At 46.2% G+C, this 142,326-nt stretch overlaps 4 protein-coding genes and 1 non-coding gene across 9 annotated transcripts in view; 2 read left to right on the forward strand and 3 right to left on the reverse strand.

The window, feature by feature from the left end:
* Nucleotides 1-495: 495 nt before the first annotated feature.
* LOC101598382 (Golgi pH regulator) lies at nucleotides 496-31,129 on the forward strand. Its single transcript, XM_045137946.1, has 14 exons — nucleotides 496-659; nucleotides 5,488-5,547; nucleotides 8,354-8,457; nucleotides 11,309-11,415; nucleotides 11,797-11,898; nucleotides 14,950-15,070; nucleotides 16,649-16,729; nucleotides 19,316-19,425; nucleotides 22,244-22,332; nucleotides 23,752-23,844; nucleotides 26,877-26,972; nucleotides 28,804-28,893; nucleotides 29,870-29,935; nucleotides 30,191-31,129. Exons 1-14 carry the CDS (start codon nucleotides 618-620, stop codon nucleotides 30,395-30,397), a joined length of 1,368 nt encoding a protein of 455 aa, XP_044993881.1. The 5' UTR covers nucleotides 496-617; the 3' UTR covers nucleotides 30,398-31,129.
* Nucleotides 31,130-31,131: 2 nt separating this feature from the next.
* Nucleotides 31,132-66,265, reverse strand: Pdzk1 (PDZ domain containing 1). Of its 5 annotated transcripts, XM_045137942.1 has the most exons (10): nucleotides 65,904-66,020; nucleotides 64,728-64,795; nucleotides 49,222-49,433; nucleotides 46,895-47,144; nucleotides 45,431-45,567; nucleotides 42,586-42,781; nucleotides 38,339-38,535; nucleotides 34,488-34,721; nucleotides 33,643-33,933; nucleotides 31,132-31,729 (listed from the first exon to the last, which is right to left on the reverse strand). In XM_045137942.1, exons 3-10 carry the CDS (start codon nucleotides 49,429-49,431, stop codon nucleotides 31,676-31,678), a joined length of 1,569 nt encoding a protein of 522 aa, XP_044993877.1. In that variant the 5' UTR covers nucleotides 49,432-49,433; nucleotides 64,728-64,795; nucleotides 65,904-66,020; the 3' UTR covers nucleotides 31,132-31,675. The 5 variants fall into 5 exon arrangements, with proteins under 5 accessions (XP_044993877.1, XP_044993878.1, XP_044993880.1 ...); XM_045137943.1 differs by lacking the exons at nucleotides 64,728-64,795; nucleotides 65,904-66,020 and adding an exon at nucleotides 66,120-66,265; XM_045137945.1 differs by lacking the exons at nucleotides 64,728-64,795; nucleotides 65,904-66,020 and adding an exon at nucleotides 65,763-65,784.
* On the reverse strand, nucleotides 37,407-37,468 carry LOC123456135. The gene has a single exon (XR_006634352.1). It is a non-coding gene; the product is annotated as a U7 small nuclear RNA (small nuclear RNA).
* Nucleotides 66,266-80,467: 14,202 nt separating the features above from the next.
* Cd160 (CD160 molecule) lies at nucleotides 80,468-87,025 on the forward strand. Its single transcript, XM_045137991.1, is given in 7 exon segments — nucleotides 80,468-80,518; nucleotides 80,641-80,769; nucleotides 82,336-82,462; nucleotides 83,694-83,880; nucleotides 83,882-84,000; nucleotides 85,872-86,030; nucleotides 86,988-87,025. Coding segments are annotated over 7 exon segments (810 nt in total).
* Nucleotides 87,026-103,532: 16,507 nt separating this feature from the next.
* Nucleotides 103,533-142,326, reverse strand: part of Rnf115 (ring finger protein 115) — a 55,674-nt gene continuing 16,880 nt past the window's right edge. Inside the window, exons 2-9 of the mRNA XM_004659093.2 lie at nucleotides 138,372-138,430; nucleotides 133,052-133,109; nucleotides 119,571-119,782; nucleotides 111,716-111,787; nucleotides 109,537-109,609; nucleotides 107,658-107,751; nucleotides 105,166-105,281; nucleotides 103,533-104,057 (exon numbers count right to left, since the gene is read on the reverse strand). Of these exons, the coding sequence (XP_004659150.1) occupies nucleotides 103,926-104,057; nucleotides 105,166-105,281; nucleotides 107,658-107,751; nucleotides 109,537-109,609; nucleotides 111,716-111,787; nucleotides 119,571-119,782; nucleotides 133,052-133,109; nucleotides 138,372-138,430 (816 nt within the window). The 3' untranslated portion in view covers nucleotides 103,533-103,925. The remainder of the gene's footprint in view (nucleotides 104,058-105,165; nucleotides 105,282-107,657; nucleotides 107,752-109,536; nucleotides 109,610-111,715; nucleotides 111,788-119,570; nucleotides 119,783-133,051; nucleotides 133,110-138,371; nucleotides 138,431-142,326) is intronic.

Here is a 142,326-nt window from a genome sequence, read left to right on the forward strand (position 1 = left end):
TTCAATTCCCCAGAACCCATGTAAGCCAGATGCACATGGTGGCACATGCGTCCGGACTTCATTTGCAAGTGGATAGATGCCCTGGCGTGTCTATATTCTCCCTCCCTCCCCGACTCTCTTGCTAATAAATAAAAATAAAATATTAAAAAAAAAAAAAAAGAGAAAGAGAAAGAAAGAAGGAGAAAAAGGAGAGCGGGGAGGAAAGGAAGGAAGAAGGGAGGGAGGGAGGGAAGGAAGGAAGGAAGGAAAGAACGAAGGAAGGAAGGAAGGAAGGAAGCAAGGAAGCAAGGAAGGAAGGAAGCAAGGAAGCAAGGAGGGAAGGAAGGAATTTCCCAGGCCTCACCTCCTTGACTGACAGACGCCTTTGGGCTTCAGGGCATATTACCATAACCCGCCAACAGGACAGGCCCCGCCCACCCCCGCCCGCGGCCGGAAGCGCGAGATGCGGCCGCCCATTGGCTGGCGGTGGCGCCGCTTGATGGCGTCACGGTGGCGACGGGCGGTCCGGTCCACGGCCCAGGGGCGAAGGCCGCCTGTGAGATGGCTCTGGCGGCCCTAGCGTGCTGCAGTCTTGGGATATGGGAAGCTAGGGGCTCGAGCCCTCCCTAACCTTCGCCATGAGCTTCCTGGTCGACTCCAGCATCATGTTCACCTCGCAGGTGAGTCACGCACCGCGCCCGCCACGCGCGCACCCGGAGCCCGGGGACGAGGTGGGAGTCTCCAGGGCCCCCGCCTCCCGCATCCTTCCCGCCTTCGCCGCTTTCCCCTCACTTTTGGAAAGGGTCGAGCTGCACCCCCCCACCCCCCGAGCCGGAGCCACGAGCGGGGAGCTGGCCCCTGGCCTGGGGACACGTGTGGCCTTGGCGGTTGTCAAGTCCGGCATCCGGGTACCTGACGTGCGAGCGGACGCTGGGGCGCCGACGCCTGCTCCGCCGGGCTCTGCGGGTCTCTTCGCAGTGGGCCACGCCATGCAGCGTCTGCTCTGCAGCCCCAGATGCCTCGTCTAGCAGTGAGCCTCCTGCTTTCTGCTGCTGCTGTCGTATCGGCTCTTCCCGGCCTTAGTCACAGCAGCGGTATCACTGGTGCTTTTTATGTCCGCGCCTCTATCCCCACTCTCCAAGTGCACTCGGTAAAGAATTCCTCACTAGCACCGATAAATTGTAGACGCTCCCTCCTAATGATTGACTTTTCCCCTTCATTCCTTCTAATAAGGCATTTATCTTTATTCTTTTATTTCTTTCAAATGACAAAAAAAAAAAAAAAGCCTCTCTGGGACCTAAGGAAGTTTTGTTTGTTCAGGGTCTTTTTTTTTTTTTTAAACCTCCTAATGCTTCTGTTTTACAGTATTTCCCTTATCTCTTGAAAAAATTCATTTTTAATATTTTATTTATTTATTTGACATGGGGGCTGTGGGAGGAAGGAATGGGAATGGGCACGCCAGGGCCTCTATTCGCTGCAAACAAACTTCAGATACATGTGCCATCTTGTGCATGTGGCTTTACGTGGGTACTGGGGAATGGAACTCTGGTCCTTAGGCTTTACAGGCAAGTGCCTTAACCTCTGAGCCATCTCTCTAGCCTTTGAAAACTCTTACACCAACATTTAAGAAAATGTGAAACAAGGAAAAGCCACTCATAGTCCCACCATTTCAGTACAGTAACTTTGTTTGAGGTAGAGTTTCACTCTAGCCCAGGCTGACCTGAAATTCACTATGTAGTTTCAGGGTGGCCTTGAACTCTCAGCAGTCCTACCTCTGCCTCCCAAGTGCTGGTATTCAACTTGTGAGCCACCACGACCAGCTCTCATTTAAAAAAAAAAAAGTGTGTGTGTATGTGTGTGTGTGTGTGTGTGTGTGTATACTCATACATACATGTATACTCTTTCTCCTTGCCAACTCCTATTCAGCCTCCAGATGTCGTCCTGGGCCTCCAAGCCTCTCCCAGACCAGATTAGACAGATGCTCCTAGAATGCTGCCACAGTTCCCTGCACCTACTTCCTGTTTTTTTTTAACTTTTTTTTTTTTTTTTTTTTTGCAGCTTCCATAGGTATGAACAATAAACCATGATAATTCCCTCCCCTCCCCCACTGTTCCCTTCACAACTCCACTCTCCATCATATCCCCTCCCCTTCTCAATTAGTCTTTATTTTGTTTTGATGTCACCATTTCCTCCCATTATGATGGTCTTGTGTAGGTAGTGTCAGGCACTGCGAAGTCATGGATATCCAGGCCATTTTGTGTCTGGAAGAGGGCATTGTAAGCAGTCCTACCCTTCCTTTGGCTCTTACATTCTTTCTGCCACCTCTTCCACAGTGGACCCTGAGTCTTCGAGAGTGTGATAGAGATGTTCAGTGCTCAGCAATCCTCTGTCACTTTACTTCCTGTTTTATAACACTGACACAAGATTTTGTAATTACTTTTGCCTCCTCCACTGATGAATAACCCACTGAGAACTGAGAACAGCATAGTGCTTTTTATTTTTGGTTTTTCGAGGTAGGGTCTCACTCTGGTCCAGGCTGACCCGGAATTCACTGTGTAGTCTCAGGGAGGCCTCTCGAACTCATGGCAATCCTCCTACCTCTGCCTCCCGAGTGCTGGGATTAAAGGCGTGTGCCACGATGCCCGGCAGCATAGTGCTTTTTTAGTCACCATTCTGCCCCTAGAACCTGACACATGCAGGCACTAATAACTATTTGTTCACTGAATAAAAGTAGTATATATCTAAGAAAAGGACTATTTCCAGTTCTTTCTATCATCTGTTGTGCTAATTGTCATTAAAAAAAATCTATAGCAAATTTTCAACCTAGAAATCATCTTATTACTGAATCTTATCTAACTTGGGTTTTATGCTATTTATTCAGTCATAGACTTAACAGTTCCATAGTACACTCTTAAGTCCCAAGGTCAAGTCTCTCCTTTGCTCCTTTGCACAGTTAACTATTAATTGTTTTTTTTTTTTAACTAACTGTATACCTTCAGTTTTATTTGCAAACTTTATATATATTTATTTATTTGAGAGAGAAAAGAAGCAAAGAGAGAGAGAGAGAATGGTCACATCAGGGCCTCTAGCCTCTGCAAATGAACTCCAGACACATGTGCCACCTTGTGCATCTGGTTTACATGAGTACTGGGACACCGAACCTAGGTCCGTAGGCTTCACAGTCAAGTACCTTAACCACAAAGCCATCTCTCCAGCCTTGAATTCACTTGGAATTCATTTTCTTTCTGTAATCTTTCCAGAATCCATATTTATCTTGGATATAATAAATTCTCCATTACTTTTTTGTTTTGTTTTGTTTTGTTTTGGTTTTTCAAGGTAGGTCTCGCTCTAGCCCAGGCTGGCCTCAAACTCACAGTGATCCTCCTACTTTGGCCTCCCAAGTGCTGGGATTAAAGGCGTGTGCTACCATGCCCAACATTTTTCATGTCTTTTTTAAACTTCCTAAATCTTTTTTTTTTTTGTGGTAGGTCTTGCTCTAGCCCAGGCTGACCTGAAACTTACTATGTAGTCTCAAGGTGTCCTTGAATTCTCGGTGATCCTCCTACCTCTGCCTCCTGAGTGCTGGGATTAAAGGCATGCGCCACCATGCCCAGCATAAATAATTTTTTTAACAAAGAGTTACACAGCTGCTCCTAAAGTTAGTAGAAGGCAGACATACAAAGAGTTGTATTCATAAAACTTTCAACCAAGCCGGGCGTGGTGGCATACACCTTTAACCCCAGCACTCAGGAGGCTGAAGTAGAAGGATCGCCGTGAATTTGAGGCCAGCCTGAGACCATATATTAATCCAGGTCAGCCAGGGCTAGAGCAAGACCCTGCCTCAAAAAAAAAATTTTTTTTTCAAATAATGTAAAAAGGAGAGAGCAGTTTCGTCAGTTGTAGTGTTGTCAGTTGGGTGTCTGGGTATGTGTGTGTAAATACATATGTAGGTAGAGAGACAAACTGAAAAACAGCCTTGTCAGCTGTCATGGGACTTTTGTCTCTGATACCAGTTTGAATAAAAGCTTATCCTGCAGTCTTGGCTTTATGCCAAGATAGAAACCACTCTGTGTAGATGAAGCAGGATGGTAGAGAAGCTAGGAAAGTCTCCCAGAGGAAATATATGAAATGTCATTGTCTCTACTGCTTGCCTTTAAAAAAAAAATTATTTATGTGTGTGTTTCAGAGAGAAAGAGGCACATAGAGAGAATGGGTGTGCCAGGGCCTCTAGCCACTGCAAACAAACTCCAGACTCATATGCCACCTTGTGCATCTGGGTTACATTTGTCCCGGGGAATTGAACCTGTGTCCTTAACTAGGCAGGCAAATGCCTTAACTGCTAAGCCATCTCTCCTTGCTTGCCTTTTTTGTCTCTGTTTCATTCCCCTGATGTTTTTACTTTTTTTACATACTTGGAAATAAGGATCAACTGTAAGAATCACATTTTATTGAGTCTTTCCTTACTTGCTAATTCTCTGGCTCGTAAAATGATTTCATAATACTATGGGAAGATATATGCACTTAAGTTTTTTAAAAATATTTAAGTATTTGAAAGAAAGTGAGAGAGAAAGAGGCAGATAGAGAGAATAGGCCAGGGCCTTTAGGCACTGCAGACAAACTCCACACACGTGCCACCTTGTACATCTGGCTTTACATAGGTGCTGGGAAATCAAACTCAGGTCTTTAGGCTTGGCAGACAACTGTCTTAACTGCTAAGCCATCTCTCCAGCCCCTGTACTTACATTTTTATGTAACTTAAAACATATTATACACCATAATTAAAATTTTCTTTGTTAAAATTTATTATTATTATTATTATTTGCAAGCAGAGAGAGTGAGAATGGGCACGTTCGGGCCTCTAGCCACTGCAGATAAACTCCAGATACATGCTCCACTCTGCATCTGGCTTTACATGAGTACTAGGGAATTGAACCTAGGTGAACAGGTTTTGCAAGCACAAGTGCCTTAACTGCTGAGCCATCCCTCCAGCCCTAAAATATTTTTTTTTATTTGCGAGATAGGGAAAAAAAGTTTAATTCTAAGAGCATTTAAACATCTCTCTCAAATGTTATGAGGAGCCTTATCTTTAATCTCTGAAATGAGTTAGCTATCTAGCTAATAGACTTTTTAATCATCAAATAGTGTTTAAAGGTGCTTGCTGCAAAGCCTGACGGCCTAGATTCAGTTCCCCAGTACCCATGTAAAGTTAGGTGTCTGGAGTTTGTTTGCAGTGGCAAGAAGTCCTGGCATGCCCATTCTTTCCCCTGCCCTCTCTTAAATGAATAAATTTTTGGTTTTTGAGGTAGAGTCTCCCTCTAGCCCAGGCTTACCTGGAGTTCCCTAAGTAGTCTCAGGGTGGCCTCGAACTCACGGCGATCCTACTACCTCTGCCTCCTGAGTGCTGGGATTAAAGGTGTGTGCCACCACATCCGGCTAATAAAAATATTTCTATAAACGTTTTTCAAGAGAAGATAAATATATTGACATTCTGTCTCCTTTCTTTTCTAGATTTTTTTTTTTGGATTTGGCTGGCTTTTCTTCATGCACCAGTTGTTTAAAGACTATGAGGTAAGATGAAGTGATTTTGTTCCTGTACTGTGTGACTCTCAGTCATTTAAAATGGAACGTGACAGGGCTGGGGTGTGGCTTAGTGGGTAAACTGCTTGCCTCAAGCACAAGGGCCTGAGTTCAGTCCCAGTACCCCCATGAACCTGTTGGCCATGATGGTGCCTGCCTGTACCCAGTGCTGTGAAGGGGAGATGGGAGGATCTCTGCAGCTTTCGTAGCCTGGTTGCCTAGCTCGAGGCGAATGAGAAGCCCTGTCTCAAAAAAAAAAAAAAAAAAAAAGGCTGGAGAGACGCCTCAGTGGTTAAGGTGCATGCCTAGGAAGCCTGAGGACCCCAGTTTGTTTCTCCAGGTTCCACATTAGCCAGATGCACATGGTGGCGCATGCATCTGGAGTTCATTTGCAATGGCTAGAGGCCCTGGGGTGCCCATTCTCACACTCTCTTCCCTGCCCTACCTCCGTCTCTAATAAATAAAAATGTTAAAACTGTTTTAAAATTTTTTTTTAATTTTTTTTTAATTTATTTATTTATTTGAGAGCAACAGACACAGAGAGAAAGACAGATAGAGGGAGAGAGAGAGAATGGGCGCGCCAGGGCTTCCAGCCTCTGCAAACGAACTCCAGACGCGTGCGCCCCCTTGTGCATCTGGCTAACGTGGGACCTGGGGAACCGAGCCTCGAACCGGGGTCCTTAGGCTTCACAGGCAAGCGCTTAACCGCTAAGCCATCTCTCCAGCCCTAAAATTTTTTTTAATAAGTTTTTTTTTAAGCTGGGTATGGTGGCACACGCCTTTAATCCCAGCATTCGGGAGGCAGAGGTAGGAGGATTGCCATGAGTTCAAGGCCACCCTGAGACTCCATAGTGAATTCCAGGTCAGCCTAGGCCAGAGTGAGACCCTACCTCAAAAAAACAAATAAATAAATAAAAATAAATAAAAATTTTTAAAAGCCCTGATGGTATGTCTGAGAAATAACACCTGAGATTACCTCTGACCTCTGCGCGCGCGCACACACACACACAGCCGTGTGCACTTGTATAAACCTGTCTACCATACATGTGCAAAAACGGTAGCATAACATGGGACAAGAGAAATGCCTTCCCTAAAAAAAGATTCTATGCACTTCAAACAAATAGTAAGCCTTCACCAAATGAGCAATGTTTAAGTATAAAACTATAGAAATAAGCCGGGTGTGGTGGCGCACGCCTTTAATCCCAGCATTCAGCAGGCAGAGGTAGGAGGATCGCTGTGAGTGCAAGGCCTCCCTGAGACTAGAGTGAATTCCAGGTCAGCCTGGGCTAGAGCAAGACCCTACCTCAAAAAAAAAAAAAAAAACCTGCAGAAATAAGTAGGTGCGTTTTATTTATTTACTTCTTTTCTTTTGTTTGAGAAAGGGTCTTGCTATATAGCCTAGGCTGGCCTTGAACTCGTAGCAATCCTCTAGCCACTCAGCCTCCAGCATAGCATTGTAGGCATGCACCACCACGCCCTGCTGGCTTAGTTGATTTAAAAGAGGGGGGGAAAGGCTGGAGAGATGGCTCAGTGGTCAAAGGTGCTTACATACAAAGTCTGACAACCTGAGTTCAGTTCCCCAGTACCCACGTAAAGCCAGATACACAAAGTGGCACATGCATCTGGAGTTCGTTTGCAGTGGCAAAATGCTCTGATGTGCCTCCCCCACCCTTCCATTGCAAATAAATAAAAATATTTTTAAAAGGAAAAGAAATGTTAAGTTACATGGCCAGAGGTTAAAGGTGAGGAAGGTCATTTCTTAGTCATCCTGGGACACACTAATAGCAATGATTATTCTCTCTCTTTTTTTTTTTTTTTCTTTTTCTTTTTGGTTTTTTGAGGTAGGGTCTCACTGTAGCCCAGGCTGACCTGGAATTCACTATGTAGTCTCAGGCTGGCCTTGAACTCATGGTGATCCTCCTCCTACTTCTACCTCCCAGTACTGGGATTAAAGGCATGCGCCACCAGTCAGCCTACAATGGTTATTCTGTAGCAAGGCCTATGTTTCCTGCTAGTCTTGCATTTTAATACCAAAATCCCAAGGCTGGTTTGGGTGCATTCAGAAATCCATTGGCCTAGACTGGACATTTGCTAATTAATTGTTCCCCCCTAGTTATTAGTAAATCAGTGGTTATGGGCACCTTTGGGTCAGGTCTAAGATAATCATCCTTAAACCTACCCAGAGAGTTGTCAGAACAAACCCAGATTTCTGGAGATTGTGTTCTGCTCCATTCTTAACTGTAAGGATTGTCAAGGAGGTTCCACACCTGACCCGCGAGCTGCCTGTTGAAGAACCATTTCAACACTCAGCATTACATGCTGATCTCTAGTTGGTCTGCACTGACGTGGGGGTTCTGAGCGTGGCGCGGCTCCATCGCACCTGTGTTTCAATACTGCACACGGAGGATGTGGGTCAGAAGTGCGGCCCACTCTGATCTACTTCTTTAGCTCCAGAGCCCTGTTTCTAATGAGAATTTCTTTTCTTTTTTAATAATCATCAGATCTTTATATATTTGCAAGCAGAGAGGGGGAGAGAGGATGGGCATGGCAGAGCCTCCAGCCACTGCAAATGAACTCCAGATGTACGTACCACCTTGTGCATCTGACTTTACGTGGGTACTGGGGAATCGAACTCAGGTCGTTAAGCTTTTCAGACAAGCACCTTAATCAATGAGCCATCTCTCCAGCCCTCCATTGAGAATATCTTCATCATAAGTTTCCGACTTGTCATCAGAAGATTATGAATTCAAAATTTCAAGCAGGAACTGGCTGACGTCGAGCCTCTGGCTTTTCCCAGGTGCGCCAGTACGTCGTGCAGGTCATCTTCTCTGTGACCTTCGCCTTCTCCTGCACCATGTTTGAGCTCATCATCTTTGAAATCCTGGGCGTGTTGAACAGCAGGTGAGTAAGAGCACGAAAAGCCTCTCCTCCAGAAGCAGGCGGCCCTCCTTCCCCCGGAGAGGAGAGGTCCCTGGACCTCATTGGGGGGAAACTGTGATCACCCTAAGTGTGGGTCCAGCCACCTAGTCGTGGGTTTGGCAAAAACCAGAGTTACCAAAAAAAAAAATGTCTGACCATAAGCTCTGAAGAGCTCACTGGAAGTGAGGCTCAGAGCCTAGGCCTTGGCTTCACTCCTAGAAGCTGTCTTTTTCTCAGACTGTTCTCACTGGATTGCAGGCACATGGCCCTCACATTGGTTGCCAATCACAAAGATCATAGTTCCTCAGCTCTCTAAGGCCTTTGCAGAAGACTGAACTCCAGTTATTATTATTATTATTATTATTATTATTTGTTTGTAAGCAGAGAAAGAGAGAAGAGAGAATAGGTGCACCAGGACCTCTAGCCACTGCAAACAAACTCCAAATACATGTGCCACTTTATGCATCTGGCTTTATGTGGGTACCGTTTGGGTATGCAGGCAAACATCTTAACTGCTAAGCCATCTCTCCAGCCCCTGGACTCCACTTCTTACTGTCTTCATTACCTTGATTTATTTTGTAGGCATGCCAAACATGATTGAATGTAGAATGTTTTTAAATATTTTATTTATTTATTTGAGTGAGAGAGAAAGAAAGAGGCAGATAGAGAATGCTAGGGCTTCAAGCCACTGCAGACGAACTCCAAACACATGACCCACCTTGTATTTCACATGGGTACTGGGGAATTGAACTCTGGCTGGCAGGTTTTGCAAGTAAGCTCCTTCAACTACTAAGCCATCTCTCCAGCCCCTCTGCTACTTTTTGTTTGTTTGTTTATTTTTGCTTATTTGAAAGCGACAGGCAGAGAGAGAGAGAGATAATGGGCATACCAGGGCCTCCAGCCACTGGAAACGAACTCAAAACGCATGCGCCGCCTTGTGCAGCTAGCTAACATGGGTCCTGGGGAATCAAGCCTCGAACTGGGGTCCTTAGGCTTCACAGGCAAGCACTTAACCACTAAGCCATCTCTTTAGCCCTTAAAATTTATTTTATGAAGCTGGGCATGGTGGCACATGCATTTAATTCCAGTACTTGGGAGGCAGAGGTAGGAGGATTGCTGTGAGTTCAAGGCCACCCTGAGACTCCATAGTGAATTCCAGGTCAGCCTGGGCTAGAGTGAGACCCTACCTCAAAAAATAAAATATATATATATATATATTATTATTTTATGAGAGATAGTGAGAAAGAATTAGCACACCGGGGCCTCCAGTCACTGTAGACACTTGTGTCACTTTGTGAGTCTGGCTTACATGGGATCTAGAGAGTCAAACATGGGTCCTTGGGCTTCACAGTTAAGTGTCTTAACCACTAAGTCATCTCTCCAGCCCCTAATTATAACTTTAAGTGTGTGAGTTATGTCTCTTTAAAGCTACATTGCCAGGTGTGGTGGTGTGTGCTTTTAGTCCCAACACTCAAGAGGCAGAGGTAACAGGATTACTGTGAGTTCAAGGCCACCCTGAGACTATAGAGTGAATTCTAGGCCAGCCTGGGTTAGAATGAGACCTGACCTCGAAAAACAAAACAAACAAAAACCAAGGGGGCAAAAAAAGAAAGGTTGGGCTGGAGAGATGGCTTAGCGGTTAAGCACTTGCCTGTGAAGCCTAAGGACCCCGGTTCGAGGCTCGGTTCCCCAGGTCCCACGTTAGCCAGATGCACAAGGGGGCGCATGCGTCTGGAGTTCGTTTGCAGAGGCTGGAAGCCCTGGCGCGCCCATTCTCTCTCTCTCCCTCTATCTGTCTTTCTCTCTGTGTCTGTTGCTCTCAAATAAATAAATAAAAATTTTAAAAAAATATATTAAAAAAAAAGAAAGGTTTTCATCAAAAGCAAAAGTGCTAAAAATTTTAATAAGTAGAATATATTTTATTTTCTAAATAGTAATGACAGTGGTGGAAGTTGTCACACAAATCAGATTTTTATATAAGTTTTCTGTGTGTCTTTGTGGCTTTTTTTTTTTTTTTTTTCCCCAAGTAGGTTCTCGCTCTAGCTCAAGCTGACCTGGAATTCACTATGTAGTTTTAGGCTGGCCTTGAACTCACAGCAATCATCCAACCTCAGCCTCCCAAGTGCTGGGATTAAATGTATGCACCACCATACCTGGCTATTAACGGTTCTTCTCATTTTTTGAAATAGGCAGAGGTAGGAGGATGGCCATGAGTTTGCGGCCACCCTGAGACTACATAGTGAGTTCCATCCAGGTCAGCCTGAGCTAGAGTGACATCCTACCTTTAAAAAAAAAAAAGAAAGAAAGAAAGTAATAGGATTCCATGTAGCTCAAACTCACTATGGTAGCCAAGGCTGGCCTTGAACTCCTGGTCTTCAGCCTCTTAAGTGCTGGGATTACAGACAGTCACCATCACACCCAGTTTTCATTACATTCTTGCATTGTAATAAGATTCCTAATGGTGAGTGATATGTATATGTATGTGTATATATACACACATTGCTTATGAGTATGGCTAAAGCATTAATATTCTTACTAAATAAAAAATCTTGGGAAGTCATGTATACCCTTCAGAAATTCATATATATATTTTGTTTTGTGACAAGGTCTTGCTCTGTAGCCCTGACTGGACTTGAACTCAGTCCACCCATCTCCAGTTACAGGCATATGCCACCACTGCTGGACTCGCGTTTTAATCTCTATATTGAGTAGATATTAAAAGCCTCGTTAACTAGTTTAGAGAAGGTTTAGAGCTCAAAAAGCGAGCAGTCCTTCGGCAAAGTGGCAATGACAGTCGCCAGCCCCAGATGACTGTCCCTGGCTTGTATTTCAGCTCACGTTATTTCCACTGGAAGATGAACCTGTTTATAATTCTGCTCATCTTGGTTTTCATGGTGCCTTTTTACACCGGCTATTTCATTGTGAGCAACATCCGATTATGTGAGTATTGTTTCTTCTCATGTCAAGCACGTAGATGGTGCATGATTGGCGGGTTGGAATTGTAGACAGCGTCTTTCTGTTCTTCGTCCATCCTGCTGCTTGGACGCACCTCACAACATCTTAAAGCAGTCATAAAATGAACATCGAGTCAGGCCCATCCTTCTGCCACAGTTTTATTTATCCTTCTGTGATATCTCCTAACTGGGTCATTTTAGTTTCAGTGCCATTTCTCTGACAGTGGTGAGTAAGGCTTGTAGAATTCCATTGTTTAGCAGGAGAACAAGTCAGCCCCGTGGTGATTGGCGGAAGTCGTGTTTTCTGTGGAACGGGCTCTGTGGTAGATGTCTCTTTTCCCTGATGGTCCTGTTTCTCCTGTTGTAGTGCACAAACAGCGACTGCTTTTTTCCTGTCTTTTGTGGTTGACCTTTATGTATTTCTTCTGGAAACTGGGAGATCCATTTCCCATACTCAGCCCAAAACATGGTAAGTCTGTAGGGAGAAGTGGGAAGAAAGGCTGTTTAGTTTTCTAAATTTGAAAAGCAGAATTAACTTTTTTTTTTTTTTTTTTTTTTTAAGGTAGAGTCTCACTCAAGCCCAGGCTGACCTGGAATTCATTATGTAGTCTCAGGGTGGCCTCGAACTCACTGTGATCCTCCTACCTCTGCCTCCTAAGTGCTAAGATTAAAAATATTTATTTTATTTATTTATTTGCATGGAGGGAGGGAGAGACTATGAAGCCAGGTGTGGTGGTACATGCCTTTAATCCAGTACTTGGGAGGCAGAGGTAGAATCACTGTGAGTTCGAGGCCAGTCTGAGCCTACAATTCCAGGTCAGCCTGGGCTAAAATGAGACCTTACCTCAGAAAGAAAGAAAGAAAAAGAGAGAGAGAAGGGAGAGAGGAAGGGAGGAAGGAGAAAGAAAAAGAGGGAGGGGAAAGGAAGAAGGGGGAAGAGGAAGGAAGGGAGAAGAGAAGAAAGGGGTGGGAGGAGAATATGAGCCAGGTGTGGTGGTACACACCTTTAATCCTAGCACTAGGGAGGAAGAAGTAGGTGGGTCACTGAGTTCAAGGCCACCTGAGACTATAGAGTGAATTTGGTCTGAGCTGGAGAGCAAGACCCTACCTCAAAAAAAAAAAAAAAGAGAGAGAGAGACAGAGAATATGAATGGGTGCCCCAGGGCCTCCCAACTGCTGCAAATGAATTCCAGATGAATACAATTCCAGATGAATATGTCACTTTGTGCTTTTGCCTTCACATGGGTAATGGGGAAATTAACCCAGGCCATTAGACTTTGTAGGCAAGCACCCTAACCACTGAGCAATCTCTACAGCCCCTAAAATTTTTATTTTAAATATAAGAAATTATGCCGGGCATGGTGGCACACACCTTTTATCCCAGCACTCAGGATACAGAGGTAGGAGGATCACTTTGAGTTTGAGGCCACCCTGAGACTGCATAGTGAATTCCAGGGAATTCCAGGTCAGTCTGGGCTAGAATGAAACCCTACCTCAAAAAAAAAAAAAAAATACATACATACATATATGAATTAAATTAGGCAGCATCCTAACTTCTGTGTTAAAGATAGCGTACAGCTGGATGTGGGCACCCCAGCATTGAGGAGCAAAAGGCAGGAGGATTGCCACGAGTTGAAGGCCAGCCAGGGCTACAAAGCAAGACTCTGATACAAAAGAACAAAGGACGCTGGGTGTAGTGGCTAGAGTGAGACCCTACCTTGCAAAAAAGAACAACAAAGGGTCAGAAGTGTAGTATCATTCTTGGCTATATAGTAAGTTTGAGGCCAGACTAGGATACATGAGACCCTGTCTCAAAAACTAACTAGCTAACTTAATTAATTCATTCAGTTAAAACAACATACAAGGCGGGAGAAATGGCTTAGCAGTTAAGGCGTTTGCCTGCAAAGCCAGAGGACCCAGGTTCGATTCTCCAGGACCAACATAAGCCATATGCACAGGTACACATGAACCTGGAGTTCATTTGCAGTGGTTAGAGGCCCTGGCATGCCCATTCTCTCCCCCTCCCTCTCCCTCCCCCTCTCTCTCTCTCCCTCTCTCTCTCTCTCTCTCTCTCTCTCTCTCTCTCTCTGATTGCAAAGAAATAAAATTTAAAAAAATAAAAACTCCTTAATATAAAACAATATACAAAAATCCTCCAGCTGAGATGGCTTAGCAGTTGCCTGTGAAGCCTAAGGACCCCGGTTCGAGGCTCGGTTCCCCAGGTCCCACGTTAGCCAGATGCACAAGGGGGCGCACACGTCTGGAGTTTGTTTGCAGAGTCTGGAAGCCCTGGTGCGCCCATTCTCTCTCTCTCCCTCTACCTGTCTTTCTCTCTGTGTCTGTCGCTCTCAAATAGATAAATAAAAAATTTAAAAAAAAAAATCCTCCAGCTAGCTGAGCATGGTGGTGCATGCCTTTAATCAGGAGGTCTAGCTGGAGGCAGAGGTAGGAGGATCACTGTGAGTTCGAGGCCACCCTGAGACTCCCTAGTGAATTCCAGGTCAGCCTGAGCTAGAGTGAGACCCTACCTCGGGGGGGGGGGGGGGATCTTCCAGCTAACAAGTCCTTTCTGAACTATTCCATAAATTGTATGTGAATCTAGAAAGATTAGAGCTAGGCATGGCAGCTCACTCCTATAATCCAGCACTCAGGAGGCTGAGGCCGGTGGACCCCCAGGAGTTGAAGGCCAGCCTGGTCTGTACAGTCAGTTCAGGGCAGTCTGTGCTACAGAGTGAGACCATGTCTGAGCCCGCCCGCAACTAAGGCGCCAGCGCGTCGTCATGGAACATTTTTAGTGCATTTGTTCACATAAGAGGGACTTTGCAGAAAAGCACAATCTACAGTAACTCATTCAAAGCAGAAAGTAGTTTATTATCAGACAGTACGTAGCCTGTCTAGGAAGGCAGGGATGCCAAACTTAAGTGTGACACCATTCCCCAGGACCCATGCAAGCCAGATGCACAAGGCACATGTGTCTCAAGTTCGTTTGCAGTGGCTGGAGGCCCTGGTGTGCCCATTCTCTCTCTCTCTCTTTTTCTCTCTCTCCTCCCCCCCACCCTCTTTCCTTCTCTCAACTCTCTCAAATAAATAATTTATTTTTAATGTAAGGCTGGAGAGATGGTGCCACAGTTAAAGGCACTTGCTTGCAAAGCCTGAGGACCCAGGTTCAGTTTCCCCAATACCTTTGTAAAGCCAGATGCACAAAGTGGCCCATGTGTCTAGAGTTCATTTGCACTAGCAGTAGACCCTGGCATGCCCCCACACACACACTCTGTCTCTCTCTCAAATATTTTTTTAAAAGCATATGTAGCATCTCCAGAACTGCATATAAAAGTTTAGGTAGAAGTCCTTGTCTTCGAATTTTAAGTTACAAACAAGGGGGAAAAGTAAACAACCTGCCATTAATAATCATAATAATAATAATAATAAATTGAGTAAGTTAGTTATGATGGCTGATGTTTGGGGAGCAGACGAAACCGGCCGTCTCTCCACCCGCACTGACGCCCCTCGACGTGTTTAGGGATCCTGTCCATCGAGCAGCTCATCAGTCGGGTGGGCGTGATCGGAGTGACGCTCATGGCCCTCCTGTCCGGATTTGGTGCTGTCAACTGTCCGTACACCTACATGTCCTACTTCCTCAGGTAACACACACTTCGTCTCTTCTTTTGGTCCCATTACTGAATGTCTTACCTTGCTTCCGGTAGACCTGTGACAGTGCCTGCCCCGTAGGTATAGCTTTTTGTAATCTTTCTAAATCAGTCTTGGGTGGGTCTTTTGTTGTGTTCTATTTTGTTTTGTTGTCCTTAAACTCAAGACTCAGTAATCTCCAGCCTCCCTCTCCTGAGTGCTGGACTACAGACATCTGCCACCGTGCCTCCTTTTTTATTGCGCACGTGTGTGTGTGTGTGTGTGTGTGTGTGTGTGTGTAGCATGCACATGTGTGCACAGATGTGTGAGCCCCACACATGGTCACATGGAGGCCAGAGAACACTGGATGCTCATCTGTGTGCCTCCTAGAGATGGAGTTTCTCTCCCAGGCTGGAGTCAGCGCGCTCTAGTGAAGGTCTGGTCTCCACCCCCCACAGGGTGGGCGTCAAGGAGTACATGGCCATACCCGGCTAAGGAACCTGATGCTTAAATGACAAGCACTCTTATCTCTGAGCCACTTCCTCCATTGCTCATTTATGTCTTTAAATATTAATTCTTTTATCAGAAACAGAGAGTGAGTACACCGGGGCTTCCTGCTACTGTTAAGGAACTCCAGGTGAACGCATCACTTTGTGCACCAGGCTTTACCTGCGTACTGGGAACTTGAACCCAGACTGTCAGGCTTCGCAAGCAAGCATGTTTAACCTCTGAGCCATCTCTCCAGCTCTCACTTATTTATTTTTTTAATATTTCATTTATTTATTTATTTATTTATTTATTGGCAAGAGTGAGAGAAAAAGACGGGGAGAAAGAGAAAATGGGCATGACAGGTCCCCCAGCTGCTGCAAACTCTAGACACATGCACCACCTTGATGCCTGGGTACTGGGGAATCAAACTCAGGTCCTTAAGCTTTGTAAGCAAGCGCCTTAAATGCTGAGCCATCTCTACAGCCCTCTTTTTTATTTAAGTGGCAAATTCCATACCCTCCATACCCACCTTTTAAAGGCTTATGTGTGTGTAATGGACAGAGTATAACCTGAGTTCAGTTCCCCAGTACCCATGTGAAGCCAGATGCACAAAATGTCACATGTGTCTGGAGTTTGTTTATGGTGGCTGGAGGCCCTGGCATATCCATTCTCTCTCCTCTCTTGGCTTGCAAATAAATAAATAAATTTTTTAAAAAAGAATTCCTACCAAGTCTAACTTGGTTAACCAGTGAGTTTATGGGGTGACTTTCAGGAGTATGGGTGAGGGGCGAGACAGCTCACGTCATGACTTTCAGGTAGCAGAGCTGATGGGAGAGTCTGCCCTCCCCAGCAGCTCTAATGGCTTGTGTCACCTCGGGAGGGGCCTAGTGAGGCTTGGGAGGGTAACAGCCTGAGCCCTGCTCACTTCCTGAGCCTTCACTTCCTGACAGCCTCCCTTCTGGATGAAATGTTTCATTCGGGAGGAAATTGCTATACAACATAGTCTTTTTTAAATATTTTCTAGAAAAAAAGGCAAGTCCTTAAATTGTTAGGTAGCAACTGCAGTACATGTTTCTGCAGCTAACGGTCTCTGCTCACTGTAGGAATGTGACGGAGGCAGACATTCTCACCCTGGAGCGGCGGCTGCTCCAGACCATGGACATGATCATAAGCAAAAAGAAAAGGTAAGAGCAGCCCATGCACAGCCTGTGCTCCATTAAGTCTTCCACAGGGACGGGACTGACTGGGGCTGGTGGGGAACTTCACATGGTTCCTTTTTATTTTATTTTATTTTATTTTTTTTTTTGGGAGGTAGGTTCTCAGTCTAACCCAGGCTAGGCTGACCTGGAATTCACTCTGTAGTCTCAGACTGGCCTCAAACTCACGGTGATCCTCCTACCTCTGCCTCTCAAGTACTGGGATTAAAGGCATACACCACCAAGCCTGGCTCTAATATTTCTTTTTTGTTTGATTGTTGTTAGTTTGTTTTTGAAGTAGGGTATTGGCTATAGTCCAGGCTGACCTGGAACTGGCTTCAAACGCACAGTGATCCTCCAACCTCTGCTTCCCGAGGGCTGGGATTTAAGGTGTGCACCACCCCACTTGGCTTGGGTATTTCTTGTTAGAATAAGTTCTAACTTCAGTAGAAGGGTTTTTTGTTTTGGTTTGTTGTTGTTGTTTTGTTTTTGTTTTTGTTTTTTAGCTTTTCATCATTTTTTCACACGTTTGTTTGACGTGGATATGTAGGGGACCGGAATGGATACTTTCAAGCTGTTGTCCTACATTTTTACAAATCTTTTCATGCTTGACTTTCAACCTCTTTTTCTCCAGCTGTTTAAAATCCTTCATGTTTTCTAGTCCTTGTATTTATTACTGTTGCAATACTCTTCCTGGAGAGTCTGTTTCTGGAACATTTACCCCAGACAGGGCAATGACAGAACAGAGACATTTCACCCAAGTTCATTTGGTGAATATGTGAGTCTCTTGGGTGACGCAGGTGGTTGCCTCATGGCAGAGCCCGCCCCGAATGACTGGCAGCTCCAGCCTGTGGGGTCGTCCACCTCCTCCCACCCCTGCTAGGGGCTTACCTGTGGAAGGCACCTCCATGAGTCTGGCTTAGTCTGAGTTTCTTTAGCTTTGAGCCCCCATCCTTCTACAACAGAATGTGTGTCAGGCTGGGGGAGGGGGGCAGGAAACAGTTGCCAGTTGCATAGTAATTATCAAAAAAAAAAAAAAAACTACTTCTAAAAATATATTTCTTTCAGGAGCCAAGCATGGTAACTAGCACTTATATTCCCAGCACTCACACAGGAGGCTCACCATGAAATTGAGGTTAGCCTGGGCTACTGAGCGAGTTCCAAGTCAGCCTGGGCTAGAGAGAAACCGTACCTCAAAGGGAAAAAAAAAAAACCTAAAATACATGTTTTCAAAATGGCATTTTGTAGAAATATGTGTCACTGGACAAAAGAATAAGTTCTGAAATGAGATTGTCTGAATGTGAATGCTTAGTCTACTCGGTTCAGTGTGACTCTGAGCAGGAATTTAGTCAGGAGTGGGCTGTGGGCCTGGGTCATTACCTGGGGTGAAGATGAACCCTTGGAGTAGTCGCTGACCGCGAGGACTGCCCCAGGCCTCCTTCCACAGCCCTGAACGAATCAGAAAAAAGAAAAAAAAAAAAAAAAACAATAAAGCCGGCTGTGGTGGCACATGCCTTTAATTCCACCACTTAGGAGGCAGAGGTAGGAAGATGCCATGAGTTCGGGACCACACTGAGACTACATAGTGACTTCCAGGTCAGCCTGGGCTAGAGCGAGACCCTATCTCAGAAAAACCAAAATATATAAATAAATAATTTTTTTAGTATGTATTTAAGACAGAGAGCACACGGGGACAATGGGGCCTCCTGTCACTGTAAACAAGCTCCAGAAGCATGCTCCACTTGGAGCATCTGGCTTTACATGGGTGCTGGGGAGTTGAACTCAGGCCCTCCGACTTTGCGAGCCAGCACCTTTAAGCTTCTCCCCGGCCCTCATGACGCCTTCTTTGGTAAGCTGGAACGTGCTTTAGCTGCCACTGTGCCAGCGAGTCCTCCATAGACAAGAGGCTGAGCTGAAGGAGTGGTGGGCTCCTCTGGCTTTATCCAGGAGTGTGACAGGTGACAGTAAGGGGTTCAAGTTTACAGGCCATGTTTACATGAATTTTCTTTTTCTGATATTTATTATTTGACAGAAAGTGTGTGTGGCATGCCAGAGCCTCTTGCCATTGCAAACAAACTCCATATACATGCACCACTTTGTGCTTCTGACCTTACCTGGGTACTGGAGATTTGAACTTGTGCCGTCAGGCTTTACAAGCAAGTGTTTTAACAGCTGAGCCATCTCTCCAGCCCTTTTTTTTCCTTTTGTGTCTGCTTTTTGTTGAGTCCTTCCTCTGTACCTGGTCCTTTGCATTGATCTGCTAGGCTTTTACTTCTTAAACGGCAGCTAATTGTCAGTATATGCTTGATGCTTTGTAGTTGACCCTGAGTCCTTATTTATTACTTAAGCTGTGCAGCTCTCCTGAAACGTGAAGTGAAAACTCCTAAGTCTCATGGCTTCTGCATAGTAGAGCCAGTACTTGGGTTCCCAATTCTCGTTTGCCCAGGGCAAGTTGCCTTCAGGAGTGCATCCTCAGTCTTAAGCGGACTCCCAGGTGAAACTCTTCTCTGAGCAGCTCAGCAAATGAGAGATGGGACAGTGGGTGAGGCTGGGCTGTGGCTTCTTTTGTTTTAGGATGGCTGTGGCGCGGAGGACCATATTCCAGAGGGGGGAGGTGCACGAGAAGCCATCAGGATTCTGGGGCATGATAAGGAGCGTCACCGTGTCAGTGCCGGGAAGTGAAAGTATCCTTTGTCCTCCACTTGGTGCCTTTGCTGCGCTCGGAAGCAAGGGCAGAAGGAAACAGCAGTGTTGGGTTAGTGCCTTCTGGGGGTCCTGACTGCATCACGGCCTACGGACCACCACCCAGACAGGCTCACACAATCATTGCCTTTGGGCGGGGAGGGGCCTAGGAAGTCACTTTTTCCATTTACAGCTGAGAAGATAGTCCCAGAGAGGCTCAGTCACACCGCGGCTAGGAGTTAGGGACAGCACTGTGGTCTCTGCTTCGTGCTCCTTCCGCGACACTCCCTCTCCACTCTGCGAAACCAGGCAGCATACTGGCCCCTACAGTGGGGGTTTGTACGTGAGATGCTAAGGCCCATTTCTAATTTGACCAGTAGGCCTAAACAAATTTCACATGGTTCTGTGTCTTCAGTAACTTTGCTTTAAAAAAAAAAAAAAATCAAGATTTCTAGGTTAGTATATTGTTCTTGGCCCCACCGGTTTGAGGGTTGACTGGTTTTCAAATGGGAGTAACCAAATCTACACATGACCCCAAGACTATTAGATCAAAACTATGAGGCTGGAGAGATGGCTCAGTGGTTAAGGTGCCTGCCAATCAAACCAGGTGTTTGATTCCCCAGTACCACATAAAGCCACATGCACAAAGTGGTACGTGTGTCTGGAGTTGATTTGCAGCAGCTAGAGGCCCTGGCGTGCCCATTCAATCTTTCTCTCTTTCTCTCTCTCTCTGTTGCTCTTTCTGCTTACAAATAAATAAAAGCTTTTTTTATTTTTGTTTGTTTATTTATTGAGAGCGACAGAGGGAGAGAGTGGGCACGCCAGGACCTCCAAGCCACTGCAGACAAACTCCAGACGCGTGCGCCCCCTTGTGCATCTGGCTTACATGGGTCCTGGGGAATCAAGCCTTGAACTGGGGTCCTTAGGCTTAACCGCTAGACCATCTCTCCAACCCTAAATAAAAGTTGTTTTATTTTTAACTGACAACTAATGTGGGCTGGCTTGCTGCTGTTTTTTTGTTTCTTTCTCTCCCGATTGAGTTCAGCTGGGGGAGATGTAAAGTGCGGCTGTAAGTGAGGCCTTGTGTTGATGTGAACAAGACCAAAGACCGCCGGCGTGGTGATGTCAGGAGGAAAAGGAGGAAGTTGATCAAGAGTCATCTGTTTTGTGTCTCGTGTTCCCAGCAGAGTGCTAAGGGGCAGAATGATGGCTAGAATATAACCTCTCAGGAGCTTACCTCCTGCTGTGAGAGATACAGACCTGTGACGAGTTACACCCAGCATTTAGGGCCCTGACCCTTACTGATAGCGACCACTGTTGAATCAGGAACTGAAGGTCACTTGCTGATTGGGAGCAATGAGAAGACATCAAAGGAGGGAAGATGTGGCTTAAAGTCAACACTTCTTTCTAGTTGTTTTTTAAATTAATTTACTTAAGACAAAAAAAAAAAAAAAAAGGTACACAGGGAGAGTGAGTATGGGTACACCAGGGCCTCCTGCCACTGTAAACAAACTCCAGACACATGTGCTACTTTGTGCATCTGGCTTTAGGTGAGTACTGGAGAATAGAACCCAGGCCATCAGGCTTTGCAAACAAGCGCCTTTAACTGCTGAGCCATCTCTCCAGCCTAACACTTCTATCTACTAGAAGGGACTGTCTTACTATTTTTATTACTTTAAGCCCCATAAAAGCCAAAAGTATAGGTTTAAGAAATACATGAAGCTGGGCGTGGTGGTGCATGCCTTTAATCCCAGCACTCGGGAGGCAGAGATAGGAGGATCACCATGAGTTCAAGACAACCTGAGATGACAGTGAATTCCAGGTCAGCCTGAGCTACAGCAAGACCCTGCCTCAACCCCCCACCCCCACACAGAAGCACATCAACAAATGTATTAGGATGATTTCTACTTTCTGAGCCTGTCTTTTGGGAGATGGATATATATATATATATATATATATATATATATATATATATATATATATATGGTTATTTATTTGACAGAGAAAGAGGGAGAGAGAATGGGTACGCCAGGGCCTCCAGCCACTGCAAACAAACTGCAGACTCGTGCACCCCGTTGTGCATCTGGCTAACGTGGGTCCTGGGTAATCGAACCTGGGTCTTGGCTTTGCAGGCAGACACATAAACCACTGAGCCGTCCCTGCGGCCCTGAGCCTCTGTGTAAGTGACGCTGCTCCCTGGGTTCTCGGAACACAGCCCTGCTCAGTGGACAGAACTGGCTCTCAAGTGGGCACATCTCACTTTGCATCCGTGCCTGTTAGTTGTGTGACTTGAAAAGTTACTCAACTGCCTGAGCTTTTCCTTCCTTGTCTGCAAAATGGATATAGCAGCCGTCCTATGGGCTTGTGGGAGAGTGAAAGAAGACCGTGTGCAAACACTGGAGAAGGCAAACACACAAACCCAGATCCGGTTCCCTTTGCCAACAGAGTGTTGATTCAGATAATACTGAAACATGCCTGATTTTCAGTCTTATTGCTGTGCAACATTTGAGACCTGGGAGATTGCATTCCACAGACAAACCAAGCAGAGACACAGAGGTCAAACCATCTGTCTGAGGAACTGAGTGGCAGATGTGTGAGGTGACATTCTTTATACCTGTGTCAGCTGGGAAGGTGACTGAAGAAACACTGCTGGCTCTGAGGCGGGAAGTGAAAGTGCAGGCAGCTCCTGGGGTCTGCCCCACGGCAGACAACAGAAACAAGTGCTCTCTTCGCTGTCTTACTTGTTTTGTTTTGTTTTGTCTTTTTTTCTTTTTTTGAAATTTCTACGTGATTTAAACCTTGATGCCCATTTTGTGCCAGATCTTACTCTGATCCAACAGGAAGTGGATGCTTTGGAAGAACTAAGCAGGCAGCTTTTTCTGGAAACAGCTGATCTATATGCCACAAAGGTACGGCGCGAGGACACAGCAGTGTGGTTCCCAGTAAGGTGGAGAGAACACGGCTGAACGGCCGTCAGTGTCCTCCATGAGCAGACTCTGCAGGGGACACTGCCTCACAGCGTCTGTGCGGTCACCAGTAGGGATCAGGGGTTGCTCTTTGCGAATCACTTTTATTGGAGGGTTAGCCAGCTGTGGTGGCGCACACCTTTAATCCCAGCACTTAGGAGGCAGAGGTAGGAGGATCGCTGTCAGTTCGAGGCTACTTTGAGACTACATAGTGAATTCCAGGTCAGCCTGAGCTAGAGTGAGACCCTACCTCAAAAAACCTTAAAAAAAAGAAAAGAAAAAAAAAAAGAAAACGGAGAGTTAGAAGAGCTTTTTCAACATTTGAGAAGCTGACCCACACCACTTCCAATTGACCTGGGGTAAGGATGGTCACTCTCGGTTCTTGTGACTCCCTGACAAGGCAGCAGCAGATCCTGTCAGCCAACGTCTAGCCCTGTTTTATCTAAAAGGTCCAGAGCCTCATGCCCTAACTGCAGGAGGTAAAAAACAAAACAAAACAAAAACCTAATGTAACTTAAATAGACACAACCTGTTACATTACAACCTGCTTGAATCCTTTCTGAGGGTAATTTCACATGGGGTAGCAATGAAGAGTAGAATTAACCAGCACATGTTGTGGAGACAGGCCTGAGCCCACACACCAAATGTGTGGCCCCAAACAAATTGTTTAACCTCTAAGACTCCATTTTCTCATCTGTAAAATTAGGTACTGGGACATATGATGCAGTTGTGAAGATTAAAGTCAATTGTACACCTAAGGTGCTTGTTAGAGTCTGTGGCTCAGACAGACAGCAAATGTGGACCAAGTTTATTATTTTTTTTTAGTTTATTTGAGAGCGACAGACAGAGAAAGAGGCAGAAAGAGATAGAGAGAGAATGGGCACACCAGGAACTCCAGACACATGCGCCACCTTGTGCATCTAGTTTTTGTGGCTCCTGGGGAATTGAGCCTCAAACCAGGGTCTTTAGGCTTCACAGACAAGCGCTTAACCACTAAGTCATCTCTCTAGCCCGTTTGTTTTGTTTTTTGAGGCAAGCCCAACAGACTGGCCTTTTTATTTTTTCTTTTATGAGAGGATTGGTGCACCAGGGCTTCCAGCCACTGTAATCAGACTCCAGACACGTGTGCATGAGCAATCATGCACATGCATCACCTTGTGCATCTGGCTTACGTGGGATCTGGGGAATCAAACATAGGCCCTTATGCTTTGCAGGCAAGCGCCTTAACTGCTAAGACATCTGTCCTGCCCACGCGTAGTTTTTGTGACTCAACCTAAAGAGTGAATGATAGAAGAAAGAGTATGTTTTTGAAAATAAATTTGCATTTATTGGGTCTAACTGTCTGTGTTTGTTTTTCCTCAGGAGAGAATTGAATACTCCAAAACATTCAAGGGAAAATATTTTAATTTCCTGGGTTATTTTTTCTCTATTTATTGTGTCTGGAAAATTTTCATGGTATGTATGTTATTTTTTTAAGATTTATTTTTATTATTTATTTATTAGAGACAGAGAAGAGAGAGTGAGTTGGCTTGCCAGGACCTCCAGCCACTGCAAACAAACTCCAGATGCATATGCCACCATGTGCATCTGGCTTATGCGGGACCTGGAGTATTGAACCTGGGTCCTTAGGCTTCAAAGGCATGCGCCTTAACCACTAAGCCATCTCTCCATCCCTGTATGTTATTTTTAATGACCACTTTGGTGGGATTCGCTGGGGATGGCAGAAGTTAAATGGAGCTGGTTGACCGTTGAGCTCCCTTCCAAATGCAGTTAGGTTGGCCCGCTCTGCTCCTTTTTAAATGCAGAAAGGGAAGTTGGCTTCTGTGTCTGTAACTCATTAATTAGTAAGTTCTCCTGTTATGAAGTGTAGGGGTTGATTGTTGAGTTTTCCATTATGCACTCTCCTTGCTGTCAGACTTGTGAATACATGACGTTTACCCCTAAATGCAGCTCGGAGTAGAAGCCACTTCTTGTACCCCAAAAATGTAAGCCCAAAAATAAATTCTAAAATGGGTCTCTAGAAAAAAGTGGGTCTTCTACATTTTCCCGCTCTCACTCTTGCAGCTCTTACTCTGTGAGTGTATTTTATTTATTTATTTATTTATTTATTTATTTATTTATTTATTTATTTATTTATTTGCAAGGAGAGAGAATGGGCACACCAGGGCCTCTAGCCACTGCAAACAAACTCCAGGTGCATGTGCTACCTTCTGCATCTGGCTTACACAGGTACTTGGAACACGAACCTGGGTAGTTAGGCATTGTAGGAAAGCACCTTAACCACAGAGCCATCTCCCAACCATGTATATGTATTTTGATACATTTATCCGCCTTTGCTTCTGACTCAGCGGTAGACATTCATGGATTTCCATGTGGGCATACAAAAGGCTGCCGTGATGTTCTAGTTTGGTGACTTTGCTACTGGGGCTGTGTTTGCACAGATAGCACTTGATAGCTGATGTTGATCAGTGGAGGATTTCATGGCTCTGATGTTACAATAAATTGAAGTCAGTACTACTCAAATAGCTTTTTTATTATTATTATTTTTTGGTTTTCTGAGGTAGGGTCTCTAGCCCAGGCTGACCTGGATTTCACTATGAAGTCTCAGGGTGGCCTCGAACTCACAGCAATCCTCCTATCTCTGCCTCCCAAGTGCTTGGATTAAAGGTGTGCACCACCACGCACGGCTTTCAAATAGCATTTTTTAAAACTTTTTTGTTGACAATTTGTATACATGTACATCATGTTTTTTGGATGGTTTTTGTTTTGTGTTTTGAGGCAAAGTCTCAGGGTAGCCTAGCTGACCTGGGACCCATCCTGTAGCCCGGGGTGGCCTCATACTCTTGGCAATCCGCCTATTAAGCATTGCTGTGCTGGGGTTAAAGGCACAAGCCAACCCCCCAAGATCACATGATGTATTTTGATAACAGTCCTCTCCCCATTACTTTCCTTTGTCCTTCCTCCCGCGTGACCCTTCCACTGAAGCCCTTCTTTCCAGCTGGCCCTTCTATCTTGAGACATTTGTTTTCTGGCCTTCCTCTGTCATCATCATAACATGCGGATGGGCCCAGTACTGCGCGGTAAAGCCAGCTGCTGTGGGTCGTCAGTAGCCCGCCCCGTCCTCTGCTCTTACTTCCGAGCCTTCTGCCTCCCGAGCGCCATGTGAAGAGCATGTGCGCCGCCGCAGCCTTCTGAGCCCGGCTGAGTCCTTGGACTCAGCTCTTTGTGGGACTAGGGTCGCAGGCACACGTGTGCTCGTGCCTGGCCGTTGACGTGGGTTCCGGAAGTTTCAGAAGCCGCCGGCTTGCGCAGCCCTCCCTGCACTGTAGCCTGTTTGCGTGCACAGCATGCATGGTCGTTGGAGCTTGATTTTTATTATTATTATTATTATTTTTTTGGTTCATTTTGACAATCTGCCATTTTCCTGGTGTGTTTAAACCTGGGCTTAGCAATCTGTAGTGCCCAGGCATGTCTGACCACAACAAGGCTTTATTGGAACACAGCCAGGCCTGTTCATTTATAGTGTCCGTGATTGCTGCCACACTGCAGAGGTGTGTGCTGACCCATGCTGTTTATATGTCATATGACTGTTCTTATGGCTAGATTGAAAACGGCCATGTGGCTCTTTGCTTTTATGTATTCTGCGTGTCTGTTTGTTTGTTTTAGGTAGGGTGTCACTCTAGCTCAGGCTGACCTGGAATTCACTATGTAGTCTCAGGGTGGCCTCGAACTCATGGCGATCCTCCTACCTCTGCCTTCCAAGTGCTTAATCTACCATGCCCAGCCATTCTGTGTGTGTTTGCTTTCTTTTTAAAGTGCCATCTGTGGGATTCGTTGTGTATCTTAATCCCATTGAATCTCGTCTGTTAGCTTGTCAGCTACGGCCCCTGCTTTCCTTGCTCTGAGACCTTTCACCCCATAACCACAGGAAGCGACCCCAGAATTTTCTGTTCTCTTACTCTGACTTACCCTTCCAGAGTGTCAGCTTTCTGACTTCTGATAAACAAAGGTGTGCATACCATAGCTTTATCGCCCTGGACTTCAGAAATACAAGTGGGGGCTGGAGAGACAGCTTAGCGGTTAAGGCGGATGCCTGCGAAGTCTAAGGTCCCAGGTTTGATTCTCCATGACCCACGTAAGCCAGATGCACAAGGGGCACATGCATCCGGAGTTCATTTGTAGTGGCTGCAGGCTGTGGCATGCCCATTCTATCTCTCTTCTCTCTCTCTCTTTCTCTTTCTGCTTGCAAATAAATAAGTAAAAATAAATTAAATTTAAAATATATATATATATATATAAGTGGGCAGAGAGTCATTTGTATCTGTGTTTGAGTAGCCAAAACAGTGTTCCTATTCATGTTTTATATTGAACAGAGAATTGAATTTTTGGAAACATCAACCTGGCCATAATCATTAATTCATCTTTGTGAGTCACTTTTGAAACAGTGATTATAAAATGTTCTAAAATAAAGGTCTGTCCATCTGCAGGCAACCATCAATATCATTTTTGATCGAGTTGGGAAAACTGATCCTGTCACAAGAGGCATCGAGATCACAGTGAATTACCTAGGAATACAGTTTGATGTAAGAGCCATTCAAAGTCCTGGTTGGTTTTGTTTTTCCATTCTATCTGCTCATAAGTCAGCATCAAAGTTTTAATTCCTCAACCTTGTTCTTCCCACTGTCCTTTGGAGTTGACAGTTCACATTGCACATTTACAAAAGACAGATTCCAGGCTTCAGAGATTAGCAGTTACAGTGCTTGTCTGTGAAGCCTAAAGACCAGTATCGACTCTTCAGATCCCACGTACAAGGTGATGCAAGATCATAAGGCTGTACACGCATACAAGGTAGCACACGCATCTGGAGTTCTTTCTTTTTTAATATTTTTATTTACTTATTTGACAGAGAATAAGGGAGAGGGAGAGAATGGGCACACCAGAGCCTCTAGCCACTGCACACAAACTCCAGATGTGTGCGCCCCCTGTGCATCTGGCTAACGTAGGTCCTGGGGAATCGAACCTGGGTCCTTTGGCTTTGCAGGCAAATGCCTTAACTGCTAAAGCATCCCTCCAGCCCACACGTCTGGAGTTCTATCACAGTGGCTGGAGGCCCTGGCACACCAATTCCCTCTTGTGTTCTCTCACATTAGAAAAAACAAACTGAAGTCATGACCTGTACCGACTGTCATCTCTACACTTCCTCCTCAGCCTGTCTAGCCAGCTTCTTTGCCCATTGCTCCTCAGATCCATTCCTCTGTGGCACGGATTAGCTTTTCAGACACACAACTCACCCTTGATTCCCTGGCCAAAAATTAACTATTAATTAGTTTCTGTTAGAGCTGAAGTGAGTTCTGCTGGAAGAAATGATCTTTATAAGTTAATTAAGGTGGACCATGAATTAAAGATGTCAACTGAGCACAAAGGGTTTTTGTTTGTTTGTTTCTAATTTGGGAGAATGGATATGCACATTTTTTGGGGCGTGTGCATGTCATGTGTACATGGAAGTCAGAGAACAACTTTTGTTTGAGCATTGCCCTTTTTTCTTTTTTTTTTTTAAGTTTTCCGAGGTAAGGTCTCACTCTAGCCCAGGCTGACCTGGAATTCACTATGTCTCAGGGTGGCCTCGAACTCATGGCGGTCCTCCTACTTCTGCCTCCCAAGTGCTGGGATTAAAGGCGTGCACCACCACGCCCGGCTTAGTGCTCATCTATTCTTCAGGTGGTGTGCATAGTTTAGTGTTAGTTGGGCTTTCCTACTGACACATACGTACTTTCTCTACTTTCTCGGTTAACTTTTTTGCATGTGTATGGATGGGCATTTGTATGCGGGCACTGTGGGGTGGGGGTGTGCATGCATGCATGTGGAAGCCAGAAGACACTCGGCTGTCATTCCTCAGTTTCTCATTGGCTTGGCGCTCACTGACCTGGCTAGAGACTAGCCAGCCAGCTCCAGGGAAGCTCCGGTCTCCCCCTCCCAGCACTGGGACTTTGGATACGTGCCCCCCAGCCTGTGTGCCCTTGGGTCCTCGTGCTTGCACAGAAGCCCTATGCCAACTGGGCTATTTCTCCAGCCTCTCTGGGCTGAGGAGATGGCTCAGAAGTTAAAGGAACTTGCTTGCAAAGTCTGATGGCCTAGGTTTGATTCCCCAGTATCCACGTAAAGCCAGATGCACAAAGTGGCGCATCCATCTAGAGTTGGTTTTCAGTGGCTGGAGGCCCTGTCACACCCATATTCATTCTCATTTCTCTCTCTCTCCCCCCACTCAATAATAAATAAAATGGTAAAATATATTTTTAAAACCGGGCCTGATGGAATGCCTTCTCACAGTCCCAAAACTGACCAAAGTCTGTGTCAACCTTGAGGCCTGTGAGCAGAGATTTATTGGAGCTCTCTCTCTCTCCATTCATGATGCAGGTGAAGTTCTGGTCTCAGCATATCTCCTTCATCCTGGTTGGAATAATCATTGTCACATCCATCCGAGGGCTGCTGATCACTCTCACCAAGGTATGTGATGGCAGTATCCATTACATGTCACACCATGAACTTAACTACCTAATCAAAGTTCTGACGTCTGAGAACTAAACAGTAGTCTTAGCAACTTAAAGGGCATACAGAAAAATAAAATATTAAGCTGCTATGAAATTTGATAAAATACAACATAGACCAATCACAGATAAGTTCCAAAGATAAGAGTGATCAAGGTCCATTTTGTCACTGATAATGTCATATCATCTGTATAAACCATGGCACATGGTACTCAGCTGGTGTTTGGGGTAAAGGAGAGCTAATGAGGCTGGAAGAATAATTGTGAGGCATTGTCAGAGAGATGTGGCAGGAGGGAGCAGAACCCTTGGCTTTTTTTTTTTTTCTTTGTCAACATAGGAAGGTGACACGGGGGTGGAGAGGGTTCGTCCCTGGTAGAAATGGGGATTGGCACTAGCCGGGCGTGGTGGCACACACCTTTAATCCCAGCACTTGGGAGACAGAGGTAGGAGGATTGCCATGAGTTCGAGACCAACCTGGGACTATAGAGTGAGTTTCAGGTCAGGCTAGGCTAGAGTGAGACCCTACCTTGAAGTGAAGAGGAAAAAAAAAAAAATTGTGGGCTGGAGAGGTGGCTTAATGGTTTAAGGTGTTTGCCTTTGAAGCCAAAGGATCCAGGTTTGATTCCCCTTGGACCCACATAAGCCAGATGCACAAGTAGCACATGTGTCTAGAGTTTGTTTGCAGGGGCTGCAGGCCCTGGTGCGCAAAGATTGGGGCAGGAATGTTTTACAATGATAAGTAAGGTCGTGGGCATCATCGTTTCTGAAGTCTAATAACATAGGGGTCCTTTCTTACAATTTGTCTGTTTTAAGTCACTTCTTTGCAGCCTTACCATCAGAACTGTGCTGTAAGGTGTTAATTAACCATGTAAATTACTGCTGCTCCTGACATAGGCGCCCAGGAGTACCGCCTAAATTCTCCTCTCTCCTAACAGTTCTTTTATGCCATCTCCAGTAGCAAGTCGTCCAATGTCATTGTCCTGCTCTTGGCACAGATAATGGTAAGTTTTAATGAACGAGCTTCGTGTTGACAGTGTGGGGTCTGGGGGAGGGTGGTTTGAGACAAGGGCTCGTGGTTAAAGCTAGCCTTTGAACTCAGTCCTCCTGTCCCCATCTCCAAGTGCCTGGAGTGTAGGCGTACACTAATTACTCCACGATCCCAGTTTAGAAATGCGTTTTCAGTAGGTTAGCAGCTTCCTCCAACCTGCTCCTTACTACATTCATAGTAACTTCTGGCAACTCGTCTTGACTTCCAGGGCATGTACTTTGTCTCCTCCGTGCTGCTGATCCGGATGAGTATGCCTCTGGAGTACCGCACCATCATCACCGAAGTCCTCGGAGAGCTCCAGTTCAACTTCTACCACCGCTGGTTTGACGTGATCTTCCTGGTCAGCGCCCTCTCCAGCATACTGTTCCTCTACTTGGCACACAAACAGGCACCAGAGAAGCATATGACACCGTGAACCCACGTCCAGTACCGGCTGCGAGGAGCCAGTGGTACCACAGCTCCAGTAGACAGGGAGAACCAGCGGAGGGCCCGAGCTGTACCCTCAGACCCCGGTGGTGACACATTCTACCTCCAGCACATGCCTTCCTCCGAGGACCCTGTGATAAGTAGCATCGTCTGGACACGGGAGGAAGGCCACCTCGGGGCAGCACTCAGCAGGGCGCCCGTGTGGGCCTGAGGCCCATGCACAGTGGGGAAGGAGATGAGGGCGCCCTGGATGCCGGGGCAGACGCTGCACCGGTCACACATCACACGTTGTGATGCTCCCTTGAGATCGACTTAAAACCAGAGGTGGTCACACTTCGGCCTTGGGTTCACTGTCAAGCAGTGCGTGGCTTGTGTGGCCTCACATGAGAGGGCGTCCCCCCTCCAACCTCAGCCCCATGAAAATACCAAGAGGTATTTCTCCTTTCTGGGAAAGGGATGGTAGACAGCTGAAATAGATTTTGCCAAACAAGGCTTTTTGTATGTCATTTTTCTTGATTTCTTTTTAAATTACTATGAAGAGTGAACACCTCACCATATTGCTCATGTTTTCTTCCCATCTGCCTCACGCTGTGAGATAAAAGTGAGTAACGGTTACAGGACCAAGTCAATCCTGGGCTGAAACTCACGTTTCATCTACATAAAGTAATATGCTGGAAAGTTTCTTAAATGCTTAAATACAGTGTAAGCAACTTCTGAATCATATTGCCTGGAAGTTTCCTTTTATTACTAAGTCTTATTCTGTATTTGATCATGTTTGGGTTTCTAGAAGAAAGTAAAAGTTGAAACACGAGTTCGCACGGGGCAAAAGCACCACTCACTGCTCAGGCGAGATTAGGAGCAGGGGCGGGACGGGAAGAGCAGCCAAAACCCTGCCGGCAAGCAGAGTGGCCGCCGCCAGGGACGACGCTGGAAGCAGCCGTCTCCCCTGCAGACCCCAGGCCTGGCTGGGTGCTCAAGGAGCTACAGAAACAGTCAAGCGGAAGTGGGGAGGCGCCACAGAAGAGCCTGGCTCCCACCTTACAGCTAAGCCGAGCACAAAGAAGCCTTCTGCGAGCGAGCGAGTGCAGGCAGCCACTAAGGAAAATGACAGCAGGAAGCAGGCTTCCTTCCGGAGGGGGTGGGGTGGTGGTGTTTGTCTTTTAAGGAGGACAGCAAAACGGGTGTGGTGACTCCTTCCTTGAAGAAGCAGTTCAGGGCATGTAATGGGAGTCCTCCCGGCCGGAGCCACAGCCAGCGCTGGCTCTTGTCACAGCTCTGTGTCCTCGGAACTGGAAGAAGCGTGCGAAGCTGAACTGTGAGCCTGTGCAAAGAAAAGCAGGTTCTCAGTGGCCATCGAGAGGGGGCTGGGCATGCAGTGGCGTGGCGAAGGCTGGTGACAGGAGCTCGACACTTGGCTGTATTGCTAGCTTACTATACAAAGTTGTTTTTTTGAAGGCAGGGTCTCACTCTAGCCCAGGCTGACCTGGAATTCACTATGGAGTCTCAGGGTGGCCTCGAACTCATGGTGATCCCCTACCTCTGCCTCCTGAGTACTGGGATTAAAGGCATGCACCACCACACCCAGTACAAAAAAGTTTCTTAATGACTAAATAAATACCTTTTTTTTTTTTTTCCTGTAAGACTCATCTGGGGCTCTAATTGGCATCACCAATCAGTAGAATTAACATAGTGGAAATGGAATGTGTACTGAAGCTTGTGGAGTCCTGACTGCCACAAATTAACTTGCTTAGTTCACTTGCTTACTTCAAGCTTGTCTATAAAGAGAAATTTCAAAAAATAAATGGGCTGGAGAGATGGCTTAGTGGTTAAGCGCTTGCCTGTGAAGCCTGAGGACCCCCGTTCGAGGGTCAATTCCCCAGGACCCACATTAGCCAGAAGCACAAGGGGGCGCACGCGTCTGGAGTTCGTTTGCAGTGGCTGGAGGCCCTGGCACACCCATTCTCCCCCCCCCCCTTTCTCTCTGCCTCTCTCTCTCTGCCTCTCTGTTGCTTTGAAATAAATAAATAAAAATAAACAAAAAATGTAAAAATAAATTGTCTTGCCAGGAAGTTAATCCAAATATATACAGAGTAGTGCTTAATCTTTACTATCAAAAATTTAATACTGCCCCTAACCGTCTCCACTTTTATACTCACTGAGCCAGTTATTGTTCAAGAATTTTAATAGTTTTTTGTTTTGTTTTGGTTGGTTGGGTTTGGTTTTTGAAGTAGGGTCTCGCTGTACCTCAGGCTGACCTGGAATTCACTATGTAGTCTCAGGGTGGCCTCAAACTCACGGTGCTTCTCCTACCTCTGCCTCCCGAGTGCTGGGATTAAAGGCGTGTGCCACCACGCCCAGCCTAATAGTCTTAATATAATTCTGATAAAAATCTTACGAATTATTATCTCTGTTTTAGAAGTTGGGAAACAAGCATGGAGCAAAAAGTTCCACTTACCCAAGACTTTTAAGTGACAACAAGCATTTGCATCTACATAACTGATTCAGGTTCTTCTGAGGCTCTCCAGTAATTCTCATAAATAATGTATTTCCCAGCTTTATATAATAGCTGTCAACTACATGCTCTGAAAATAGGAAACCCCAGCCAGGCTTGAGTGCACACGTTTGCAGTCCCAGCACTTAAAAACTAAGGCGGGAGGATCATAATTAGGCTAGCCTGAGCTCTACAGTGAAACCTTGCCTTCTAAAGAAAGAAAACAGGGCTGGAGGGATGGCTTAGTGGTTAAGGCATTTGCCTGCAAAGCCAAAGGACCCTGGTTTGATTCCCCAGGACCCACATTAGCCAGATATGTCTGGAGTTAGTTTTCAGTAGCTGGAGGCCCTGGTGCACGCATTCTCTCTCTCTCCTCACCTCCCTCTTTCTCTGTCAGAAATAAAAATAAAAGAAGAGAGGGCTCTGTGATTAAGACACTTGCCTGTAAACCCTAATGTCCCAGGTTCGACTCCCCAGTACCCATGCAAAGCACAAAGTGGCACATGCATCTAGAGTTTGCTTGCAATGGCTAGAGGCCCTGGTACACCTGTGTATTCGTTCTCTCCCTCCCTCCCTCCTTGCCAATAAATAAAGTATTTAAAAAGAAATCAAACTTGTCCCCATACTGCCTCCCCTTCCACAATAACTTGCTGGCTTATGCGATCGTTTCCTGGTGTTTGGTAAGCACAGACACAAGGCATATTTCTCAGGAACCCACAAAGAAGCAATGCGTCGCCACTCACCCGGTCTTTTGCCATGTGCAAGTCCTGCTTCAAGTCTGCCTCCGTGTCTCCTTTGGGATCGGGGCAGGTGTCCAGAGGGTCAGCCATGGAGGAAACAATCGGGATCTTCTCGGCTCGGAAGTAATCGTAGGCCTTTCTGCCACAGACCAGAAGTGTGACACTCTTCCCACTGCTCTGAATTCGGCCCACCACTTTGTCATGGGACTCATCCAGCACGTTGTCCCCATTCACCTCCACGACGATGTCCTCATCCAGCAGCCCAGCCTGGTCGGCGGGACCGTCCTTCTGCACCTGCGAGCAGAGGTCCTGCCGTCAGTGCCCGCGTGGGTGAGGTGGCGCCATGCTAGCCTCGCCCCGTCTTCAGAGGAGCCAGGGCAATCTCTCGCTTCTCCTCGAATTCAGAAGTCCTCTAACACTTCGCAACTTGGGAGTCCTACACTTCTATACTCAAGCTGCTTGAACATATGTTGAAAATGTGACGCTTCAAGCCAGGCGCGGTGGCGCACGCCTTTAATCCCAGCACTCGGGAGACAGAGGGTGGAGGATCGCCGTGAGTTCGAGGCCACCCTGAGACTCCATAGTGAATTCCAGGTCAGCCTGGGCTAGAGTGAGACCCTACCTCGAAAAACAAACAAAAAAATGTTACATTTCATGGGTCACCATTCTAGGCTCTCAACGTGAGCGCTGCCAAGACGGTGTCACTGTGGGGCCCTCCACGCTAACGAGCTGCAGGGCTAAGAGTTAGCTGTGGCTGCCGCCAGTTGTAAACTCACTAAACAGAGTGAGGGGGCCTGTCCTAACTGGCTGTTTTCTGGGCTGTGGGTGGGGGGGCCACATAACCATACCTCTTTGACGAAGCAGCCTGGCAGCCCCTGGATGGCATTTAAGTGGAAACCATAGCCGTGGTCCCCCTTCACCAGCCTGCAGAGTCTGGGCTTAGGAGCTGCGGCGTCCTCTGTCGGGTCTGGACTCGAGACCTCCTCCTCTGGAGGAGCAGGAGCAGGCACTGGGGGTGCCTCCTTCACAGAGCCGTTAGGCGGGTCTTGGCTCTGACAGTAGAGAAGTGGAGAAAAACGAGCCTTTGGGGAGAAAAGGGGGGGTGAAATGCATGTGGAGAAGTTACACTTTATCAAACTACCAAATGTGCTGGTTTAATTTACAACGTTTTGTCTGGGTTCTACTCGTCTGAGTCTGTGGGTTATAAAGCTTCTCTGAGTACAGCAACCAGGAAGGGTAGAAAAGAAAACCAAGCGCTGGAGAGATGGCTTAGTGGTTAAGGTGCTTGCCTGCAAATCCAAAGAACCCAAGGTTCAGTTCTCCAGGACCCACGTAAGCCAGATGCACAAAGTAATGCATGTGGCGGGGGTTCATTTATAGTGTTTGATGGCCCTGGTGTGCCCATTCTCTCTCCCCCCTCTCCTCCTGTCTCAAATAAGTAAATAAATAGAAAAATACAATATTAGAAAAGAAAAACAAAGCCAGGCATGGCGGTACATGCCTTTAGTCCCAGCACTGGGGAGACAGAGGTCCTAGGATCACTGTGAGTTTGAGGCCACCCTGAGACTACACAGTGAATTCCAGGTCAGCCTGGGCTAGAGCGAGACCCTACCTGGAGAGAGAGAAAGAAAAAAGACCAAGCTTGGTGATGGAGTAATACATATAACATGGACACAGACACCTGTATGAAATACAAATAGAATTCTGTACAGGGGGACTGGAGAGATGGCTTAGCAGTTAAGGTGCTTGCCTGCAAAGCCAAAGGATCCTGGTTCGGTTCTCCAGGACCCACATAAGCCAGCTGCACAAGGGGCGCATGCATCTGGAGTTCATTTGCAGTGGCTGGAGGCCCTGGTGTGCCCATTTTCTTTCTCTCTCTAATAAATAAATAACTAAATAAAGAATTCTGTACAGGGATTCCAAAGAATGTCAATTGCTGGTTTCTTCTGACTCCATAATCAAGAGTGAGCAGCTGACCAACCCATGTCAGTCCCCGTTGGAGAGAGTCCACACATCTAAGGGGCTGGCCCAGCATCTCAGGCCCCTCCCCTTCAGAGAGCCTTAAACACTCAAACCAACAACGTACTTGATCACAAAAGATTTGAAGGCATCAGAAAAGACCAGTCCTCACACAGTGGTCACGCGTGGAAACGAGTAAATTCCGGCCTTTTATTGCCTGCCGCCCTCCCCCACACCGTTACTGCTATTATATTCAATTTAATGTACTGTTTATGGTTGTATTGAGTAGCTGGTCCTTCTCATGGCAAGCCTCTTGCTGTCTAAATGTTCTCTGCGCTTCTCAGTTCTCAAGCCATAGCAGTGGTTTTGACCACAGAAACAGAACAGGAAACTGGACTGGTTTTTAATACATTTCCGACCTTAGGGCTGGAGAGATGACTTGGCAATTAAAGGCACTTGCTTGCAAAGCTTAATGGCTGGGGTTTGATTCCCCAGCACCTACGTAAAGCCAGATCTGGAGTTCGTTTGTAGTGGCAAGAGGTCCTGGCACACCCCTTTCTCTCTCTCTCTCTCTCTCTCTCTCTCTCTCTCTCATTCTCTCTTTCCTGGCTCTTCATCTGCCTTGCTAACCACTGACCAGTCCCATCTCCTGCCACTTCAGAAATAAATCCCAAGGCTGGAGAGATGGTTTAGCAGTTAAGGTACTTGCCTACAAGGCCTAAGGACCCAGATTTGATTCCCCACGTCCCTCGTAAGCCAGACGCACATGGTGACACACGCGTCTGGAGTCCATTGTAGTGTAGCATGCCCATCCTCTCTCTCTCCCCTTCTCTCTGCCTCTATCTCTCTCTCAAATAAATATTTTTTTTACTGGCTTTTTTATGAGAGAGAGAGAGAATTGCTGTGCCAGGGCCTCCAGCCACTGTAACCATACTCCAGATGTGTGTGCCATCTTGTGTGCATGAGCAACCTTGAGCATGCATCCATCACCTGTGCATCGGGCTCATGTGGGATCTGGGGAATCAAACATGGGTCCCTAGACTTCACAAGCAAGGGGCAGTGGGCAGTACTGCCTGACCACCTTTCAAATTCTTGGGGGCGGGGGGTGGAAGGGTTGTACTGTGACATTTATCAATGATGACATTTATTGATGACGGCTGGTAAGGTAGTCAGAGTGAAAGTCCTCACAAGTGCTAAGTCCACTGCTTGTCCAGGGGCCATGACTGGGGATGTACATGACCCCACAGCCATCAGGGACGGGCTGCTTCCCAGCCACCAAGTCCTCAGATTCTAGATGAAACTTGAAGCCCCACCTCTTTGAAAAGTGGGTCTTCTACTGGCCAGGAAACATAAAGTAGGCCTTGCACAGGGCCTCAATCACATGCTGCTTTTTTAAAAGAAAAAATATTTGGGCTGGAGGGATGGCTTAGCAGTTAAGATGTTGACTACAAAGCCCCAGGACCCACGTTAGCCAGATGCACAAGGGGACGCACATGTCTGGAGTTCATTTGCAATGGCTCGAGGCCCTAGTCCACTCATTCTCATTCTCTCTCTCTCTCTCTCTCTCTCTCAAATAAATTAACTAATTTAATTAAATAGTTTAAATATATATTTTTTATTAATTTATTTATTGCGGAGAGAGAGAGAAGAGGCAGATAAAGAGAATGAGTATGCCAGGGCCTCCAGCATAAAATCCAGCAGTCTCAAGGTGGCCTTGAACTCATGGTCTTCCTCCTACCTCTGCCTCCAGAGTACTGGGATTAAAGGCATGCACTACCATGCCCAGCAATAAAAATATTTTTTAAATTAAGAGTTTCCCAGTACAAGCCAGAAAACGTGCTAAACAAATTCTTAAAAAGCTGTAACACTTAATTGAAAAAAAATTTTGGGGGGGTTTCAAGATGGGGGTCTCACTCTAGGCCAGGCTGACCTGAAATCCACTATGTAGTCTCAGGGTAGCCTCGAACTCATGGTGATCCTCTTACTTCTGCCTCCCCAGTACTGGGATTAAAGGCGTGTGCCACCACGCCCGGCTACAAAAATTTTTTAATTTTTAATTTCTCTTTTATTAGAGAGATTGATAATGGGCACTCCAGGGCCTCCTGCCATTGCAAACAAACTCCAGATGAATGCACCATTTCTCCAGCCCAAAAATATTTTTTAAAAAGGAAAAAGGACTGGAGGAGAGATGGCTTAGTGGTTAAGGTACTGCCTGTGAAGCCTAAGGACCCAGGTTTGACTCCCCAGGACCCATGTAAGCCAGATGCACAAGGTAGAGCAAGTGCCTGCTGTTCATTTGCAGTGGCTGGAGGCTCTCGTGTGCCCTTTCTCTCTATCTACCTCTTTCTCTTTCTCTCTCTCTCTCTCTCTCTCTCTCTCTCTCTCACACACACACAAACACACACACAATACATGTTTTATTTTTATTTATTTGAGAGAGAAAATTGGCACACTGGGGCCTCCAGCCACTGCAAACAAACTCCAGATGCATGCACCACCTTGTGCATCTGGCTTACATGGGTCCTGAGGAATCAAACCTGTGTTCTCTGGCCTTAACCACTGAGCCGTCCCTGCAGCCCTCCCTTGAACTTAAATTTCATTTAGCAATTGCTTCGCTTCCTCCTGGCGTACCTCTCGGGGCTGTCAGGGGGCCTTCATGATGACTGGTAGGTCTGTACGTTCCAGGAAGGCATGAGTGAACAGACCCAACCCATTGCATGAACGACGTTGTGTTACTTACCAGTCTATATATGGTGTCGGTCTCCTTGTCCACCACCAATAGCGTAGTCTGGTCACCACCCTTTCTAATCAATTCCACCACACTGTCATGGTCAAGGGTTTCCACAGACTCGCCATTGACAGCAACTACCAAGTCATTGTTCTTCAAGCCAGCTGCCTCTGCTGGGCTTCCAGATTCTATGTCCTTGATGATCTGACCTACCCTCCCCAACCCCCCAAGAGAAAATAAAGTGATCAAAAAAGTCCCTAGACAAACTAAGGGGTTTCTACTGGACTCCAAGGCCCTGGGGAAGTAGATGTAAAAGACGTGCTGAATAGAGCTACTCCCCTTGTTAGATTTCATAACTGCCTCTCCTTACCCCAACCCTTCCGACAGAACAGAACTAGGTATTTCCTACCTACTGTAATCAAAATTAATTTAAACCCTAATGTCTACCCAGTAGTCCTGAGTGTATATGCCAAGTACATGTTCTGGACAGGAGTTCAATAGGTGGTCCAGATAACTTGCTCCCTTACACTTGAGTCACAAACCCACCCCTCCCTAATTCCCACACATCCCACCCAATGCCCTTCCCACACAGTGAAGTTCTTCCCTTTTCTCTCCCCCAGATTCTTAACACCTCCTCCCTCCCCTTCCTATGGAGTCTTGAAGCCTCCTCTCCTGATGTTAAATAAATCTTGCACCCGAGAAACAACAGTCTGTCTTGGACAACCCAGCCACTAACAATGCAAGGGTCTTAAAAGATGGAAAATCAAAGCTGGGTGTAGTGACACACGCCTTTAATCCCAGCACTCTGGAAGGAGGATCTCTGAAAGTTCAAGACCACCCTGAGACTACATAGTGAATTCCAGGTCAGCCTGGGCTAGAGGGAGACCCTACCTCAAAAAAACAAACAAACAGAAAGATGGAAAATCATTTGAGGGCTAGAGAGATAGCTTAGTGGTTTAGGTGCTTGCTTGGGAAGCGTAAGGACTCATGTTAGATCTCTCTCCAGATCCCACATTAGCCAGACCCACAAAGGTGAGGCAAGGGCAAGGTCACACATTCCCACTAGGTGGCGCAAGCGTCTGCAGTTCAATTTTAGTGGTTGAGGCCCTGGTGCACCAATTCTCTCTCTCTCTAAAATAAATAAATATAAAAGCATTTGACATTTACTTTTGGCAAAAGTAGCAAGCTAGCCATTTGACAGCAAGTTTCTAGGAAGTTAATGGACATCTTAATATCCACAAATCTTACACAACAGCTAAGCCATAAAAAGGAAAGGACTAGGTGTGATGGCATGCAATGGTGCACACCTGTAATCTCAGTACCAGAGAGTCTCAAGTTCAAGGCCAGCCTGGGCCACATAGTGAGACCCTGCCTCAAAGGTGAAGGAAGGAGAATATTAGACTCAGCTCTTGGGGGACTGAGGTTGAAGGCTTGCCATAAGTTCTCGGCCAACCTGAGCTACAAAGTGAGTTCCAAGTCAGCCTGGGCTGGAGTGAAACCTTGCCTCAAAAACAACCAAACAAAAAGAAAAAAATGAAAAGGCAGGCGTGGTGGTGCACGCCTTTAATCCCAGCACTCTGAAGGCAGAGGTAGGATTGCCATGAGTTCAAGGCCACCCTGAAACTACATAGTGACTTCCAGGTCAGTATGAGCTAGAGTGAAACCTTACCTCGAGAAGGAAGGAAGGAAGGAAGGAAGGAAGGAAGGAAGGAAGGAAGGAAGGAAGGAAGGAAGGAAGGAAGGAAGGAAGGAAGGAAGGAAGGAAGGGGGAAAGAGAGAGAGAGAGAAAGAAAGACTTCAGACCTCTGGAAATCCACACTCATTTTAGTAGCAATTGGGCATATTTAGTTTTGGTTTTTTTTTTTTTTTCCCATTTCTGAGGCATATTTTATTAAATTTTATTTATTTATTTGAGAGAGAGAGAGAGAATGGGTGCACTAGAGCCTCTAGCCACTGCAAATGAACTCCAGATGCATGTGCCCCCTTGTGCATCTGACTTGCGTGGATCCTGGGGAATTGAACCAAGGTCCTTTGGCTTTGTAGGCAAACACCTTAACCACTAAGCCATCTCTCCAGGCCCTGGGGCATACTTATTGAGAAAGGATTTATGTGCACATGTCTCCCCAGTATGTCCTCAGCTTTTCAAACTCCAGCTATCAGCTGTACTTCTTTCTCTAGGTACTTACTGCATACAACAACACACCTCGGCTTCCCCCATGTGTGATATGGTCAAACTCAAAACAACAAATAACCCACAACCCCATGGGGAATACCTGCAACCCCACCGAGGAATGTCCCCAATGGAATGGGGGCAGGGACAAGGAAAAGAGGGTACCACCACATAATGTAGCTATATGAAACATGTTGTTAATAAATAATCAAATAAAAAACACCTCAGCCCTTGGGAGCTGGAGAGATGACTTAGCTGTTAAGGTGCTCGCCTGCAAAGCCTAAGGACCCAGGTTTGATTCCCTAGGACCCACATAAACCAGATGCACAAGGCGGCACATGCATCTGGAATTCGTTTGCAGTGGCCAGAGGCCCTGGCACACCCATTCTCTCTTTCACTTTCTTTTTCCCCTTCCTACTTCCCTCCCTCCCTCCCTTCTCTCTCTAATAAATAAGTTTTTTAAATTGGGCTGGAGAGATGGCTTAGCAGTTAAGGTGCTTGCCTGCAAAGCCAAAGGAACTTGGTTCGATTACCCAGCACCCACGTAAGCCAGATGCACAATGTGCCACATGCATCTGGAGTTCTTTTGCAGTGGCTGGAAGTCCTGGCACACCCATTCTCTCCCTCTCTCTCTATCTTTCTCTCTCTCTCTTTCCCTCTCTAAATAAAAATAAAAAATAAAAAAGATTTAAAATTCACCCCTGCTCACTCCCCACCCCAAAGCACTGCCTCTTGGTCACCTGTTTGTAAGAATAACACCCCCCCACACCGGGCACCAACACATGGCAACTGGTTCTTGCTCAGTACCCACTCCCTATATCTGGTCAGCTGCCAAGTCCTTCCATATTCCCTGAAGGTTCGATACTTCCACTGTTCTCCATTTCTATCCTGAATGCAACTTGTATTAGGTCCTCATAAGTACTACTGCACCAACTGCTCTCTTGCCCCTCCTTCCCTTCTCCCAAAAGATTTGCCTTCAGCGCCACCCCGACGCACGCACGTCTGAGAGCTGCTCCCAGGGCCGTGGGATGAACTTGAGCTTGGTAGCTCTGCGCTGGATCCCAGCTGCGCACCAGCCTACTCTGGCCACGCACAATCAGTACCTCAAGCCCTCCATTTCAACAGTTGCTCCTGCAGAGTTGTTAATAGTAACTGAGGGGCTGGAGGGATGGCTTAGTGGTTAAGGCGTTTGCCTACAAAGCCAAAGGACCCAGGTTCAATTCCCCAGGACCCACATGAGCCAGATGCACAAGGGGGCACAGGCATCTAGAGTTCCTTTGCAGCAGCTGCAGGCCCTGGCGTGCTCATTCTCTCTCTTTGTCCCCCTTTGTCAAATAAATAAATAAATAATAAAAATTAATTTTTTTTAAAAAAAGGGTAAGTAAGCTCTGTAGAGCCTCCATGACAGTAGAGGCTTAACCATCATCTTCTCCCTCACACTGCTCAACACAGAGCCCAGTCGTAGCTCAGGAATCCCTCATCGTCCTTCTCCTTCCCTTTCTCATTTGGATCCTTACGCAACACATCAAATATCAACAAACTGGGGCTGGAGAGGTGGCTTAGCAGTGCTCACCTGCAAAGCCTAAGGACCCAGGTTCAATTCTCCAGCCCACATATGAGCCAGATGCACAAGACGTTGCCTACATCTGGAGTTCGTTTGCAGTGGCTAGAGGCCCTGGTACTCCATTTTCTCTTTCTCTCTCTCTCTCCAATAAATAAAGATGTTTTTAACATATTTTAAAGGATCAGGGCATGGTGGCACATGCCTTTAGTCCCAGTACTTGGGAGGCAGAGGTAGGAGGATCACCATGAGTTCGAGGCCACCAGGAGACTACAGAGTGAATTCCAGGTCAGCCTGGACTAGAGTGAGACCCCACCTCAAAAAAAAAAAAAAAAAGGTGTGTGTATGTGTGTATATATATAAATATATATATAACATATAATATATATAATATATACGCCCCTTCTCTATCTGCCTCTTCCTCCCTCTCTCTCTCCCCCCCCTCTCCTTCCCTCCCTCCCTCCCTCTGTATCTCAAATAAATAAATGAATAAAATATTAAAAAGTTTCTGCTTCTCTGGCGGCTCACCTTTCTGCTGGGGGCCTGCCCTGAGGTAGAAACCGTAGCCATCACTTCCCTTCGTGATCCGCACCACCCGAGGCTGGTGGGGCAGCAGTTTCAAGCTGGCTGTCTCCCTCTTGAATGGCATCTTCTGGTCACTGTGGCGCCTGTAGGTTTCCCTGTCCACAAGGAGGAACGCGATGCGATTTCCAGACTTCTTCACCTGTGGGAACCACGCAGCTGGGTGATGAGCAGCAAAGCCAGAAGCCTGGACCACCCCGGGATGTGAAGCCTTCTGGGTGGCGGGCTCCAGCCTCTAGTCAACAGAAAGCTTTGGGGTGGGGGGTGGCCCAAGTGTGAGTGGTTAGCTTGCTACAACCCAGCTGCTCTGTGTCCATTTCTTCGATTGGCTGTTTTTTCCCTTGGGGCAAACATCTGGCTTCATCCACAGAGACACTAACTGAATCCCTAGCTGGAGATGGAATTCAGAAAGCCCAGGGAAAATGTGCGAGGGAAGGCCAGAATGATTTTATTTATTTATTTATTTATTTATTTATTTATTTATTTATTTATTTATTTATTTTTGTTTTTCCAGGCAGGGTCTCACTTTAGTTCAGGCTGACCTGGCATTCTCTACGTAGTCTCAGGGTGGCCTCGAACTCATGGTGATCCTCCTACCTCTGCCTCCCGAGTGCTGGGATTAAAGGCGTGAGCCACCACGCCCAGCTAGGAATGAGTTTTGAAAAAGAAAATATTTTTTAAAAATTGAAAAAGGAAGAGTCAGGCATCGTGGTGCACTCCTTTAATCCCAGAATCTCCATGGGTTTGAGGCAGCCTCAGACTAGACTACAGAGTAAATTCCAGGTCAGCCTGAGCTAGAGTGAGCCCCTACCTCGAAAAAGAAAGAAAGGAAGGGAGGAAGGAAGAAAAGAGTATTTTCGGGGCTGGAGAGATGGCTTAGTGGTTAAGCACCTGCCTGTGAAGTCTTAAGACCCTGGTTTGAGGCTCAATTCCCCAGTACCCATGTAAGTGAGATGTACAAAGTGGTGCATGCATCTGGAGTTTACTTGCAGTGGCTGGAGGCCCTGGTACACCCATTCTCTCTCTCTCTTTCTCTCTCTGTCTGTTGCTCTCAAATAAATAAATAAAAATAAAATAAAATAAAAAAAAGTCTACTTCCAAAGATCATTCTAAGGCTGGAGAGCTGGCTTGACAGTTATGTTAAGGCACTTGCCTGCAAAGCCACAGAACCCAAGTTCTATTCCCCAGGACCCATGTTAAGCCAGATGCACAAAGTAGTGATGCATCTAGAGTTCGTGTACAGCAGCTGGAGGCCCTGGAGTGCCCATTCTCTCTCTCTTTCTCTCAAATAGTTTTTTAAAAAGATCATTCTACCAAGAAGGTTGGTCAGTTTTCAAGCTTTCCTTTGCCCTCAAAGGAGTATCTCAGGGTCAGCGGGCCATGGCCTTCCAACACACTGCATTTGTGGCTCCGCCCCCCACCCCCCAAATCTGTGGCTTCACTTTCTGCAGTCTGTTACCCAGAGTCATCCACAGTAGGAAAGTAGTAAATGTGGAATTTCAGAAATAATTTATAAGTTTTAGATTGTGTGTGTGTGTGTGTGTGTGTGTGTGTGTGTGTGTGTGTTTCCCGCTTTTCGAGGTCGGGTCTCACTCTAGCCCAGGCTGACCTGGAATTCACTCTGCAGTCTCAGGGTGGCCTCGAACTCATGGCCATCCTCCTACCTCTGCCTCCTGAGTGCTGGGACTAAAGGCGTGCGCCACCATGCCCGGCTAAAGCTCCCTTTTGGCCAGCACACCCACACTTGGTGTACTCCACCCCCTGCCTGCGCTGGGTCACTCGGCAGCCATCTGCAAGCAGCAGACACGAGCTGAGCCCCATCTACCTGCTTCCTCCTGCACACACTCCTGCAGACAAGCTGATAGATTAGGCATGGCTACTAAAAATAGCAAAGCAACTTTAGCAACTTATTGTAATAAGCATTGACACTTATGATTCATCTATTTCTGGAATTTTCCATTCATTATTTTTAGATGGTGGTTGACCACAGGCAAATGAAAGCAATGAAAGTGAAACTGGGGGGCAGGAGAGATGGCTTAGCAGCTAAGCACTTGCCTGTGAAGCCTAAGGACCCCAGTTCAAGGCTTGATTCCCCAGGACCCATATAAGCCAGATACACAAGGTGGTGCATGTGTCTGGAGTTAGTTTGCACTGGCTAGGGGCCCTGGTGTGCCTGTTTTCTCCCTCCCTCACTCACTCACTCTTTCTTTCTTTCTTTCTTTCTTTCTTTCTTTCTTTCTTTCTTTCTTTTTCTTTCTTTTTCTTTCTTTCTTTCTTTCTTTCTCTCTCTCTCCCTCTCTCTCCCCTCCGTCTCCCTCTCTCTCCCAAATAAGTAATTTTTTTTTAAAAGTGAAACTGTGGATGCGTGGGAGCTACTATACAAATAAGACCCAAATGGCACTGGAAAGATAGCTTAGCAGGTAAGATGTTTGCCTGCAAAGCCAAACGACCCAGGTTTGATTCCCCAGGACCCATGTTAGCCAGATGCACGAGGGGGCGCACATGTCTGGAGTTGGTTTGCAGTGGCTGGAGGCCCTGGTGTGCTCATTCCCTCTCTCTTCTCTATCTCTCTCAAATAAATAAATAAAACAAATAAGACCCAAACAATAAAGGATGAAATGAAAAGTCCTTTAGAGCTCTTGATGTGAAGTTAGCAAATGCTATATTCTGGAACCATCTAGAAACACAGTGACTGCTCATCCTTCATACAAAGGGCAACTCGGCTAGCTGGGCATACTTCCCGGCCCCATCCCAGACCCTCAGGCCCTTCCGACCATCCTCCCCAGGGAACCTTGTCAACCACTTCCTCGTGACTGGCATTCTCCACGTTCTCGCCATTCACTTCAATCACGTGATCATCAGCCAGGACACCAGCTCTCATAGCCACGCCCTGAGGCGTGACATCAGTCATGTACACTCCCTTTTTACCTGGAAGAGAGTTGGTGGAGGGAGGGAGAGTGAATTCCATTGCACAGAAAAACCAGGAGTCGGCTGGGAAGCGAGTGATATGAAATGAAGAACTTCTGATCTGCCGGGCGTGGTGGCGCACGCCTTTAATCCCAGCACTCAGGGGGGCAGAGTTAGGAGGACTGTCTCGAGTTCGAGGCCAGCCTGAGACTACAAAGTGAATTTCAGCTGAGCCTGGGCTACAGAGAGACCTTACCGTGAAAGAGAAAAGAGCGACTTCTGCTCCTGATACCAAGTTCCCTGTTTGTCATGAAGAGAGCACTGCCTTCCAAAGCTGGGTGCATTAGCCACGAGGGCCAGAGGAAGAGACTCCAAGTTCCTGTGGTTTTCTTGTTTTGTTTTGTTTTTACTGTTGTTGTTGCTTCATTCTTAGTGGTTAAGGTGCTTGCCTGTGAAGCCTAAGGACCCAGGTTCAATTCCCCAGTACCCATGTAAGCCAGATGCACAAGGTGGCCCATGTAACTGGAGTTCATTTGCAGTAGCTGGAGGCCCTGGTATACCCATTCTCTATCTGCACCTTCCTCTCTTTTAAATAAATAAATATACATTTTTTTTTTTTTTTTTTTTTTTTTTAGCCAGGAGGCAGAGGTAGGAGGATTACCATGAGTTTGAGGCCACCCTGAGACACATGTGCCCCCTCGTGCATCTGGCTAACATGGGTCCTGGGGAATCAAACCTGGGTCGTTTGGCTTTGCAGGCAAACATCTTACCTGCTAAGCTATCTCTCCAGTGCCATTTGGGTCTTATTTGTATAGTAGCTCCCACGCATCCACAGTTTCACTTTTAAAAAAAAATTACTTATTTGAGAGAGAGAAAGAGACGGAGGGGAGAGAGAGGGAGACGGAGGGGAGAGAGAGGGAGAGAGAAAGAAAGAAAGTGAAATCCAGGTCAGCCTGAGACAGAGTGGGACCTTACCTGAAAAAAAAACAAAAACAAATATATATATATATACACACACACACACATATATATATATATATATATATATATATATATATATATATATATAAAGAGAAAGAATGAACAATGAGAAGCAGTGGCCCTTGGACCCTCTGTCCTCAAGCTGTCATCCTGCAAAACTATCGGAGAGCGTGCCCAGTGTACCACCCTGCGTTTGCTGCTGTCCAATGTCCTGATCGCTCATCGCACACCATGCCAGGAGAGGAGGCAGTGGGCGAAGTCGCCCATCGCCACGGGGAAGTTAGGGAGGGAAGGCCTTGAGCCAGTAAGCAAACCTTCCTTCGGCAGGGTGATCATCGAGTCCTGCCCCGGCCCCCGCCGCGCTCACCTTGGACAGTTTTCAGAGAGAAGCCGTAGCTGTCGCCCTCCTTCGCCAGGTAGCAGAGCCGCGGCTGCACGCAGCTCTCCACCCCTCCATTCATCACAGGGGCCGATTTCTTATCATTCGAAGCGGGCTCCTTCTGGTTTGGATCCAAGTCTTTCAAGTTCACCTGTGTTTTCATGGCCTTCTCATAGGAATCTCCATCGAGAACTAGTAAAGTCACAGAATTGCCACTCTTTCGGACCAAGTCCACCAACTAGGAAGAAAGGAGCAAATGTTCAACAGATAAAAGAAATTATTTTTAAAAATCTTATTTTTATCTATTTATTTGATAGCGGAAGAGAGAGAGAGCGAGAGAGAGAGAATGGGTGCGCCAGGGCTTCCAGCCACTGCAAACGAAGTCCAGACGCATGCACCCTCTTGTGCATCTGGCTAACTTGGGTCCTGGGGAATCAAACCTGAGTCTTTTGGCTTTGCAGGTAAACGGCTCAACCGCTAAGCCATCTCTCCAGCCCCAAAATTATTTATTTTTGACAGAGAGATGGGGACAAGCAAATAGAATGGGCACATGAGGGCCTCTAGCAGCTGCAAAGGAACTCCAGATGCATGCACCACCATGTGCATCTAGCTTATGTGGGTCCTGGGGAAAGGAACCTGAGTCCTTTGGCTTTCCAGGTAAAAAGCTTTAACTGCTAAGTCATTCTTTCAAGCCCCCAGCTGATCATTTTAACTTGTCTTCGGCTGTACCATCTTGAACACGCCTGATCCCATCTGATCTTGGAAGCAAAGCAGGATCATGCTTGGCTAGTATTTGGATGGGAAATAATTTTTAACTCATAACCCTCAACGGCAAGAGGGAAAGGTTTGTCATCTGGCTCACTGACCTGATACCCGCATCAAAAGCAGAGGTGCCCAGCCAAGATCCCCAATACCTGATCTTTTAAGGGACTCTAAAGTTCAAAGCTGTTTCCTTTGTGGTATTACAGAAGACCAATTCACCTTAGGGTCAAGGGGGGCAGGATCTGTCTATGTCCAGGCTGGCCTTGTCTAGTTTGCATCTTGCTTTTATATGACCCCAGAACAATCAAGGTGGGCCTCTGGCACGTTCTTTCTAGAGATGGGAGCTGCCCTGTCGCACAACAGGTCTCCTCAAGTCTGAGGAGGCAGCATGGTATCGTGGAAAGGGAAGTAGACAGAGCCAGGGAGAGGCCAGGCCCTCCGATACAGTCACTGCATGAATATTCAGGAATACTAGGAAGTTTTCTGTATGTAGCTGCTTCCTCTGTGAGACGGTAATATGCACTTCACAGGGCTGTGACAAGGACTTAATAGACTATTAACATCAAACTAACTAGCATAGTTCCTGGCATATAGCCAACAGGAAATGCATGCTAGACTGTTAGACCTGACATTATTTAAGCATAACTTTCAAAATATTCTTAAGAAAAAGAAAAAAAAAACAAAAATTTTTTTTTTAAATATGTCTTATTTATTTATTTATTTGAGACAGAGAAAGAGAGAGAAAGAATGGGCGCGCCAGGGCCTCCAGCCACTGAAAACGAACACCAGATGCATGTGCCCCCTTGTGCATCTGGCTTATGTGGGTCCTGGAGAATTGAACTGGGGTCCTTTGGCTTTGCAGGTGAACATCTTAACCACTAAGCCATCCTTCCAGCCCAAGCATAACATTTTTTTACAGCTCTTAATTTTAGGTAACTTGATTAGCCAACATAAAATAAAATGATAGGGCTGGCTTAGCAGTTAAGGCATTTCCACGCAAAGCCAAAGGACCCAGACTCAATTCCCTAGGACCCATGTTAGCCGGATGCACAAAGGGGCGCATGTGTCTGGAGTTCATTGGTAGCAGATGGAGGCCCTGGCACACTCATTCATTCATTTTCTCTCTCTCTCTCTCTCTCTCTCTCTGCCACTTTCTCTCTCTCAAATAAATAAAAATAAAATATAATGGCTGGAGGGATGACTTAGCAGTTAAGACGTTTGCCTGCAAAGCCAGAGGACCCAGGGTCGATTCCCCAGGACCCAAATTAGGCAAATGCACAAGGGGCACATGAATCTGGAGTTCGTTTGCAGTGGCTGGAGCCCTGGCGTGCCCATTCTTTCTCTCTCTCCCTCCCTCTTTCTCTGTCAAATAAATAAAAATATTTTAAAATAAAATAAAATATAAATATATAAGATTTTAATAAATATAAATGTTTTTAATACCCTTACCTGTTAACAACCAGGAGAGAGCCAAATCCTGTTCACCCCCGAGATCACAACTGCTAGACAGATGGCGGCTTAAGAGATGCTACAAGAGCAGACGCCGTATTTACCTGCACGTGCTCTTCATTGTCGACAAAGACCCCGTTGATCCTAAGAACCCTGTCCCCATCCAGGAGGCCGGCCTTCTCTGCTGGGCTCCCCTTCTCAACCACGCGGACGAGGTGGCCGTCCGTGTCCTTCTCGATGCGCAAGAAGAAGCCGTAGCTTTGCCCTTCTTGTTTGGACAGCTTGCATTCCCGGGGGATGAAGGCGGAGGCCATTGCTGTGGTGAACAACAAGTGGATAAATCCGTGGACTGAGAACCTACCCCTTCACCTCTGACGACAGTCCACCTCCCTTCTCCCATGTTGTAATGGAGCAGCACGGAGTTTTGGAGGCCACTGTCCAAGACTTACTAATGATTTCCAGGTCTATTTCCCCAAGAATGACTTTTTTCCTGTTCTTGTTTTTGTTTTATTTGTTTGGTTTTGGTTTTTCGAGGTAGGGTCTCACTCTATCCAGGCTGACCTGGAATTCACTATGTAGTCTCAGGCTGGCCTCGAACTCATGGCGATCCTCCTACCTCTGCCTCCCAAGTGCTGGGATTAAAGGCGTGCACCACCACACCTGCCATCGTGTCTCATTTCTTTCGGCTTTCGAATGAATTTTTTTTAATTTGTTTATTTTTATTTATTTATTTGAGAGTGACAGACAGAGAGAGAAAGATGCAGAGAGAGAGAGAGAATAGGTACACCAGGGCCTCCAGCCACTGTAAATGAACTCCAGATGCATGCGCCCCCTTGTGCATCTGGCTAATGTGGGTCCTGGGGAATCAAGCCTCGAACCAGGGTCCTGAGGCTTCACAGGCAAGTGCTTAACCACTAAGCCATCTCTCCAGCCCTCAAATGACTTCTTTATTTATGTTTCAGACCCATATGAGTAATGAATACAGATGCCAGCTGGGCATAACAACATGTGCCTTTAATCCCAGCACTTGGGAGGCAGAGATAGGAGGATTGCCGTGAGTTCGAGGCCACCCTGAGACGACATAGTGAATTCCAGGTAAGCCTGGGCAAAAGTGAGACCCTACCTTGAAAAAACAAAAACAAAAATAATGAGTTGAAGAAAGCTGGAGAGATGGCTTAGTGGTTAAGGCACTTGTCTGTGAAGCCTAAGGACCCAGGTTCAATTCACCAGGACCCACGGAAGCCAGATGCATAAGGTGCACATGCATCTGGAGTTTGTTTGCAGTGACTGAAGGCCCGGTGCACCATTCTATGTTCCTCCTTCCCTCCCTCCCTCCCTCCATCTCTCTCTCTCTCTCTCTCTCAAATAGTGAGCAGAATGACAGACCAGTTCATTCAGCATTCTACTCCGGCCACCGCAAGGGCCCATACCTGCACATATACCACACATACCTAAGGGAAAAAATAAACTACGACATGGAAAAAGGAGAAATAACTTCCAAGAAGAATGATTTTCCAAGGAATGCAGACCTCAGTAGGTGTCAGGTGAGGTGAGAGAGGGTAAAGAAATCCTCTTTAACCCCAGCATCCGGGAGGCAGAGGTAAGAGGATCGCCCTATGTTCAAGGCCACCCTGAGACTACAGAGCGAATTCCAGGTCAGCCTCGGGCTAGAATGAAAAACCTACCTCAAAAAAAAAAAAAGAAAAGGAAAACAGAAATCAGAACTTTCTGCTAGGTTGGTGGTACAGGAGAAAAGGGGTACAGGGCCCAGAAGTTTCCAGTTAGAACAGAGTAAGGATGACCGAGAAAGGACTCTAGCAGCCAAGGCACCGTTCTCCCTCCTGAGGCCACGTTTTGCTGTCTCCACCCATCCTGCCCTGCCTGTTGCCCCATTATAGGAACCGGGTTCTGAGGCCTTAGGAAGAGGACAGGGAATATGAAAAACAATGGCCGAGGTTTTGACCCCCTGGTCTGTAAGGAGACGTCCAGCAGTTCCAAGGCCTCCCAGTGAGTGCTTTTCCTTTAACAGGAAATGGGAATGGGGACCAGCCCCGTGAGAGGCTGATGTGCTATGTAGAGCCAAGAGCAGTAGAATGGAGTTGGCTCTTTAAATTGCCTTCAGAGGAAGCTGTGTGCCCCCTCATGGCTCCTTACCTATAACTACAGAATAAGTCTCCCAAATAAAATATTAAGAAAGGAAGGGACCTGGAGAGATGGCTTAACAGTTGAGGTGTTGGCCGGCAAAGCCTAAGGACCCAGGCATATTAGGGCCTCCAGCCACTGTAAACAAACTCCAGATGTATGTGCATCTGGCTTACATGGGTACAGAGGACTCGAACCTCGAACTGGGGTCCTTAGACTTCACAGGCAAGCATCTTAACTATGAAGCCATTTCTCCAGCCTCTACAGGAAAGTTGTTTTTTTTTTTTTGTTTTTTTTTTCCGAGGTAGGGTCTCACTCTGGTCCAGGCTGACCTGGAATTAACTCTGTTATCTCAGGGTGGCCTTGAACTCATGGCAATCCTCCTACCTCTGCCTCCCGAGTGCTGGGATTAAAGGCGTGTGCCACCATGCCCGGCTCTAGAGGAAAGTTTTAATACAAGGACAACTACCGCTATAAACATAGTATAGGGCCGGAGAGGTGGCTTAGCAGTTCAGGTGCTTGCCTATGAAGCCTAAGGACTTAGGTTTGAGTCCCCAGTAACCACATAAGCCAGATGCACAAGGTGGCACATGCGTCTGGAGTTCATTCACACTGGCTAGAGGCCCTGGTGCATCCGTTCTCTCTATCTGCCCCCTTTCCCTCTCCACCTCTCTCTCTCTCTCTCAGATAAATATTAAAAAAAAAAAAAATGGGCTGGAGGCAGGGTGTAGTAGCACATGCCTTTAATCCCAGCACTCAGGAGGCAGAGGCAGGAGGATGGCTGTGAGTTTGAGGCCACCCAGAGACTACATAATGAATTCCAGGTCAGCCTGAGTGACACCCTACCTTGGGGGAGGGGGGCAGGAAACAAACATAGAATAGAATAACTAAGACAACACCGTAAGAAAAATTAAGGAGCATTGCGTGAGTTAAGGAGGAGTTGACATAGTCCTTGCAAATCAGTGGTAGCATTCCAACAGGGACAGAAGTAGGACATACAGAAGGGTGTGGCCATCAGGGGATGGAGTAGGGAAGTTCTTGGGCATGGTCAAAGGAAGAGAAATGGCAGATGGCAGACTCTAAGAGGTTAATTAGCAGCCCAGGTGGTCAGTGGGTACCTCTGGGGGATGGGGGGCGGGGAGCCAAGGGATGGCACAGTCAGAGCTGGGCTCCTGGAATGATTAGTGAAACCAGCCTGGAGCACATCCAGTGGAGACAAGCCAGGTGATCCTCATGGGTGATAAGGACCAGCGCAGGCCTAGAAGCTGAAAATAGAATGCAGGTGACAGAGCCAGAGGCCCCAGGTAAAAACTGGGTCACAGATGCATTGTCCTTCAACCCTGCCACGTAGATGTCCCCATGCAGACTTGGCCTCAGACAGCAGGTGCAACCACATAGGTATCAAAATACCTGCACTGGAACATTCCAGTCTCTCTGCCGCCTGGCTGTGGCTCCTGCCATCATGCCTTGCCCGCTGCGATGTACTGACCCTCAAGTTTGTTTTTGTTCTTGCTGTTTGTGGGTTTTTGGTTTTTTCTTTTTCGAGGTAGGGTCTCGCTCTAGCCCAGGCTGACCTGGAATTCACTATGGAGTCTCAGGGTGGCCTCGAAGTCACAGTGATCCTGCTAGAGGGCTGGAGAGATGGCTTAGCAGTTAAGGCACTTGCCTGCGAAGCCTAAGAACTCCTGTTCAACTCTCCAGGTCCCACATAAGCCAGACACACAGTGACACAGGAGCACAATGTCGCACATGCACACAAGGGGGCGCATGCATCTGGCATTGCTTGCAATGGCTGGAGGCCCTGGTACACCAATTCTCTCTCTCTCTTTATCTCATTAAAAAAAAAAGGGGGGGGCCAGTCTATTGGGCTTGCCTCGAAAAGAGAGCAAGAGAGAAAGAAAGGAGGGAGAGAGGAAGGAAGGAAGGAAGGAAGGGAGGGAGGAAGAGAGGAAAGAAAGAAAGTAGCCGGGCGTGGTGGCACACACCTTTAATTCCAGCACTCCGGAGGCAGAGGTAGGAGGATCACCGCGAGTTCTAGGCCACCCTGGGACTACATAGTGAATTCCAGGTCAGCCTGGGCTAGAGTGAGACCCTACCTCAAAAAAACAAAATTATATTAATTTAACTTAAAAAGGAAAAGCCAGGCATGGTAGCTCACACCTTTAATCCCAGCACTGGGGAGGCAGAGGTAGGAGGATCACCATGAGTTTGAGGCCACCCTGAGACTCCATAGTGAATTCCAGGTCAGCCTGGGCTAGAGTGAGACCCCACCTCGAAAAACCAAAAAATTAAATTAAATTAAAATTTAAAAAATACCAACACTCAAGAGGCAGAGGTAGGAGGATCACTGTGAATTCAAGGCCACCCTGAGAATACATAGTGAGTTCCAGGTCAGCCTGGGCTAAAGCGAGACCCTACCTCAAAAAAACAAAATAAAATAAAGAGAGAGAGAGAGAGAGAGAGAGAGAGAGAGAGAGAGATGAGCACCAACATTCAATTGCTTCATGCTCCTGCTGCCGTGAGTTCCCTCCCATGATGGCGTAGACCTTTCAACCATGAGCCAAAATGAATTCTTCCTCCCTTAAGTTTAAAAAAAAATTAAAGAAGGGCTGGAGAGATGGCTTAGCAGTTAAGGGGTTTGCCTGCAAAGCCAAAGGACCCAGGTTTGATTCCCCAGGACCCACGTAAGCCAGATGTACAAGGGGCACATGTATCTGGAGTTCACTTGCAGTGGCTACAGGCCCTAACATGCCATTCTTTCTCTCTGTCTCTCTTTTTTTTCCTCTCTCTCTCTCTTTTCTCTCTCTCTCTGCTTGCAAATAAAGAAATAAAAATAAATTATTAAAAAAAAAAAAAAAGAAGAAGAGAGGGAGGATGGGAGGAAGGGGACCTACAATGCCCAGAATCGGGTCCCAGGGGAAGCAGCGGCCCACAGCGCCCACTCATGTCACAGCCACGGAATCCTCTTGTCCTCCCTGGTTTCTGCTTAGTCTCCTTAATGGGCAGTTTTATGCTGTGGCTTCACGGCCAAGAGGGAGGGCTCCATGCGGCCCAGCTGCGTCTCCTGAGGCTACTCCTCCATTTGACCACAACTGTACCTCTGGCTCCTCTTGGACCTCGGGCTGAGAGAACACAAGGTTGCTCCTACTTCCACAGACACCTGCCTACCCAGTTTCCCTTCCCCCCACCATATCACCTTAGTTCAGTTTCCTCCACTAACCAGTCTTGAGACTCCCCTCCTAGCGGGGACTGAATACCACTCCCGCCCCGGGAACCACACACTGAAGCCCTCGTCTCCAGTGGGAGGACATTCAGAGGTGGCGACCTCAAAGTGGCTACTAAGTTAAGTGAGGTCATACAGATGAGACCTGAATCCAGTATGGCTGGTGTCCTTATTAAAAGACACCAGAGGGCTGGAGTGATGGCTCAGTGGTTAAGTGCTTGCCTGTGAAGCCTAAGGACCCCAGTTCGAGGCTCGATTCCCCAGGACCCACGTTAGCCAGATGCACAAGGGGGCGCACGCATCTGGAGTTCGTTTGCAGTGGCTGGAGGCCCTGGCATGCCCATTCTCTCTTTCTCTCTATCTGCCTCTTTCTCTCTCTGTCACTTTCAAATAAATAAATAAAAATAAACCAAAAAAAGTTTTAAAAAAAGACACCAGGGATGCCTTCCTGCAGAGAAAAGACCACACGATAACACAGCAAGTGGCTGGAGAGATGGCTTAGTGGTTAAGGCACTTGCCTGTGAAGCTTAAGGACCCATATTCGACTCTCCAGATCCCACGTTAGCCAGATGCACAAAGGTGAGGCAAGCGCAAGGTTGCACATGCCCACTAGATGGTACAAGCACTCCAATTCTCTCTTTCTCCTCTCTCTCTCTCTCTCTCTCAATACAAAAACAAACAAACAAACAAAAAAACACTGTGGCCATCTGCAAATCAAGGGGATGCCAATGGGGACCAGCCCCATCTGTGTCTTTCTCTTGTATTCCCAGCCTGTAGAACTTTGAGAGAATGATGTTCTATTGTTTAAGCCACCTGGCCCGGGGTGTCCTGCCAGAGCTCTCTGATCTTAGAACTGGTGCTCATGTAGGGTGGTGCTGGAAAGGATAGGACTCAAACGAAACCACTATGGCACCATGTTAGCTAAGCTGTAATCCTTGCATCTGGGAAGGCAGAGCAGGAGGATTATGAGTCCAAAGCCAGCCTAGGCTACATAGTGAGACTTTTTGTGTGTGGGGGAGGGCAGGGGTTATAAAGAGACATTATAGAGCTGCAGCGATGGCTCGGCAGTTAAAGCCATTTGCTTGCAAAGCCCGCCAGTCTAGGTTCGATTCCCCAGCACCCACATAAAGCCAGATGCACGCAGTAGAGCATGCATCTGGAGTTCATTTGCAGTGGCAAGAGGCCCTGGAATGGCCACACCCTCAAATAAATAAATAAAAATATTTAAAATAAATAACAGACATTATAGTTGAGGAATGAGATGGCAGAATCCTTTTTTTTTTAATTTTTTTTTTTTTTTTTGAGGTAGGGTCTCACTCTAGCTCAGGCTGACCTGGAATTCACTATGTAGCCTCAGGGTGCCCTCGAACTCATGGTGATCCTCCTATTAAAGGCGTGTGCCACCACACCCAGCTCCATTTGTTTTTAGACAGTGGGCACGGCAGACATTCTCCTAGAGCTCTGCAGTGTTGGACTGGGGGCCTGGTGCAAGACCGCCTGCGTCGGGGGCCAGGTTGAAGCTCAGAATGAGAAGTTGAAAGGAAAGAGCCAGGGGTGAAGTCACAACGAATTTCTAGAGAGAAGAGCAGGAGACAGACTGAGGAGTAGTCAGCGGAAAGCCAGTGTTTACAGCATCACTCAAAGACAAGATCTTAACGGTGCCCATGATGCCAAAGGAGGAAAAAAACAAAACAAAACAAAACATCCATCACCACGTTGACAGAGAGCATCAAAGTCCATCTGGACGGGGGCCTAAGAAGCAAGACTCCACACAGCTGCTAGAAGGGAAAGTGGGGCTGAAGATGCTCTGGTTTTTTGTTTGTTTGTTTGTTTTTAACCAGAGGTAGGGTCTCACTCTGGCCCAGGCTGACCTGGAATTCACTATGTCGTCTCAGGCTGGTCTCGAACACACATTTGCCTCCCCAGTGCTACTGGGGTCAAAGGCTCTCGCCACCACACACAGCCTGATTTTTAACGTTAAGAAAACTGTCAGGGGGCTGGAGAGATGGCTTAGCGGTTAAGCGCTTGCCTGTGAAGCCTAAGGACCCCGGTTCGAGGCTCGGTTCCCCAGGTCCCACGTTAGCCAGATGAACAAGGGGGTGCACATGTCTGGAGTTTGTTTGCAGAGGCTGGAAGCCCTGGCGCGCCCATTCTCTCTCTCTCCCTCTATCTGTCTTTCTCTCTGTGTCTGTCGCTCTCAAATAAATAAAAAATGAACAAAAAAATATTTAAAAAAAAAAAAGAAAACTGTCAGGGTGCCAGGTCTGGTGGCGCGTGTCTTTAATCCCAGCACTTTGAAGGCAGTGGTAGGAGGATCACCATGAGTTCGAGGCCACCCTGAGGCTACATAGTGAATTCTAGGTCAGCTTGGGCTAGAATGAGACCCTGCCTCAAACCCCCCCCCCAAAAAAAAAATAAGAAAGAAAGAAAACTGTCAGGGAACTGAAGAGATGGCTCAGCAGTTAAGGCACCTGCCTGCAAAACCAAATGACCTGAATTCAGTTCCCCAGTACCCACATAAAGCCAGATGCACAAAGTGGAGCATGCATCTGGAGTTGGTCTGCAGTGGCTAAAGGCCTTGGTGCTCTCTCTCTCTCTCTCTCTCTCTCTCTCTCTCTCTCATGATCTGTTTTGCTCTGCTTGCAAATAAATAAATAAAATATATTTAAAAAAGAAAACCAGCCAGGTGTGGTGGCACACACCTTTAATCCCAGCACTCGGGAGAACTGCCATGAGTTCGAGGCCATCCTGAGACTCCATAGTGAATTCCAGGTCAGCTTGGGCTAGAGTGAGACCCTACCTCAAAAAAACAAAACAAACACAAAAATAATACTAATAAAAGAAAGAAAATAAAATAAACAGAGCCTCTTCACACCAGGCACTTACGTAAACAACATCTGAGCCATGAAACCATTTAACTGACCGGTAAAAACTGAATAACCAGCTGGTGAATAATAATTAACCCTAGTGGCTGTGACTGTGGAAAGGTATTTGATTATATAACCTAGGATGTAGCCATTAAATAAATTATTCCTCATGCATTAAAGCCTAGGGGGAAAGAGTGGGATCTATGTGGTAACACGCAACCTAAACACTATTCACCATCCACTGAACTCCATGCTTGTCTATAAAACCTGGAAGCCTCAGGAAGAAGAAAGTCCCATCGCAGGAAGTCTAATCAGGTGCATCTGCACTGCATGCGCCTGTGAGGAATGCCATTGCTCCTGCATTTGCACACATCTGTGTGATGAGAAACAAAGTCACTAGACTTGACTTAGGAAAAACACAGTCAGTTGGAGACTGTGTGGTGTTAAGTCAGCAATCGTATACAGGCTGAGCATTCCCTATGCTGTCAACCCTGACCAGAGGCCGGCCACACCCATCTTCTTCGGAGCTTAGCACTGGCTTTTTTCTGATGGCATAAAGGAAATCCTATTATAGCTGGGCATGGTGGCGCACACCTTTAGTCCCAGCATTCCAGAGGCAGAGGTAGAAGGATCGCACTGAGTTTGCGGCCACCCTGAGACGACATAGTGAATTCCAGGTCAGCCTGAGCTGGAGTGAGACCCTACCTTGAAAGAAAAAAAAAAAAAAAATCCTATTGTAGCCACTGGTCCTGACAAATCTCTCTGGCAAGGACAACATAAAAGCAATTCAATTTCATTCTTCCTCAAAAATATTTTTCCTGGTCGGGTGCAGTGGTGCACGCCTTTAAAGCCAGCACTCGGGAGGCAGAGGTAGGAGGATCACTGTGAGTTTGAGGCCACCCTGAGACGACATGATGAATTGCAGGTCAGCCTGAGCTAGAGTGAGACAAACAAAAAAATTTCCTGGGGGCTGTGATGGCTAAAGGCGCTTGTTTATTAACCCCGATGGCCCAGGTTCGATTCCTCACTACCCACATAATGCCAGACACAAAAAGTGGCACATGCTTCTGGAGTTCATTTATGTGGCAGGAAAACCTGACACACCCAGGCTCATTCTCTTTCCGCCTCTTTCTCTGTCTCTGTCTGCCCCTCCCTCCCTCCCTTCCATCCTCCCTCTCTGTGTGTGTTCAAATAAATAAATAAATAAATATTGTTCCTAGAGCAGATTTTATAGCTTTGATGCAGGTAATATGTATTATAGGCTACCTAGATTTTTTTTTTTTTCTTTTTCTTTTTGGTTTTTCCAGGTAGGGTCTCACTCTATCCCAGGCTGACCTGGACTTCACTATGTAGTCTCAGGCTTGCGTTGGACTCATGGCGATCCTCCTACCTCTGCTTCCCAAGGGCTGGGATTATAGGCAAAGGTCACTCTACTCCATCTGGATTCCTCCTTTGAAAAGCAACACCAGTGGACATGAAACCACTCAAGAATACTTAAGTAATACTGAAATAGAAGGATAACCAAGGCCCTAAAATATGCATATGCCAACTACTTCCATTGTGTGCAGTCACAGCCAGGGATGGATTTAAAACATGGGGCCTTGGGGCCTGGTGTGGTGGCACACACCTTTAGTCCCAGCATTTGGGAAGCCAGGTAGGGATCACTGTGAGTTTGAGGCCACCCCGAGACTACATGGTGAATTCCAGGTCAGCCTGGACAGAAGTGAGACCCGGGCTGGAGAGATGGCTTAGTGGTTAAGCGCTTGCCTGTGAAGCCTAAGGACCCCGGTTCGAGGCTCGATTCCCCAGGACCCACGTTAGCCAGATGCACAAGGGGGCGCACACATCTGGAGTTCGTTTGCAGTGGCTGCAGGCCCTGGCGCGCCCATTCTCTATATCTATCTGCCTCTTTCTCTGTCTGTCTGTCGCTCTCAAATAAATACATGAGACCCTACCTCAAAAACCAAAAACAAAAGGCTGGGCATGGTGTCACATGCCTTTAATCCCAGCATTTCGGGGACCCAGAGGTAGGAGGATGGTTGGGAGTTCAAGGCCACCCTGAGACTGAATTCCAGGTCAGTCTGAGCTACAGTAAGACCCCTACCTAAAATAAAGGGGGGGGGATTAATGGATGCATTCCACTGAGAATAATCTAGAGAACAGTGATGACGGGCCTGTGAGTCATTTCTATCTCTTTTATGATAAGGAGTATAATCTCTTATCTCAAAGCTCATTTAGCCTGCTGGCACCGGGCGCTCCCTCTGCCCCTCACCACCACCAGTGGCGTGTCGCCCTATATGGCAGGACTCTGGTCTGCCGTTCAAGGCCTTTTCCACTTGAATTGCTTACCTAAGAGTTTTAGGAGTCGGGAGAGAGACGGAGACGACACTGTGTGGGAAGAGAAGCACCACTGAGAGAGGACACTGCTGCTGACCCAGCTGGTACCCCCAAACAGACAAACGCTCCAGAGGCTCAGTTGTAATGCGGGGTTCACCTTGGAACTGGCAGTTCTGCTCCGTGATTTTGCAGGGGAGCCTCCTGTCTCCAGCCCCTCAAAGTCACTCCTGCAGACTTTCAAACTTTTTTTTGGGGGGGGCAGGGGGGTCTGAGGTAGGGTCTCACTCTAGTCCAGGCAAATCTGGAATTCACTATGTAGTTTCAGGGCGCACCACCACGCCCAGCTCAAACTTTGTTTTTAGTTCTACAATATCATTCAACAAATCAGGTAGGCATGGTGACACAAGCCTTTAATTCTATAGGTAGGAGAATCTCTGAGTTTGAGGCCAGCCTAAGACTGCATAGTGAATTCCAGGTCAGCCAGGGCTAGAGCAAGACCTTACCTCAAAAGATAAAAAATAAAGTAGGGGGCTGGAGAGATGGCTTAGTGGTTAGGGCACTAGCGTGCAAAGCTAAAGGACCCAGATTCAATTCCCCAGGACCCATGTAAGCCAGATGCATCTAGAGTGTATTTATATCAGCTGAAGGTCTAGCACACCCATATTCTCTCTCTGCCTCTGTCTCTCTCTCTGCCTCTCTCTCTCTCTTTCAAAAAAAATCAATTAAAATAAAATGTTTTATTAAATGCGCCGGGCGTGGTGGCACACACCTTTAATCTCACTAGTTGGGAGGCAGAGATAGGAGGATCGCTGTGAGTTTGAAGACAGCCTACAACTATAGAGTGAGTTATGGGTCACCTTGAGCTAGAGTGAACCCTACCTCAAAAAAAAACTAAAAACCATGAGGGCAAGGGAAATGGCTCAGCAGTTAGGCACTTGCCTGTGAAGCCTAAGGACCCCAGTTCCAGGCTCGATTCCCCAGGACCCACATCAGCCAGATGCACAAGGGGGCGCACGCGTCTGGAGTTCATTTGCAGTGGCTGGAGGCCCTGGCGCGCCCATTCTCCCTGTCTATCTGCCTCCTTCTCTCTCTCTTTCTCAAATTAAGTATATCAAAATGAGAAGAGCACGTCAGGCACCAAAGCTCCCCATAAGCCAGTCCACCTCACGCTCTCTGTTCCTCGGCGAGCTCGGGCACGCCCAGCCCGCCCTTCGCTCATGCCGCATCCTCCGCCCAGAATACCTCCCCCGCGGCTTGCCAACCACTTATCCGTTGCAAGTGCCAAGCAAGCATTTTTTTCCAAGTGAATGAATTCAAGACCTAACGCATTTTCAAGGCACGGTCTCACTCTATAGCCCCAAGTTGACCTCAGACTCACAGCAAGCCTCCCACCTCTGCCTCCCGAGTGCTGGGACTAAAGACGTGCACCACCATGCCAGGCTAAAAGGTTTTTATTATTTTATTTATTTGAGAGAGGGAGGAAGGGAGAGAGAGAATGGGCACGCCAGGGCCTCCAGCCACTGCAAACTCCAGACACGTGCACCCCCTTGTGCATCTGACTTACATGGGTCCTGGAGAATCGAACCAGAATCCTTTGGCTTTACAGGCAAATGCCTTAACTGCTAAACCATCTCTCCAGCCCTGGTTTTATTCTTTTAAAAAAAAAAATATATATGTATGCCAGGTGTGGTGAATTCCAGATAAGCCTAGGCCCTACATCAAAAAAAAAGCAAAAGAAAATATTTATTTTCTAAATATATTTTATTTATTTATTTTAGAGAAAGAAAGACAAAATGGGCACATCAGAGCCTCCAACCACTGCCAACAAACTCCACACACATGTGCCACCTTGTGCATCTGGCTTCTGTGGAATCAACCAAGGTCCTTTGGCTTTGTAGGCAAACGCCTTAACCGCGAAGCAATCTCTCCAGCCTGTTTATTTATTTTCAAGCAGAGCCAGTGAGAGAGAGGGGGCAATGTGGAGAGAATGTGGCCCACTAGGGCCTCCTGCGACTGCAAATGAACCCCAGATACATGCATCTTGCTTTATGTGGGTACTGAGGAATTGAATCTGGGCCTTTAGGCTTTGCAAGCAAACACTTAAACCAATGAGCCATCTCTCCAGCCCAGGTTTTATCCTTTTGTTTTAATTTTTTTTTTTTTTTTTTTGGTAAGTTAGTTAGTTGATAGAGGCAGAGAGAAAGAGAGAGAGAGAGAGAGAGAGAGAGAGAGAGAGAGAATGGGCACAGCAGGTCCTCCTAGCCACTGCAAATTCTAGACACTTGCACCACCTTATGCACCTGGTTTTATGTGAGTATTGGGGAATCAAACTTGGGTCCTTTGGCTTTGTTGGCAAACACCTTAACCACTAAGCCAGCCCCCAAGTTTTCTTCTTTCTTTTTTTTTTTTTTTTTTTTTTTTTTTTGGTTTTTCGAGGTAGGGTCTCACTCTGGTCCAGGCTGACCTGGAATTAACTCTGTAGTCTCAGGGTGGCCTTGAACTCACGGCGATCCTCCTACCTCTGCCTCCCGAGTGCTGGGATTAAAGGCGTGCGCCACCACGCCCGGCTCTTTTTTCTTTTTAAGGTCGAGTCTCCCTTTAGCCCAGATTGACCTGGAACTCACTATGTAGCCTCAGGGTGGCCTCGAACTCACAGCGATCCTCCTACTTCTGCTTCCTGAGTGTTGGAATTAAAGGCATGCGCCACCATGCCTGGCCTTTTTTTTTTTCCCCCCAGGTAGGGTCGGTCTCTAGCTCAAACTGACCTGGAATTCACTCTGTAGTCTCAGGGTGGCCTTGAACTGACAGCGATCCTCCTACCTCTGCCTCCCGAGTGCTGGGATTAAAGGCGTGCGCCACCACACTCGACAGGTTTTATTCCTGTACACACTCATTACTTACTAGGCTCCAGCCTATATATACAGTTATGAGCTCCGAGGACTGTATAAGGTTACTCTTTGCTCTGCTCTGGTAGGTTAGCAGAGTTTGGATCTGGAAGGAGTCTGGCTCAGAAGGGCCAGAGCATGGACATGGAGAAAGACAGAAGTAGGTCAGGCTAGACTATGAGACGCCTTGGACTCAGGCCAGCCGATTACAAAGGAGCTTGAGTGTTTATGTCAAGTGTTCCCCATCAAGATAAACTCCCTTCAGAGGAGGCTCCACGGCCCCTTGCTGTATTCTCACACCAAGAATGTACCAATACAACTGGTTTTCTGGGTCATTTACCTTATTTCTTGTGGTTCCACTTAGCTTCACAAATATAAAGTGTGTTTTGTTGTTTTTTTTTTTAAGGTAGAGTTTAAGGCCACCTTGACACTATATAGTGAATTTCAAATTCCAGGTCAGCCTGTGCTAGAGTGAAACCCCACCTCAAAGACCCCCGCAAAAAAAAAAAGCTGTCTGAAGAAGACCATCATAGCAGTAAAATATTTTTTTAAAGAATAAAAATAGGCTGGAGAGAAGGCTTAGTGGTTCAGGTATTTGCCTGCAAAGCCAAAGGATCCCGGTTCGACTCTCCAGGACCCATGTAAGCCAGCTGCACAAGGTGGCACATGCATCTGGAGTTTGTTTGCAGTAGCTGGAGGCCCTGGCATGCCCATTCTCTCTCTCTTTCTCTCTCTGTCTGCCTCTTTCTCTCTTTCAAATAAATATATGTGTTTAAAAAAATAAAAAATGCCCGGCATGGTGGCGCACGCCTCTAATCCCAGCACTTGGGAGGCAGAGGTAGGAGGATCGCCGTGAGTTCGAGGCCACCCTGAGACTACACAGTGAATTCCAGGTCAGCCTGGGCTAGAGTGGGACCCTTCATAAAAAAAAAAAAAAAAAAAAAAAAAAAAACAAAAACAAAAACAAAAACAAAAACAAAAACAAAACAAACAAAAAAGGGAGTTTAATAAATCGAAACCTCAGCTATTCCTATCCCAGAGCTGTGTGCCTCCCCCGAGCTGAGAGGCAGCGGTCAGGGAGAACACACGACCTCCTCGTTATTAGCAGCCTCGTACTCCACGCTGCCGAGGACACACGGAGGAGGCAGAAATAAGCACGATGCGCTCAGCTATCACACACGAGTTCAGCGTCCCTGAGCGTGTAGGAAGAATATGGCTCGATGGGACTAGACACCGTGGCCTAAGGCAGTCAGCCCCTGTGATTACTTAGGGGAAGTGTTCCTCGGGCCCAAAGCCCACTGGGTCTTTAGTGTATGCGCACACTGGAAGGGAGTCTTCACACTGGGGAGCCCTTCAATCTCAATCTCAGCTGCTTAGGAAATGATGCAAGCATGCTTCCCTACCTGCCTGCGCATCGGAGTCACCTGAGAGAATTGAAGAGAAGCACAGCCTTTTGGCATTCACAAGACCCAAACACTCAGAGACGTCCCCCGCCCTCCCCATCGATCCTTTGTAAGCAAGCACCTCTCACCACCATCTCCCCAGCTGCCAATTCCTTTGGGAAGTCGAACCTCAACCTCAAGGCTTGGCATCTCCAGCAAAAGAAATCACAGAGCGAGCCGGGCATGGTGGCGCACGCCTTTAATCCCAGCACTTGGGAGGCAGAGGTAGGAGGATTGCCATGAGTTCCAGGCCACCCGGAGACTACATAGTGAATTCCAGGTCAGTCTGGATTAGAGAGAGAGCCTACCTCGAAAATAATAAATAAATAAATAAATAGGCAATTGCCTGGTGTGGTGGTGCAAGCCTTTAATCCCAGCACTTGGGAGGCACAGGTAGGAGGATCGCCGTGAGTTCCAGGCCACCCTGAGACTACATAGTGAATCCCAGGTCAGTCTGGATTAAAGTGAGACCCTACCTTGAAAACCCAAAAATAATAATAATAAAATAAATAAGAAAGAAAGAAATCACAGAGCGACCAAATCCCTCACCACTTCAACAATCTGCCCTCTCACTACCTCCACCACCAAAGGCTTGGCTGCTTCCCCACAGCCTCTGCCCACTTGCTGGGGGGAAAGGGGAAAAGAGATCGAAAGAGGGGTAACTCACACCCAGGAGCCCGGCACCCTCCCTAGCGCCCGCGAGCCGGCACTCACCTGCGGGGAAAGGAGTTGGGCCACTTGGTTTCTCCCTGCTGTGAGCGCTCGCCTTGGAACTCACTGGACTTTGGACAAAGATTGATTTAAAAGCTGATGTGTTTAACAGGGACCTGTCATCTGAGTTCAAGTGACCTCTGTCCTGCTCCTTGTCAACTGGCTGGGCCTTAGCTGGAAACCCCTGAAAAGCCCTCTGCAAACCTAGCCACTGGCTCGGGCAGTGGGAGCCCCCCCTGGCCCCCCCCCCCTCTGAACTTCCACGAGAGGAGGGGAGAGGAGAGGTGGGGAAGGGTACCCAGAGAGGAGGGGCCTCTGCCTCAGCCTCTGCCCACCCTGCTCAGTGCAAGGGAGAGAGGCTTGAGTCTCACCCAACCATCCCAGCCCCCACCCCAGCCGGAGCCACGGTTGCCCCCACCCTGGGGTCAGGGTGAAGGAACATCACTGCAGTCGTCCACCCTCAGGCCTTTCTGTGAGCAGGACGCTAAGCAGCAACACCCACCCCAGTGGATGAGGCAGAGCCCCTCACTTTACCCATTCCCTCCCCTTTCTGTTGTTTGTTTTTGTTTTTTTCAAGGTAGGGTCTCACTCTAGCCCAGGCTGACCTGGAATTCATTATGTCATCTCAGGGCGGCCTCGAACTCACAGAGATCTTCCCACCTCCGCCTCCCGTGTGCTGGGATTAAAGGTGGGCGCCACCAAGCCCGCCTGGCTTGTTTTTGATTTTTCTAGTACACATTTTAATTCAGATTTTACAAAGGAGTGCAGAAAGGGGAAGGCTGGGAGGTAAGGAGAGAGAAAGTGGGGAGAAGAGAAGTACACCACGTGGAGCCCAAAAGCCCATGGGGGCCACGTGGAGCCCAGGAGTCCATGGGACCAGATACGAAATCTGGAGGGGAAAGAAAAAACATGGAAGGAAATGAGAAAAGAAAGTTCAAGGAGCTCCGGCCATGTGGAGAGGAAGGGATGGGGGAGGGAGGGTCCTTCCAACCTGGCCTGAGCTGAGCTAGCCCAGGCCCAACCCAGGGAAAAACTCACCCACAGTTGGAGGTTCCCAAGGGATCAGAGAGCCAGAGGGAACGCTTTCTTACACGGTCCGTAAGAGTTCTGCAGCCCTGCCCAGGCTCTCTTACCTTTCTTCTCTCTCTTTCCCTCCCTTCCTCCCCACCTCCTCTTCACCTGAGAGCTGTTCCATTCTCCAAGCACTATTCTGTCTCTTCCCACACTCGGGATCCTCTCCCAGGCAAGTTCCGCAGGGCCTGGGGAAGGCGGGCCGGCTCGCAAACTTTCATAAACTCTCCCGTGGGCCGATGTTACTGCCTTGGCCCCAGCCAGGCCAGCTGATTCCTATCAACCACCCCCATCCAGACCATTCTGACACTGCTCGCTGCTCACCTGGATCCTCAGCCCACACTCAAGACTGCTGGCAGGAGACTGGTCAGAGGTGACAGCCCCAGGCTGGAAACAAACGGCAAGGCCTCCACTTTCCTCCACTCCCACTAGACAGACCTTGTCTTCCCTGGGCCTTGGCTGTGCCCCCCAACACAGGCGCGGTCTGAGCCACTGGCAAGAGGCTTAAACTGATGAATGTTAGAGCCACTTCCTCATACCAGTTCATCCCTCTGATGTAATTTTAAATTGTATTTTTTTAAGATTTATTTTTATTTATTTATTAGAGACAGAGAGAGAGAGAGAGATAGAGAATGGGTGTGCCAAGGCCTCCAGCCACTGCAAACGAACTCCAGACGCAGATCCCACCACGTGCATCTGGCTTACATGGGACCCGGAGAATCGAACCTGGATCCTTAAGCTTCGCAGGCATATGCCTTAACCACCGCTAAGCCATCTCTCCAGCCCCTAAATTGTATTTATTTATTTATCTGTGTGTGTGTTTGTGTGTGTGTGTGTATACACTAGAGTCTCTTCCTACTGCAAACAAACACCAGATACGTGTGCCACCACTTTTTTTTTTTTTTTTTTTTTTTGAGATAGTGTCTCACTCTAGCCCAGGCTGACCAGGAACTTACTCTGTAGTCTCAGACTGGTCTCAAACTCACAGTGGTCCACCTACTTCTTGCCTCCCAGATGCTGGGATCAAAGGTGTATCCACCACCACGCCTAGCAAAAATAAAGAAAACTATCATGGAAGTTTTCAATAAAAAATAAATTTAAGGGCTGGAGAGATGGCTTAGCGGTTAAGCGCTTGCCTGTGAAGCCTAAGGACCCCGGTTCGAGGCTCGGTTCCCCAGGTCCCACGTTAGCCAGATGCACAAGGGGGCGCACGCGTCTGGAGTTCGTTTGCAGAGGCTGGAAGCCCTGGCGCGCCCATTCTCTCTCTCCCTCTATCTGTCTTTCTCTCTGTGTCTGTCGCTCTCAAATAAATAAATAAATAAAATTAATAAAATAAAATTAAAAAAAATAAAATAAAATAAATTTTAAAAAGAAAGAAAGAGGTCTGGAGGGATGGCTTAGCAGTTAAGGCATTTGCCTGTAAAACCAAAGGACCCACGTTATCCAGATACACAAGGGGGCACACGTGATCTGGAGTTCGTTTGCAGTGGCTGGAGGCCCTAGCGTGTCCATTCTCTCTCTCTTTCTCTGTCCCTTCCTCTTTCTGTGTCAAATAAATTAAAAAAAAATTTAAAAAAGAAAGAAAACCTTTTAAATATTTTATTTTTATTTATTTATATGAGAGCGAGAAAAAATGGAGGGAGGGACAGAGAGAGAAAGAGAAAGGATGGGTGTCCCAGGGCCTCCAGCCACTGCAAACAAACTCCAGATTACGTGCGCCACCTTGTGCATCTGGCTAACGTGGGTCCTGGAGAATCGAGCCTGGGCCCTTTGGCTTTGCAGGCAAACGCCTTAACCATTAAGCCATCTCTCCAGCCCATAAAGAAAACTTTTGAAAGTGAATTACTTTATATTGCCAATAAGGTAGTGGCTACACAATTATCAAAATCTACCGAAGTGTGCAACTGAAAGTTAATATCGCACTAATTTTAAAAGAAAGAAGCCTAAGTCAGTGAACTTTACTCTTGAAACTTCTAAAAATAATAGGATTGGAGGGATGGCTCAATGATTAAAGGCATGTGCTTGCAAAGGCTGATGGCTCAGATTCAATTCCCTAGTAACCATGTAAAGCCAGATGCACACAGTGGCGCATGCGTCTGGAGTTTGCAGTGGGAGGCTCTGGCATGCCCATATTCACTCTTTCTGTATGCCATTCTCTCTCTCTCTCTCTCTCTCTCTCTCTCTCTCTATCTCTCTCTATCTCTATCTCAAATAAATAAATAATATTTTAAAGATACCCCAGACACAATGGCCTGGATATCTATGACCTCACAGCACCTATTACTACCCCTACACAAGACCCTAATAATAGGAGGAAAAGATGATGACATCAAAATAAAAGAGAGCCGGGCATGGTGGCGCACACTTGTAATCCCAGCACTCAGGAGACAGATGTAGGAGGATCACCGTGAGTTCGAGGCCATCCTGAGACTACATCATGAATTCCAGGCCAGCCTGGACTAGAGTGAGACCCTACCTTGAAAAACCAAACTATGTAAATAAAAATAAACAATAAAAAATACGCTGGGTGTGGTGGCACACACCTTGAATTCCAGCACTTGGGAGGCTGAGGTAGGAGGACTGCCATGAGTTCAAGGCCACCCTGAGACTACATACTGAATTCCAGGTCAGCCTGGGCTCGAGTGAAACCCTACCACCAAAAAAAAAAAAAAAAAAGATGGGGTTTTAAGAAGTGTTGTAGCCATAAGTGGTTCTGACCTAATTAATGCTGAACAGTAAGTCCCTCTAATTAGGTAGACTTGCCAGGTGAGCCTTATATCCATTATTCTGCTTAACTCTCATCATGTGAGGTGATGTTCATTGGTAGATAAGCAAGCTGAGATTCCTCGGGTTAATCATCCTGCTAGGATCACCGGAGCCAGGACTGCAGGGCTAGACTTGGACCCTGACCTGCCTGGCTCCTTGGGTGACATTGTTTTGGCAGCTCTAAGAAGGCCTCCTGCTGAAAAGAGAAGGAATGTGCTCTCGCACCTTCTCCACAAGAATTCAAGCAGAGGCTGATGACCTGCCAGGTGTGGTTCCAGAAAGGTGTCTCGCATCGTTAGGAAGACGGGAGTCGGAGCTGCCCCGGGGGTCAAGAGTCCATGATCCTAAATAGGGTGGGCTCTGAGGCACCTCCCCGAGAGCGGGCAGGGGGAGGCTTCCTGCCAGGGCAGCGGGCAAGAACTGTGAGACCCTTCAGTGTGGGAGGCAGGGCAGCTCTGGGTTTGGTTGAAGTGCCTTACGCATGCCAGCCAAATGCCCTCCCGCTGAGCTGCAGCCCCAGCCTGGGCTTTTGGCATAAGCGGATGCTGTATTGAATCCCAACTTCACCAGCAGTTTCTTTCTTTCTTTCTTTCTTTCTTCCTTTCTTTCTTCCTTTCTTTCTTCCTTTCTTTCTTCCTTTCTTTCTTTCTTTCTTTCTTCTCTTTCTTTCTTCTCTTTCTTTCTTCTCTTTCTTTCTTCTCTTCCTTTCTTCTCTTCTTTCTTCTCTTCCTTTCTTCTCTTCCTTTCTTCCCTTCCTTCCTTCCCTTCCTTCCTTCCCTTCCTTCCTTCCCTTCCTTCCTTCCCTTCCTTCCTTCCCTCCCTTCCTTCCCTCCCTTCCTTCCTTCCCTTCCTTCCTTCCCTTCCTTCCTTCCCTTCCTTCCTTCCCTTCCTTCCTTCCCTTCCTTCCTTCCCTTCCTTCCTTCCTTCCCTTCCCCTCCCCTCCCCTCCCCTCCTCTTCTCTTCTCTGCTTTCCCCCACTTCGGTTTTTCAAGGTAGGGTCTCACTCTAGCCCAAACTGACTTGGAACTCACTATGTAGCCTCAGGGTGGCCTCGAACTCACGGCACTCCTCCCGGCTCTGCCTTCCCAGTGCTGGGATTAAAGGCGTGTGCCACCACGCCCGCTGGTTTGTTTCTTTTCTGTTCTGTCGAGCTCAGGTTGGTCTGGTAGTTACCTACCCATGAAAACCCTTGGCAGCCTGGAGGTTTCTGCATTTGTCTAGCAGCGCCAGTCGATGCATCCAGAAACCGGGACCAATGTATGTTAGTTACTTGCCTCTGTTCTCTGTACCATGCAAAGACTCAGTGGCAGCTACGGCCCCAGAGCCTCCGCTTCCCACTATTCCTCAAGGCAGATCTGTGACTAGGAATTTGCAGGGGAAAATTCTTTTATTCTTCCCGAATTCCAACCCAAGATAGCCATCTACTTGCTATTTCCCTAACTTCTCTGTCCCTCCTCTTTTGTCCATAAATATATCTTCTTTTTTGTTTTTCAAGGTAGTGTCTTGCTCTAGTCCAGGGTGACCTCAAACTCATGATGAACCTCCTACCTCTGCCTCTCAAGTGCTTGGATTAAAGGTATGCGCCACCAGGGCCGGCTATTAAAAAAAAAAAAATTATGCATTTACATGTGTAGGGCCCACCAGCACCTCCTGCCACTACAAACAACCTCCAGATACATGTACTGCTTTTTGTGTCTGGCTTTTCTACCGAAGAATCGAACCTAGGCCAGAAGGATTTGCAAGCAAGCTCCTTTAATTTCTGAACCATCTTCCTAGCCCAAGATTTAAGACTTCTGTATTCTCAGGGTGGCCTCAAACTCAGTGATCCTACCTCTGTCTCCCAAGTGCTGGGATGAAAGGCGTGCTCCACCATGGCCAGAGAGAATGGGCAGGCCAGGGTCTCTAGCCACTGCCAAAGAACTCCAGATGCATGTGCCACTTTTTTCATCTGGCTTTATGTGGATACTGGGGAATGGAACTTGGGTCGTTAGGCTTTGCAGGCAAGCAATTTACCTGCAGAGCCATCTCTCCAGCCCTGGCCTTAATCCCCCACCCCGAGGTAGGATCTCACTCGAGCCCAGGCTGACCTGGATCTCACTCTGTAGTTCCATGCTGGCCTCGAACTCACAGCCATCCTCCTACCTCTGCCTCCTAAGTGTTGGGATTAAAGGCATGTGCCACCCACACCCAGCCTCAACCTTAAACTTGATACTCCTGTGTCTATGACCCGATTGCTAGGATTCCAGCGTGAGCCACCATGCCTGGTTTATGTGCTGCTGGGGATAGAACCCAGGGTTTTGTGCATCCTAGGCAAGCACCCTACCAACTGAGCTACAGCCCAACCCTACATGTTGACTTTGTCAAGAGACCATCATCTGTTTTCCACAGTGGCTGCCCCATTTTTGGTAACACACAAAGGTTCCGATTTTTTCCACATCCTCATGAACACTTCACTTCGTTGATTGATTGATTGCACCCTAATGGGTGTGAGGTGACATCTCATTATGGTTTTGATTTGGACTTCCCAAGTGACTAAGAAGGGCTAAGCATCGTTTTGTGCTTCCTGGCCAAAGGTACACAGCTTCTTTAGAGAAATGTCTAGTCAAATCCATTACCTTTTTTTCTTTGGTTAGTTGTTTGTTTTGATTCTCTTACCTCAGCCTCCCGAGCACAGGGATTACAGGTGTAAACCATCACATCCAGCTGTAGCCCCAGATTTTCATTCCAACTTCAAGATTTTAGCGTCAGGCTAATTGCCGAGGCTCTTGGTTTCCCACCAGGAATGGATGGTAAGACCCTATTGCTGAAGAGTCCACATGCTTGGGCTGCAAGGCCACTGAGAAATCCTGCTGGAGCTGAGCTGAAAACCTCCTCCCTGTAGACCAGCTGATAGAAAGCTGGAAAAAGCTATGCTGCATGAAGCTCTTGGAGAGAGAAGTCATCAGTGGAAATAATCAACAGTGGACACTGCAAGCCTTAAGTTTGGCCAGCCAGGCCAAATGAGCCAATGGGTGCAATAGTGGCATGTCTGTTATGGGAGAAACCAACCACTCTCTAATTGGGCTGGAGGCCCGCTCCTCAGGAGGGAATACATGCCTGATACTGAAAACCTATGATGGGGGAAGTCATGAGCCCTAGGGGTGTAACACCTGCTGGTGTCAGACCAAATGCACATACTATACTCACCAAATTGCCTGGTAATCACCTTTTCTTAATGTTCATATCCTTATATTAATGCTACTTTCACTTTTGGGTTAGAGAAGCTTGTCTTTTCAGATTTGAGGGCTAGAGAGATGGTTTAGTGGTTAAGGCACTTGTCTGTGAAGCCTAAGGACTCATGTTTGACTCTCCAGGTCCCATGTAAGCCAGGTGCACAGTGATGCAAGTTCACAGGGTAACACATGCACATAAGGGGGTGCGCACATCTGGACTTCAACTGCAGTGCCTGGAGGCCCTAGTGTACAACTCTCTCTCTCTTTCCCTCTCCCTCTCTCGCATTAAAAAAAAAAAAAGAGGCAGTCTTCTGGGTTTGCCTCAAATAAAAAAGATTTGAGGGCTGGAGAGATGATTTAGTGGTTACGGCGCTTGCCTACAAAACCAAAGGACCCAGGTTCAGTTCCCCAGAGCCCATGTAAGCCAGATACACAAAATAGTGCATTCATCTGGAATTCATTTGCAGTGGATAGAGGCCTTGTGCACCCATTCTCTCTCTCTCTCTCAAACAAACAAAAATAAACTATAAAAATCTTTTTTTAAAGATTTGTTTTTGTATTACTTTGCCTTTTAGTCACTCATTAACTTACTCCAATGAGGCATTTTAAGCTCCAGTGGTTTTCTGTCCCTGTCCAGAGTCGATTTTATGACAGTCTCCTTTGCTCTCCTTGCGTTACAGACCTCATCCTCCACCTGGACAAGCAGCCTGCATAACTTATTTCTAGAGGAATTTATCAGGTCAGGGTTCAGATGAAGGACCGAGATAAATGTTTTACAGCAATGCCCGGACATGAGCGGAGAAGGGGCACGCAGTGAGGCCCCGTGCGGCTGCTGACCGGAATGTTGTAGGTGTTTCTCGTTTCCTTCCTTCCCTCCTTCCTTCCTTCCTTCCTTCCTTCCTTCCTTCCTTCCTTCCTTCCTTCCTTCCTTCCTTCCTTCCTTCCTTCCTTCCTTCCTTTCTCTGTGAAGTCTCACTCTAGCCCAGGCTGACCCGGAATTCACTATGTATAGTCTCTGGCTGGCCTCGAACTCATTGCTTCTCCTGCCACTGCCTTCCGAGTGCTGGAATCACACACCAAGCTAGCATCTGTATTCATTACCCAGTTTAATATATGGGCCTGAAACAGAAGTGAAAACCATCAATAGTCCTTAGACATCGTGGCGCACGCCTTTAATCCCAGCACTCTGGAGGCAGAGGTAGGAGGAGCACCGTGAGTTCGAGGCCACCCTGAGACTACGTAGTGAATTCCAGGTCAGCCTGGGCCAGAGTGAGACTCTACCTTGGAAAACCAAAAAAGAAAAAAAATCGTGGATTCTGCCTTAAAGAGCAGCCTCTCAAAGCCAGGAGCCTCAGCTGGGTAGCAGGAGGACCGCAAGGGAAATGCCAGTGCTCTGAAGGCCTGACCTCCTCCGCCTTCACGGAGACTGGAACCACGCCACAGAGGGGCGATGGGCCACGGGAAAGAGCGGGACCCAGGTACAGCCTGGTGGCCCACCTGTGCCATGACTCCAAAGACACCTCTGCATCACAGTGTGACCTCCATCAGAGGTTCCAGAACCCTCCTGGTCTAGAGAACTAAATTGTGCCTGCCCACTTTGCTTTTATTTTATTTTTATTTTTTTGTTTTTTTCAAGGTAGGGTCTCACTCTACCCCAGGCTGACCTGGAATTCACTACGTAGTTGTTGGGTGGCCTTGAGCTCACGGCGATCCTCCTACCTCTGCCTCCCAAGTGCTGGGATTAAAAGCGTGTGCCACCTCGCCAGGCATTTTTCATTTTTTAAAGCATATTTTATTTATTTATTTAAAAGAGAGAAAGAGGCAGACAGAGAGAGAGAAAATGGGTGCGCCAGGGCCTCCAGCTACTGAAAACAAACTCCAGATGCATGTGCCACCTTGTGCAGCTGGCTTACGTGGGTCCCGGAGAGTTGAACCAGGATCCTTTGGCTTTGCAGGCAAATGCCTTAACCGCTAAGCCGTCTCTCCAGCCTATTTTTATTCTTTAAAAATATGTTATTTTGGGCTGGAGAGACGGCTTAGTGGTTAAGCGCTTGCCTGTGAAGTCTAAGGACCCCAATTTGAGGCTCAATTCCCCAGGACCCATATAAGCCAGATGCATAAGGTGGTGCATGTATCTGGAATTAGTTTGCAGTGGCTGGAAGCCCTGGCACACCCATTCTCTCTCTTTCTGCCTCTTTCTCTCTCTGTCTGTCACTCTCAAATAAATAAATAAAAATAAAATCTTATTTTTTGTTTAGCTTTACTTATTTATTAGAGACAGAGAGAGAGAGAAAATGAAGCTCACTATGCTCTCTAACCACTGCAAACAAACTCCAGACACATATGCCACCTCATGCATCTGGCTTACATGGTACCTGGAGAATCGAACCTGGGTCCTTAGGCCTCAGAGGCATATGCCTTAACCACTAAGCCATCTCTCTAGCCTTTTATTTTATTCTTTTGGTTTTTCGAGGTAGGGTCTTTCTCTAGCCCAGGCTGATCTGGAATTCACTATGGAGTCTCGGGGTGGCCTTGCACTCACGGTGATCCTCCTACCTCTGTCTCCCGAGTGCTGGGATTATTTCTTTTTCTTGGTGTGTTCTGCCTGATGATGGTTTCTCTCTGCTTAGAGCTATGAAAGGGGGCCAGTCTCTTCCATCATTATGGAACTTCCTTTGGATCTGTAAGTCTGAAATAAATCCTGTTCTTCCCGTAAACTGTGTCTGACTGGAAGTCCATCCCAGTGACCGGGAGCTGACTACAACGCAAAGCTCAGAACTGAAGGCTTCTCATTCCCAGATAGATGCTCCTTCTATCCAAGTGCATCCCTGGGGACCACCACGTCCACGTCCATCAGTGACCAGAAACTGAACAGAAATAAGGAGGAATAAAGAAAAAATAAGGGGGAATAAAGCCAGCCACTCTCTCGCCACCACATAAGGTTCATTTTGACGGTCTCTATTCTTTGTCTTTCCTGCACGCCTCCCTGACCGTTCCTGCCCATCCTTCCTTCAGCCTATAGCAGCTCTGTCCTTGCTGTCCTTCTTCTTCTTCTTCTCTTTTTTAATTTTTTTAAGTTTTATTTATTTGAGACAGACAGAGAGAGAGAGAAAGAGGCAGGCAAACAGAATGGGCACATCCAGGGCCTCCAGTCACTGCAAACGAACTCCAGATGCCTGTGCCACCTTGCACATCTGGCTTACGTGGGTCCTGAGGAATTGAACCTGGGTCCTTTGGCTTTGCAGGCAAACGCCTTAACCACTAATCCATCCCTCCAGGTCCCTGTCCTACTTCTTTTTAAATTTCCTTTTATTTGTAATTTATTAGAGAAAGAAGAAGAGAGAATGAGGCAGAGAGAGAATGGACGTGCCAGGGCCTCTAACCACTGCAAATGAGCGACATACACACACGCCACCATGTGCATCTGGAAAGGATTTCTGTAGTTTATGGACACATTCTGGTTTTGTTTGTTTTTGCAGGCAGAGAGAGGTAGAGAGAAGAGAGACAGACAGATAGACAATGGGCGTGCCAGGGCCTCAAACTCCAGATACATGTGCACCTTGTACATCTGGTCTACATGGTCCTGAGGAATCAAACCTGGGTCCTTTAGCTTCTCAGGCAAATGCCTCAACCGCTAAGCCATCTCTCTCCAGCAGCCCCCCCACCCAACTTTTCATTTTTGTTTTCGAGGTAGGGTCTCACTCTAGTCCAGGCTGACCTGGAATTCACTATGTAGATTCAGGGTGGCCTTGAACTCACGGCGATCCTCCTACCTCTGCCTTCCCAGTGCTGGGATTAAAGGTGTGCGCTGCCACACCGAGCAGTCCTTCTTTCTTTCTTTATTGAGGTAGGGTCTCGCTCTAACCCAGTCTGACCTGGAATTCACTATGTAGTTTCAGGCTGGTCTTGAACTCATAGTGATCCTATCTCTGCCTCCCAACTGCTGGGATTAAAGGCACAGGCCACCACGCTGTGCACTTTAGTCTATTTCTAACAAGAAGGTTCATAGATGATAGAGGAAAAAGAAGTAGAGAAGGAAGTGGTAAAGAGAAAGAAAAGAAAAAAAAAATCCATAGTGAGGATGGAAGAAAGAGACGCAGGAAGACCCTCACCTGCTTAAAAAAAAAACAAAAACAAAAAAAAACCCTTTCTGTGGTTTTCAAAGACCAAATCGGAGCAACGAACGCATGAGTGACAGAGGAAGTGGGGAAAAGGGTTCTTAATAAGACCAAAACCAGTTTATGAGCAGAGAGCTCAGTCACTGGGAGCCCCCAGCCTGGGAACAAGAAAGAGCTGCTGTCCCGAGGTAAAAGGGACCTGTGGCGACCTGGGCCCTGGGGAGTGGGTTGCTTGACAGAAATGCTTAGGTAGGCCAAGGGTGAGTGATGCCACTGAGGCACCGGCATTATTTATCTATTTGTTTATTTGAGAGAGAGAAAGAAAGACGCAGATAGAGAGAAGGGACACACCAGGGCCTCCAGCCACCGCAAAGGAACTGGATGCGTGCGCCCCCTTGTGTATCTGTTTTTCTGTTTTTGTTTTTGTTTTTAAATTTTTTTGTTCATTTTTATTTATTTACTTGAGAGTGACAGAGAGAAAGAGGCAGATAGACAGAGAGAGAGAGAATGGGTGCACCAGGGCTTCCAGCCACTGCAAATGAACTCAAGACGCGTGCGCCCCCTTGTGCATCTGGCTAATGTGGGTCCTGGGGAATCGAGCCTCGAACTGGGGACCTTAGGCTTCACAGGCAAGCACTTAACCACTAAGCCACCTCTCCTGCCCACCCCCTTGTGTATCTGGCTTATGTGGGTGTTGGGGAATCAAACCTGGGTCCTTAGGCTTTGCGGGCAAAGCACCTTAAGCACTAAGCCTGTGTCTTGGACACTAGAAAAGGATGCTTCGCCTTCTCATGGGCTTTCAGAGATCCTCGGCCCCTTCAGACACACCTTAAATGGGGAAAGCTCACCCCACGGTGATGCGATGGAAATCCTGGTGCTGATCTGCTTAGCTCAGGTTTGTGGGTCTGCAAGACAAAGGGTCATTGTCATAAAGGAGATAAAGTTTGAGTCAACCCTGTACGGAAGCCTCAAGGCCTGAGCTGGGACCGGGTTTCACGGGGCTCAGAGCTGGCACTCTGAAGCTCCTCTGAGGGAAGTTCGTGCCCCAGGTCATGTGCCATGGCAGTGATACGAACAAGGGCAGCTTCAAGACACTGGCATGGTTTGGGCAGCATAAACCTGGCAATTCCTAGGTTAAAAAAAAAAAAGCCAGCCATGGTGGCGCACGCCTTTAATCCCAGCACTCGGGAGGCAGAGGTAGGAGGATCACCATGAGTTCGAGGCCACCCTGAGACTACATAGTGAATTCCAGGTCAGCCTGGGCTAGAGTGAGACCCTACCTTGAAAAACCAAAAAAAAAAAAAAAAAAAGGAGGGGGAAGGCTGGAGAGATGGCTTAGCAGTTAAGCACTTGCCCGTGAAGCCTAGGGACCCCAGTTCCAGGCTTGATTCCCCAGGACCCACGTAAGCCAGATGCACAAGGTGGCGCATGCATCTGTAATTCGTTTGCATTGGCTGGAGGCCCTGGCGTGCCCGTTTTCTCTCTGTCACTCTCAAATAAATAAATAAGAAACCTAAAAAGACAATAGTTACTGGGGCTGGAGAGATGGCTCAGCAGTTAAGACACTTGGCTGTGAAGCCTAAAGACCCAGTTTTGATTCTTTCGGACCCATATAAGCCAGGTGCATAAGGTGACACATGTGTCTGGAGTTCACTTGCAGTAGCTAGAGGCTCTGTCATGCCATTCTCTTTCTCTTTCTCTTTTTGAGGTAGGGTCTCTCTCTCTTTCTCTCTCTCTCCATATATATATACCTTGATCTATTTATTTATTTATTTATTTAAATTCCTGATAATTTTCCCCAAGTTCAGTTCTCATTTCACCCTTCAGTGGGAGATCTCTCTCTCTCGAGAATCAGACTGGGCTGTTACCATCCCAGAGCGCTTAACCAGAGTTCAGGGGACCTCCTAATGATCTATGAGTAGATTCATTTGTGCAATTTTTTAAAATTTTTTGTTTATTTATTTGAAAGCGACAGACAGAGAAAGAGGCAGACAGAGAGAATGGGCACGCCAGGGCCTCCAGCCACTGCAAACGAACTCCAGATGCATGCGTCACCTTGTGCATCTGGCTTATGTGGGTACTGGGGAATCGAGCCTCGAACCAGGATCCTTAGGCCTCATGGGCAAGCACTTAACCACTAAGCCATCTCTCCAGCCCTCATTTGTGGAAGCTTTTTTGTTTTTTTGTTTTGTTTTGTTCACTTATTTATTTATTTGAGAGTGACAAACACAGAGAGAAAGACAGATACAGAAAGAGAGAGAGAATGGGCGCGCCAGGGCTTCCAGCCACTGCAAATGAATTCCAGACGTGGGCGCCCCCTTGTGCATCTGGCTAACATGGGTCCTGGGGAATCGAGCCTCGAACGGGGGTCCTTAGGCTTCACAGGCAAACACCTAACCGCTAAGCTATCTCTCCAGCCCCCACCCCTTTTTTTTAAGGTAAGGTCTCGCTCTAGCACAAGCTGTCCTAGAATTCACTATGTAGTCTCAGGGTGGTCTTGAACTCACGGTGATTCTCCTACCTCTGCCTCCCAAGTGCTGAGATTAAAGGCATACACCTCTATATCTTGCATTGGATCTCTGTTTTTATGAGGTTTGAGTGACCACGGTGGCTTTTATTAATTTTTAAATGTTAGTCTGAGAATGGGCCCCACTTGCTTCACCCCTTAAGGGCTCTAGGGCCCCTCTGAGCTGAGGTTAAGAAGTTCTGCCCCCTCTGAGAATAGCAATCAAGTGCTCCAAGAGCTTCTCCACCTAACTTTCATTTCTTTTTTGTTTGTTGTGGCTTAGTGGTTAAGGCATTTGCAAAGCCAAAGGACCCAGGTTCGATTCCCCAGGACCCACATTAGCCAGATGCACAAGGGGTTTTGTTTTTTTCAGGTAGGGTCTCGCTCTAGCCCAGGCTGACCTGGAATTCACTTGGAAGTCTGTGTGGCCTCAAACTCACCACCACACCCAGCTCTAACTTTCATTTCTGACAGTTCTGATTTCACTTCAAAAAAGGTTAGGTTGTGGAAACTGAAAAAAAAAAAAAAAAAAAAAAGTGGGAGTGAGGTGGCGAAGAGACCCTTCCCATGGTTGTGAACCGTTCTCGGTTTTGTGAGCGATCTGCTGCAGAGGCAGTGGCGGAACTGACCCCGCAGCCCCTCAGGGAGGTTGCCTCTAGATTTTGGTGGCAGTGAGAAGTCTCTTCCTTCCAATTTGGTTGCACCACTGGGGGTCCAAACTTCCTATAAAGGGAGCAAGTTCAAGTTCTATGTCATTGAATCATCACCATGTGCCCCCGCCCCAAGGAGCCCAGAACCCAAGGCTGAACACAGTTGACTAATGTGCTCAGGATCAAATAAAGCTTGAACTTGGGGGCTGGAGAGACGGCTCCGCAGTTAAGGCACTCAGCTGCAAAACCTAACGACCTGGGTTCAGTTCCCCAGGACCCACGTAAAGCCAGATGCACAAAGTGGCACGTGCATCAGGAGTTCGTTTGCAGTGGTGAGAGGTCCTGGCATGCCCATTCTCTCTTCTCTCCTCTCCTCTCCTCTCCTCTCCTCTCCTCTCCTCTCCTCTCCTCTCCTCCCCTCCCCTCCCCTCCCCTCCCCTCCCCTCCCCTCCCCCTCCCCTCCCCTCCCCTCCCCTCCCCTCCCCTCCCCCTCCCCTCCCCTCCCCTCCCCTCCCCTCCCCTCCCCTCCCCTCCCCTCCCCTCCCCTCCCCTCCCCTCCCCTCCCCTCCCCTCCCCTCTCCTCTCCTCTCCTCTCCTCTCCTCCCCTCTCTTCTCTAAAAATAACACGGGGTGTGGTGGCGCACGCCTTTAATCCCAGCACTCGGGAGGCAGAGGTAGGAGGATCGCCATGAGTTTGAGGCCACCCTGAGACTACACAGTGAATTCCAGGTCAGCTTGGACTGGAGTGAGACCCTACCTTGAAAACAAAAAACAAACAAAATCCTTCCAAGGCTTAGGGTCCATTGCAGAAGAGGTGGTGGAAAGAATGTAAGAGCCAAAGGAAGGGATTACAATGAAATCGTCCAGACAGAAATTGGCCTCAACATTCATGACCTCGCAGTGCCTAGAGCTACCTTCACAAGACCCTCATAATAGGAGGAAAAGATGATGACATCAAAACAAAAGAGACAAAAAAGCTGGGTGTGGTGGCGCACACCTTTAATCCCAGCACTGGGGGGGGGGGGGGGGGTTGGCAGAGGTAGGTGAGTTCGAGGCCACCCTGAGACTTCATAGTGAATTCCAGGTCAGCCTGGGCTAGAATGAGACCCTACCTCAAAAAAATAAAAAAGTAAGAGACACTAATGGAGATAGGGGGGAGATATGATGGAGTGTGGATTTGTTGACAGGGAAAGGGGGGAGGGAATTATCATGGTTTATTATCTGTCACTATGGAAGCTGCCAATAATTTTTTTTAAATTAATTGGTAATTTTAAAAATTCCTTGGACTTGAAGCAGGCCCTGTCTCAGGGAGGTGGGAAGAGGGAGCGCCTATGTCAGCAGTCTCCCAGGGAGCCTCCCATTTATAATCCCCGGCTGCCAATGCCCGTTCCAAAGACTCAAAGGTGGCGATGCCAACGTAATGTGCACTGTCCCGTTCCTGGCATCTCCGGGCTGGGCACCTTCCACGGGGGTGAGGGGCGGGGGAGGGGAGACCTGGAGGGTAGTGGCCCATGAAGCTCCCCGCCCCTCCCTGCTGGCCAGAGTCCCTGCGACCCACCAGACCCAATCCCGCACCCTCATCTCCACTCCCAGTTCACCCCACCCCCGCCCTGCGAAGCCGTGGGGACTGGAGGGGGGGGGTCTCCCGGCTCCAGCGGGGCGCAGCGCCCTCTTGCGGTGACAGTGCGTACGCCAGCAGTGGCCCAACCCATCACACCGCTGGTGACTTCTTCCTCCTAGGGAGTGGTGTGTGTGTGTGTGTGTGTGTGTGTGTGTGTGTGTGTGTGTGTGTGTGTGTGTGTGTGTGTGTGTGTGTGTGTGTGTGTGTGTGTGTGTGTGTGTGTGTGTGTGTGTGTGTGTGTGTGTGTGTGTGTGTGTGTGTGTGTGTGTGTGTGTGTGTGTGTGTGTGTGTGTGTGTGTGTGTGTGTGTGTGTGTGTGTGTGTGTGTGTGTGTGTGTGTGTTGGGGAGCCTCCTGAGGAGTGATCCACTGCGGTGGCCCTTCAGCCCGCCCCCCACTTCCACCGCTCTGCGCTAGTCCTCCAAGACACAGCCGTAGGGAAGGAACATGACCTTCCACATCCCCACAACTAGGGGTACAGATCAGGAATGGGAACTGAACCCAGGCCATGAGGCTTTGCAAGCAAGCACTTTAACTGCTGAGCCATCTCTCCAGCCCTCTAGAATGTTTTGCTAAAGATTTATTATTTACTTATTTATTTTCAAGCAGAGAGAGAGAGACAGACAGACAGAGAGAGCTTTACGTGGGTACTGAGCAATGGAGCTTGGGGTCTAGGTTTTTGCAGGCAAGTGCCTTAACTGCTGAGCCATCTCATACTCTCTTATGAGTATGAGATGGGCTGGAGAGGTGGCTTAGCGGTTAAGGCGTTTACTTGCAAAGCCAAAGGATCCTGGTTCAATTCTCCAGGACTCACGTAAGCCAGAGGCACAAGGGGGCGCACGCATCTGGAGTTCTTTTGCAGTGGCTGGAGGCCCTGGCATGCCCATTCTCTCTCTCTCTCCCCCTCTTTTTTTTAAAGAGAGAGTATGAGAAAGAGGAGGGAGAGAGAGAGAGAGAAAATGGGTACCCCAGGACCACCAGCCACTGCAAACGAACTTCAGACTCATGTGCCACCTTCTGCATCAGGCTTTACCTGAGTACAGGGGAATCAAATGGGGGTTTCAGGCTTTACAAGCAAGTACCTTTAACTGTTGAGCCATCTTTTTTTTTTTTTTTTTTTTTAAGGCAGGATATTACTCTAGTCCAGGCTGACCTGGAACTCACTCTATAGTCCCAGGCTGGGCTCAAACTCACGGTGATCCTCCTAACTCAAACTCCCAAGTGCTGGAACTAAAGGTGTGCGCCACAATACCTGGCTTATTGGTCATAATTTTGACCTATAAATCTTTTTTTTTTAATATTTATTTATTTGAGAGAGAGAGAGATGCAAACAGAGAGAATGAATGAATCCAGGGCCTCTTGCCACTGCATCAGAACTCCAGACACATGTACCACTTTGTGCGTCTGGCTTTATGTGGGTACTGGGGAATTGAATTCATGATGTTAAACTTTGCAAACAAGTGCCCTTAACTGCTGAGTCATTTCTCCAGCCCCTCGACCTAGAAATCTAATTTACTAAAGAAATTAAGTGTCTATAGTTCTCTTTTTCCACCCTTTTCTCCAGTATACCTTCCTTGACTCACTATCTTGCTTCCAAGTGCACTGGACATGACGCCTAGCCCTGAAGCCTTGGAGGGCTCAGTCTGACGGGTCCCCCCTGTGTTTTCAGGAGTGTGAGCCAACATTTGCTTGGAACTCCGGAGGCTACCAACCACGTGCAAAACCCCTGATGACACCTGACCGAAGCTACTGCGCCCTGGCTATCTTGTTGGCAACTGTGGACATCCAATCTGGTGGTAAGGACGGACCCCAGTGCAGAGGCAGCCATCAGGAGAAGCCCGGGCTCAGAGAGAGGCATGGATTCCATGTGCCACTCCTCTTAAAACTAATAAGAGTAAAAAATGTATGTGAGCTTTGGGCTGGAGAGATGGCTTAGCAGTTAAGGCATTTGCCTGCAAAGCCAAAGGACCTAGGTTCAACTCCCCAGGACCCACGTAAACCAGATGCTCAGCAGTTAAGGCACTTGCCTGCAAAGCCTAACGACTCGGGTTTGATTATTCCCCAGGATCCACATAAAGCCAGATGCACAAGGTGGTACATGTGTCTGGAGTTCATTTGCAATGGCCAGAGGCCCTGGCACACCCATTCTCTTTGTCTCTCTCTTTCTCTCAAACAAATAAAACATTTAACAGCTTTTTAAAAACATTCATTTTATTTTACCTATTAAAGAAAGAGAGAGAGAGAGAAAGGCAGAGAGAGAGAGAATGAGCATGCCAGGACCTTCAGCTGCAACAAACAAACTCCAGACACATGTGCCACTTTGTGCATTTGGCTTATGTGGGTATTGGGGAATCAAACCTGGGTCTTTTGGCTTTGTAGGCAAGCACCTTAACCACTAAGCTATCCCTCCAACCCAAATAAAATATTTAGAGCCATGCATGGAGGCACATACCTTTAATCCCAGTACTCGGGAGGCAGAGGCAGGAGGCTTGCCATGAGTTTACGGCCACCCTGAGACTACCTAGTGAGTTCCAGGTCAGCCTGGGCAAGAGTGAGATCCTACCTCAAAAGAAAAACACAGGGCTGGAGAGATGGTTAGCGGTTAAGCGCTTGCCTGTGAAGCCTAAGGACCCCGGTTCGAGGCTCAGTTCCCCAGGTCCCACGTTAGCCAGATGCACAAGGGGGCGCACGCGTCTGGAGTTCGTTTGCAGAGGCTGGAAGCCCTGGCGCGCCCATTCTCTCCCTCTCCCTCTATCTGTCTTTCTGTCTGTGTCTGTCGCTCTCAAATAAATAAATAAAAAATTAAAAAAAAAAAAGAAAAGAAAAACACAAAGGAACAATGAGTAAAAAGAAAGGACAGAAGCTTTAAACTTATCTAGTCCCTTGACTCTCATTTCCCTGGTGAATTAAGTTAGTTGGCTAACTTGCCCAGTCACCCAGCCAGAGTCAGAACTTGTGTCCCTGTCTGCCGGGGCCGACGCTGGCTCTCGCTCCAGTGACAAGGTAACCTGGTCATTCCCGTGGCAGGGTGCGTGAACATCAGCAGCTCCGCTGCCCAGGAGGGAGAGAGACTGGACTTCATCTGCACCCTGCACTATAAAGAGGAAGAGGCGGAGGGGCCGATGGCGTTTTTGTGCAAAGACAGGTCTTGGGACTGCTCCCCTGAGACCAGCTTAGAGCAGCTGAGACTTAGAAGGGCCCCTGGGGCAGATGGAGCTGGTGTTCACGATAAACAAAGCCACACCACTGGACAGCGGGACCTACCAGTACTGTGCCCGAAGCCAGAAGCCAGAAATGCACCTCCAGGGCCACTTTTTCTCTGTCTTCGTCTCTGGTGAGTCCCTAAGACCTCTAATGCCATCGGATGGAGCACCGAGCAGGGTTGATCATGCACATAAGTAGATGCCTCAGGTCCTACATAGGCAGTCTCCTTTTGGGGGGGCATCATGTCCAAAGGGGCGCCACTTTCTTCTAGAACCCACTCTGAAGGTTCTTCCTGCAGTTGTTCTTTATTTTTATTTATTTATTCACTTATTTTTGGGTTTTCGAGGTAGGGTCTCACTCTAGCTCAGGCTGACCTGGAATTCACGATGGAGTCTCAGGGTGGCCTCGAACTCATGGCGGTCCTCCTACCTCTCTGTCTCCTGAGTGCTGAGATTAAAGGCATGTGCCACCATGCCCGGCTATTTTTTATTTCTTTATTTGCAAGCAGAGAGAGAGAGACAGAGAGAGAGAGAGAGAGAGAGACAGAGAGAGAATGGGCATGCCAGGACCTGTAGCCACTGCAAACGAACTCAAGATGCGTGCGCCCTCTTGTGCACCTGGTATATGTGGGTCCTGGGGAATCGAACCTGTGTCCTTTGGCTTCACAGACAAACACTATCCTTAAAGCGTCACTGTTCAGAAACATGTCCTTGGTGGGTCACCTGGTTTTCTTTTCTTTCTATTTCTCTCTTTTTTTGAGGTAGGGTCTTGTTCTACCGCAGGCACATCTGGAATTCACTATGTTGTCTCAGGATGGCCTTGAACTCATGGTGATCCTCCTGCCTCTGCCTCCTCTGGTTTTCTTTCTTTTTTTATTTTCTTTTTTGGTTTTTCGATGTAAGGTCTTGCTCTAGCTCAGGCTGACCTGGAATTCACTATGGAGTCTCAGGGTGGCCTTGAACTCATGGCAATCCTCTTACCTCTGCCTCCTGAGTGCTGGGATTAAAGGCGTGTGCCACCACGCCTGGCTCTCTGGTTTTCTTATCATAGGTGTGCTAACAGTAGATAACAGACCTTCACTGTGTGAATATTCTCTACTAACTTAAACTTCTCAGTATTGGGACCCATGTTTTTCTTGGGGTTTTTATTTGTTTTTCAAGCTAGGGTCTCATTCTAGCCCAGGCTAACGTGCATTTCACTATGGAGTCTTAGGTTGCTCTCTAACTCACAATGAACATCCTACCTTTGCCTCTCGAGTGCTGGGATTAAAGGTGTGCAGATGTGTGCCTCACGCCCAGCAGGATCCATGTTTTTTATTTGTTTTGCTTTGTTTCTCAAGGTAGGGTGTCACTCTAACCCAAGTTGACTTGGAATTCACTATGTAGTCTCAGGGGGGCCTCGAATTCACGGCGATCCTCCTACTTCTGCCTCCTGAGTGCTGGGTCTAAAGGCGTGTGCCATCACACCTGGCTCTTTTGAGGTAGGTTCTCACTCTAGCCCAGGGTGGCCTGGAATTTACTATGTAGTCTCAAGGTGGCCTCGAACTCACAGTGATCCTCCTACCTCTGCCTCCCAAGTGCTGGGTATTAAAGGTGTGCATCACCACACCCGGCAGAATTTTTTTTCCAGCTGGAAACATTTATTAAACCTGTTTTAGATGTTCTTTTCTAATGCATAATTTAAAAAAATGCAGTTCAATAAAAACAAATATATAATGACCACATTTTTATTTATTTTGGGAAAAAGACAGGTAGAGAATGGGTGCTCTAGAGCCTGTGGTCACTACAAACAATCTCCATATGCATGTGGCCCCTTGTGCATCTGATTTATGTGGGTACTGGGGAATAGAACCTGGGTCCTTAAACTTCACAGGATCTCTCCAGCCCAGAAGCTATGCTTTAATGGCATCTAAAAGATCTTATGAGATGCTGTAAAAGGAGCTAAGCTACGGTTGGTTTCTGAAACGCTCCCTGATCTGATTTTCTTTTGAACCAGAGACAGGGAACTACACAGTGACAGGACTGAAACCAAGACACCTTGACTTCAGGGGCAGTGACATCACTGTCGGCTCAGGCTTCCTGCTGGTCAAGGCCTTGGTGGTGCTGGTCAGCAGCCTGGTGACCCTTCAAGGTATGGTCAGCCTTAAACACTCCAAGCTATGTGAGTGCTCTGTCTTTGTCAGCTCGGCTATTCCCTTCAGGATAGAAATGATGGTCAGAGAGACAATGTGGGCATATCAGGACCTCTCACCACTGCAATGAAACTCCAGATGCATGTGCCACCTTGTGCATCTGGCCTAGGAAATCAAACCTAGCTCCTTGAGCTTTGCACACAAGCACCTTAACTGCTAAGCCATTTCTCCAACGCTCTTTAAATATTTACTTATTTGAGGGACAGAGAGAGAGAGAGAGAGAGAGAGAGAGAGAGAGAGAGAGAGAGAGAATGAGAAACAGATAGAGAGAATGGGTGTGCCAGGGCCTCTAGCCACTTCAAATGAATTCCAGATGCATGTGCCACCTTGTGCAGCTGGCTTACATGGATACTGGAGAATTGAACCTGGATCCTTAGGCTTCACAGGCAAGTGACTTAACCACTAAGCCATCTCTCCAGCTCCCACCCTCACTGTCTCTTTAGATAAAACTTCTTGCTTCAATACAGAAAAGTGCAAACCAATGTGTGGGCGAAACTGGTTCCAAGGTACTAAAGACTTCATAATTCTGTATCTACAGAAAAGCAGGCAAGGGCTGGAAAGATGGCTTAGCGGTTAAGATGCTTGCCTGTGAAGCTTAAGGACTCAGGTTCAAGTCTCCAGGTCCCACGTAAGCCAGATGCACAAGGTGATGCATGTACGAGATCACACATACACACAAGGTGGCACACATGTCTGGAGTTCCATTATAGTGGCTGGAGAAGCCCTGGCATGCCAATTCTCTCTCTCATGAAGAAAAAAATTGTCCAGTCTGTTGGGCTTGCCGAAATAAAATAAAATAATAAAATAAAATAGGTGACTCGGACTTTCCACTGCATAGGAGGTCAGACATGTTAAGAGACAATGAACACAGTGAGCCTCTGCTCACTGGAGGCACTGGCAGCCCATGTTGGGTCAACTGCTCTTAGGCGATTACATGAGAGGAGATGAGGCAGGAGATGGCTGACCTGGAAGGGGCGGGGGAGGGGATTTGGAGACCATCACTCCTCAGTGAGACTGGCCAGTGTGTTAAAAGACTGCAACTTCCAATAATTTGTCATTATGCTTTTTCTTCTTTCACCTTTTGGTTTTTTTTTTTTTTCTTTTTTTTTGAAGTAAGGTTTCACTCTAGCTCAGGCTGACCTGGAATTCACTCTGTAGTCTCAGGGTGGCCTCGAACTCACTAGTGCTGGGACTAAAGGCGTGCACCACCAGGACCCAGCTATCTATCATTAACTGATGCAAGTTTCCCTCTGGCTTTATTAATTTATTGAAGCTTTTTTTTTTTTCTTCAAATTAGTACCTCCCATTTTGTGTGCCGCCAGAATGTAAGCTCTGCCTATAAACACAAAGACTTTTCCTGTCTACCTCAACAGAGATGGTGTCAGACATAGTAAGTGCTTAATAAATTTGTTAAGGAACTTGTATAGTGACTTATACCTTCCATGTAGTCAATCTAACCTCATTCAGCCTTTCCAAGCAAATATTCTGGTTTTTCAGGAAACAGACACAAAGAAGTTAGATGTTACCTTTTGCAGAAATCAATACAGGCTCCTTTTCACTAAAACTTCAGACTCTCAGAAATGACCCACCACATGCAAAGCACTTCTCTGCCCACCACAATCCTTAACACTTAAAAAAATATATTTTATTTTTATTTATTTGTTTATTTGACAGAGAAAGAGAGAGAGAGAGAGAGAGTGTGGACTCTCCAGGGCCTCTAGTCATTGCAAACGAACTCCAGATGCATGTACATCTTGTTTATGTGGGTCCTGGGGGATTGAATCTGGGTCCTTTGGCTTTGCAGGCAAACACTTTAACCGCTAAGCCATCCCTCCAGCCCACAATCCTTCACATTTTGACACTGCCTCCTCACATATCCACAGACCACTCAGAATTCCAGCCCCTCACCACAAACTATCAAATAACAAAACAAAGAAGCTGGGCGTGGTGGTCTTTAATCCCAGCACTAGGGAGGCAGAGGTAGGAGGATCGCCAAGAGTTCAAGACCACCCTGAGACTACACAGTGAATTCCAGGTCAGCCTGAGCCAGAATGAGACCCTACCTCGAAAAACAAACAAACAAACAAACAAAAAAGCAAAACAAGACAAAAAACAGACATATTCAAGCAAATTTAAAGGTATATTAAAAAAAATCAGTGCTAGAGAGATGGTTTAGAGGTTAAGGTTCTTTCTTGCCTTTGAAGCCTAAGAATCCAGGTTCGATTCCCCAGGACCCACATAAACCAGATGTACACATTGGTGCATGAATCTGGAGTTCATTTGCAGTGGCTAGAGGCCCTGGCATGCCCATTTTCTATCTGCCTCTTGCTCTCTCCCTCTCTCATAAATAGATAAATAATACAAAAGATTAGCCAGGCTAGGTGGCACATGCCTTTAATCCCAGCACTCAGAAGGCAGAGGCAGGAGGATTGCTGTGAGTTTGAGGCCGCTCTGAGACTATATAGTGAATTCCAGGTCAGCCTGGGTTAGAGCAAGACCTTACCTCAAAAAAAAAAACAAACAAACAAACAAACAAACAAACAAAAAAAAAACAAAAAACCAAAGAAAATAAATAAAAAAATTAAAAAAAAAAATCAAAGCCAAATATTTTACCAAGCAGGAAAATATACACCACTTATGAGGTTTCATTTTGTCGGAGGTGGAGATGAGGAGTCACTGTGCAGCCCAGGGTAGCCTCCAGCTTGCCTGGCAGCCTCCCAAGCGCTGGGGTTACAGGCACGAGCCACCACGCAGTCATCCCTTTGCCACCCTCTCGCTGAAGCCTGAGTAGAATTATGAAAGATGCAGCACTGAAAATGAAGTTATGAAGTTTGCAGAAAAATGGATGGACCTGGAAAGGATTATACTAAGTGAGGTAACCCAGGCCCAGAAAGCCAAGCGCCACATGTTCTCTCTCCTATGTGGATCCTAGCTACAGATGACTGAGCTTCTGCGTGAGAAGGAAAATACTTAGTAGCAGAGGCCAGTAAGTTAAAAAGGAGACATAAAGGGTAGAGAAAGGAAGGGAGGAGGGTACTTAATAGGTTGATATTGTATATATGTAAGTACAATGATTGAGATGGGGAGGTAATATGATGGAGAATGGAATTTCAAATGGGAAAGCGTGGGGGTGGGGAGGGAGGGAATTACCATGGGATATATTTTATAATCATGGAAAATGTTAATAAAAATTTTAAAAAAAAGATGATATAAAAAAAAAAAAAAGAAAGACGCAGCACTGAGTGGAATAAAAGGCAGCCATTTTCCTGGCCTAAGGATGTCATGAGACTAATTTATCAGCCATGGTTTCATGCGGGGAGAAGCATAAGGGAATTTCCTCAATCTGTTTCCCTTGGCTGGTAAAATGCAACATATATATAACATGTTCATGCTTTCTTTCTTTTAAAATTTATATTTGTTTATTTGAGAGTAACATACACAGAGAGAAAGAATCAGATATACATAGAAAGAGAAAGAGAGAGAGAGAATGGGCACACCAGGGCCTCCAGCCACTGCAAAAGAACTCCAGACGCGTGCGCCCCCTTGTGCATCTGGCTAACGTGGGTCCTGGGGAATTGAGCCTTGAACCAGGGTCCTTCAGCTTCACAGGCAAGTGCTTAACCGCTAAGCCATCTCTCCAGCCCTCGTATTTTCTTTTTCCATTCCCTTTCCAGTCCTAAGGCTTTTTTTCTTTTCTTTTCTTTTCTTTTCTTTTTAAAGAGAGAGAGGCAGATAGAATGGGCTGCCAGGGTCTTCAGCCATTGCAAACAAGCTCCAGACGCATGCACCACCTTGTGCAGCTGGCTTATGTGGGTACTGGGGAATCGCACCTGGGTCCTTTGGCTTTGTAGGCAAGCACCTTAACCACTAAGCCATTTCTCCAGTTCTCTCTCCCTCTCTCTCTTTTTTTTTTTTTTTTCCTCACTCTTGCTCAGGCTGACCTGGCATTCACTATGTACCCTCAGGCTGGCCTCAAACTCACAACAATCCTCCTACCTCTGCCTCCTGAGTGCTGGGATTAAAGGTATGTGCCACTGCACCTGGCAAATGTTTATTTATTTGCACACAAACAGAGAGACAGAGAGAGAAAGAGATAGAAACGGGGCGTGGCAGGTCCTCCAGCCACTGCAAACAAACTCCAGATGCATGCGCCACCATGGGCATCTGGCTTTTTCGCATGGGTCCTGGGGAATTGAATCTGGGTCAGTAGGCTTTGCAGGCAAGCACCTTAACCACTGAGCAACCTCTCCAGCCACCTAAGGTTTATCAAACACATCACAGGATATATGACACCAGTTATGCCAAGCACTCCGTTACTATTCTAAGTTGTGAGGTGAGGTATTGGTTACTTTCTTCGTTGCAGGAGAAAATCCATGAGAAGTGAAGGAAAGAAGCGAGGGAGGAAGGAAGGAAGGAAGGGCTTATGTTGACTCACAGTTTTAGAGGACAGTCCACCCTGACAAAGAAGGAATGTCAGTCACGCGAACGTCACAGAGAGCAGCGAAATGTCTGGGTTCAACTCACTTTCTCCTTTTCTTATTCAGTCCAGGACCCCAGGCCAAGGGAGGATGCTACCCACATTTAGGTTGGGTCCCAAGCTAACCCCAATCTAATCTAGTAACTCGCTAATCTCGAAACTCACTCACAGACATGCCCAGATAACTGTGTTTCCAATGTGATGCTAAATTCCAGCAAGTTGACAAAATTAATCATCACAGATGATAAAACAAACTTTTCAATTTCTTTCTAGTGTTATAAATCTCGTGCAGAAATAAACTTGAAGGCCAGTCGTGTATTCCAGAGTATTCCATCACGGCCCTTCCTCTCCACCAGCAAGCCTGCCTTCCTCCCACCTCAGCGCCAATAAATAAAGCAGATTTCACAAATGTGACTGGCTTATTATTCTCAAATATTGCGTAAGAGCCGGGCGTGGTGGCGCATGCCTTTAATCGCAGCACTCGGGAGGCAGAGGGTGGAGGATCGCAGTGAGTTCGAGGCCACCCTGAGACTCCATAGTGAATTCCAGGTCAGCCTGGGCTAGAGTGAGACCTAACTTGAAAAAAAAAAAAAAAAGAAAGGAATATTGATATTTTAAACAACAGAAGAAAGAAGTTTTCCTCCATTCTCCACCCAACACTGTAAAATATGCAAGTTTTAGACAAAGAAAACACCATTTTGTTTCAAAAACTTTTTTTTTTTCAAGGTAGGGTCTCACTCTAGCCTAAACTGACCTGGAATTCACTGTGTAGTCTCAGGCTGGCCTTGAACTCATGACAATCCTCCTACCTCTGCCTCCCAAGTGCTGGTATTAAAGGCATGTGCCACTGCGCCCGGCTCACAAAAACTCTTTAACAACTAGAGAGAGGGGAGCGAAGGAGAGAAACGAGTAGAGATAGGTAGGAGTGGAAGAGAGCTAAACTCTGACTGACTTGGCATGGATCTTAAAAGCTGAAGACATCTTAGTGTTGAATAGGATCCACACGAACTTGCTCAAGGAAGAGGAAAACGTGTGCACACCAGGTACATCACCGATTGACTGTTCAGCTTCAACCAAGGACTGGCCGATTCCTTTAGTCTTTTTTATTTTTTATTTGTTTGGTTTTTCGAGGTAGGGTCTCACTCTGGCCCAGGCTGACCTGGAATTCACTATGTAGTCTCAGGGTGGCCTCGAACTCACGGCGATCCTCCTACCTCTACCTCCCGAGTGCTGGGATTAAAGGCGTCTGCCACCACGCCCGGCCCTCTGGTCATTTCTCTTTTAAAGAAATGCCCAGAGCAGTGTGCAAGGTTTTCTTTTTCCTAAACTCACAAACCATCTTTGACTTTGGACTTTTATCACAAATAAGCAGAGCAAAGGGCAAGATACTGCCGACAGCCAGAAAGACATGAAAAGGCAGGAGCCAAACATCAAGCCATCAAAATCGATGTCTTTCCTGTGCACTCTTTGGCACAGACCTACCAAATGTGGAGGCTGAGATTTGTAGGGACCAAAAATCCCATGGTGAAATAGACGCTATAGTAAGATCTTTCACTGGAACAATCTTGAACCTCTAAGTAAGACTTTGTGCCCTAAAGAGATGCAAAGACATGGAAAACAAAACAAAACACCACCTGGATTCAGATTCTGGTTCTGCAAGTGTGGTGGTTTGATTCAGGTGTCCCCCAAAAGCTTAGGTGTGAATGCTGGGTTTCCAGCTGATGGAGATTTGGGAATTAACGCCTTCTGGAGGCAGTGTATTGTTGGGGGTGGGCTCATGGGTGTTATAGCCGGTTTCCCCTTGCCAGTGTTTGGCACTCTCGCCTGTTGCTATTGTCCACCTGATGTTGGCCAGGGGGTGATGTCCACCCTCTGCTCAAGCCATCGTTTTCTCTGCCATCATGGAGCGTCCCCTCAAGCCTGTAAGCCAAAATAAACCTTTTTTGTTTTATCCCCCCACAACCTGCTCTTGGTTGGGTGATTTCTGCCAGCAACGCAAACCTGACCGTAACAGCAATGTATTAGCGTTTTTAAAGATTTTAGTTATTTATAAGAGAAAGAGACACAGAGAGGGGCAGATAGAGAACGAATGGGCACCGCAAACAAAGTCCAAATGCATGCGCCCCCTTATGCATCTGGCTTGCATGGGTCCTGGGGAATTGAACCTGGGTCCTTATGATTTGCAGGAAAGTGCCTTAACTGCTGATCCATCTCTCCAGCTCCTGCAATGTAATAGCTTTATGTCATTAGACAAATTAATGTTTCTGATGCTAGTTGTGTGTATTTGTCTGTAAAATGGGGTAACACCTACAGGTTGTTCTGAGGCGCTAATAAGGTTCTAGATTTGGAATCCACAGACATTTGAATTCCAACCCCAAAGTCTTTCTCCACTGCATTGCATTCACTTAATCTTTCTCTGCCAGTTTACGATCTCTCACTAAATTTTAAGCTCACGTGTGTGGACATGCCTTGGTTGTTACTAATCAAAGAATCTTCTGTAACTACTCAGCATCACTGAAACTCTTTCAAAGAAGACTTATCCAACTATACGAAATATTTCATCTATCATACTATACTTAAGAATACGTGGTGGGGCTGGAGAGATGGCTTAGTGGTTAAGGCGCTAGCCTGCAAAGCCGAAGGGTCCTGGTTCGACTCTCCAGGACCCACATAAGCCAGACGCACAAGAGGGAGTTTGTTTGCAGTAGCTGGAGGCACTGGCATGCCCGTTCTCTCTCTCTCAAATAAATAAATAAATAAAATATATTTGGGCTGGAGATATGACTTCACACTTAATGCACTTGCCTGTGAAGACAGAGGACCTAGATTAGATTCCCCAGTACCTGCATAAACCAGATGTACAAGAGAGTGCATGCATCTGGAGTTCATTTGCAATAGCTAGAGGCCATGGTGTGCCCATTCTGTCTCCTCTCTATCTCTCTCTGCTTGCAAATTTTAAAAAAGTACATGTACCAGGTGTGGTGGCACATGCCGTTAGTCCCAGCACTTGGGAGGCAGAGGTAGGAGGATTGCCATGAGTTTAAGACCACCTTGAGATTACACAGTGAATTCCACGTCAGCCTAGGCTAGAGTGAGATGCTACCTTGAAAAACCAAAAAAGAAAGAAAAAGGGAGTACATCTATAAAAATTGCACAACAGGGTTGGAGAGATGGTTCTGCAGTTAAGGTACTTGCCTACAAAGCCTAACAACCCAAGTGCAATTCCCCAGTACCCATGTAAGCCAGATGGAAAGTGACTCCTGCATCTGGAGTCCATTTTCAGTGGCTGGAGGCCCTGGCATGCCCATTCTATCTGCACAAAGGACACATGATCACTGACCAAGTTTATCAGGACATTCACCACCACTAGACTGCTGAGATAGCCCCAACTTGAACAAACAGAAAAAGCAAACATAAATCAAAGGCCTTGATTCTAAATCATGTTTCTTTCTTTTTTTTTTTTTTTTGCATGTGTGTATTGAACAGATGTGGGCATCAAGTGTCTTCCTCAATCGTTCACCACCTTACATGTTTTGAGACAGCTCTCTCTCTCTCTCATTGAACCTGGAGCTCACAGATTTGGCTGTCTCGGATACTCCCATCTCCACCTCCATGCCTGGGAGCTAGGGATCCCAACGTATGTCCTCATGCTTGCCTGGCGTGGTAGCTTGAATGTGATAGTGTAAATGTATAGCCTCACAGATTCAGCTATTTATCTTTTTTTAAAAATATATATATTTATTTATTTAACAGAGAAAGAGGGAAAGTGAGGGAATGGACGCTCCAGGGCCTCCAGCCAGTGCAAACAACTCCAGATGAGTGCGCCCCCTCGTGCATCTGGCTAACATGGGTACTGGGCAATCAAACCTGGGTCCTTTGGCCCTGCTAAGCCATCCAGCCCTCAGCTATTTATCTTTATAGAATTTATTTGACAGAAACGGATGGAGAGAATGGGCGAGTCAGGGCCTCTAGTCACTGCAAACGAACTGCAGATGCATACCCCACCTTGTGCATCTGGTTTAACATGGGCACTGGGGAATTGAACCTGGGTCCTTTGGCTTTGCAGGCAAGCACCTTAACTGTTATATTAAGCCATCTCTCCAGCCCTCAAGTGTTTTATTATTAAAAATATAAGCAAGGGGCTGGAGAGATGGCTTAGTGGTTAAGCACTTGCTTGTGAAGCCTAAGGACCCCGGTTCGAGGCTTGATTCCCCAGGACCCACGTTAGCCAGATGCACAAGGGGGCGCACGCGTCTGGAGTTTGTTTGCAGTGGCTGGAAGCCCTGGTGTGCCCATTCTCTCTCTCTATCTGCCTCTTTCTCTCTCTCTCACTCTCAAATAAATAACAATGAACAACAAAATAAGCCTGGTGTGGTGTCCTATGCCTTTAATCCTCCCAGCACTCGGGAGGCAGAAGTAGGAGGATCACCATGAGTTCAAGGCCACCTTGAGACTAGAGTGAATTCCAGGTCAGTCTGAGCTAGAGTGAGACCCTACCTCAAAAAAACAAACAAAATAAATAAATAAATAGTTGTGGTGGCACACACCTTTAATCCCAGTACTTGAGAGGCAGAGATTGGAGGATCACGCTGAATTTGAGGCCACCCCAAGACTACATAGTGACTTCCAGGTCAGTCTGGGCTAGAGCAAGACCCTACCTCAAAAAACCAAAACAAATGCCTGTACTTAGTAAATAAGTAAAAAACCCACAAACCTAAGTCTTGTTATTGATAACTCTAAGCATCTTAGTTGGGAGAAAGAAGACAACAAAACTCTGTAACTTGAAAGCAAAACACACCATGTATACAATAAAAGTCTTTAAAGTTGGATGTCGAGAATTTCTTAGTGTGTAATGTATCCTTTAGACTGATCAAGAGTTTTTCCTTTTCTTTCTTCTTTTTTTAATCCTGAAAGTACCCTACTACATTATATTCTGTGCTTTCTATTTGAAACCCTTGGAGCAGACTTGTAGCTCCCAGCCTGTGTGTTAAAACACTGATGTGAGGGACTGGCGAGATGGCTTAGTGGTTAAGGCAAAAGGCCCACGTTCGACTCCCCAGGATCCATGCAAGCCAGATGTACAAGGTGGCACATGCATCTGGAATCTATTCGCAGCTGCTGAAGGCTCTGGTGTGCCCATTCTCTCTTAAATACATAAAATACATATATACACATATATTTTTGGTTTTTCTAGGAAGGATCTCGATCTAGTCCAGGCTGACCTAGAGTTCACTATGTAGTGTCAGAGTGGCCTCGAACTCATAGCGATCCTCCTACCTCTGCCTCTGCTGGGATTAAAGGTGTGTGCCACCATGCCTGACTCATAAAATAGATTAAAAAACAAAAAACACTGAGGTTGGCCTGTAGAGATGGTTCAGTGGTTAAAGGCACTGATGACCAGGGTTTCAATTCCCCAGTACCCAAGTAAAGTGCCTCGAGTTCGTTTGCAGCGGCAGAAGGCCCTGGCATACCCACTCATTGTCTTTCTCTCAAATTAACAAAACACAGATGTTACTGTTAGTTAAGATCCTCCCCATCACCAAATGGATAGCCATTGTGAATCCATCAAATCTTTGCCCCCAATTCCCTACCTTAGAATGCATAAAATTCATTTTGGAAACTAGATCTCCATTGGATTATTCTTTCAAACAGCACACTTGCCTTCCTTTCTTACTACCACGGAAAGAAAAGAGGTGCCCCTCATTCCTTAATATTCAAACATCTACTGAATACACACTGCCACTTCTTCCAGTCTTAAGCTTTTTCCTTTTCACAGATGCCAATGACCAAGCACATCAGCCTTTGCAATGCCCTGAAGCAGCCCCTTGCCTCTCAGCTCCAAAGGGCTATTTTGTTATGCCGTAGAAGAGAGACAACACAGACAGCTTCCCTCTGGTTAAATCTGGTAAGAGTAATACATTTAATCTACTTTCCTCGAGGGACCAGTACCTGGAAACCAGGGAAAAACTAGAGTGACACCCTACCTCGAAAACTGCAAAAACAAGTGTTAGAGCTGACTGTGGTGGCATGTGTCTGTTGTCCTCATACTTGGGAGGCTGAGGCAGGAGGATCATGAATTTAAGGCTAAGCTATATAGTAAGAACCCATCTTACAAAAGGTGGGGGCATGTTTAAGAGAACGCACATAGCTTATTGACAGAATTCATGTTTAGAGTGTGTGAAGTACTGGATTCAATCCCCAGAAATGAACAAACAAATGTATGTTTTGTTTTGTTTGTTTGCTTTTTAAAGATGTGGTGGCTATAATCACAGCACTGGAGAATGAAGGAGGCTCACAAGTTCAGAGCCAGCATGAAATATATAGTGAGACCCTATCATTAAAAAGGGTGAGTTTAGCCAGGCGTGGTGGCGCACGCCTTTAATCCCAGCACTTGGGAGGCAGAAGTAGGAGGATCACCATGAGTTCGAGGCCACCCTGAGATTACATAATGAATTCCAGGTCAGCCTGGGCTACAGTGAGACCCTACCTTGAAAAATCAAAATAAATAAATAAATAAAAAATAAAAAGGGTGAGTTTGAGGGCTGGAGAGATGGCTTAGCAGTTAAGGGCTTGCCTGTGAAGCCTAAGGATCCCGGTTTGAGGCTCGATTCTGACAGATGCACAGGAGGCGCATGTGTCTGGAGGCCCTGGCACCCATTCCCTCTCTGCCTGTCACTTTCAAATTAAAAAAAAAAAAAACAAAAACAAAAACTAAAAGGGATGAGTTTGGGGCTGGAGAGATGACTCAAGAGGTTAAAGATGCTTGCTTGCAATGCCTGAAGGCAAATTCGATTCCCTAGTAACCACATAAAGCCAGATGTACAAGGTGGCGCATATGTCTGGAGTTCGTCTGCCGTAGCAGGAGCCCTGGTGTGCCCATCCTTTCGGCAATTTTTTAAAAAAAGTATGAGTTCACTGAACAGCCTTTCCTTCAAGTCATTTATTTTCATCCTTTAGAAATTACAAAGTTTTTACTTCAAGTAAATCTTGGCCACAAACAACAAGGTACCTATCCCAGCAAATATTGTCCCATAAAAGAGAACAAGAGAAAAACGAGCCTTAAGGTGCGCGTACGGAGATTCACGATGGTGGGGCTCTGCTTTCCTTCTACACACTGGTTTTTCCTCAGGGCACATCATCACTGTCCTTTGCAAGGTGCAGTGTGCACGTGTGTGTCTGTGAGCACACACATTAGCTAGATGTACACACACACACACGAATGTGCAATATAAAGACATAATTATCAGTCATTCCTACATCCTTGGCCTAAAGTGATTTTTTTTTCTTATGAATTAAAATGTAAGCAGAGTCAAGGCTGTTATCGCTGGAAATTCTTTTATTTTTTTTTTTTAACTCTTCAGAGAACTGTCAGTAGAAACTCCAAGGGAAAAAGTGATTTGTTTATTTTTATTTATTTGACAGTGACAGAAAGAGGCGGGGGGGGGGAGGGGAATGGGTGCCAGGGCCTCCAGCCACTGCAAACTCCAGACGCATGTGCCCCCTTGTGCATCTGGTTAACGTGGGTCCTGGGGAATCAAGCCTCAAACCGGGGTCCTTAGGCTTCACAGGCAAGCGCTTACCCACTAAGCCATCTCTCCAGCCCGGAAAAAGTAGTTTTTAATGCTAGGATCATTCCCTCTCTTTTCAAACTTTAAAGATGCTTTCGATAAAGCTTGAAGGTTCATCTCTCCTTCCCACCCAGCTTCCCAGGTCAGCCCAGCCAAACATTGTGAAACTGGATCAGACTAAACCACCTGGAAAACTGAGGGGCAATTCATTCCTGGAGGACAGAAGGCACGAAATCTATGCCATCTCTCAACTTCCAAGCCTGCCACTCTAGGATAGCTTTCCTAACTACGTGCAAATTCATAAATTTGCTGGGTGTGGTGGCGCGCGCCTTTAATCCCAGCACTGGGGAGACAGAGGTAGGAGGATCGCCATGAGTTCGAGGCCACCCAGAGACTACATAGTGAATTCCAGGTCAGTGTGAGCCAGAGTGAGACCCTACCTTGAAAAGCCAAAACAAAACAACAAAAATAATTAGTCGTTTCTGCCCTCATTAGTTTTCAATTGTGAAAGGAACACAATCACACATGAAACCTACATATATATGACAAGAGAAATTAGGTGTAATATGCAAAAAGACATTCAGAGTAAGAAAATATATTCAGTCTTCACAGAATTCAAAGAGTAGGGCATTTAATATAATATAAATGTGATAGTCTCAAGTTCACACTGCAGTCCCAACTGTTTCCTTTTTGACACTTAGAGAAAATTGACTGGAGAAGTCCATGTCACCATCTTCTCCTTGGCTCCTAGAAAGGCTACAGATTATCTTGTGTGGCATCCAGCTCTAGAAAAGAAGAAATACCTAAAAAGTCCAGGTTAAAGAAAAAAAATTAGCTGGGTGCGGTGGCGCATGCCTTTAACCCCAGCACTGGGGAGGCAAAAGTAGAGGGATTGCGGTGAGTTGGAGGCCACGCTGAGACTACGTAGTGAATTCCAGGTCAGCCTGGGCTAGAGTGAGACTCTTACCTCAGAAAAACCATCAAGACACTTGTGGGTGGGCAACATGGCTCAGGTAATTTTGCAGAAGAGGGGGTGGAAAGAATGTAAGAGCCACAGGGTGAAACATCATGCCCACAGGCATTCCCTCCCCACAAAACAAAACCAACCAACCAACCAACCCTGACTGCTGTTCCCACACTGCATATCCCATTAGCCCATGGGGAATACCTGTAACCCCTCTGAAGAGGGTCCCCAGTAGAGTGGGGGCAGGGATGAGAGATAAGAGGGAACCAACACATGATATACACATGTAAAGTAAGTTAATAAGCAACAAAAAGTGGATGGGGACGCCCATGCGCGCCAAGAGGAAGCATGAGGAGCCGGGCAGCGTGCTGGCCGCCTTGCACAAGGCAGCAGCCAAGGACTAAGCCTGCCCCCCCCCAATAAGTTCTTGTTTGTCCCCTCCCCCCCAAAAAGCCTTCTGCAGTGGGCACTGTATCTATCTATAACCATCTCTTCAGCCCATGGAAACTGTACCTAAATAAACCATTCGAATTTAAGGGCAATACACACTGAGAAATAAAACTCTGAAGCCTAGCCACATTCTGATGTGGGGCCGAGGAACCTAAATGTTTCCTTTCTCTTCCCGGATGGGGAAGCCATCATGGTTACAGGTAGTCTAAGGGAGGTCAACAGCACCGAGGCCCATGCTGGATACCATACCCCTGAGGTTTTTTGGTTTTCCGAGGTATGGCCTCACTCTAGTCCAGGATGACCTGAAATTCACTATGTAGTCTCAGGGTGGCCTTGAACTCACTCCGACCTCTACCTCTGAATGCTGAATGCTGGGATTACAGGTTTGCACCACCACACCCGGCTCTAATGCAAATCTTGATCACAGTGGTTGGGCCGTGTGGCAAATATTCAACAGGGTGAAGACGACTCTGTGGGTGTCATTTCTGTTTCTTCTCCTTGTGATCAGTTTTCTGTGTCAAACTTACTAGGCCACAGCATACCCAGTGATGTGATCAAACGTTATTCTGGGGCTGAAGATGGCTTAGTGCTTAAGACACTTGCCTGCAAAGCCAAAGGACCTTGGTTTGATTCCCCAGAGCCCATGTAAGCCAGATGCCCAGTGGCGCATGCGTCTGGAGTTCATTTGCAGTGGCTGGAAGCCCTGGCGTGCCCATTTTTTCTCTCTCTTTCCCTTCTCTCAAATAAATAAATAAAAATAAAATAAAATATTTTTTTAAAAATTTTTATTTATTTATTTATTTGAGAGAGACAGACACAGAGAGAAAGACAGATAGAGAGAGAATGGGCGCACCAGGGCTTCCAGCCTCTGCAAACGAACTCCAGACGCATGCGCCCCTTGTGCATCTGGCTAACGTGGGACCTGGGGAACCAAGCCTCGAACCGGGGTCCTTAGGCTTCACAGGCAAGCGCTTAACCGCTAAGCCATCTCTCCAGCCCAAAATAAAATATTTAAAAAAACTTTATTCTCAGTGTATTTGTGTGTATTTGAATGAAGGAACATATGAAGCAGTAGACTGAATGGAGCATATAGCCCTTCCGTGTGTGCATGTGCACAAGCGTGTGTGCATATTGGGTGGGGGGGTGTTATCCAATCAGTTGAAGGCCTGAATGGTATAAGGCCGACCTCCCCTAGGATGAGGGAGAACGTCTTCATGAGGTCTTTCCTGCCCCTCTGGACTGGAACTGAAGCGTCGGCTCCCTCACTTCTGCTGGCTTTCAGAGTAGAGCTTGTTTATGCCTGCGGTTTCGGGCACTCGGGGCCCCCGGAGTGGCCTGGAACCACGCTGACTGCTCTCCCGGCTCTCCCACTGGCCAATTGAAGCTCTTGGGACTTCTTAGCCTTCATCGCTGCATCAGTCAATTCCTTAAAATAAATCTCTTTCGTTGACTCAGCACTCGGGGGAGGCAGAGGTAGGAGGATTGCTGAGAGTTCAAGGCCACCCTGAGACTCCATAGTGAATTCCAGGTCAGCCTGGGCTAGAGTGAGACCCTACCTCAAAAAACAAAAAACAAAAAAAAAAAAAAAAAAAAATCTTTCTACATCTCTACCTTGACGTTTGTGTTTTCCTATTGGCTCCGATTCTCTGAAGAGCCCTTAGCATAAATTAACCGGGAAGCCCGAGATGCCTCCCGCTCAGGGAAGAAACACTGCAGTGCTGCTCATGGGACCAGTCTGTGGAATAGCAAAATGACCCTCATGTCCTCTGTCACAGAGAAGAAAGGGAAGATTTAAGGAAAGGCGGACCCTGCCCATACTGTCCCATTCCTTGTGAGCTCACTCAGACCGTTCCACTTGTAACTGAAATGAAACTGCCTGCCTCCTATCTACAGACTCCAGCAGGCAGACAAGGTCCCAAGCTGTCACAATTTTCCCGAGACAGCTGATGTTGTTCCAACTTCAACACAGCCTTCCTCCATGACAGCAGTGGCCAAATGTTTGCAAAAGACCTGCCAGCTGGGCGTGGTGGCGCACACCTTTTAATTCTAGCACTCGGGAGCCAGAGGTAGGAGGATCACAGTGAGTTTGAGGTCACACTGAGACTACATGGTGAATTTCAGATCAGCCCGGGCTAGTGCAAGACCCTGCCCTGAAAAACCACACACAGCACCCCAAAAAAGACCTGTCACTTCCCCTCATTCCTCTCTCCGACAAGACCACTGTGTGTTCTCAAGCTGTATTTTATGGGCTAAACGTAAGAAATAGATAACACTCCCCTCTCCAAGGAACAAGCACCACACAGGTATAATAGGAGAAGCATATGAGAAAGCATCTCAAAGTTTTGGGCTACCTAAAAAAAAAAAAAAAAAAAGGGCTGGAGAGATGGCTTAGTAGTTAAGGTGCTTGCCCGTGAAGCCTAAGGACCCAGGTTCGATTCCCCAGTATCCATGTAAATAAGCTAGATGCACAAGGTGGCACATGAGTCTGGAGTTCATTTGCAATGGCTGGAGGCCCTGGTGTGCCCAGTCTCTCCCTCTTTCACTCTTTCTGTCTCTCTCAAATAAAATATTAAAAATAAATAAACTATTATATATATGTGTGTGTATGTTTGAGGTACTGGAGATAAACTTAGGGCCTTACCTTATACATACTAGGCAAGTGCTCTAATACTAAGCAATATTTCCAGCCTCTTTTTACTTTTCATTTTGAGAAAAGAGTCTCACTCAATCATCCAGGCTGGCCTTGAACTAACTCTGCAGCCCGGGCAGGCATTTAAGTTGAGATTCTCCAGCCTCAGCCTCTCAAGTAGTTGTGATCACAGGTCAGTGAATTATACCTTCTGATCACGACTCAGAGGCAGGCTATTAGTTCAACAGGCCACTTTCCCACTTTTTCTTTTCCAACTTCCCTCCCCCGTCCTTTGCCAAAGTACAAAGTTATCCTTATCTTCCTTCCCTCACCCCCAAAGCAGGGCATGATGGTCAGGTCATCAAGAGCTTGGGAAAGACTCTTAGGGAGGAAGAGGCTCCCCAACAGCAGCTTTGTTCTGCTCAACCTAAACCAGGACAGGCTGACGGCGCCCGTGCGCCAGCGCTCTCGTACTCCCCACCGTGTCCAGGAGACACCAAGCGTAACAACAGTCTTCATTTATTCAACTGTGAACATTTCAACAGCAACTGTGGATCCTGCTAGCACTGAAGAGTAAGGCTGGACTTCCCAGACCCAGTTGTTTTGGGCATGATTACATGAATCAGTTTGATTCCAAGTACAGCTGGAATCGAGCAGAACAGAAAAAGCTTCAGAGATGAAAAATAAAACTTTACAAATTAAAATGAGACAATAAAATATTTAAATTCCTGAAAAGTAATGTGTTACCACAAAACAGTGAACTGGCTACAGAAGCAGTAATAAGTGATCCTATTTCTATGAGGAAAATTATTTTTTAAATAAGGTCTCTAGTATGAAAAGACAACAATGAGTTTGGGGTCATTAAAAAAAATCTTATGACTAAAGATTTCAAACATCTGTCTTTCGATATCTATCTGTTTACTGCCCAACTTGGGGTCACTAAAGACCAGAATCAGATTTCTACTAACCACAGACTCCCCCCCTCCCAAGATAGTATCTCACTCTGGCCCAGGCTGACCTGAAACTCACTCTGTAGTCTCAAGCTGCCTTGAGCTCACAGCCATCCTCCTAGCTCCGGGATTGAAGGTGTGTGCTCCCACCCTGCAACACCCAGGCTTGTAAGAATGCCATGCGGTGTCTAGGGAAAATACTTCCTGAAGGAGTCCTTAAAAGTAAAAGGAAAAACACAGCATATAATGACAGGTCACTTTCCTTCCCCCTGCAGTTTTCTGTGATTTGTTCTGAGGATAGGCAAGACAAAACCATTAGCCTAAGATTTCTGAATGATTCGTACCTCACCTCCTTGCAAATGTGGTCACGAGTAGATGCTCTCGTACAACTAAGACAGCAGACTTTATATACATCAACAGTGGGACCTAGAGCTCTGGTTCCTCTGTGTTTACTGTCAACACACTACAGTGGGACCGAGGTTGGAGGAGGTGGCAGAGACATTTCATTACGAGACAACGTGACAGTGGAACCCTAGCTTGACTTTAAGGAATGGATTCTATCCAGGCAGGAGCAAATCAACACAATTTGCTTCACACACACATTATCATTCTGGAGCTCAGGAACAGGAGGCGTGTGGTTGTACATACAACTCCATCCGTAGGTCCTACTTTAGTTTTAGAGAAGAAATGCACTCACTGCATTAATATTATGAGTTGGGGTTTCTTATGTGACTCCTGCATCCATCTACTATTTTTGTTTGGATATAATTTACGCCTATGGCAAGAGGACTAGCGCGGAGAGCCCTGGTTCGGGGCGGCCTCAGTGTCAGAAAGTCCATCGGTCACGGAGCTGGCTGTCACTGCTCAGTCTGCTGCTTGCGGCGGCCTCAGTGCTCTGGGTTTGCCGAGTGGAGTCCTCACCATTTAGGCTCTTCCTACACACAGGACAGGTGTCGTGCTGAAACAGAGAAGTGTCAGTTCATGTGAGCAGACCGACCTCTGGGAGGTTAGAAGTATTCAATACTTAAGAAATCCTAAGAGTAAGCACATCAAAAATTATGACTTTCAGCCGGCCGCGGTGGGGCACGTCTTTAATCCCAGCACTCGGGAGACAGAGGTAAGAGGATCACTGTGAGTTTGAGGACAGCCTGTGACTACAAAGTGAATTCCAGGTCAGCCTAGGACAGAGCAAGACTCTACTTTAAAAAAACCAAAGACGACTTGAGGGCAGGGGATGCAGCTCAGAGGAAAAGCTCTAGCTTCCCCAGCATGCATAAGGCCCAAGGTTCAACCCCCCAGTTCTCCACTTAAAAACAAAACAAAACAAAAGATTTGATTTCACAACTAGAAAGACATGGCATCTCCTGAATGGGATTTTAAGCTGAACTGACAGAATTTTAGGCCAGAAAATTAGCAATAGCTAAGATTTGCCATCGGACAAAAGTACCTGTCGTCAGTGACTGAACTGTGACGGGAGGGTGTCAACCTCTTCCTGTGCATTCCAGATGAGGGCTAAGCAAACGTTTTCTTTGAAAGGACGGGGAGTAAACATTTGAGGGTTTGCAAGCTCAACTAACTGTTGCAAGTCCTCAACTCTGCCCACGTACAAAACTGGCCACAATCTATTAAAAACTGACCATAGATATGTTCGTTCCACTAAAACTTTATTTATAAGCTGGGCATGGTGGTGCTTGTCTTTAATCTCAGTACTCATAACAGCAAAAACAGCAGGATTGTTGTGCGTTCGAGGCCAGCTTAAGACTACAGTTCCAGGTCAGCCTGAGCACGAGTGAGGCGTGTGTAGGGGGTGCGGGGGGGGGCAGTGCTACAACCTCCTGCTTAAACCAGCTACGGAGAGTCACCCAAGAATGATGGCGGCACTGGGAGACAGCGGGGGTTTATGGGACCAAAGCCTGATCTATTTGCTCTCAAACGGACTCCAGATGCATGGGTCACTTTGTGCATCTGGGTTTACATGGGTCCTGGGGAATCAAACTTGGGTCATTAGGCTTTGCAGGCGAGCGCCTTAACCGCTGAGCCACCTCTCCAGCCAGCGCCACACTCACCAGTTCTAACCAGGGCACAATACAGCTGCTGTGAAAGAAGTGGTTGCAGGGTAACTGTCGGACTTCCTCTTCAACTGTGTAATCTTCTTTGCACACCGGACATTCTAAACCCTTGTCTGTTGGAGGAAGAAACGTGTCTGAAGACAGTCAACAACCAGCTGGGTGCACAAGCCCATAATCCCAGAACTCCTGTCGCCCCAGGACGAGGCAATGGAGGCAGAAGGATGGAAGGCCTACGGTGGACGGGCAGCCTGGGCTGCACGGCTGGGCTCCTCCTCAACACATGAAACAAGACATTAAACCACACACATGGCAGTCTGAGAAATGCTTAAGGAAAAGATACAAGAAAGAAAAGTTGGGCCGGGGAGATGGCTCAGAGGTTAAAGGCACTTGCTAACAAAGCCTGCCAGCCCAGGTTTGATTCCCCAGTACCCACATAAAGCCAGATGCACAAAGTGGCATATGGGTCTAGAGTTTGCTTGCTGCAGTAAGAGAGCCTCGGGCCCTCATTCTCTCTCTCATAAATATATAAAATATCAAAGGAAACAAAAGTTGTATCTACATGCATTAGTTCTATTTCAAAATGGAGGCAGAAGTGGTAAGAGACAGGGAAGTGAAAAGCAGGAACAATGAATGGAGACAATCCCTAGGCCTAATAGGAATATGTAATAGGTCCACTTTTAAATGTAAGGGGTTAGACACATTCAGCAGAGGCTTAGCTATGATGTAAAATAGGCAGAACCTCTTTCTCAGTGCGACGGCCTCTAGCGCCCGTGTCGGCCGAGGGACCAGTAGCACCCTGCTCTCTGCGGCAATCCAGCAGATCCCATTGTGTCTCGGCCACTTTCACAGCACCCGTTCTCATGTTCCCTCTCTACCATGACTGGATGGCCCTAAGGCTGTTCATTCAACACCATACTGGGAGATGGTGCTGCAGAAATGTAGAGGAAAATGCAGCTCAGGCCTCCAAATCAAGCATCAGGAAACCCTTTTTCCTCCGAGGAAAGGGTTACAAACTGCACTGAAAAGTTTAAGTAGCGAATTCTGGGTTGCCCAAGTTTGGCTAATACTATCACAGCTAGTCTACATCCTAGTGGCTGAGCCACACTTCACATCCCTACAGGGGTCAAGGCCTTCAGAGGAGGAGGACCACTAACTAGCTTCCTTCCCACATGCATTCTAGATCCCCCACACACCCCTCACACCAAGTCAACAATAGCCTGGCACACAGAAGCCCTAATTCTGGGTCTGTAGCCATCCAAATATAGCCAACATTTCTTGCCAGTTTCACAGCTCATTCCCACACACACTCTCAGTCGGCATCCCAAGATCAACAAATTAACAATTAAAACCATCACACCATCTCTCTACCCAAACCAGGGACCACCCAGTATCGCCTACTCTCCAGTGACAACAGTACCACCTTTGTACAACTCTAAATCATCTTTAATCTTTTGGCTTCCTTCATCTTACTTTGTAATCAATGAAGAAAGCCTTCCTCACAGTGATCCTGTAAATCTACCCTTCCATTTCTGTCACCAGCACCACGCCTGTGCCGTAGCACCATGCTTCTTTTTTTAAGTCAAAGCTTTCAAAAATATTTTTATTTATTTATTTGTCAGAGAGGGAGGGAGAGAGAATGGGCGTGCCAGGGCTCTAGCCACTGCAAACGAACTCCAGATGCATGTGCCCCCTTGTGCACCTGGCTTACGTGGATCCTGGGGAATCAAAAATGGGTCCTTTGCCTTTGCAGACAAACGCCTTAACTGCTAAGCCATCCCTCCAGCCCAGGACCAGCCTTCTTAACTCCCGTTCTGCTTTCTCCCCTTCCACTCTATTGAATATGCGAGCCTCAGCTAATTTTCCTTCAGACCACTTCAATTTCCTCATTCCTCCACCTGAGGACCCACAGAACCCTTCTTAAGCAGAATGAACTAATTTAAGCATACTGGAATAACAGGCATGGCATCTGCATCAGCATAAGAGAGTGACCTCATCAGACCTGAACTAGAGTCTGCTGTGGGAACAGTAGGCGGTCGACCAGACAGGAAGGGTGGCACCCTGCTAGAGAAACCGAGAAACTGCCACAGAAAGTGAGGCCAGACATGTTAGGCAGCAGGTAAGTTTTAGTAGGCTCTCTTTTCCTAACTGCACCTGATGCCAAGTAAATGCGAAATACATCCTGGCCTGTCCCTTGATCTTTCTCCTTAGGGTCATTACCATCTTCCCAGCGCTGTTTTCAAATCATGTGGTGGGCACTGTTCTCAGTAAGCTCTTGTGTTGATTAGAATTGTCTTACAAACACCTTCGTGCCTCTTTCTTTCCAGCAGGCCCTTGCCCAGGAGGCACCGGTGAGGCGGCAGGTCCCGCCCCGTCCACATCCGCACCCAGAGAGCGACTGCTCCACACAGGAGCTTAGGACAGCGGGGACCTGACATTCTCAACAGCAGTGCTGACGTGACACAACAGAGTAAATACAAAAATGAACTCACCAACTTGTTCCTGAGTTACTGTCACTGTTGGAAGAGATGTGATCTTTTCCTTGTCAGCTGGGGGTGGCCCTGTATTTTCCAGTTGTCCTAAAAGCTAAAGAGAAGAAGAAGAAAAAAGAAAAGAAAAGAAAAGAAAAGAAAAGAAAAGAAAAGAAAAGAAAAAGCAGCAGCAGCAGTGGTAAATATCTCAGCAACTCTGGGAGTCCGCCCAGAAAACAGTGCGCACATCGTCCTCCCTCGGGGCCCCGGCTCGAGTCTCCCTTTCCCTGCTTTACAGCCTCAGGGTGATGTCATGGTAGCCTACAGACAGACCCATAATTGCAAAGCCCACCTTTGGGCACAAGGCAAATTTGGGGTGACAAATGGGTGGTGATATCTTGAATAGAAGTATAGCTTAATACAAAATAACATTTAACTACTCCAAAAGTTCTATTCTTCCAGAAGTAATAAACGGGTAGAAATATGAAGAACAACATTTATGATCATAAATGTTGGTGGGGATGTGGAAAAAGAGGAACCCTTCTACATGGTGGTGGGAATGCAATCTGCTGCAGCCATTGTGGAAAACAGTGTGGAGGCTCCTAAAACAGCTGAAGATTGATCTACCATATGACCCAGCTATAGTACTCCTAGGCATATATCCTAAGGACTCATCTCGTTTCCTTAGAAGTACGTGCTCAACCATGTTTATTGCTGCTCAATTTATAATAGCTGGGAAATGGAACCAGCCTAGATGTCCCTCAACTGATGAGTGGACAATGATGTGGCACATTTATACAATGGAGTTCTACTCAGCAGTAAAGAAAAATGAAGTTATGAAATTTCCAGGAAAATGGATGGACCTGGAAAGGATTATACTAAGTGAGGTAACTCAGGCCCAGAAAGCCAAGCACCACATGTTCTCCCTCATATGTGGATCCTAGCTACGGATGACTGGGCTTCTGCGTGAGAATGAAAATACTTAGTAGCAGAGGCCAGTAAGTTAAAAAGGAGATATAAAGGGAAGAGAAAGGAAGGGATGAGGGTACTTAATAGGTTGGTATTCCATATGTAAGTAAAATGATTGTGATGGGGAGGTAATATGATGGAGAATGGAATTTCAAAGGGGAAAGTGTGTGTGTGGGAGGGTATTACCATAGGATATTTTTTATAATCATGGGAAATGTTAATAAAAATTGTGAAAAGATAAATAATTAAATTAAATTTAAAAATAAATAAATAAATATTTAAAAGAAGGTAATATCGGGACTGGAGTGCTGGCTCAGCAGTTAAAAGGGAGTTGGTTGCAAAGCCTGATGGCCTAGAGTTCATTTCACCAATACCCGTGTTTGCAGTGGCAAGAGGCCCTGGTATGCCCATACTCTCTTTCATAAAAAAGATAATAATAAATAAATAAAAAGCCAAGAAATAGGCTGATTACTGCCTACAAGAAGATGTGGATAAGAGCAACATGCTTCCTATTCCCAGCAGTCCACGGGGGAAATGAAAAGGCAATCCAGTTAAAGTGGGAGCACATGCACATGGCCCGGACTCAGAAGCTGTCCTGCTCCCGTCCCCTCCTTTGCCCCATCTAGAAGAAATCCCTGCTTCAGCAAGGGAAGCCCTTCTTTGCTGTGAAGCTTCTGTTAATAGGATCACAGAAGACTGAACAAAAGGCCCCCAAACAACATACTGTCTGCTAAAGAGGTAATGGCATTGTCCAGAATCCCCTAGGGTTTGTGAGGTACAGGCATGCTGAGCTAAACCCAGAGCCCACTTAGTAAAAATGCAAATTAAAAGCTCAAAATATCAGAGGAAGCAGAGTGATGGCTGGTTTTGAAGGCAGCAGAGGGAAAGCAGGAGACACACTGAACAGACGCCCTCACAGGCAGCTCCTCACCTGGGTTACAATGGCATCAAGCCCTGTCTGACCCCAGGCATAGTCCCCAGGGTTGGAGTGCAGCATCCCGCTCCTATACATGAGATGAGACAGACAGCATTAGGTGGTGGCAGGCTCTGCAGTATACCACAGAAAAACTGGGGGGGGGGGGGCCACTGTTCTCGGCGTGCTCAAAAGCCCTCCGGAATCAGAGGCAAAGGAATTCCCTGTATTTGTAAGGGTAAGCACATTATCCAGAAATAGACCTTTTTTCTCTACAATTTTTATTTAACTGGCACACAGAATGGGATGCCAGCAAAAATGCCATATAACATGCCAGAGCCAAGAGTTGACTGCAGGTTAAGAACAGCTGGTTTTGCCTGGCATGGCAGCGCACGCCTTTAATCCTAGCCCTTGGAAAGCAGAGGTAGGAGGATCACAGTGAGTTTGAGGCCACCCTGAGACTACACAGTGAATTCAAGGTCAGCCTGGGCTAGAGTAAAACCCTTGAATAAAAAAACACCAATTAATAACAGGGGTGGTGCACACCTTTAATCCCAGCACTTGGAAGGCCGAGGTAGGAGGATCGCCATGAAGTCAAGGCCACCCTGAGACTACAGAGTGTTACACAGGTCAGCGTGGGCTAGAGTGAGACCCTACCTTGGAAACAAACAAACAAACAAGAAGGCGAGTTTGCGCTATGTGGCTGGCCTGGAACCTATGGCAGAGGGCGCTATTCAGAGGGTGCGCGGGCCTGGGACGGCGAAAGCTTTCTGTAGAGAAGCAGCTGCAGCTCGCTCGCTGCGTCACAATCCCGAGCATCTCCGGCAGGGCTTGGTGGCACTTCTCTCGGTGCCGCTGTGTAGGAGTAACACCCCAAACAACGGCGGTCTGGACTCTGGCTAGACCCCATTTAAATGAACTCAAGGCTAGAAACTGGAGCAAGCATAGGCAAGGGGCAGAGGTCTCCCTGAGCTCCACAGAAGTCCGTGGCAAAGTTAGCAGATTTACAGACCTGTCCAGACCCGAGGACGGTCTCTTTAATCCCTACTGCGTGTGCCACTCTGGTGCTGAATGACAGTGTTTTGCTTCTGCTGACAAACCACCTTGCTTTTGGGAGAAGAAAGTGTTATATTTTCAACTCCAGAAAGTTTTTTTTGTTATTTTTTTATATTTAAAAAAATGCTGCTTTCTTTATGACAGGCTATCTTCTGTGATAAAAACCTGTAATGTTTCTGTGTTCTTTGCTTGGTTTGGATTTGCAAATACGCTGATCCATGTATATTCTCCATGTAATACCATTTTGATCTGAGTATCTTATGTTGTGATCATTACAAGTGAGTTTAAGAAAAATCAGTGCTGTTCACAAGAAGCAACATACTAGATACTAGAACTAGAATCTGGATTCTGACTGCATCTCGAGTTCATGTGACGGGGAATGACTCTGATGACACTGCCCCGAGATGACTGGATCACCTCCAGAAATTCTTAAAGAATAAAACCTTCCTTTATGGTCCAGAAGGGAGACTCACAAAGCAGACGCCACGCCCGGCAGGGCACGCCTCACCCCACTTCAACCCCATCCTCAGAGCACAACGGAAAAGCACCGGGCCTACCCAGCACTCATATATTTCAAAGGACCAGGATAGAAAACCTGAGTCTGAGCAACAACAAAGAAGTTCTGGGGGCTGGAGAGATGGCCCAGTGGTTAAAGACACCTGCCTGCAAAGCCCAATGGCCCAGGTTCAATTCCCCAGCACCCACATAAAGCTAAATGCACAGAGTAGCACACGGGAGTTTGGTTTTAGTGGCAGGAAGCCATGCCCGCTCAAGTGCACTTTCTCTTTCTAACAAGTAAGATATTTAAATAAAAGTTCTGATTGCTGGGCTTGGTGGTGCATGCCTTTAATCCCAGCACTCGGGAGGCAGAGGTTGGAGGATCGATCACTGTGAGTTCGAGACCAGCCTGGGACTATACAGTGAGTGCCAGGTCAACCTGGGCTCGAGTGAGAGACCCTAACTCGAAAATAAAAATAAAAGTTCTGATTAAGCTTGGGCTCAGTAATCCACAGTAGTCTAACAGCATTCTAGTCACCTCTGCATACTGACCGATGTAGCTCTTTCACTTTTTCTATCTGCAGAAACGATAGCATCTGAGGATACTACTACAGCGGAGCAGGAGACAAAGTTAGCTACTTACCAAGAAAAGGGGTGTGGAGATCCAGGAATTGCAGAATTTGCAAAGAACCCTGCAAATATCTGTTGTATTATTCTGTTAAAAGAAGAAAAAAAGGATACATGAAAATACTACATGAAGGGCTGGAGAGAGTGCTCCACAGATAAAGGCACGTGTTTGCAAAGCCTGATGGCCTGGGTTTGATTCCCCAGGACCCACATGGAGCCAGATGCAGATAGTAGCATATGTGCCTAGAGTTTGTTTGCAGTAGCAGGAGCCCCTGAAGTGCCCATTCTCTCTGTCAAATATACATATATATATGTATATTTGGTTTTACAAGGTAGGGTCTCACTCCAGCCCAAGCTGACCTGGAGTGAGACCCTACCTTGAAAAACAAAACAAAACAAAACAAAACAAAACAAAACAAAACAAAACAAAAAACCTGTATGGATACCCACAACTGACATCACAACCACTCCCAAACCACGATGGCCTCCTACTTACTGTTACAAAGAGATGCCAGAGCTGGATATATGGATCAGTGGTTAAGGTGCTTGCCTGCAAAGCCTAATGACCAGGGTTCGATTCTCTAGTACCCATGTAAAAGCTAGATTCACAAGGTGGTGCATCTAGAGTTCATTTGCAGTGGCTAGAGACCCTGGTGTGCCTATTATCTCTCTTTCATAAATAAACAAATATATATATATATATATATATTTTAAAGCAGAGGGCTAGAGACATGGCTTAGTAGTTAAGGCGCATGCCTGCAAAGCCCAAGGACCCAAGTTCGATTCTCCAGGTCTCACGTAAGGCAGATGCACAAGGTAGCACATGCGTCTGAAGTTTGTTTGCAGTTGCTGGAGGCCCTGGTGCGCCCATTCTCACACACTCTCTCTCCCCCTCTCTGTCTCAAATAAAAAGAAATCTTAAAAAATAAAAAAACAAAGAGAGAGAGAGAGAGAGACATGCCCAGACTCAAGTCTGCTGCATGTGGCTTATGACCATTACTGCCCTCTTTGCACATTCTGCCATCTTACAGATGAACAGTGCTTTTGCAAATCAGGCTGGAAAGGGATCTGATGTTATGGTGCAGTTTTCAAATGATTTCCTTGGATCTCTAGCACCAACGTGAGGAGGGGTTAAAAGGGATGCTGATCTGAATACTCAGAAAGCAGGTAGGAGGCTCACCATGAGTTCAATGTCAGATTGAGACTACATAGTAAATTCCAGGTCAGTCTGGGCTACAGCAAGATCCTACCTTGAAATACAACCCCCCCCCCAATTTTTTTTTTAAAGGCATGTGACTGTTTTCCTTCTACTTCTGTCCTTCTTGGATTGCTCTGAACAGAGCCCATGGTTAAGTCATGGGGAAATTCAAAGAGCCCTGCAGAGGCCCATCTGGTGGGGAAGCTCAGGTCTTCCTGTTGGCATCCTAACCCTTGCAGGTGCAGCTCACGTGTGCCTGCAGGAGACCTGTCACCGGACAACAGACAACTAATCTGGCGACCCTCACCCCTGGCTCCTGCTAGCTAGTGACATGTTCGAAATGACAAGTACGTCAACAGCGATAATCAGGTTTGAGAAGGCAGCCTAGTTTTTTGAAGCTCTTCAGCTGACCTATGCGAACACGCAGAGTTGCCAAGACCCCTCGCCAGCAGCTCGCCAGCTGCTCACGACTCATTCTTGGAAGCTCACTCTCTGGAAGTCACAAGGAGGCCTTCTGTTTACTTGGTAGTACACAGACTGCTCAGGGTAGCCCCAAAATGGATCCAGAAGTGATCTTCAGTTGATGCACACAGTATTTACAATGTTTTGTATACTGATACTCGGTTGTGGTTAAGTCATTTATTAAAGGTGTGAAAGGAATAAAAAGGCGATGTTTGTTATGTTTTCAATTTTATTGCTTGGTTATTTTCCAGGCAGGGTCTCACTGTAGCCCAGGACGACCGCGTATTCAGTGATCCTCCTACCTCTGCCTCCTGAGTGCTAGGATTCAAGGTGTGCGGCACCACGCCAGGCCTTTTTCAATTTTAGACTCACGGAAGAGGAAAAACAACCCATGTATCCTCACATAGGTCGCAGAGCTGTGCCCTTTCCTTTCTTCCAAAGTGCCAGGATGTCCTTCTCTGTCTTGGCTTACTCTTCCTCACCTTCCCAGCAGATGTTCGGATCACCACTGGGGGCCCTGGGCTCACCTCTCCCAGCTCTGCTCTCTGAATGTTACTGTTTTTCGGTTTGCTGTTTGTTTGATGCAAGGTCTCACTTACGTTCCCCAGGCTGGCCTGGTGCTGTGTAGTACAGGGTGACCATGAACTTGCAGTAATCCTCCTGCCCGAGTCTCCTAAGTGCTGTAATGAAAGAGCGCACCAGTCGAGCGTGGTGGTGCACGCCTTTAATCCCAGCACTTGGGAGGCAGAGGTAGGAGGATCGCCATGAGTTCAAGGCCACCCTGAGACTACATAGTGAATTCCAGGTCAGCCTGGACTAGAGTGAGACCCTACCTCAAAAAACCAAAAAAAAAAAAAAAAAAAAGAGTTAGAAAGAGCGCACCATATACCTGCACGGTCCACTGTCTGTTTTCTATCTTGACTCACTTGGTATTTCCATCCAATTTTGGAGCTTTTTAAATACACACACAGGCGGCACCACCCAAATTCTATTCCCAGCCAGGGCTGCTGCCTACTTTCTACCTCCTCGAATGTGGAATTAGCACCTCAAACTTATTAGGTACAAAATTAAATAAGCTCAGCTCCCCTCCCCCAAGCTTGCTTTTCCCCAGCGCTGTGCGCGTGAGCCGAGGGAGGCGCCACTTTTCTAGTCGCGCAGGCCAAAACCCCAGTGGCACCCGTAACTCTTTTTTAATTCTGTCATATGTCGTGGCTGATCAGCGGACCCTGTCACGCCTACTGTCCAACTACACCTATAACCCAATCGTCTTAGCTCCTCTCACCTCAGCCACTGGAATCTGTAGCTCAGATGAACGCACCAGCATCGGACAGTTCCCGGCTCCGGCCCTGGCCTCTGGCCCGAGCAGCAGCCCTCCGTGCTATTCTCGGCACAGCAGCCAGAACGATCGCCCCAAACACACGGCAGACCGAAGGCCAGCACTGGGATCAAAGCTCTTCAAACCACGAACCAGGTGATGCTCTGCGGCACAGCTTCCCCTCCCCTCCCCCAAGCTCCTGAGACCTCATTACTCGCCTCATATGCCATGCATTGTGGGCAGTCTCAGCTCAGTCCTTTATTTCTCTTGTCTATTCAAACACCTTCTCATCCAGGCCTCAGCTGACTATACTTTTATTTTTTTTTTTTTTGAGGTAGGGTCTCTTTCTCTAGCCCAGGATGACCAACAATTAGTCTCAGGCTGGCCTCAAACTCACAGTGACACTCCGACCTCAGCCTCCCAAGTGCTGGGATTAAAGGTATGTGGCACCATGCCCTGAAAAATAAAATTTTTTTTTTTTTTGTTTTTCAAGGTAGGGTCTCACTCTGGCTCAGGCTGACCTGAAATTCACTCTGTAGTCTCAGGGTGGGCTCGAACTCTCAGCGATCCTCCTACCTCTGCCTCCCGAGTGCTGGGATTAAAGGCGTGCGCCACCACGCCCGGCTGAAAAATAAAATATTTTTAAGACATACACTGGAGCTGGAGAGATGGCTCAGCGATTAAAGGCTTGTAAAGCCTGAAGGTCTGGATTCGATTTTCCAGTACCTACAGAAAGCCAGTTGCACAAAATGGCATGTGCATCTGGAGTCTGTCTGCACTGGCCACAGGCCCTGGCACACCTATGTTCACTGTGTTTCTCTCTCTTTCTGTCTCTGTCTCTCTCTCTCTCTCTCTCTCAAACAAGTCAAAACATTTTTTTTTTTTAAAGATATATACAATCTATTGACATAAAACAAATCATGAGCCAGGTGTGGTGGCACTCACTTTTAATCCCAGCAGAGGTAGGAGGATCACCGTGAGTGCAAGGGCAGCTTGAGACTACAGAATGAATTCCAGGTCATCCTGGGCTAGACTGAGACCCTACCTCGAAAAGCAAAACAAATATACACATACACACCCCAAAGTGTGGGCATAAAAGTGGATCAAGGCAGCAACTGTCCATGAAAGCTGACAGATAAGTGTAAAAAAAAAAAAAATCAACAAAGCAAAACAAAAACAATGTATCTTGGAGCCTGGAGTGGTGGCACACACCTTTGATCTCAGTCCTCTGGAGGAAGAGAGAGGTAGGAGGATGTCTGTGAGTCCAAATATACTGTTTTTACCTTAGGTTATGTAAGTTGAACTTTTGTTTTGTTTTGTTTTTCAAGGTAGCATCTCACTCTAGCTCAGGCTGACCTGGAATTCACTGTGCAGTCTCAGGGTGGCCTCGAACTCACGATGACCCTCCTACCTCTGCCTCCCAAGTTCTGGGATTAAAGGCATGCACCACCACGCCCGGCCTATAAATTGAACTTCTACCATTTCTCGCCAAAAGAATTTTGATTACTATCACCAAAAAAGTACCAGATTGAGTAACTTTTGAAACATTGGACTAGGTAAGCCTTCCTGATTAGTATATGATCTAAGAGTGAGGGGCTGGGGAGATGACTCTGCAGTTAAGGTGCAAAGCCTACCGACCCTGGTTCGATTCCCCAGAACCCATGTAAAGCCAGATTCCAGAATGGTGCATGCATCTAGGGCAACTAGAAGCCCTGGTGCACTCACTGATTTTCTCTCTCTCTCTCCTTGCAAATGAATGAATAAAAAAATATTTTAAAAAACCTTGGGCTGGAGATGGCTTAGTAGTTAAGACACTTGCCTGCAAAGCCAAAGGACCCAGGTTCAATTCCCCAGAACCCATGTAAGCCAGATGCACAAGGGGGCGCATGCACCTGGAGTTCGTTTGCAGTGGCCTTGGTGTGCCCTCTCTCTCTCTCTCTCTCTCTCTCTCTCTCTCTCTCTCTTCCCCCCTTTCTCTCAAATAAATAAATAAAAATAAAATATTTTGGGGGGGCTGGAGAGATGGCTTAGTGGTTAAGTGCTTGCCTGTGAAGCCTAAGGACCCTGGTTCGAGGCTCGATTCCCCAGGACCCACGTTAGCCAGATGCACAAGGGGGCGCACGTGTCTGGAGTTCGTTTGCAGTGGCTGGAGGCCCTGGCATGCCCATTCTCTCTCTCTCTTTCTGTCTGTCTCTTCCCCTCTCTGTCGCTCTCAAATAAATAAATAAATGAATAAAAATAATTTTTTTTAAAAAAACCCTGAGCTTGGGCCTGAAAAAATGACTTAGTGGTTAAGGCATTTGTCTGCCAAGTCAAAAGGATCCTGGTTCGATTCTCCAGGGCCCACCTAAGCCAGATGCACAAGGGGGCGCATGCATCTGGAGTTCATTTTCAGTGGCGGGAGGCCCTGGCACACCCATTCTCTTTCTCTCAAATAAATGAATAAATAAATAAATAAAATATATTTAAAAAAGAAAACCTGGAGCCGGGCGTGGTGGCGCACGCCTTTAATCCCAGCACTCGGGAGGCAGAGGTAGGAGGATTGCCGTGAGTTCAAGGCCACCCTGAGACTCCATAGTGAATTCCAGGTCAGCCTGGACAAGAGTGAGACCCTACCTCGAAAAACCAAAAAAAAAAAAAATAAAAAAAAAAAAAAAAAGAAAACCTGGGTTTGGACTGGGCATGGTGGCACATGCCTTTAATCCCAGTACTGGGAGGCAGAGGTAAGAGGATCGCTGCGAGTTTTAAGGCCACCCTGACACTACATAGTGAATTCCAGGTCAGCCTGGGCCACAGTAAGACCCTATACCTCGAAAAACCAAAATAAAAATAAAAAAAAAAAACTAAGAGTGATCTGGGAAGATGGCTCAGCAGTTAAACGCACTTGCTTGTAATGTTTGGGAGTCTGGGTTTGATCCTCCAGTACCCATATAAGCTGGACTCAAAAAAAGTGGAACATGCACCTGAAGTTTGTAGTAGCAAAAGACCCTGGTGTTCCTATACTTTCTCTCTCTGGAAATAAAATAAAATTTAAGAGAGAGAAAGTTTTTTTTTTTTTTTTTTTTTTTTTTAGTCAATTACCTTTATTATAAGGAGGATGGAAACAACCTAAATAGAAACATATATACATTTTATACATCACATACCTACTTTTTAAGCCCACAACAGTTATTTATTTATTGAGAGAGAGAGAGAAAGAGAAAGAGAATGGGTGTGCTGGCTTATGTGTGTATTGGGGAATCGAACCTGGGTCCAACAGTTAAGCCCTCTCTACAGTTTTTTTTTTTTTTTTTTTAAGGCAATAAGCAACTTTAACAAAGGGAACAAGGAAGGAAGGAATACTGAGTGAACTTGCCCAAGTACACCTCTTCAACGCAGTCTGGCTTTTAGAACCCTGTCAATGCAGTACATACTCAAGACAGAGCTGCAGAACCAAGCCCCAAGCGAAGAAGGGGCACTGCACGACATTTAAAGCAGCGGCGTGCACCGTAGGCAGAGAGGACAAAATGCCTGCAGGATTCTGGAAGAGGCAGCCCATCGACCCTCTGGTGCCCACTAAACATATCTGCATTAAGACAAGTTGAGGGAACCCAGACTGAAAACAAAAGCTCCTTGCTTGGTCTCCAGGGATCAATCCAGTTATCAGCTCCAAACTACGGAAGTGCTGATTAAGTTTCGCTCTTTCCTCTACAGTTACGGCCCAGATATTCAGGCTGCCACCAAAAGGTGTCAGAATCTGAGCCATGGTTCTGCTACTTTGACCCTGGAATTGTAGCTCAGGGGTAGGAGCTGGCTTAGCATATACATGAGGCCCCAGGTTCAGTCCACAGCACTACAAAAGCTACAGCATTGTGGGTACAGCGGTGAGTGCAGCAGCCTTCCAAGCACGCATCTCGGGGCAGGCGGGGGCGCACCACCACCGCCCCACATGCCAATCAGCGCAGCTCACACAACACAGGGACAGAACCCCAGAGACACCGCCAGCCCCAGCCCCCTTGCTATTCTGGGGAGCCGCTATGCTAGAATAGCTGCGTGCTCCCTCCCCCTCCCCCCACTTCTTCACTCCTCCCCAGAGAAAGGTTTGACATCTTAAAATTACAAACAGCCTGCAAAAAAACATTCCCAAGGGCCTGGAGGGATGGCTTAGCAGTTAAGGCATTTGCCTGCAAAGTCAAAGGACCCAGGTTTGATTCCCCAGGAACCACATAAGCCAGATGCATAAGGTTGTGCATGTATCTGGAGTTTACAGTGGTTGAAGGCCCTGGCACGCCCATTCTCTCTGCCTCTTTCTCTTCTTCTCTAATAAATCAAATCAAATAAATTAAAAACAAATTTAAAAAAATTACCAAGAACAAGACAAAGGACAGAGTGTGAAAATATGTATATGCAATATAAGGGGTTATCCAGCCAGGCGTGGTGGCGCACGCCTTTAATCCCAGCACTCAAGAGGCAGAGGAAGGAGGATCGCTATGAGTTCGAGGCCAGCCTGAGACTACACAGTGAATTCCAGATCAGCCTGGGCTAGAGTGAGACTTTACCTTGAAAAAACAAAAATACTTTTAGCCAGGCATAGTGTTGCACGCCTTAATCCCAGCACTCAGGAGGCAGAGGTAGGAGGACTGCCGTGAGTTCAAGGCCACCCTGAGACTACATAATTAATTCTAGGTCAGCTTGGGCCAGAGTGAGACCCTACCTTGAACCCGCCCCCAAAGAAAACCAAAGCAAACAAAACAGATTATCCATATATATCACATGTATATATGTGTGTGTGTATATATATATATATATATTATATATAAAAATCATACATATTCAAGAATATATATTCTAGACATACAGTGAGTCCTTCAACAATTTTTGGCAAACTGAACAATGTATAGGAGAAATATAACTCACCCTTCAATAGCTGGAGATCTGTCAGGACGAGCACTTCCTCGAGACCTGTATCTCCGAGTCATTGGCAACCTTGGAGGCCGACTTGGTCCCCAGAAATCAGTGTGGGTTTGATGACCCCTCTCATTGGCTCTATTGTCTTGGTCCAGTGGACTGCTACTTAGAAATGGTCTAAACTCTTGGAAAAACATTGTGTGATCCAAATGGTCCCAAAGCTAGTTTAAAAAAAAAAAAAACCAAAAAAAAAAAACAAAACCAGACATAAATTACATGTTAGGAAAATGAAAGAAATAATGCAAAAAGGAGTAACTTTTAGCATTTTAGAATTCAACAGCTCCAAAACAATGTTTCCTCAGTTCCACAGAAGAGAAGAGAGAAGTCTTTAAAATGCATTCAGAACTGGGAGCATCACTCAGGGTTCGAGCACTTGCTTAGAGTGTGAAAGGCACAGGCTTTTCTCTCCAGAAGCACACAGTAAACATGGGAAATGCTTGAAACTTAAGAACATTAATTTCCTTCAAATACAAGTAAGCCACTGTCCAGCCTCTTTCCTTAACAGTTAGCTAATATCCACATGCCTCTGACCAGTTGCCCCTTCAGAAGTATGAGCCCAGTGACTACGGACCCGTGTCCTAAACAGCAACTATTCAGATCAACACCATACCCTAGGTCTATCACAAATGACATCTACATTCACACGATGATTTTAGTAAAATGATGTCATCTATCCACTTGTAAAAAAGGTGTCATTGGGGGCTGGAGAGAGGACTCAACAGTTAAGTCAAGCAGAGCATGATTCTCCAGTACCCACATAATGTCAGATGCACAAGGCAGTGTGTGCATCTGAAGTTCAACTGCAGTGGCTAGAGGCCCTGGTGCACCCATTCTGCCCCCACTCAAATGAATGAATAAATAAATACAACGTTTTTTATTTATTTATTAGAGACAGAAGGAGAGAAAGAATGGGCACGCCAGAGCCTCTGGCCACTGCAAATGAACTCCAGATGCATGTGCCAACTTGTGCATCTGGCTTCTGTGGGACCTTGAGAATTGAACCTGAGTCCTTAGGCTTTGCAGGCAAGTGCCTTAACCACTAAGACCTCTCTAGCCCAAATACAGTATTTTTTTAAAAGGCATCATTATCGCAAAGTACAAACGGATGTCCATAAATGACTTCTCTTGACAAGGCACCTCCATCACAGCAGCACAGGAATATCTATTTAGAGCGTTCTCTAGGCTAGGGAGATGGCTCAGTAATTAAAGGTGCTTGTTTGCAAAGCCTGAGAGCATAGGTTCAATTTCTCTGTACCCATGTAAAGCCACATGCATGCATCCGGAATTCATTTGCAGTAGCCAGAGGTCACGGCTTGCCATATTCTCATTTTCCTTGCCCCCCTAACTTTCTCTCTAATAAATAAATAAATACTTATTTTTTTAAAAAAGAGCATTTTGTTGTACAGACTTTAAATCACTAAAAAAGGATGAGAGAGAGGTGAGTTTGGGAGAAGATCAACAAAGAAAGTGTAAGCAAGAGGGAAAAAATTTACCTTAAGTTAAAGTTTAGTTATCTGTACACAAGAGATTTCCAAAGATCTAGAGACTACTAGGTACTGTAATCTACAAGTACTCCATACTGGTTCCATCAATGTCTCTTTGCTTTACAGTTTCCAAAGAAAAGCTGATTACTGCAGCGTACAAAGACCCTCAGGAAGGACTCAAAACTTCTCGGGCCCCATATCATTCTTCTCAACAGCAGTGTGAGTACAGACGTTTTATTATTTAAGATGTTATCATGTGGGAGCAGACCATGGGGCCCACCCCTCTTTGAGGATCATATGCATTTAATGATTGACGGGGGCAGAAAAAGACATTTTCTTCAGTGGTCACTGGTTAGATGCTATGATAGGTTCAATGTATGTCCTCTACAGACCCAGGTGTTTTACTAAAGCTTCTAATGGGTTTCCCTCCAGACACCTGGCTGGAGGAGGTGTCACTGGGGAGGATCTGAATTCTAGGCCAACGGAGGTCTGAGCTCTGTGGGGTCTGTGTGGGTGGCGGCTCATGCTGCTGCCTTTGAGTTTGCTGGCTGTCTCTCTGCCGGCACGTGTGGAAACAACTGCTTCCACCACAGACGGAACTGCCCTGGCATCTTTATGCTTGAAACGACCCCTTCCTTCCATAAACTGTGTCTGGTGTGGATGTTTATCCCAACAACGTGAAACTATCTACAACAGATGTCCATGCTACTACAGAGAAATCTTTATCCATGCTCCTTATAAGAAACCTTAATGAGGGCTGGAGAGATGGCTTAGCAGTTAAGTGCTTGCCTGTGAAGCCTAAGGACCCTGGTTCAAGGCTTGATTCTCCAGGACCCACGTTAGCCAGATGCATAAGGGGGCTCATGTGTCTGGAGTTCGTTTGCAGTGGCTGGAGGCCCTGGCGTGCCTGTTCTCTCTCTCCCTATCTGCCTCTTTCTCTGTCAATCTCAAAAAAATAAAAATGAACAAAAAAATTATTAAAAAAAAGAAACCTTAATGAAACTCAATGGAACACATACACAAATATAAGCTGAAAATGGATGGCTTGCTAGTTTCTTGACTAGAAAATGATGCAGAATGCAAACTTTTTTTTTCAAACTTTTTCTTAATTCATAATTACATAGTATGAAAATGTATGGAAGAAAATATTTACCTGAGTATTTTTCATCAAATTTGTCCCATTATTCCTTATCTGATTATTAAAATGAGAGTTTAGAATAAAATGACAATAGAGGGCTTGGAGAGAAGTCTTAGTGGTTAAGAAACTTGCCTGGGAATCTTAAGGACCTGGGTTTGACTCCCCAGTACCCACGTAAGCCAGATGCACAAGGTGGCACATGTGTCTAGAGTTTGTTTGCGGTGGCTAGAGGCCCTGGTGATCCCATTCTCTCTCTCTGCCTCTATTTTTCTCTCAAATAAATAAATAAAATATTTAAAAGGCAAAACAAAACAAAAATACATAGCAAAGGTACCATTTAATCTCGAACTAAACTTTCCATCAATAAGTGAAATCAATGAGCATACCCACTTCACTAAGTAAACATGTGGTTTCCTCACTACTAAATAATGCTCTACAGCATTTGTTCACAGGAAAAAAAAAAAAAAAGATGTCAAAGTAATCATTATTTCAATTATCCTTAAGATGAAACCAAAACATTTTTGAGTGTTAGCTAAAAATTAAGCACCAAGCTCATAATATCAATATCTTTGGAGTTTACACTCTCGGTGACATAAATTATTTTCACAATGGATGTTATGGGAAAACTGGAGGACTCAAGCTTAGATACAGCTCAGCTATAACGTCAACATGACGAGCTTGGCTACTTGTTTGGAAACTGCAAATCAGTACAAACTAATACAACAATGTTCACGAGGTCACGTTTCATACCAAAATGTCAGTGGACCACAACTGTAGAGCAAAGGACGAAAGAGCGCACGCAGGGCTAGACAGACGGCTCGGGCTTGTTTGCGAAGCCCACCAGCCCATGTTGGGCATGGACATTCTCTGCAGCAGCAAGTGATCCTGATATGCACGCATGCACACACACACACACAAATAAACTTTTTGCATGTTTGTTTGTTTTTCAAGGTAGGGTCTTAATCTAGTTCAGACTGACCTGGAATTCACTATGTAGTCTCGGAGTGGCCTTGAACTCAAGGTGATCCTCCTACCTCTGCCTCTGTGCTGGGATTAAATGTGTGTGCCACCATGCTCGGCTTAAAACTTTTTTTTTCCAAAAGAGGACATCTTACAAATTTCTTCTAGATCTACATTAAGGATAAGAATAGCTTCGGGTCGTTTGTCTATGAGCAGACTGAGACAAAAATAACTCATCCACAAAGGTGGGTATTTAGGACACAACTTATACAAAACTGAGGGGAGGGCTGGAGGGATGGCTTAGTGGTTAAGGCACTTGCCTGCAAAGCCAAAGGATCCAGGTTCGATTCCTCAGTACCCATAAGCCAGATCCACAAGGTGGTGCATGTGTCTGGAGTTCATTTGTAGTAGCTAAAGGCCCTGGTGCACCCATTCTCTCTGTCCTCTTTCTCTCAAATAAATAATACAATAAAAATTAAAGGACATGGTATGGGACATTGAGGTAGGATATGGCATTGAATTTAAGGTCAGCCAGGACTAGAGACATTGCTACAAAACAAAATGAATCTAAGGGAGAACACTACCATAGAATTCCAGTAAAACATCCAAAAGAATCACAGAGATGGTTTATCTAAAAAATTCTGTCTTAAAACCAAAGCGTATAGATGGGTATGGTGGCCTACGCCTTTAATAATCCCAGCATTTGAGGAAGCAGATGTAGGAGGATTGTTGTGAGTTCAAGGCCAACCTGCGACCACAAAGTTTCATATTGGCCTACGCTAGCATGGGACCCTAACTTGAAAACAAAATGAAACAACAGCAACAAGTCGGGCTGGAGAGATGGCTTAGCAGTTAAGGCGCTTGCCTGCAAAGCCGAAGGACCCAGGTGCAACTTCCCAGTGCCCACGTAAACCAGATGAACATGGTGGTGCATACATCTGGAATTCATTTACAGTGGCTGGAGGCCCTGGCACACCCATTCTCTCTCTAATAAAAAAATTAAATATTTAAAAAATACTTTAAAAAAGTTATTCTGGATAAAAGTAAAAAGATAACGCTTGCAATCTCAGTATAAACCAGATGCAAAGTACCTTCTAGTTAGCACAGTCCACCATGACCACTAAGCACATTGAGGTTCCTGGGGAATTAAAACTGGGCTGGCAGGCTTTGCAAGCAATTGTCTTTAACTGCTGAGCTATCTCCCCAGCCCAACATATTTTAATCTTTTAAGAAAAGTTAATCTGGGCTGGAGAGATGGTGCAGCACTTAAAAGGTTCTTACAGACTTTGCAAGCAAGCACTTTAACCACTGAGCAGTATCTCCAGCTCTGCCATTTTTTTTGTTGTTGTTGTTGATCAAAACCAGTGGGATATCAACAATTTTATTTAGTTTGACTTACTTTTTTTTTTTTTTTTGGTTTTTTTTCTTTGAGGTAGGGTCTCACTCTAGCCCAGGCTGACCTGGAATTCACTATGGAGTCTCAGGGTGGCCTTGAACTTACGGTGATCCTCCTACCTCTGCCTCCCGAGTGCTGGGATTAAAGGCGTGCGCCACCACACCCGGCTAGTTTTACTTACTTTTATATTACTTTTGATCAACTCAGACCCAAAAGAGGGAAAAGTTAAGATGCCACGCAAACATGCAGAGCATGAATGGCTCTGGCAAGGTCTTGAGGAAAGCAGAAGGAAACCACCCTCACGGCACTCATCTCTCCCACAGCCACCACTCACTCCCCCAGCGCCCACTAGATCAAGGCCAGGAGAGAGAGGAGAACCCTCCTCCTCACTGCTGCTCGGCCTCTTCTTTCCTTCCCCACTGCTCTTCTCCACAGGAATCTGGCTAGTCCTAATCTCTACCGCCTGTTTCTCCAGGGGATGGAGTTCGTGGACAAGGAGCAGCCTAACTGACAGATGGGCCATCCCATAGAAACTTAGGATGCCCATTTGCTCTCCACCTTCCAGGGATCCTTTCGTCTTACACTCTGCTAATCAGAGACAGTAGCCATACAGGCAGGTCAGCCTTAGTCTGTTTCAGGCGCTCGCTCTCTCTTGTGTGTGTGTGTGTGTGTGTGTGTGTGTGTGTGTGTGTGTGTGTAAGCATCTGTGCACATGCATACTGGAAACTGAACCCTGAACCTCACACTAAACATGGACTCTACACCTCCAACCACACAGGCATTCTTACATTGAAGTCGTATGTCCTGGTAAGTTGAGATTCGATGTCTCATGTCACCAGTATTAGAAGCTTTCAAGTTGCTGGGCATGGTGGTGCACACCTTTAATCCCAGGCAGAGGTAGGAGGATTGCAATGAGTTTGAGGCCACCCTGAGACTACATAGTTAATTCCAGGTCAGCCTGGGGCAGAGTGAGACCCTACCTTGGAAAAACCAAAAACCAAAAACCAAAACCAAACAAACAAAAAAAAATCAACAAACAAACCCAAGTAATCAATGACTCTCAAGTAGCAATGAGCTCACTCCCCCTGATTATCATTGGAACAGCAATATCCTAGAGGGAGGATTTAAGGGAATGGTATTGTATTTATGTAAATAGATAAACAAACCACTGGGGGTGGGGTGGAATGGCCTCAGTGAGGTCAGGGGAAGAGATTAAGTAAAAGAAAGGTGGGGGAGGGTGTGAATAAGCCCTACGGAAACCTACTTTTTTGGACAATGGCACACCCAGAAACCATAGATTGTTACTAGAAAACTTTAAGTGCCAGGGATGGGATGCCTTACAGTGAGTTGTTGGCCAGGGAGGTTCCTGATGCCCCCAACCACCATAAGCCACCAGGAATAGTTTCCCACCAGGAATAGATGGTAAGACCCTACTGCTGACCCACATGCCTGGGCTGCAAGGTCACAGAGAAATCAGGGTGCAGCTGAGCTCAAAACCTCCTCCCAGCAGACCAGCTGACAGAGCTGGAAAAAGCTACGCTGCCCTATGGGAGACACAGAAGTCCTCAGTGGAGATAATCAACCGTGGACACGACAAGCCTTATGTTTGGCCAGCCAGGCCAAATGATCCAATGGGTACAATAGTGACATACCTATTATAGGGGAACCCAACTGCTCTTTAATTGAACTGGAGGTCTGCTCCATGGGAGGGAATATGAGCCTGGTATTGAAAACCTATGATAGGGGAGGTCATGAGCTCTCAGGGTGTAACACCTGCTGGTGTCTGGCTAAATGCATATATTATGCTCACAAAACTGCCCAGTAAGCACTTCTCTTAACGTTCATACCCATATATGAATGCTACTCTCACTTTTGGATTACAGAAACTTCTCTTTTCAGATGGTAATGACCCCTGGGGTGACTCAAAAGGCACCATAGTGCTAAGAAGTGACAGAGGAGTATTCAGCACTGAAACATCTCTCTCACACCTTCCAAGGCTCAGCGTCCATTGCAGAAGAGGTGGTGGAAAGAATGTAAGAGCCAAAGGAAGGGTGGGGCTCCTTACAATGAGCTCTTTCAGACAAAAATGACCTGGATATCCACGACCTCACAATACTTAGCTGGTACTACTTATACAGTCATAATAGGAGGAAAAGATTATGACATCAGAATAAAAAGAGTCTAATTGAGGGGGGAGGGGATATGATGGAGAGTTGATTTGTGAAGGGGAAAGTGGAGGAGGGGAGGGAATTATCATGATTTATTGTCTATAATTATGGAAGTTGTCAATATAAAAAAAAAAGTTTCTTGCGGGTAATCTCCTGTCTTCACTCCAGCCTATCCTTTCTCCCACTTCAACTTCTTCAAAATTTCTTGAACTAAAACTTTAATATATCCGGTAGTTTGGAATTCAGCTACTGGTAAATGAGAATCATAGAAAATTATCTCTTCATTGTATAAACAGCTCTGGCTGAAGAAAAATCAAGTGAAACTATGCATAAACTAGTTAAAGTATGGAAAGTAACTAGTTTCTCTATACAACTTTATTTCTGTTTCTGTCCAGGGACGGATATAAAAAACACATAGCTTAGGAATACTATTTTCATCCTTTTGCCCCCACCCTACATCTGTGCTCATCTAAATTCCACCTCCTCTTCACAGCTCCAGTGGAAGTGGTACCTCCTCTGTGAAGCCTTAGTCATGGGGAGTTTATTAATTGCCCAGCACAAGCAGGCTACTGGAGTCCACATACCTAGTCCATATTAATGCTAATAGCGTTCCTAGAAGGTATTATTTGCCCTCATTATTTTCCCAAGGAAACACAGAGGCACAGAAAGAGTTACACAGCCAGTAAGTTAAGTGGCAGAACCAGAATGAGAACTCCAGGAGTCTAGACGGCTCCAGAACATTCCTGTACACCTACACAATCTCCTCTTTCTGCTGTTACATATACTCCACACCAAGTTCATCGTTCTCTTTGCACATTCCTGTTTCCTTGTTTTTTCCACAGGTTTAAATTTGAGCTCCTGGGCTGGAGAGATGACTCAGTGATTAAAGGTACTTGCTTGCAAAACCTGATGGTCCAGGTTTGCTTCCCCAGTGCCCACATAAAGCCAGATGCACAAAGAGGAACATGTGTCTGAAATTTGCTTGCAGTAACAGGAGGTTCTGGCCAACTCATACTAACTCTTTCTCTGTCTACTCTTTATATCTCTCTCTGGCTCAAATAAATAAATAAAAATATTCGGGCTGGAAAGATGACTTAGCCTTTAACATGCTTGTCTGCCAAGCCAATGGCACATGCTTCCAGAGTTTGTTTGCAATAGCTGGAGGCAGGAGCAGGAGGACCTGGCACGCCCATTCTAATAAATAAATTAAATAAATGTTGAAAATATATTAAAAGCCAGGTTGTGGTGGTGCATGCCTTTAATCCCATCATTCCAGAGGCTGAGGTAGGAGAATTGCTGTGAGTGTGAGGCCAGCCCAAAGTGAGCCCCAGCTAGAGCGAGATCCTACCAGGAAAAACAAAACAAAAAAAATTTTTAAAATAGCCGGGTATGGTAGCACAGGCCTTTAATCCCAGCACTCAGGAGGTAGAGGTAGGAAGATCATTTTAAATTCAAAGCCAGCCTGAGACTACAGAATGAATTCCAGGTCAGCCTGGGCTAGAGTAGGAGCCTAACATAAATAAATAAATGAATGAAATAATAAAATTGAAAAGAAAAATACAAATTATCATTTTCAAGGGACAAAATGAAGGGGCTATAGGGAGGACAGAATAGGGAAGACTTCAGGGGAAGGCACATTATTGGGGGTGAGATGATCTAAGTGGAATGGGGGAAGGATTGAGTAAAGGAAGGAGGAGGGTTAATCAAAATTTGAAATGAGATGGAGCTGGAGAGATGGCTCAGTGGTTAAGGCACCTTCCTGCAAAGCCAAAGGACCCAAGTGTGATTCCCCAGGACCCATGTAAAGCCAGATGCACAGGGTGACCCATGTGTCTGGAGTTCATCTGCAATGGCTAGAGGCCCTAACGTGCCCATTCTCTCTCTCTAGCTACTGCCTTCTCTCAAATAAATCAATAAGAAAACAAAATACCTTTTAAAAAATTAAGATGTTATGAATAAGCCACATGGAAGCCTACTTCTTTGAATAATAGTGCACCCAGAAGCCACACGTCGTTACTAGAAAAATTTCAGTACTGGGGTGCGATAACCTTCCAGTGAGTTGTTGGCCAGGGAGAACCCTACCCTGATGCTCCAAAACATTTCAGGCCATTGCCAAGGCTCTTGGTTGCCCATCAGAACTAGATGGCAAGACCCTACTGCGGAAGACTCCACATGGTCAGGCTGCAGGTCACTGAGAAATCAAGCTGGAGAGGAACTGGAAGCCTCCTCCCTGACGACTAGATGTCAGAAAGAGCTATGCTGTATGCCGCACATTGGGAGAGAGAAGTCATCAGTGGTGTTAAACAGCAGTGGACTTACATAAGCCTAAAGACTGGCCAGCCAGGCCAAATGTGTCAACTACTCTATAGTAGCGTATCTGTTATGGAGGGAACCAAGTGCTCTCTAAGTGGACTGGAGGCCTGCTCCACAGGAGGGAAAACATGCCTGATATTGTACATCCAGTCAAAAGCTGATGGCTGAGGAGATCACGAGCTCTAGGGGAGCTAACACCTGCTACTGTCTGCTAACTTCATACTATACCCACGAAACTACCCTGTAAACATTCTTTATGTTCATACCCATATATTAATGTTACTCTCACTTTTGGCTAGAAAAACTTTTCTCTCCAGATGGCGGTGACTACTAGGATGACTCAAAAGTCACTGTGAGCCGGGCGTGGAGGCGCACGCCTTTAATCCCAGCACTCGGGAGGCAGAGGAGGAGGATTGCTGTGAGCTCAAGGCCACCCTGAGACTCCATAGTGAATTCCATCCAGGTCAGCCTGGGCTAGTGTGAGACCGAACCTACCTTGAAAAATCAAAAAAAAAAAAAGATCAAAAAGTTACTGTGGCAGATGGCTTCAGGTTTGCTGAGATGAACTTCCAGACCAGACAGAGTTATGGAGGAAAGGATTTGTTGAAGCTTACAGATCCAGGGGAAGTTCCATAATGGCAGAAGAAGCTGGCCTGCCTTCACAGGTCCAAATAGAGGGAGAGAAGCCACAAGCCAAACCCCACAGCACACTTCAGGAGCTCTGGGTAGAACTAAGCACTTTGCATATCTTTAGATAGGAATTTCAAACCTACCACCACACCTCCTCTAGCCAGGCCTGGGCTGCAGATCCAAACTACAAACTAATCAAGCACTGACTATATGGGGGCCATCTATTCAAACTCCCAGTCACCACAGTGCTGACAAGAAGTAACAATGGAGTGTAGCACTGACACATCTCTATCGCAGGCCAGGGCTCAAGGTCTACAGTGGAAGAAGTGGCAGGAAGAATGTATGAGCAAAAGGAAGATTACAATGCAATCTTCCAGACACAAAATGGCCTTGGTATTCATGGCCTTGCAGTGCCAGACACTATCTATACAAGACCTTCATAATAGGAGGAAAAGATGACGACATCAACATAAGAAAGAGACTGAGGAAAGGAGAGGAGAGGGGATTTAATGGAGGGTGGATTTGAGAGAGGGAACATGGGGGTGAGAATTACCATGGTTTACTGTCTATACTTATGGAAGCTGTCAATATATATTTTAAAACGAAGGGCTGGAGAGATGGCTTAGCAGTTAAGGTGCTTGCCTGCAAAGCCTAAGGACCCAGGTTCAATTCCCCAGAATCCACGTAAGCCAGATGCACAAGTGGTGCATGTGTCTAGAGTTCCTTTACAATGGCTGAAGGCCCCGAAATGCCTATTCTCTCTTCCTCCCTCCCTCTCTGTCTCAAATAAATATATATATAATTTTTCGGGGGGGGGGTATTTGAGGTAGGGTTTCACTCTGGTCCAGGCTGACCTGGAATTCACTATGTATTCTCAGGGTGGCCTCGAACTCATGGCGATCCTCCTACCTCTGCCTCCTGAGTGCTGGAATTAAAGGCGTGCACCACCACGTCCAGCTTATAAATATTTTTAAACAGAGGAGAAAATGAAATATTGAGGCATGATATGAACCCTGTCTGTCACTGCTACAGAACATGAAGTCACAACAATGACTCTGCAAAACTGACCCTGAATAGCAGCTCACGCCATCAGCGCCAGGTTTAGCGTGTCAAGTTAGGAGACTGACCATATGTGTTTTTCCAGTGCTCCTCCTCCTGCCGAGTCACACCTACAGAAAGTCAATCCATTTCTACTTCTTGAAAGAAAATCCAAGGAAGTTTCCTCTGAACACGCACAGGCAGAAACCAACAACCGGTGCCATCAGGAAGAGCACACATGGAGGCAAACTGAAACCAGAAAGGCTTCCTTTCAGGCCTTCCAAATGAAGACAATTCTAAATGTTTTCAATCCATCAAAATGAGAAAATAAAAATGAGAGTTCAAACATATGATCTGTCTGGAATCATACTCTAATCAACCCATTACTAAGCTCAGAGTTTACCAAAATCCTTAAAACCAGGTATTAGTAGTTACCACAGACAAAAAGAAGACACCCTTAATAAAACAGGACTATCAACCATTCACATAAAAATATGGGAGGAGCTGGGTGTGGTGGCGCATGCCTTTAATTCCAGCACTTGGGAGGCAGAGATAGGAGGATCACTGAGTTCAAGGCCAATCTGAGGCTACATAGTGAATTCCAGGTCAGCCTGGGCTATAATGAGACTCTCCCTTGAAAATAAATAAATAAGTAAATAAATATGTCTGGGGGAGTACCCAGGTCTTAAGATAATTTTTAAAGAACAAAGGAGGAATGTAGAGATGGCTTAGCGGTTAAGGCATTTGCCAGTGAAGCCTAAGGAACAAGGTTTGATTCCCCAGGACCCACATAAGCCAGATGTACAAGGTAGAGCATGTGTCTGGAGCTTGTCTGCAGTGACTACAGGCCCTGGCACCCATTCTTTGTCTATCTCCTCTTTCTCTCAATAAATAAGTAGGAGGATCACAACAAGTTCGAGGTCACCCTAAGACTACATAGTGAATTCCAGTTCAGCCTGGGCTAGAGTGAAACCCTACCTTGAAAAAACAAGCAAAACTAACTAACTAACTAAATAAATAGCACTGCTAATACAATTTGAATTCGCACACAAAACACATACCAAAACACTTGGCTAGCTCTCTAGGCATTTACACGGCTATCTGGACAGATCAGTATGATTGTGAAACAAAGAAATGCTAACTATGGGATCTAACTTTCAGCGTTTTGTCAGCTTTCTAGAGTCAAGCAAAGCTGTGTGACAAGACCAGAGGGAACACATATAAACACAAAGGGAATATGTCTGTTGACGGCTGATCTGGTTTTTCCCTCTGTCCGCGGCCTCTGGCCAAGCTGCATACTTAAACGCAGTGAAAAGGCTGGGGCGGCAGCGGGCTTCTTCAGTCTTAACTAGTCCAGAGGCTGAAGCGGGAGGCTCATTTGCGCCTGTGGTTTGACCCCGCCTCAGCAATGTTATGAAAGCTCATACAACCCCGACTCAAAACAAACAGAAAAGGTTAAAATAACATGAAAAATAAGTAAGTAGGTAAATACATAGGAAATTGTTTAGGTGAATGGATAAAGTCAAAAATAATAAAAGTGCTCTGAATTTTATACAAGTAAGTAAAAAGCTTTACTTTTCTAATGAGGGCTGAAGAGATGCCTGCGAGTTTGAATCCCCAGTGCCCACATAAAACCAGATGCACCAGGTGGCACATGCATCGAAAGTGTGTTTGCAGTGGCTAGAGGCCCTGGTGTACCCATTCCCATTCCCTATGAGCCCATGAGCCCTCTCCCCCCACCGTCTTTCTCTGTCTAATAAATAAATAAAAATTTACACCTATGGGTGTATGTATACATGGGTGCCATGTGATACAAAGAAATAGAACAAACTAGAGGTCCTATTGTGGGATGTGAAAGGCAGTATGTACCTTACCCTTAATCTATATCAAAAACTATGGTGATGAGAGGATGGTTCTAGAAACTAGCACCGTGCAATGTTAAACACTAACTGCTTTATGACAGCTGGTCCTGGCATTCTCTTTCCTTGTCTGGTTGTCTATCACGAAGCAGAAGCTACACTGTTACTTCAAATACAGCACAAGGAAAAAATAGAAAACACCAGGAGGTTTGAAGCAGTACAGTTTGATGCTATTACTTTTTCCTAATCCAGACTTTTTCAGAAGTAACATGCCAAAACCCAAACTACTAAAAACAAAGATCTTTCCCATAGAGCTCCTGCCCACAGTTTTCTTTTACAGATAGTTAATTTTGATGTGGTTGCTATCCTAGGAAATAATTATCCATCATGATCTTAATTCCCATCCACTTGCTAGACAATTCCAACAGCCAAAGGAAAACTTACCTCTGCGAAGTGTGTTGATGAGCTGTTGTCTATCCGTCCACCACCACCACCTAGAAAACTAAACAGAAAGAGGCGTGGTAATGATTCTATTCCTGAGAGCAGCACCCTTCCCAGGGCTAAATATAGAATGGCATAATGAGAACAAAGCTCAATAAGGAAAAACAGCTCATCCCGACATGATACCTAAGAAAGAACTATGAAGCCCAGTATGGGAAAACATGACAAATAATTAAAAAGAAAAAAGAAAAGAAAAGAAGGTTAGAGAGGCGGCTTAGCAGTTAAGGTGCTTGCCTGCAAAGCCTAGGAACTCATGTTTGAATCTTCAGGTTCCACGTAGCCAGACGCACAGCGATGCAAGCACACAATGTCACACATACAGCTGGGGGGGGGCACTCGTCTGGAGTTCATTCACAGTGACTAAAGAAGGCCACAGTGCACCCATTCTCTCTCTCTCTCAAAAAATAAATAAAAAAGAAATTAAAAAAAGAAAAGAAAAACCCCTAGCTAACCACAAAATTAAGTGGTTTTCAAGCAAATCAAGGATAAATCAAATAAAAAGTTGGGAGAAAGGTCACAATAAAGAAGGCTCAAGAGTGGAGAGATGGCTTGGCGGTTAAGACCCTTGCCTGCGAAGCCTGAGGACCAAGGTTTGATTCCTCAATAGTCACATAAGCCAGAGACACAAGGTGGCGCAGGTGTCAGGAGTTTGTTTGCAGTGGCTAGAGACCCTGGCGTGCTCATTCTCTCTCTCTCTCTCTCTCTCTATCTCTCCCTCCCTTCTCTCCCCTTCCCTTCTTCTCTCAAGTAATTTTTTTTTAAAAAAAGGAATATCAGAGCCAGCAATGTCATTCAAACATGATCAAAAAAAGAAAGAAGTATTTATTCTCAAAGATGTTAAAGAACTAAAATATTGTTTAAATATAAAACCAACCACCAGATAAATGATCATAACATGTGAGGTTAGTATTTCTTGAGATGAATAACTTTATAATATAAGGAATTTTGTAGAAAATTTAGCATATCAGAAAAAAAAGTCAGTGATTTCTTCTAATAGGTTATCTTGTTCTTAGACCATTGTGTCTGTCCTTGTGGGCCTGTCTCAATTGTTATTTCCCTTAACAGTGCTCAGTGGCATGGCCGTGGAGGTGGGGTAGGGAGGACAACAAAACAGTTAACAGTATGGGAATACAACTAAATTATAGTATGTTCATATATTAAAGTTCTCAATAAAAAATGTTTTAAAATACTACCTCTAACTGGGTATGGTGGCACATGCCTTTAACCCCAGCACTCAGGAGGCAGAGGTAGGAGGATCACTGTGAATTTGAGGCCAGCCAGGGACTACAGAGTGAGTTCCAGGTCAGCCTGGGCTAGAGTGCAATATTGCGGAAGGAAGGAGGGAAGGAAGGAAGGGAAAAATCACAAGCCTCCTCTATAAAACTGATTCTAAACTCACCAACTGTGAACATGTGACTCTTCCATACCTCTCTGTGCTCTGGATCTCTTGAGTTTCTACCCTTTATTATAAATAGCCAGTTTGCCTTATGCATTTCAACCTTTCCCTTATTTCATAAAGTCAAAGAACAGACTGTATTTAATTAATATCTCATGTGTATTAAGAGTTAGCTAGGGGCTGGAGAGATGGCTTAGCAGTTAAGGCGCTTGCTTGCCTGTGAAGCCTAATGACCCATGTTCGATTCTCCAGGTCCCACATAAGCCAGACGCACAAAGAGATGCCAGCACACAAGGAGGCGCACATGTCTGGAGTTTGACTGCAGTGGCTTGCAGGCCCTAGCATGCCTATTCTCTCCCTCTGGCTCTCACTCTCTCACAAAAAAAAAAAAAAAAAAAAAAAAAAAAAACAAACAAAAAAAAAAAACAAACAAACCAGAATTAAGCTGTGTATGGTGGCACACGCCTTTAATCCTAGCACTTGGGAGGGAGAGGTAGGAGGATCACTATGAGTTCGAAGCCACCCTGAGACTACATAGTGAATTCCAGGTCAGCCTGAGCTAGGAAAAAACAAACAAACAAACATTACATAATATTGTATTATTCATTACCTTTGAAAACCTTGCAATAAGCTGGGGAGATTGCCCAGCAGTTAAAGACACTTGCTTGCAAAGTCTGGCAATCCACACCTATGTAAAGCTAGATGCAAAAGGTGGTACAGGCATCTGGAGTTTGTTTGCAATAACAAGACGTCCAGGTTCTCCCTCCCCCTTCCCACACAGACACATGCAAAAAAAAAAAAAAGTCTATATATATGTATATATATATATATATATATATATATACACACACACAAGAAAACCTTACAATATCATATCCTATAGTGATATCTCAAAAACACAAGTTGCTAAATTAATAGAACACATGTAAATGATAAAATACCTACTATAACAAACTCTGAAGAGTTAAGAAGGAATATTTAATATTTCTTATCAAGTTTGCAGATAAGAAACGGCCTCACACTCTGGAGAAAAAAGGACGGATGAGTCATAAGAACTTCTGGTATCACTTTAAGAGGAAAACGCACACAAACACGTACAGAAGCACACCAGCTCTGTCAACTCTTCAAGCCACACCAAGCTGTCATTTTTCAAGACTGCGCCACTCAGTGAGGGGACAAGCGCACCCTGGTTAGTCTTAAACCAAAAGCAAAAAGCTCATGGAACCATGCTCAAGCCTTGAACACATACGACGTAGTCCAAGTTGGTCTCAAACTAAAATCCTGCCTCAGCGTCCTGGGTACTGTGGTTACAGGTATGCGCAACCGTGCCTGGTTTCATTCCTGACCTGAGTACGTGGTTTGAGAAATTAAATCAGTAGTACTTCAAATAATTATCTTGTAGGGTTCTGCTCCCCTGAAACTCCCCCAGCATTTCCTTTCTTTAAAGTCCCCTTGTAAGAGCAATAAAACTAGTCATGGGGAAGGGGAATAAACAGCAACCTTGTGGGGGAGGGGACAAGAGGATGATAACCTGATGAAATATGGCCGCTTTGCAATGTGTTTATGCACTAAAGTTCCCAATAAAAAAATTACAATATTCTGAGAAATTTTATAAAATTTACAAAATACCTCTGTAGTTTACTAGTAGACAGGGTTCAATACACACAAGGACTTCCTCCTTTGTATGAGTTAGCTTGGTACTAGAGATGGAACGTGAGGCCTCAAACATGCAACACACGCTCTAACACGGAGCTATGCCCTGTTCCTCTTATGTGTATTCTGAGGAGAGGGTGTCACTAAATTACCCACGCTAGCTTTGAACTTGTGATACTCCTGCCTCAGCCTTCCAAGTAGTGGGGCTTGTACCACCAGGCCCAACTAGTATAAATTTTTACCATCCACAACTACCTGCTGTACTTGCTAAGTACTGAAATCAGCAAATATTTCAAAACTTTACTACGTCTTAAACACTAATTCTAAGAAAAAGATTCTTCGTTGACCTCTTTTAAAACTATCCTTCAGCCAGGCATATATACATACATATACATATATATAAAAGGAAACAAGTGAAAACAGGTTCATAAATTGATAGTTTCCTATTAGACTCACCTTGCAGATAGATCATCATATATATCTGTGCTTTGTATAAAACCACTGCATGCCTAAAAAAACAGGATTGGCTGGCCGCAGTGGCAGATGCCTTTAATCCCAGCACTTGGGAAGCAGAGGTAGGAGGATCGCTGTGAGTTCAAGGGCACCCTGAGACTACATAGTGAATTCCAGGTCAGCCTGGGCTAGAGTGAGACCCTACCTAAAAAAAAAAAAAAAAAAAAAAGAACACTTAGGGGAGAAAAGCCTATCACTCACTGACCTACAACCAATGTGCTCTTTATTCTACACATGCAGAGCCCAAGTGCCTGGAATAAGCACTTACTGCAGCTGTATCGGCACAAGTGAAAAGCAGCCCCGAGTCAGCATGCCAGCCACACGTTGCTCATTTTGCTGTCATGCTAATTTTACAGGTACAGTGTTGGAACTGTTATTTAAAACCCAGACTATCCCATCAACATTCAAGTGTTTGTACCAAACTGGATCCCATGCCACACACTGCCCCAGAAGCTCAAGCTTGTTTTCACATATCACCACCAACCATTAGTAGAGTAAAACTAACTTGTACATACTGTAGAATGAGCAGTTTTTCCTGGTTGTGGAAGAGACTTCCAACTTTAGATTCTGCCAACAGCAACGGTAAAGGAATTATCTAATGTCATTAAAATTCCCAGATCACCCAAAGATTCTTAATCATCAGATGACAGATTCTTTTTAAAGTTGGTTCTTCAATTGCTCAAGCAATGCTTAAGTATACAGTCTCAAAAGAATAAATAAATATGTCATCATGTTTAGTCCAAAGACCAAAAAAAAAAATCCAGTAATAATTAGTGCTAGTCTACAATTAAGTTGTTAAGAGACTTTATTCATATTAACCAAGAAATACATAAAGCTATCACTTTCAGAAAATATGCCCCCTTTTATTAGGTTTATACCTTCACTAAAACCACAAAGTACATATTTACATTATAATAGCAAGTTGGCACAATTTGACAGAAACAACCAGAACAAAGCAGCTTCCCCAGGACACAGTAACAACTTCCTGTTTACCCTGCAGATGTCTTTATCAGAAGCCAGTCCACAGCCTCTAAATACGTACACGTACAACAGAAAGTACGTTTTGGTTTGGTTTTTGTTGTTTCACTCTAGCCAGGCTGCCCAGGATCTCACTCTGTAGCCCCAGGTCAGCCTTGAACTCACAGCAATCCTCCAACTTCAGCCTCCCAAGTGCTGGGATTAAAGGTGTATGCCACCACGCCCAGCTCTACAATCTAACTTTAGGCAATTGAACAGTCACTAAACACTAATACACAAAGAGGAAATTTAGCAGATTTACAATGCCACTGTTAAAGAGAGTTCTAGGAATGAGACACGAAAACAGGACTAGGATCTCATCACTTCCACTATGTCCCAGTTCCAAATTTCCTTTTCCTTTCCTTTCCCAACTATTTTTTGGTTTGTTTTTTCAAGGTAGGGTCTCACTCTAGCTCAGGCTGACCTGGAGTTCACTATGTCATCTCAGGGTGGCCTGGAATTCATGGTGATCCTCCTACCTCTGCCTCCCAAGCTCTGGGAATAAAGGCGTGCACCACCACGCCCGGCTTACCCTCACCTATTTTTCTGAATATGCATGTACACTCACACCTGCGCACATGCTCCTCTTACAGAGTTATAAAATAAAGTCCTTCCAACCTATTAGTCAATGTTGAAGTAGTTTGGTAATAGCATGTATGATTTATTCATGAGCTTTCACAATACCTGGAATCATCTGTCACTTCTTCAATAAAGCCTGATTCACATCTGGGACATATGTACTCCTATAAAAGAAAGAAAGACGTAAGCAAAGGTGTTCAGTAGAAAATCAAGCATGTAGTTTCAGAATAACAGGCAGCACAAAATGTCTGAAGTGTTTTTTGATGTGCTTGCTCATTCTCTGGATAGTTTTTCTTCTTATACTCTGGAATAGTAACCCTAACATCCAAGTGCTTCAGAGTGATAAAAGATCAATCCCTTACATCAAGGCTATTAGTTTGAAGAATCAAGCCAAAAAAAAAAAAAAAAAAAGTAAATCAGGAAAGGTTTCTCTGAAACAGAGTCCTAAAAATGCTAATCTAGTCAGTGAAAAAGGAAATTGTGGCCTGGAGAAATGGCTTAGTGGTTAAGGTGCTCTCTTGCGAAGCCTAAGGACCCATGTTCGACTCTCCAGATCCCACATAAGCCAGATGCACAAAGGTGAGGCAAGCACAAGGTCGCACATGCCCACTAGATGGCACAAGTTTGATTTCAGTGGTTGAGGCCCAGGGAATTCTCTCTCCCTCTAATAATAAATAAATCATCATCATCATCTTCTTTTAAGGAAATCATGTTCAGAACTGGGATAGAAAATAGCAGATGTGGAGCTTGGAGGGAGAGTGTGTGGATATGCAAGACGAGCAAACTGATTTAATCAGCACTCAGGAGGCAAGAGTAGGATTATCGTGAGTTCAAGGCCACCCTGAGAATACAGCGTGAATTTTGGGTCAGCCTGGGCTAGAGTGAGACCCTACCTCAAAAAAAAAAGAGCAAACTGGGACCAACTGTGGAAAACTTCAGACCATGAACAACTGTACTTTGTGCCTCTGAAGCTCTCAGTGTTTTTCTCCACTCAATATACTCAGGGGATTGGTTCACTGTGAACTCTACCCCAAACACAAAGAAACTGGAGAACATGCACATCCCCAAGTCTCTTTACCCACACGCTTCCAGGTAGCAGTGACCCATCCGTCTCTCTACCGCTATGAAGGCTGAACATTTACATGAGCAGGGCATGGTGACGCACACCTTTGATTCCAGCACATGGGAGGCAGAGGAAGGAGGATCGCCGTGAGTTCATGGCCAGCCTGGGACTATGGAGTCCCAAGTCTGCTTGGGCTAGAGTGAAAACCTTCAGAGGGGCCATGGACAACTTGTCAGCAAACGTGAAAAAGCAAATCCTGCCACAACTGTGATGACAGTCCACCCATGTATCTGCAGATAAATCCAACTACTGAAGAAAAAAGAATAATTCCACCAGGCGTGGTGGCGCATGCCTTTAATCCCAGCACTTGGAAGGCACAGGTAGGAGTGCTGTGAGTGAGATGAACCTGAGTGAATTTCAGCTGAGCCTGGGCTAGAGTGAGACCCTACCTCAAAAATAAAACAAACAACAACAAAAAATAAATAAATAAAAATAAAAAAAATTAAAAAAAAGAAGAATTCCCTGAGACTTCAGCTAGCTCACATGTGCCAGTATGATCGGTGGAGGACACCCATAGCCAAGAGATGGCAGCTGATCAATTTAAGGGCCATGATGGTTGGAGATTGGCACCATGCATTGCCCTAGCCAGCCTGCCAATCCCCTAAGTGCAATGGCCGTGACCCTAGAAGCCTGTCATAACTATTTTGCCATGCCACAAACAAAATAGATGGTGAGGGTGTATTTTCTATTTCACTGACCAGCTGTTCCCTTGTCCCTTTCCTTTCCCTCAGGACTCTCTATAGCCCAAGGTAAAACAATATTAAAACTGGGCTAACTGATAACCCTAACAATCGCCTAAGTGTCCAAGTGAAAAGGGGAGTGCACATCTCACTTCAAATCAAAAGCTAGTAATGATTAAGCTTAGTGAGGAAGGCATTATCAACAGCTGAAGCAGACCAAAAATTAGACCTTTTTGCACCAAGTACAAAGGACAAGTTCCTGAAAGAAACTTAAAGCACTACTCCAGCAAATGCTGCCGTGTCAAGGTTTCAGTGTGAAATGCTCTCTCACACCCTGCCACTAGACCCATGTTTGGACACTTGGTTCCCAGCTGGTGGCCCAGTTTTGGCACTCTGTGGAACCTCTTGGAGGTGGGTCCAAGCTGCACAAAGTGGGTCACTTGCTGGGGCAGGTCTTAGGAGTTACAGCCCAGCCCCACTACTGCCGCAATCGCACTGTCTCTGGCATGCCGTGGCAGGAGTTGTAGCCGTATGTTCACACCACCGCGGACACCTTCGTGCCTTCCCTTCCATTTTGGACTGGACTCTCTCAAACTGTGAGCCAAAATAAATCCTTCCTCCATTATGTCGCTCCTTGTCAGATCAGAGCAACAAGAAAAGTAACTGCAGCCCTATTGCTAACAATGGAGAAAATGTGCAGCCTGAATATTAGTTCAAGTAAGGAACAATATTCCCTTAAGCAAAAGCTTAATCTAGATCAAGACTTTACTCTCCAAGGTTCTATGAAGGCTGAGAGAGATGAGGAAGGAAACTGAGGTATGCGGACGGTGATTCATGAATTTAAGAAACCACCTCCATGACATCAAAGTGGAAGGGAGAACAGCAAATGCTGGCTAAAAGCTAAGATCAGGCTAAGACCACACACAAAGGTGACTATCACAACAGATGCTCAACACAGACAAACACCTTTCTATTGGAAGAAGATGCAGTCCTCCTTTCACAGCAAGGAAGTCAGTGTCTAGCTTCCAAGGACAGGCTGCCTTTCCTCTTAAGGACTAACAACTACGCTTAACTTTAAGCTGATGCTCATTTCCCATGCTGGACATCCTGGCATCTACAGGAGTACTGCTACTCTGCCTGGACTCCACACAGGGGACAAAGTTTGTGTGGTGGCACATCTGTTTATAACATAGATGACTTCAGTGTTTTGGTGTGCATGCGTGTGTGCACGTTCATGTTTGAGTGAGAACATGCTTGTGCCACAGCATGTGTGTAGAGGTCGGAGGACAACCTCAGGCGTTGGCCGTCTTCTCAGGCAGGGCCTCTCGCTGGCCCACAGGCCTCGGTGCGGTCCTATCTCTGCCTTCCCTCTCGTTGCAGTCACGCTAGGATTACAGACACACCACAGCACTCGGCTTTTGATGTGGGTCCAGGGGATCTGAACTCGGGAATCCACACTTGCATGACAAGCACTTTATCCACTGAGCCCTAGCCCTAGCCCGTGAGAGCCCTGAGGAGACCTGGGGCTCCAGTTCCAAACAGGACTCCGATGGCTCAGGAGACATAAACAAGCACAAGCGCCAACAAATGAGACTGCGCAGCACCACCGAGCTTCTGCACAGCAGAGGAAATAATCAGAGAAACAGCACATGGAAGGGGAGAAAACCTTTGCCATCTTTTCACACAAGAAATTAATTTCAGAATACACAAAGAACTAAAAAAAAAAATCACACACACAAAAAAGAAACAAATAATTTTATTTATAAGTGGGCAAGTGAACCGAGCAAACATGTTCAAATGAAAATAGCTAATAAACTTATGAAAACTGTCTGCCATCTTTAGCCCTCAGGTAAATATAAAACCAAAACTATGCTGAGGGCTACAGAGATTGCTAGTGGTTAGAGGTGCTTGCTTGCAAAATCAGCTATCTCCAGGTTTGATTCCACAGTGCCCATGTAAAGCCAGATACAAAAAGTACTGCCAGGCGTGGTGGCGCATGCCTTTAATCCCAGCACTCGGGAGGCAGGGGTAGGAGGATCACCGTGAGTTCAAGGCCATGCTAAAGCTAGCATTTGTTTGTTTGTTTTTGCTTTTTGAGGTAGGATCTCCCCCTAGCCCAGACTGACCTGAAGTTCACTATGTAGTCTCAGGGTGGCCTCGAACTCACAGTGAATGCTGGGGTTAAAGGCATGTGTCACCATGCCGGGCTAAAGCTAGCATTTTGTTTTTTGGGTTTTTTTTTTTTTTTTGGTTTTTC

The sequence above is a fragment of the Jaculus jaculus genome, chromosome 19, assembly GCF_020740685.1.
Source record: "Jaculus jaculus isolate mJacJac1 chromosome 19, mJacJac1.mat.Y.cur, whole genome shotgun sequence".
NCBI lineage: Eukaryota > Metazoa > Chordata > Mammalia > Rodentia > Dipodidae > Jaculus > Jaculus jaculus.

Coding starts and splice junctions, on each gene's coding strand:
- LOC101598382 (XM_045137946.1), top strand. CDS start 618: ATGAGCTTCCTGGTCGACTCCAGCATCATGTTCACCTCGCAG. Junction 11,416..11,796: donor TGTGAGCAACATCCGATTAT/GTGAGTATTGTT, acceptor CTCCTGTTGTAG/TGCACAAACAGCGACTGCTT. Junction 19,426..22,243: donor GTCAGTGCCGGGAAGTGAAA/GTATCCTTTGTC, acceptor ATTTTGTGCCAG/ATCTTACTCTGATCCAACAG.
- Pdzk1 (XM_045137943.1), bottom strand. CDS start 49,431: ATGGCCTCCGCCTTCATCCCCCGGGAATGCAAGCTGTCCAAACAAGAA. Junction 33,934..34,487: donor CAGGCTGCTTCGTCAAAGAG/GTATGGTTATGT, acceptor CTCTGCTCGCAG/GTGCAGAAGGACGGTCCCGC. Junction 31,730..33,642: donor TGCACATGGCAAAAGACCGG/GTGAGTGGCGAC, acceptor TTCTTTGCACAG/GCTCACAGTTCAGCTTCGCA.